At 51.4% G+C, this 140644-nt stretch overlaps 2 protein-coding genes across 2 annotated transcripts in view; both read left to right on the top strand.

The window, feature by feature from the left end:
- The first annotated feature begins 51762 nt into the window (after positions 1-51762).
- LOC144480350 (nuclear factor NF-kappa-B p100 subunit-like) lies at positions 51763-123570 on the top strand. The gene is made up of 23 exons (XM_078199768.1): positions 51763-51901; positions 75211-75244; positions 75333-75399; positions 75670-75707; positions 81234-81332; positions 81809-81960; positions 83671-83804; positions 84823-84981; positions 88701-88805; positions 94488-94573; positions 99165-99303; positions 99851-99970; positions 100581-100778; positions 105170-105311; positions 105793-105907; positions 110036-110246; positions 110708-110877; positions 115096-115198; positions 117107-117219; positions 117947-118019; positions 119324-119496; positions 120728-120839; positions 121675-123570. The coding sequence occupies exons 2-23, from the start codon at positions 75212-75214 to the stop codon at positions 121779-121781; spliced, it is 2649 nt and encodes an 882-aa protein (XP_078055894.1). The 5' UTR covers positions 51763-51901; position 75211; the 3' UTR covers positions 121782-123570.
- Positions 123571-140489: 16919 nt separating this feature from the next.
- Positions 140490-140644, top strand: part of dnajc9 (DnaJ (Hsp40) homolog, subfamily C, member 9) — an 11364-nt gene continuing 11209 nt past the window's right edge. The window contains exon 1 of the mRNA XM_078199323.1: positions 140490-140630. The gene's annotated coding sequence lies outside the window, so the exon portion shown is untranslated. The remainder of the gene's footprint in view (positions 140631-140644) is intronic.

The raw sequence follows: 140644 nt of genomic DNA, 5'->3' as shown, positions 1-140644 counted from the left end.
CCCTAACCACTCGCTGTCTCCGCACTGTCAGAGCGCACATTCCAGACCCTAACCACTCGCTGTCCCCGCACTGTCAGAGCGCTCATTCCAGGCGCTAACTCACTGTCTCCACACTGTCAGAGCGCACATTCCAAACCCTAACTCACTGTCTCCGCACTGTCAGTGCGCACATTCCAGACCCTAACCACTCGCTGTCCCCGCACTGTCAGAGCGCTCATTCCAGGCCCTAACTCACTGTCTCCACACTGTCAGAGCGCACATTCCAAACCCTAACTCACTGTCTCCGCACTGTCAGAGCGCACATTCCAGACCCTAACCACTCGCTGTCTCCGCACTGTCAGAGCGCACATTCCAGACCCTAACTCACTGTCTCCGCACTGTCAGAGCGCACATTCCAGACCCTAACCACTCGCTGTCTCCGCACTGTCAGAGCGCACATTCCAGACCCTAACCACTCACTGTCTCCGCACTGTCAGAGCGCACATTCCAGACCCTAACCACTCGCTGTCCCCGCACTGTCAGAGCGCTCATTCCAGGCCCTAACTCACTGTCTCCACACTGTCAGAGCGCCCATTCCAGACCCTAACGCACTGTCTCCGAACTGTCAGAGCGCACATTCCAGACCCTAACCACTCACTGTCTCCGCTCTGTCAGAGCGCCCATTCCAGACCCTAACGCACTGTCTCCGAACTGTCAGAGCGCACATTCCAGACCCTAACCACTCGCTGTCTCCGCTCTGTCAGAGCGCACATTCCAGACCCTAACCACTCACTGTCTCCGCACAGTCAGAGCGCACATTCCAGACCCGAACTCACTGTCTCCGCACTGTCAGAGCGCACATTCCAGACCCTAACCACTCACTGTCTCCGCACAGCCAGAGCACACATTCCAGACCCTAACCACTCACTGTCTCCGCACTGTCAGAGCGCACATTCCAGACCCTAACCACACACTGTCTCCGCACAGCCAGAGCGCACATTCCAGACCCTAACCACTCACTGTCTCCGCACTGTCAGAGCGCACATTCCAGACCCTAACCACTCACTGTCTCCGCACTGTCAGAGCGCACATTCCAGACCCTAACCACTCGCTGTCTCCGCACTGTCAGAGCGCACATTCCAGACCCTAACCACACACTGTCTCCGCACTGTCAGAGCGCACATTCCAGACCCGAACCACTCACTGTCTCCGCACAGCCAGAGCGCACATTCCAGACCCTAACCACTCACTGTCTCCGCACAGCCAGAGCGCACATTCCAGACACTAACCACTCACTGTCTCCGCACTGTCAGAGCGCACATTCCAGACCCTAACCACTCACTGTCTCCGCACTGTCAGAGCGCACATTCCAGACCCTAACCACTCGCTGTCTCCGCACTGTCAGAGCGCACATTCCAGACCCTAACCACACACTGTCTCCGCACAGCCAGAGCGCACATTCCAGACACTAACCACTCACTGTCTCCGCACTGTCAGAGCGCACATTCCAGACCCTAACCACTCACTGTCTCCGCACTGTCAGAGCGCACATTCCAGACCCTAACCACTCGCTGTCTCCGCACTGTCAGAGCGCACATTCCAGACCCTAACCACACACTGTCTCCGCACAGCCAGAGCGCACATTCCAGACACTAACCACTCACTGTCTCCGCACTGTCAGAGCGCACATTCCAGACCCTAACCACTCACTGTCTCCGCACTGTCAGAGCGCACATTCCAGACCCTAACCACTCGCTGTCTCCGCACTGTCAGAGCGCACATTCCAGACCCTAACCACTCACTGTCTCCGCACTGTCAGAGCGCACATTCCAGACCCGAAACACTCGCTGTCTCCGCACTGTCAGAGCGCACATTCCAGACCCTAACCACCCACTGTCTCCGCACAGCCAGAGCGCACATTCCAGACACTAACCACTCACTGTCTCCGCACTGTCAGAGCGCACATTCCAGACCCTAACCACTCACTGTCTCCGCACTGTCAGAGCGCACATTCCAGACCCTAACCACTCGCTGTCTCCACACTGTCAGAGCGCACATTCCAGACCCTAACTCACTGTCTCCGAACTGTCAGAGCGCACATTCCAGACCCTAACCACTCACTGTCTCCGCACTGTCAGAGCGCACATTCCAGACCCTAACCACTCGCTGTCTCCGCACTGTCAGAGCGCACATTCCAGTCCCTAACCACTCACTGTCTCCGCACTGTCAGAGCGCACATTCCAGACCCTAACCACTCACTGTCTCCGCACTGTCAGAGCGCACATTCCAGACCCTAACCACTCACTGTCTCCGCACTGTCAGAGCGCACATTCCAGTCCCTAACCACTCACTGTCTCCGCACTGTCAGAGCGCACATTCCAGACCCTAAGCACTCGCTGTCTCTGCACTGTCAGAGCGCACATTCCAGACCCTAACCACTCACTGTCTCCGCACTGTCAGAGCGCACATTCCAGACCCTAACTCACTGTCTCCGCATTGTCAGAGCGCACATTCCAGACCCTAAGCACTCGCTGTCTCTGCACTGTCAGAGCGCACATTCCAGACCCGACCCACTCACTGTCTCCGCACTGTCAGAGCGCACATTCCAGTCCCTAACCACTCGCTGTCTCCACACTGTCAGAGCGCACATTCCAGACCCTAACCACTCACTGTCTCCGCACTGTCAGAGCGCACATTCCAGACCCTAACCACTCACTGTCTCCGCACTGTCAGAGCGCACATTCCAGACCCTAACCACTCACTGTCTCCGCACTGTCAGAGCGCACATTCCAGACCCTAACCACTCGCTGTCTCTGCACTGTCAGAGCGCACATTCCAGACCCTAACTCACTGTCTCCGAACTGTCAGAGCGCACATTCCAGACCCTAACTCACTGTCTCCGCACTGTCAGAGCGCACATTCCAGACCCTAACCACTCACTGTCTCCGCTCTGTCAGAGCGCACATTCCAGACCCTAGCCACTCACTGTCTCCGCTCTGTCAGAGCGCACATTCCAGACCCTAACCACTCACTGTCTCCGCTCTGTCAGAGCGCACATTCCAGACCCTAACCACCCGCTGTCTCCGCACTGTCAGAGCGCACATTCCAGACCCTAACCACTCACTGTCTCCGCTCTGTCAGAGCGCACATTCCAGACCCTAACCACCCGCTGTCTCCGCACTGTCAGAGCGCACATTCCAGACCCTAACCACTCACTGTCTCCGCTCTGTCAGAGCGCTCATTCCAGACCCTAACCACTCACTGTCCCCGCACTGTCAGAGCGCACATTCCAGACCCGAACTCACTGTCTCCGCACTGTCAGAGCGCACATTCCAGACCCTAACCACTCACTGTCTCCGCACAGCCAGAGCACACATTCCAGACCCTAACCACTCACTGTCTCCGCACTGTCAGAGCGCACATTCCAGACCCTAACCACTCACTGTCTCCGCACTGTCAGAGCGCACATTCCAGACCCTAACCACTCACTGTCTCCGCACTGTCAGAGCGCACATTCCAGACCCTAACCACACACTGTCTCCGCACAGCCAGAGCGCACATTCCAGACACTAACCACTCACTGTCTCCGCACTGTCAGAGCGCACATTCCAGACCCTAACCACTCACTGTCTCCGCACTGTCAGAGCGCACATTCCAGACCCTAACCACACACTGTCTCCGCACAGCCAGAGCGCACATTCCAGACACTAACCACTCACTGTCTCCGCACAGCCAGAGCGCACATTCCAGACACTAACCACTCGCTGTCTCCGCACTGTCAGAGCGCACATTCCAGACCCGACCCACTCGCTGTCTCCACACTGTCAGAGCGCACATTCCAGACCCTAACCACTCACTGTCTCCGCACTGCCAGAGCGCACATTCCAGACCCTAACCACTCACTGTCTCCTCACTGTCAGAGCGCACATTCCAGACCCTAACCACTCACTGTCTCCGCACTGTCAGAGCGCACATTCCAGAGCCGAACCACTCACTGTCTCCGCACTGTCAGAGCGCACATTCCAGACCCTAACCACTCACTGTCTCCGCACTGTCAGAGCGCAGATTCCAGACCCTAACCACTCACTGTCTCCGCACTGTCAGAGCGCAGATTCCAGACCCTAACCACTCACTGTCTCCGCACTGTCAGAGCGCACATTCCAGACCCGAAACCCTCGCTGTCTCCGCACTGTCAGAGAGCACATTCCAGACCCTAACCACTCACTGTCTCCGCACTGTCAGAGCACACATTCCAGACCCTAACCACTCACTGTCTCCGCACTGTCAGAGCGCACATTCCAAACCCTAACTCACTGTCTCCGCACTGTCAGAGCGCACATTCCAAACCCTAACTCACTGTCTCCGCACTGTCAGAGCGCACATTCCAAACCCTAACTCACTGTCTCCGCACTGTCAGAGCGCACATTCCAAACCCTAACTCACTGTCTCCGCCCTGTCAGAGCGCACATTCCAAACCCTAACTCACTGTCTCCGCACTGTCAGAGCACACATTCCAAACCCTAACTCACTGTCTCCGCACTGTCAGAGCGCACATTCCAAACCCTAACTCACTGTCACCGCACTGTCAGAGCGCACATTCCAAACCCTAACTCACTGTCACCGCACTGTCAGAGCGCACATTCCAAACCCTAACTCACTGTCTCCGCCCTGTCAGAGCGCACATTCCAGACCCTAACTCACTGTCTCCGCACTGTCAGAGCGCACATTCCAAACCCTAACTCACTGTCACCGCACTGTCAGAGCGCACATTCCAAACCCTAACTCACTGTCTCCGCACTGTCAGAGCGCACATTCCAGACCCTAACTCACTGTCTCCGCACTGTCAGAGCGCACATTCCAGACCCTAACTCACTGTCTCCGCACTGTCAGAGCGCACATTCCAGACCCTAACCACGCACTGTCTCCGCACTGTCAGAGCGCACATTCCAAACCCTAACTCACTGTCACCGCACTGTCAGAGCGCACATTCCAGACCCTAACCACACACTGTCTCCGCACTGTCAGAGCGCACATTCCAGACCCGAACCACTCACTGTCTCCGCACAGCCAGAGCGCACATTCCAGACCCTAACCACTCACTGTCTCCGCACAGCCAGAGCGCACATTCCAGACACTAACCACTCACTGTCTCCGCACTGTCAGAGCGCACATTCCAGACCCTAACCACTCACTGTCTCCGCACTGTCAGAGCGCACATTCCAGACCCTAACCACTCGCTGTCTCCGCACTGTCAGAGCGCACATTCCAGACCCTAACCACACACTGTCTCCGCACAGCCAGAGCGCACATTCCAGACACTAACCACTCACTGTCTCCGCACTGTCAGAGCGCACATTCCAGACCCTAACCACTCACTGTCTCCGCACTGTCAGAGCGCACATTCCAGACCCTAACCACTCGCTGTCTCCGCACTGTCAGAGCGCACATTCCAGACCCTAACCACACACTGTCTCCGCACAGCCAGAGCGCACATTCCAGACACTAACCACTCACTGTCTCCGCACTGTCAGAGCGCACATTCCAGACCCTAACCACTCACTGTCTCCGCACTGTCAGAGCGCACATTCCAGACCCTAACCACTCGCTGTCTCCGCACTGTCAGAGCGCACATTCCAGACCCTAACCACTCACTGTCTCCGCACTGTCAGAGCGCACATTCCAGACCCGAAACACTCGCTGTCTCCGCACTGTCAGAGCGCACATTCCAGACCCTAACCACCCACTGTCTCCGCACAGCCAGAGCGCACATTCCAGACACTAACCACTCACTGTCTCCGCACTGTCAGAGCGCACATTCCAGACCCTAACCACTCACTGTCTCCGCACTGTCAGAGCGCACATTCCAGACACTAACCACTCACTGTCTCCGCACTGCCAGAGCGCACATTCCAGACCCGACCCACTCGCTGTCTCCACACTGTCAGAGCGCACATTCCAGACCCTAACTCACTGTCTCCGAACTGTCAGAGCGCACATTCCAGACCCTAACCACTCACTGTCTCCGCACTGTCAGAGCGCACATTCCAGACCCTAACCACTCGCTGTCTCTGCACTGTCAGAGCGCACATTCCAGACCCTAGCCACTCACTGTCTCCGCACTGTCAGAGCGCACATTCCAGTCCCTAACCACTCACTGTCTCCGCACTGTCAGAGCGCACATTCCAGACCCTAACCACTCACTGTCTCCGCACTGTCAGAGCGCACATTCCAGTCCCTAACCACTCACTGTCTCCGCACTGTCAGAGCGCACATTCCAGACCCTAACCACTCACTGTCTCCGCACTGTCAGAGCGCACATTCCAGTCCCTAACCACTCACTGTCTCCGCACTGTCAGAGCGCACATTCCAGACCCTAACCACTCACTGTCTCCGCACTGTCAGAGCGCACATTCCAGTCCCTAACCACTCACTGTCTCCGCACTGTCAGAGCGCACATTCCAGACCCTAAGCACTCGCTGTCTCTGCACTGTCAGAGCGCACATTCCAGACCCTAACCACTCACTGTCTCCGCACTGTCAGAGCGCACATTCCAGACCCGACCCACTCACTGTCTCCGCACTGTCAGAGCGCACATTCCAGTCCCTAACCACTCGCTGTCTCCACACTGTCAGAGCGCACATTCCAGACCCTAACCACTCACTGTCTCCGCACTGTCAGAGCGCACATTCCAGACCCTAACCACTCACTGTCTCCGCACTGTCAGAGCGCACATTCCAGACCCTAACCACTCACTGTCTCCGCACTGTCAGAGCGCACATTCCAGACCCTAACCACTCGCTGTCTCTGCACTGTCAGAGCGCACATTCCAGACCCTAACTCACTGTCTCCGAACTGTCAGAGCGCACATTCCAGACCCTAACTCACTGTCTCCGCACTGTCAGAGCGCACATTCCAGACCCTAACCACTCACTGTCTCCGCTCTGTCAGAGCGCACATTCCAGACCCTAGCCACTCACTGTCTCCGCTCTGTCAGAGCGCACATTCCAGACCCTAACCACTCACTGTCTCCGCTCTGTCAGAGCGCACATTCCAGACCCTAACCACCCGCAGTCTCCGCACTGTCAGAGCGCACATTCCAGACCCTAACCACTCACTGTCTCCGCTCTGTCAGAGCGCACATTCCAGACCCTAACCACCCGCTGTCTCCGCACTGTCAGAGCGCACATTCCAGACCCTAACCACTCACTGTCTCCGCTCTGTCAGAGCGCTCATTCCAGACCCTAACCACTCACTGTCCCCGCACTGTCAGAGCGCACATTCCAGACCCGAACTCACTGTCTCCGCACTGTCAGAGCGCACATTCCAGACCCTAACCACTCACTGTCTCCGCACAGCCAGAGCACACATTCCAGACCCTAACCACTCACTGTCTCCGCACTGTCAGAGCGCACATTCCAGACCCTAACCACTCACTGTCTCCGCACTGTCAGAGCGCACATTCCAGACCCTAACCACTCACTGTCTCCGCACTGTCAGAGCGCACATTCCAGACCCTAACCACTCACTGTCTCCGCACAGCCAGAGCACACATTCCAGACCCTAACCACTCACTGTCTCCGCACTGTCAGAGCGCACATTCCAGACCCTAACCACTCACTGTCTCCGCACTGTCAGAGCGCACATTCCAGACCCTAACCACTCACTGTCTCCGCACTGTCAGAGCGCACATTCCAGACCCTAACCACTCACTGTCTCCGCACTGTCAGAGCGCACATTCCAGACCCTAACCACACACTGTCTCCGCACAGCCAGAGCGCACATTCCAGACACTAACCACTCACTGTCTCCGCACTGTCAGAGCGCACATTCCAGACCCTAACCACTCACTGTCTCCGCACTGTCAGAGCGCACATTCCAGACCCTAACCACACACTGTCTCCGCACAGCCAGAGCGCACATTCCAGACCCTAACCACTCACTGTCTCCGCACAGCCAGAGCGCACATTCCAGACACTAACCACTCGCTGTCTCCGCACTGTCAGAGCGCACATTCCAGACCCTAACCACTCGCTGTCTCCGCACTGTCAGAGCGCACATTCCAGACCCTAACCACTCACTGTCTCCGCACTGTCAGAGCGCACATTCCAGACCCTAACCACTCACTGTCTCCGCACTGTCAGAGCGCACATTCCAGACCCTAACCACTCACTGTCTCCTCACTGTCAGAGCGCACATTCCAGACCCTAATCACTCACTGTCTCCGCACTGCCAGAGCGCACATTCCAGACCCTAACCACTCACTGTCTCCTCACTGTCAGAGCGCACATTCCAGACCCTAACCACTCACTGTCTCCGCACTGTCAGAGCGCACATTCCAGAGCCGAACCACTCACTGTCTCCGCACTGTCAGAGCACACATTCCAGACCCTAACCACTCACTGTCTCCGCACTGTCAGAGCGCAGATTCCAGACCCTAACCACTCACTGTCTCCGCACTGTCAGAGCGCACATTCCAGACCCGAAACCCTCGCTGTCTCCGCACTGTCAGAGAGCACATTCCAGACCCTAACCACTCACTGTCTCCGCACTGTCAGAGCACACATTCCAGACCCTAACCACTCACTGTCTCCGCACTGTCAGAGCGCACATTCCAAACCCTAACTCACTGTCTCCGCACTGTCAGAGCGCACATTCCAAACCCTAACTCACTGTCTCCGCACTGTCAGAGCGCACATTCCAAACCCTAACTCACTGTCTCCGCACTGTCAGAGCGCACATTCCAAACCCTAACTCACTGTCTCCGCCCTGTCAGAGCGCACATTCCAAACCCTAACTCACTGTCTCCGCACTGTCAGAGCACACATTCCAAACCCTAACTCACTGTCTCCGCACTGTCAGAGCGCACATTCCAAACCCTAACTCACTGTCACCGCACTGTCAGAGCGCACATTCCAAACCCTAACTCACTGTCACCGCACTGTCAGAGCGCACATTCCAAACCCTAACTCACTGTCTCCGCCCTGTCAGAGCGCACATTCCAGACCCTAACTCACTGTCTCCACACTGTCAGAGCGCACATTCCAAACCCTAACTCACTGTCACCGCACTGTCAGAGCGCACATTCCAAACCCTAACTCACTGTCTCCGCACTGTCAGAGCGCACATTCCAGACCCTAACTCACTGTCTCCGCACTGTCAGAGCGCACATTCCAGACCCTAACTCACTGTCTCCGCACTGTCAGAGCGCACATTCCAGACCCTAACCACGCACTGTCTCCGCACTGTCAGAGCGCACATTCCAAACCCTAACTCACTGTCACCGCACTGTCAGAGCGCACATTCCAGACCCTAACTCACTGTCTCCGCACTGTCAGGGCGCACATTCCAAACCCTAACTCACTGTCACCGCACTGTCAGGGCGCACATTCCAGACCCTAACTCACTGTCTCCGCACTGTCAGAGCGCACATTCCAGACCCTAACTCACTGTCTCCGCACTGTCAGAGCGCACATTCCAGACCCTAACCACTCACTGTCCCCGCACTGTCAGAGTGCACATTCCAGACCCTAACCACTCGCTGTCTCCGCACTGTCAGAGCGCTCATTCCAGACCCTAACCACTCGCTCTCTCCGCACTGTCAGAGCGCACATTCCAGACCCTAACCACTCACTGTCTCCGCACTGTCAGAGCGCACATTCCAGACCCTAACCACTCACTGTCTCTGCACTGTCAGAGCGCACATTCCCGACCCTAACCACTCACTGTCTCCGCACTGCCAGAGCGCTCATTCCAGACCCTAACCACTCGCTCTCTCCGCACTGTCAGAGCGCACATTCCAGACCCTAACCACTCACTGTCTCCGCACTGCCAGAGCGCACATTCCAGACCCTAACCACTCACTGTCTCCGCACTGCCAGAGCGCTCATTCCAGACCCTAACCACTCGCTCTCTCCGCACTGTCAGAGCGCACATTCCAGACCCTAACCACTCACAGTCTCCGCACTGTCAGAGCACACATTCCAGACCCTAACCACTCACTGTCTCCGCACTGTGAGTGCGCTCATTCCAGACCCTAACTCACTGTCTCCACACTGTCAGAGCGCACATTCCAGACCCTAACCACTCACTGTCTGCGCACTGTCAGAGCGCACATTCCAGACCCTAACCACTCGCTGTCTCCGCACTGTCAGAGCGCACATTCCAGACCCTAACCACTCACTGTCTCCGCACTGTCAGAGCACACATTCCAGACCCTAACCACTCACTGTCTGCGCACTGTCAGAGCGCACATTCCAGACCCTAACCACTCACTGTCTCCGCACTGTCAGAGCGCACATTCCAGACCCTAACCACTCACTGTCTCCGCACTGTCAGAGCACACATTCCAGACCCTAACCACTCACTGTCTGCGCACTGTCAGAGCGCACATTCCAGACCCTAACCACTCACTGTCTCCGCACTGTCAGAGCGCACATTCCAGACCCTAACCACTCACTGTCTCCGCACTGTCAGAGCGCACATTCCAGACCCTAACCACTCACTGTCTCCGCACTGTCAGAGCGCACATTCCAGACCCTAACCACTCACTGTCTGCGCACTGTCAGAGCGCACATTCCAGACCATAACCACTCACTGTCTCCGCACTGTCAGAGCACACATTCCAGACCCTAACCACTCACTGTCTGCGCACTGTCAGAGCGCACATTCCAGACCCTAACTACTCACTGTCTGCGCACTGTCAGAGCGCACATTCCAGACCCTAACCACTCACTGTCGCCGCACTGTCAGAGCGCACATTCCAGACCCTAACCACACACTGTCTCCGCACAGCCAGAGCGCACATTCCAGACCCTAACCACTCACTGTCTCCGCACTGTCAGAGCACACATTCCAGACCCTAACCACTCACTGTCTCCGCACTGTCAGAGCACACATTCCAGACCCTAACCACTCACTGTCTCCGCACTGTCAGAGCGCACATTCCAGAGCCGAACCACTCACTGTCTCCGCACTGTCAGAGCACACATTCCAGACCCTAACCACTCACTGTCTCCGCACTGTCAGGGCGCACATTCCAGACCCGAAACACTCGCTGTCTCCGCACTGTCAGAGCGCACATTCCAGACCCTAACCACTCACTGTCTCCGCACTGTCAGAGTGCACATTCCAGACCCGAAACCCTCGCTGTCTCCGCACTGTCAGAGAGCACATTCCAGACCCTAACCACTCACTGTCTCCGCACTGTCAGAGCGCACATTCCAGACCCTAACCACACACTGTCTCCGCACAGCCAGAGCGCACATTCCAGACCCTAACCACTCACTGTCTCCGCACTGTCAGAGCACACATTCCAGACCCTAACCACTCACTGTCTCCGCGCTGTCAGAGCGCACATTCCAAACCCTAGCTCACTGTCTCCGCACTGTCAGAGCGCACATTCCAAACCCTAACTCACTGTCTCCGCACTGTCAGAGCGCACATTCCAAACCCTAACTCACTGTCTCCGCACTGTCAGAGCGCACATTCCAAACCCTAACTCACTGTCTCCGCCCTGTCAGAGCGCACATTCCAAACCCTAACTCACTGTCTCCGCACTGTCAGAGCGCACATTCCAAACCCTAACTCACTGTCTCCGCACTGTCAGAGCGCACATTCCAGACCCTAACCACGCACTGTCTCCGCACTGTCAGAGCGCACATTCCAAACCCTAACTCACTGTCACCGCACTGTCAGAGCGCACATTCCAGACCCTAACTCACTGTCTCCGCACTGTCAGAGCGCACATTCCAGACCCGAACTCACTGTCTCCGCACTGTCAGAGCGCACATTCCAAACCCTAACTCGCTGTCTCCGCACTGTCAGAGCGCACATTCCAGACCCTAACCACTCACTGTCTCCGCACAGCCAGAGCGCACATTCCAGACCCTAACCACTCACTGTCTCCGCACTGTCAGAGCGCACATTCCAGACCCTAACCACACACTGTCTCCGCACAGCCAGAGCGCACATTCCAGACCCTAACCACTCACTGTCTCCGCACTGTCAGAGCGCACATTCCAGACCCTAACCACTCACTGTCTCCGCACTGTCAGAGCGCACATTCCAGACCCTAACCACACACTGTCTCCGCACAGCCAGAGCGCACATTCCAGACCCTAACCACTCACTGTCTCCGCACTGTTAGAGCGCACATTCCAGACCCGACCCACTCGCTGTCTCCACACTGTCAGAGCGCACATTCCAGTCCCTAACCACTCACTGTCTCCGCACTGTCAGAGCACACATTCCAGACCCTAACCACTCACTGTCTCCGCACTGTCAGAGCGCACATTCGAGAGCCGAACCACTCACTGTCTCCGCACTGTCAGAGCACACATTCCAGACCCTAACCACTCACTGTCTCCGCACTGTCAGAGCGCAGATTCCAGACCCTAACCACTCACTGTCTCCGCACTGTCAGAGCGCACATTCCAGACCCGAAACACTCGCTGTCTCCGCACTGTCAGAGCGCACATTCCAGACCCTAACCACTCACTGTCTCCGCACTGTCAGAGCGCACATTCCAAACCCTAACTCACTGTCTCCGCACTGTCAGAGCGCACATTCCAAACCCTAACTCACTGTCTCCGCACTGTCAGAGCGCACATTCCAAACCCTAACTCACTGTCTCCGCCCTGTCAGAGCGCACATTCCAAACCCTAACTCACTGTCTCCGCACTGTCAGAGCGCACATTCCAGACCCTAACCACTCACTGTCTCCGCACTGTCAGAGCGCACATTCCAAACCCTAACTCACTGTCTCCGCACTGTCAGAGCGCACATTCCAAACCCTAACTCACTGTCTCCGCACTGTCAGAGCGCACATTCCAGACCATAACTCACTGTCTCCGCCCTGTCAGAGCGCACATTCCAGACCCTAACTCACTGTCTCCGCACTGTCAGAGCGCACATTCCAGACCCTAACCACGCACTGTCTCCGCACTGTCAGAGCGCACATTCCAAACCCTAACTCACTGTCACCGCACTGTCAGAGCGCACATTCCAGACCCTAACTCACTGTCTCCGCACTGTCAGAGCGCACATTCCAGACCCTAACTCACTGTCTCCGCACTGTCAGAGCGCACATTCCAGACCCTAACCACTCGCTGCCTCGGCACTGTCAGAGCGCACATTCCAGACCCTAACCACTCACTGTCTCCGCACTGTCAGAGCGCACATTCCAGACCCTAACCACTCGCTGTCGCCGCACTGTCAGAGCGCTCATTCCAGACCCTAACCACTCGCTCTCTCCGCAATGTCAGAGAGCACATTCCAGACCCTAACCACTCACTGTCTCCGCACTGTCAGAGCGCACATTCCAGACCCTAACCACTCACTGTCTCTGCACTGTCAGAGCGCACATTCCCGCCCCTAACCACTCACTGTCTCCGCACTGCCAGAGCGCTCATTCCAGACCCTAACCACTCGCTCTCTCCGCACTGTCAGAGCGCACATTCCAGACCCTAACCACTCACTGTCTCCGCACTGCCAGAGCGCACATTCCAGACCCTAACCACTCACTGTCTCCGCACTGCCAGAGCGCTCATTCCAGACCCTAACCACTCGCTCTCTCCGCACTGTCAGAGCGCACATTCCAGACCCTAACCACTCACTGTCGCCGCACTGTCAGAGCGCACATTCCAGACCCTAACCACACACTGTCTCCGCACAGCCAGAGCGCACATTCCAGACCCTAACCACTCACTGTCTCCGCACTGTCAGAGCACACATTCCAGACCCTAACCACTCACTGTCTCCGCACTGTCAGAGCACACATTCCAGACCCTAACCACTCACTGTCTCCGCACTGTCAGAGCGCACATTCCAGAGCCGAACCACTCACTGTCTCCGCACTGTCAGAGCACACATTCCAGACCCTAACCACTCACTGTCTCCGCACTGTCAGGGCGCACATTCCAGACCCGAAACACTCGCTGTCTCCGCACTGTCAGAGCGCACATTCCAGACCCTAACCACTCACTGTCTCCGCACTGTCAGAGTGCACATTCCAGACCCGAAACCCTCGCTGTCTCCGCACTGTCAGAGAGCACATTCCAGACCCTAACCACTCACTGTCTCCGCACTGTCAGAGCGCACATTCCAGACCCTAACCACACACTGTCTCCGCACAGCCAGAGCGCACATTCCAGACCCTAACCACTCACTGTCTCCGCACTGTCAGAGCACACATTCCAGACCCTAACCACTCACTGTCTCCGCACTGTCAGAGCGCACATTCCAAACCCTAGCTCACTGTCTCCGCACTGTCAGAGCGCACATTCCAAACCCTAACTCACTGTCTCCGCACTGTCAGAGCGCACATTCCAAACCCTAACTCACTGTCTCCGCACTGTCAGAGCGCACATTCCAAACCCTAACTCACTGTCTCCGCCCTGTCAGAGCGCACATTCCAAACCCTAACTCACTGTCTCCGCACTGTCAGAGCGCACATTCCAAACCCTAACTCACTGTCTCCGCACTGTCAGAGCGCACATTCCAGACCCTAACCACGCACTGTCTCCGCACTGTCAGAGCGCACATTCCAAACCCTAACTCACTGTCACCGCACTGTCAGAGCGCACATTCCAGACCCTAACTCACTGTCTCCGCACTGTCAAAGCGCACATTCCAGACCCTAACTCACTGTCTCCGCACTGTCAGAGCGCACATTCCAGACCCTAACCACTCGCTGCCTCGGCACTGTCAGAGCGCACATTCCAGACCCTACCACTCGCTGTCTCCGCACTGTCAGAGCGCTCATTCCAGACCCTAACCACTCGCTCTCTCCGCACTGTCAGAGCGCACATTCCAGACCCTAACCACTCACTGTCTCCGCACTGTCAGAGCGCACATTCCAGACCCTAACCACTCACTGTCTCTGCACTGTCAGAGCGCACATTCCCGACCCTAACCACTCACTGTCTCCGCACTGCCAGAGCGCTCATTCCAGACCCTAACCACTCGCTGTCTCCGCACTGTCAGAGCGCACATTCCAGACCCTAACCACTCACTGTCTCCGCACTGCCAGAGCGCACATTCCAGACCCTAACCACTCACTGTCTCCGCACTGCCAGAGCGCTCAATCCAGACCCTAACCACTCGCTCTCTCCGCACTGTCAGAGCGCACATTCCAGACCCTAACCACTCACTGTCTCCGCAGTGTCAGAGCGCACATTCCAGACCCTAACCACTCACTGTCTCCGCACTGTCAGTGCGCTCATTCCAGACCCTAACTCACTGTCTCCACACTGTCAGAGCGCACATTCCAGACCCTAACCACTCACTGTCTGCGCACTGTCAGAGCGCACATTCCAGACCCTAACCACTCACTGTCTCCGCACTGTCAGAGCACACATTCCAGACCCTAACCACTCACTGTCTCCGCACTGTCAGAGCGCACATTCCAGACCCTAACCACTCACTGTCTCCGCACTGTCAGAGCGCACATTCCAGACCCTAACCACTCACTGTCTGCGCACTGTCAGAGCGCACATTCCAGACCCTAACCACTCACTGTCTGCGCACTGTCAGAGCGCACATTCCAGACCCTAACCACTCACTGTCTCCGCACTGTCAGAGCGCACATTCCAAACCCTAACTCACTGTCTCCGCACTGTCAGAGCGCACATTCCAGACCCGAACCACTCGCTGTCTCCGCACTGTCAGAGCGCACATTCCAGACCCTAACCACTCGCTGTCCCCGCACTGTCAGAGCGCACATTCCAGACCCTAACCACTCGCTGTCTCCGCACTGTCAGAGCGCACATTCCAGACCCGAACCACTCACTGTCCCCGCACTGTCAGAGCGCTCATTCCAGGCCCTAACTCACTGTCTCCACACTGTCAGAGCACACATTCCAGACCCTAACCACTCACTGTCTCCACACTGTCAGAGCGCACATTCCAGACCCTAACCACTCGCTGTCCCCGCACTGTCAGAGCGCTCATTCCAGGCCCTAACTCACTGTCTCCGCACTGTCAGAGCGCACATTCCAAACCCTAACTCACTGTCTCCGCACTGTCAGAGCGCACATTCCAGACCCTAACCACTCGCTGTCCCCGCACTGTCAGAGCGCTCATTCCAGGCCCTAACTCACTGTCTCCACACTGTCAGAGCGCACATTCCAAACCCTAACTCACTGTCTCCGCACTGTCAGTGCGCACATTCCAGACCCTAACCACTCGCTGTCTCCGCACTGTCAGAGCGCACATTCCAGACCCTAACCACTCGCTGTCCCCGCACTGTCAGAGCGCTCATTCCAGGCCCTAACCCACTGTCTCCACACTGTCAGAGCGCACATTCCAGACCCTAACTCACTGTCTCCGCACTGTCAGAGCGCACATTCCAGACCCTAACCACTCACTGTCTCCGCACTGTCAGAGCACACATCCCAGACCCTAACCACTCACTGTCTGCGCACTGCCAGAGCGCACATTCCAGACCCTAACCACTCACTGTCTCCGCACTGTCGGAGCGCACATTCCAGACCCTAACCACTCGCTGTCCCCGCACTGCCAGAGCGCACATTCCAGACCCTAACCACTCACTGTCTCCGCACAGTCAGAGCGCACATTCCAGACCCTAACCACTCACTGTCTGCGCACTGTCAGAGCGCACATTCCAGACCCTAACCACTCACTGTCTCCGCACTGTCAGAGCACACATTCCAGACCCTAACCACTCACTGTCTGCGCACTGTCAGAGCGCACATTCCAGACCCTAACCACTCACTGTCTCCGCACTGTCAGAGCACACATTCCAGACCCTAACCACTCACTGTCTCCGCACTGTCAGAGCACACATTCCAGACCCTAACCACTCACTGTCTGCGCACTGTCAGAGCGCACATTCCAGACCCTAACCACTCACTGTCTGCGCACTGTCAGACCGCACATTCCAGACCCTAACCACTCACTGTCTCCGCACTGTCAGAGCGCACATTCCAGACCCTAACCACTCACTGTCTGCGCACTGTCAGAGCGCACATTCCAGACCCTAACCACTCACTGTCTGCGCACTGTCAGAGCGCACATTCCAGACCCTAACCACTCACTGTCTCCGCACTGTCAGAGCGCACATTCCAAACCCTAACTCACTGTCTCCGCACTGTCAGAGCGCACATTCCAGACCCTAACCACTCGCTGTCTCTGCACTGTCAGAGCGCACATTCCAGACCCTAACCACTCGCTGTCCCCGCACTGTCAGAGCGCACATTCCAGACCCTAACCACTCGCTGTCTCCGCACTGTCAGAGAGCACATTCCAGACCCTAACCACTCGCTGTCTCTGCACTGTCAGAGCGCACATTCCAGACCCTAACCACTCGCTGTCTCCGCACTGTCAGAGCGCACATTCCAGACCCTAACCACTCACTGTCTCCGCACTGTCAGAGCGCACATTCCAGACCCTAACCACTCGCTGTCTCCGCACTGTCAGAGCGCACATTCCAGACCCTAACCACTCGCTGTCCCCGCACTGTCAGAGCGCTCATTCCAGGCGCTAACTCACTGTCTCCACACTGTCAGAGCGCACATTCCAAACCCTAACTCACTGTCTCCGCACTGTCAGTGCGCACATTCCAGACCCTAACCACTCGCTGTCCCCGCACTGTCAGAGCGCTCATTCCAGGCCCTAACTCACTGTCTCCACACTGTCAGAGCGCACATTCCAAACCCTAACTCACTGTCTCCGCACTGTCAGAGCGCACATTCCAGACCCTAACCACTCGCTGTCTCCGCACTGTCAGAGCGCACATTCCAGACCCTAACTCACTGTCTCCGCACTGTCAGAGCGCACATTCCAGACCCTAACCACTCGCTGTCTCCGCACTGTCAGAGCGCACATTCCAGACCCTAACCACTCACTGTCTCCGCACTGTCAGAGCGCACATTCCAGACCCTAACCACTCGCTGTCCCCGCACTGTCAGAGCGCTCATTCCAGGCCCTAACTCACTGTCTCCACACTGTCAGAGCGCCCATTCCAGACCCTAACGCACTGTCTCCGAACTGTCAGAGCGCACATTCCAGACCCTAACCACTCGCTGTCTCCGCTCTGTCAGAGCGCACATTCCAGACCCTAACCACTCACTGTCTCCGCACAGTCAGAGCGCACATTCCAGACCCGAACTCACTGTCTCCGCACTGTCAGAGCGCACATTCCAGACCCTAACCACTCACTGTCTCCGCACAGCCAGAGCACACATTCCAGACCCTAACCACTCACTGTCTCCGCACTGTCAGAGCGCACATTCCAGACCCTAACCACACACTGTCTCCGCACAGCCAGAGCGCACATTCCAGACCCTAACCACTCACTGTCTCCGCACTGTCAGAGCGCACATTCCAGACCCTAACCACTCACTGTCTCCGCACTGTCAGAGCGCACATTCCAGACCCTAACCACTCGCTGTCTCCGCACTGTCAGAGCGCACATTCCAGACCCTAACCACACACTGTCTCCGCACTGTCAGAGCGCACATTCCAGACCCGAACCACTCACTGTCTCCGCACAGCCAGAGCGCACATTCCAGACCCTAACCACTCACTGTCTCCGCACAGCCAGAGCGCACATTCCAGACACTAACCACTCACTGTCTCCGCACTGTCAGAGCGCACATTCCAGACCCTAACCACTCACTGTCTCCGCACTGTCAGAGCGCACATTCCAGACCCTAACCACTCGCTGTCTCCGCACTGTCAGAGCGCACATTCCAGACCCTAACCACACACTGTCTCCGCACAGCCAGAGCGCACATTCCAGACACTAACCACTCACTGTCTCCGCACTGTCAGAGCGCACATTCCAGACCCTAACCACTCACTGTCTCCGCACTGTCAGAGCGCACATTCCAGACCCTAACCACTCGCTGTCTCCGCACTGTCAGAGCGCACATTCCAGACCCTAACCACACACTGTCTCCGCACAGCCAGAGCGCACATTCCAGACACTAACCACTCACTGTCTCCGCACTGTCAGAGCGCACATTCCAGACCCTAACCACTCACTGTCTCCGCACTGTCAGAGCGCACATTCCAGACCCTAACCACTCGCTGTCTCCGCACTGTCAGAGCGCACATTCCAGACCCTAACCACTCACTGTCTCCGCACTGTCAGAGCGCACATTCCAGACCCGAAACACTCGCTGTCTCCGCACTGTCAGAGCGCACATTCCAGACCCTAACCACCCACTGTCTCCGCACAGCCAGAGCGCACATTCCAGACACTAACCACTCACTGTCTCCGCACTGTCAGAGCGCACATTCCAGACCCTAACCACTCACTGTCTCCGCACTGTCAGAGCGCACATTCCAGACCCTAACCACTCGCTGTCTCCACACTGTCAGAGCGCACATTCCAGACCCTAACTCACTGTCTCCGAACTGTCAGAGCGCACATTCCAGACCCTAACCACTCACTGTCTCCGCACTGTCAGAGCGCACATTCCAGACCCTAACCACTCGCTGTCTCCGCACTGTCAGAGCGCACATTCCAGTCCCTAACCACTCACTGTCTCCGCACTGTCAGAGCGCACATTCCAGACCCTAACCACTCACTGTCTCCGCACTGTCAGAGCGCACATTCCAGACCCTAACCACTCACTGTCTCCGCACTGTCAGAGCGCACATTCCAGTCCCTAACCACTCACTGTCTCCGCACTGTCAGAGCGCACATTCCAGACCCTAAGCACTCGCTGTCTCTGCACTGTCAGAGCGCACATTCCAGACCCTAACCACTCACTGTCTCCGCACTGTCAGAGCGCACATTCCAGACCCTAACTCACTGTCTCCGCATTGTCAGAGCGCACATTCCAGACCCTAAGCACTCGCTGTCTCTGCACTGTCAGAGCGCACATTCCAGACCCGACCCACTCACTGTCTCCGCACTGTCAGAGCGCACATTCCAGTCCCTAACCACTCGCTGTCTCCACACTGTCAGAGCGCACATTCCAGACCCTAACCACTCACTGTCTCCGCACTGTCAGAGCGCACATTCCAGACCCTAACCACTCAATGTCTCCGCACTGTCAGAGCGCACATTCCAGACCCTAACCACTCGCTGTCTCTGCACTGTCAGAGCGCACATTCCAGACCCTAACTCACTGTCTCCGAACTGTCAGAGCGCACATTCCAGACCCTAACTCACTGTCTCCGCACTGTCAGAGCGCACATTCCAGACCCTAACCACTCACTGTCTCCGCTCTGTCAGAGCGCACATTCCAGACCCTAGCCACTCACTGTCTCCGCTCTGTCAGAGCGCACATTCCAGACCCTAACCACTCACTGTCTCCGCTCTGTCAGAGCGCACATTCCAGACCCTAACCACCCGCTGTCTCCGCACTGTCAGAGCGCACATTCCAGACCCTAACCACTCACTGTCTCCGCTCTGTCAGAGCGCACATTCCAGACCCTAACCACCCGCTGTCTCCGCACTGTCAGAGCGCACATTCCAGACCCTAACCACTCACTGTCTCCGCTCTGTCAGAGCGCTCATTCCAGACCCTAACCACTCACTGTCCCCGCACTGTCAGAGCGCACATTCCAGACCCGAACTCACTGTCTCCGCACTGTCAGAGCGCACATTCCAGACCCTAACCACTCACTGTCTCCGCACAGCCAGAGCACACATTCCAGACCCTAACCACTCACTGTCTCCGCACTGTCAGAGCGCACATTCCAGACCCTAACCACTCACTGTCTCCGCACTGTCAGAGCGCACATTCCAGACCCTAACCACTCACTGTCTCCGCACTGTCAGAGCGCACATTCCAGACCCTAACCACTCACTGTCTCCGCACTGTCAGAGCGCACATTCCAGACCCTAACCACACACTGTCTCCGCACAGCCAGAGCGCACATTCCAGACACTAACCACTCACTGTCTCCGCACTGTCAGAGCGCACATTCCAGACCCTAACCACTCACTGTCTCCGCACTGTCAGAGCGCACATTCCAGACCCTAACCACACACTGTCTCCGCACAGCCAGAGCGCACATTCCAGACACTAACCACTCACTGTCTCCGCACAGCCAGAGCGCACATTCCAGACACTAACCACTCGCTGTCTCCGCACTGTCAGAGCGCACATTCCAGACCCGACCCACTCGCTGTCTCCACACTGTCAGAGCGCACATTCCAGACCCTAACCACTCACTGTCTCCGCACTGCCAGAGCGCACATTCCAGACCCTAACCACTCACTGTCTCCTCACTGTCAGAGCGCACATTCCAGACCCTAACCACTCACTGTCTCCGCACTGTCAGAGCGCACATTCCAGAGCCGAACCACTCACTGTCTCCGCACTGTCAGAGCGCACATTCCAGACCCTAACCACTCACTGTCTCCGCACTGTCAGAGCGCACATTCCAGACCCTAACCACTCACTGTCTCCGCACTGTCAGAGCGCAGATTCCAGACCCTAACCACTCACTGTCTCCGCACTGTCAGAGCGCAGATTCCAGACCCTAACCACTCACTGTCTCCGCACTGTCAGAGCGCACATTCCAGACCCGAAACCCTCGCTGTCTCCGCACTGTCAGAGAGCACATTCCAGACCCTAACCACTCACTGTCTCCGCACTGTCAGAGCACACATTCCAGACCCTAACCACTCACTGTCTCCGCACTGTCAGAGCGCACATTCCAAACCCTAACTCACTGTCTCCGCACTGTCAGAGCGCACATTCCAAACCCTAACTCACTGTCTCCGCACTGTCAGAGCGCACATTCCAAACCCTAACTCACTGTCTCCGCACTGTCAGAGCGCACATTCCAAACCCTAACTCACTGTCTCCGCACTGTCAGAGCGCACATTCCAAACCCTAACTCACTGTCTCCGCCCTGTCAGAGCGCACATTCCAAACCCTAACTCACTGTCACCGCACTGTCAGAGCGCACATTCCAAACCCTAACTCACTGTCTCCGCCCTGTCAGAGCGCACATTCCAGACCCTAACTCACTGTCTCCGCACTGTCAGAGCGCACATTCCAAACCCTAACTCACTGTCACCGCACTGTCAGAGCGCACATTCCAAACCCTAACTCACTGTCTCCGCACTGTCAGAGCGCACATTCCAGACCCTAACTCACTGTCTCCGCACTGTCAGAGCGCACATTCCAGACCCTAACTCACTGTCTCCGCACTGTCAGAGCGCACATTCCAGACCCTAACCACGCACTGTCTCCGCACTGTCAGAGCGCACATTCCAAACCCTAACTCACTGTCACCGCACTGTCAGAGCGCACATTCCAGACCCTAACCACACACTGTCTCCGCACTGTCAGAGCGCACATTCCAGACCCGAACCACTCACTGTCTCCGCACAGCCAGAGCGCACATTCCAGACCCTAACCACTCACTGTCTCCGCACAGCCAGAGCGCACATTCCAGACACTAACCACTCACTGTCTCCGCACAGCCAGAGCGCACATTCCAGACACTAACCACTCACTGTCTCCGCACTGTCAGAGCGCACATTCCAGACCCTAACCACTCACTGTCTCCGCACTGTCAGAGCGCACATTCCAGACCCTAACCACACACTGTCTCCGCACAGCCAGAGCGCACATTCCAGACACTAACCACTCACTGTCTCCGCACTGTCAGAGCGCACATTCCAGACCCTAACCACTCACTGTCTCCGCACTGTCAGAGCGCACATTCCAGACCCTAACCACTCGCTGTCTCCGCACTGTCAGAGCGCACATTCCAGACACTAACCACTCACTGTCTCCGCACTGTCAGAGCGCACATTCCAGACCCTAACCACTCACTGTCTCCGCACTGTCAGAGCGCACATTCCAGACCCTAACCACTCGCTGTCTCCGCACTGTCAGAGCGCACATTCCAGACCCTAACCACTCACTGTCTCCGCACTGTCAGAGCGCACATTCCAGACCCGAAACACTCGCTGTCTCCGCACTGTCAGAGCGCACATTCCAGACCCTAACCACCCACTGTCTCCGCACAGCCAGAGCGCACATTCCAGACACTAACCACTCACTGTCTCCGCACTGTCAGAGCGCACATTCCAGACCCTAACCACTCACTGTCTCCGCACTGTCAGAGCGCACATTCCAGACACTAACCACTCACTGTCTCCGCACTGCCAGAGCGCACATTCCAGACCCGACCCACTCGCTGTCTCCACACTGTCAGAGCGCACATTCCAGACCCTAACTCACTGTCTCCGAACTGTCAGAGCGCACATTCCAGACCCTAACCACTCACTGTCTCCGCACTGTCAGAGCGCACATTCCAGACCCTAACCACTCGCTGTCTCTGCACTGTCAGAGCGCACATTCCAGACCCTAGCCACTCACTGTCTCCGCACTGTCAGAGCGCACATTCCAGTCCCTAACCACTCACTGTCTCCGCACTGTCAGAGCGCACATTCCAGACCCTAACCACTCACTGTCTCCGCACTGTCAGAGCGCACATTCCAGTCCCTAACCACTCACTGTCTCCGCACTGTCAGAGCGCACATTCCAGACCCTAACCACTCACTGTCTCCGCACTGTCAGAGCGCACATTCCAGTCCCTAACCACTCACTGTCTCCGCACTGTCAGAGCGCACATTCCAGACCCTAACCACTCACTGTCTCCGCACTGTCAGAGCGCACATTCCAGTCCCTAACCACTCACTGTCTCCGCACTGTCAGAGCGCACATTCCAGACCCTAAGCACTCGCTGTCTCTGCACTGTCAGAGCGCACATTCCAGACCCTAACCACTCACTGTCTCCGCACTGTCAGAGCGCACATTCCAGACCCGACCCACTCACTGTCTCCGCACTGTCAGAGCGCACATTCCAGTCCCTAACCACTCGCTGTCTCCACACTGTCAGAGCGCACATTCCAGACCCTAACCACTCACTGTCTCCGCACTGTCAGAGCGCACATTCCAGACCCTAACCACTCACTGTCTCCGCACTGTCAGAGCGCACATTCCAGACCCTAACCACTCACTGTCTCCGCACTGTCAGAGCGCACATTCCAGACCCTAACCACTCACTGTCTCCGCACTGTCAGAGCGCACATTCCAGACCCTAACTCACTGTCTCCGAACTGTCAGAGCGCACATTCCAGACCCTAACTCACTGTCTCCGCACTGTCAGAGCGCACATTCCAGACCCTAACCACTCACTGTCTCCGCTCTGTCAGAGCGCACATTCCAGACCCTAGCCACTCACTGTCTCCGCTCTGTCAGAGCGCACATTCCAGACCCTAACCACTCACTGTCTCCGCTCTGTCAGAGCGCACATTCCAGACCCTAACCACCCGCTGTCTCCGCACTGTCAGAGCGCACATTCCAGACCCTAACCACTCACTGTCTCCGCTCTGTCAGAGCGCACATTCCAGACCCTAACCACCCGCTGTCTCCGCACTGTCAGAGCGCACATTCCAGACCCTAACCACTCACTGTCTCCGCTCTGTCAGAGCGCTCATTCCAGACCCTAACCACTCACTGTCCCCGCACTGTCAGAGCGCACATTCCAGACCCGAACTCACTGTCTCCGCACTGTCAGAGCGCACATTCCAGACCCTAACCACTCACTGTCTCCGCACAGCCAGAGCACACATTCCAGACCCTAACCACTCACTGTCTCCGCACTGTCAGAGCGCACATTCCAGACCCTAACCACTCACTGTCTCCGCACTGTCAGAGCGCACATTCCAGACCCTAACCACTCACTGTCTCCGCACTGTCAGAGCGCACATTCCAGACCCTAACCACTCACTGTCTCCGCACAGCCAGAGCACACATTCCAGACCCTAACCACTCACTGTCTCCGCACTGTCAGAGCGCACATTCCAGACCCTAACCACTCACTGTCTCCGCACTGTCAGAGCGCACATTCCAGACCCTAACCACTCACTGTCTCCGCACTGTCAGAGCGCACATTCCAGACCCTAACCACTCACTGTCTCCGCACTGTCAGAGCGCACATTCCAGACCCTAACCACACACTGTCTCCGCACAGCCAGAGCGCACATTCCAGACACTAACCACTCACTGTCTCCGCACTGTCAGAGCGCACATTCCAGACCCTAACCACTCACTGTCTCCGCACTGTCAGAGCGCACATTCCAGACCCTAACCACACACTGTCTCCGCACAGCCAGAGCGCACATTCCAGACCCTAACCACTCACTGTCTCCGCACAGCCAGAGCGCACATTCCAGACACTAACCACTCGCTGTCTCCGCACTGTCAGAGCGCACATTCCAGACCCTAACCACTCGCTGTCTCCGCACTGTCAGAGCGCACATTCCAGACCCTAACCACTCACTGTCTCCGCACTGTCAGAGCGCACATTCCAGACCCTAACCACTCACTGTCTCCGCACTGTCAGAGCGCACATTCCAGACCCTAACCACTCACTGTCTCCTCACTGTCAGAGCGCACATTCCAGACCCTAACCACTCACTGTCTCCGCACTGCCAGAGCGCACATTCCAGACCCTAACCACTCACTGTCTCCTCACTGTCAGAGCGCACATTCCAGACCCTAACCACTCACTGTCTCCGCACTGTCAGAGCGCACATTCCAGAGCCGAACCACTCACTGTCTCCGCACTGTCAGAGCACACATTCCAGACCCTAACCACTCACTGTCTCCGCACTGTCAGAGCGCAGATTCCAGACCCTAACCACTCACTGTCTCCGCACTGTCAGAGCGCACATTCCAGACCCGAAACCCTCGCTGTCTCCGCACTGTCAGAGAGCACATTCCAGACCCTAACCACTCACTGTCTCCGCACTGTCAGAGCACACATTCCAGACCCTAACCACTCACTGTCTCCGCACTGTCAGAGCGCACATTCCAAACCCTAACTCACTGTCTCCGCACTGTCAGAGCGCACATTCCAAACCCTAACTCACTGTCTCCGCACTGTCAGAGCGCACATTCCAAACCCTAACTCACTGTCTCCGCACTGTCAGAGCGCACATTCCAAACCCTAACTCACTGTCTCCGCCCTGTCAGAGCGCACATTCCAAACCCTAACTCACTGTCTCCGCACTGTCAGAGCACACATTCCAAACCCTAACTCACTGTCTCCGCACTGTCAGAGCGCACATTCCAAACCCTAACTCACTGTCACCGCACTGTCAGACCGCACATTCCAAACCCTAACTCACTGTCACCGCACTGTCAGAGCGCACATTCCAAACCCTAACTCACTGTCTCCGCCCTGTCAGAGCGCACATTCCAGACCCTAACTCACTGTCTCCACACTGTCAGAGCGCACATTCCAAACCCTAACTCACTGTCACCGCACTGTCAGAGCGCACATTCCAAACCCTAACTCACTGTCTCCGCACTGTCAGAGCGCACATTCCAGACCCTAACTCACTGTCTCCGCACTGTCAGAGCGCACATTCCAGACCCTAACTCACTGTCTCCGCACTGTCAGAGCGCACATTCCAGACCCTAACCACGCACTGTCTCCGCACTGTCAGAGCGCACATTCCAAACCCTAACTCACTGTCACCGCACTGTCAGAGCGCACATTCCAGACCCTAACTCACTGTCTCCGCACTGTCAGGGCGCACATTCCAAACCCTAACTCACTGTCACCGCACTGTCAGGGCGCACATTCCAGACCCTAACTCACTGTCTCCGCACTGTCAGAGCGCACATTCCAGACCCTAACTCACTGTCTCCGCACTGTCAGAGCGCACATTCCAGACCCTAACCACTCACTGTCCCCGCACTGTCAGAGTGCACATTCCAGACCCTAACCACTCGCTGTCTCCGCACTGTCAGAGCGCTCATTCCAGACCCTAACCACTCGCTCTCTCCGCACTGTCAGAGCGCACATTCCAGACCCTAACCACTCACTGTCTCCGCACTGTCAGAGCGCACATTCCAGACCCTAACCACTCACTGTCTCTGCACTGTCAGAGCGCACATTCCCGACCCTAACCACTCACTGTCTCCGCATTGCCAGAGCGCTCATTCCAGACCCTAACCACTCGCTCTCTCCGCACTGTCAGAGCGCACATTCCAGACCCTAACCACTCACTGTCTCCGCACTGCCAGAGCGCACATTCCAGACCCTAACCACTCACTGTCTCCGCACTGCCAGAGCGCTCATTCCAGACCCTAACCACTCGCTCTCTCCGCACTGTCAGAGCGCACATTCCAGACCCTAACCACTCACAGTCTCCGCACTGTCAGAGCACACATTCCAGACCCTAACCACTCACTGTCTCCGCACTGTGAGTGCGCTCATTCCAGACCCTAACTCACTGTCTCCACACTGTCAGAGCGCACATTCCAGACCCTAACCACTCACTGTCTGCGCACTGTCAGAGCGCACATTCCAGACCCTAACCACTCGCTGTCTCCGCACTGTCAGAGCGCACATTCCAGACCCTAACCACTCACTGTCTCCGCACTGTCAGAGCACACATTCCAGACCCTAACCACTCACTGTCTGCGCACTGTCAGAGCGCACATTCCAGACCCTAACCACTCACTGTCTCCGCACTGTCAGAGCGCACATTCCAGACCCTAACCACTCACTGTCTCCGCACTGTCAGAGCACACATTCCAGACCCTAACCACTCACTGTCTGCGCACTGTCAGAGCGCACATTCCAGACCCTAACCACTCACTGTCTCCGCACTGTCAGAGCGCACATTCCAGACCCTAACCACTCACTGTCTCCGCACTGTCAGAGCGCACATTCCAGACCCTAACCACTCACTGTCTCCGCACTGTCAGAGCGCACATTCCAGACCCTAACCACTCACTGTCTGCGCACTGTCAGAGCGCACATTCCAGACCCTAACCACTCACTGTCTCCGCACTGTCAGAGCACACATTCCAGACCCTAACCACTCACTGTCTGCGCACTGTCAGAGCGCACATTCCAGGCCCTAACTACTCACTGTCTGCGCACTGTCAGAGCGCACATTCCAGACCCTAACCACTCACTGTCGCCGCACTGTCAGAGCGCACATTCCAGACCCTAACCACACACTGTCTCCGCACAGCCAGAGCGCACATTCCAGACCCTAACCACTCACTGTCTCCGCACTGTCAGAGCACACATTCCAGACCCTAACCACTCACTGTCTCCGCACTGTCAGAGCACACATTCCAGACCCTAACCACTCACTGTCTCCGCACTGTCAGAGCGCACATTCCAGAGCCGAACCACTCACTGTCTCCGCACTGTCAGAGCACACATTCCAGACCCTAACCACTCACTGTCTCCGCACTGTCAGGGCGCACATTCCAGACCCGAAACACTCGCTGTCTCCGCACTGTCAGAGCGCACATTCCAGACCCTAACCACTCACTGTCTCCGCACTGTCAGAGTGCACATTCCAGACCCGAAACCCTCGCTGTCTCCGCACTGTCAGAGAGCACATTCCAGACCCTAACCACTCACTGTCTCCGCACTGTCAGAGCGCACATTCCAGACCCTAACCACACACTGTCTCCGCACAGCCAGAGCGCACATTCCAGACCCTAACCACTCACTGTCTCCGCACTGTCAGAGCACACATTCCAGACCCTAACCACTCACTGTCTCCGCGCTGTCAGAGCGCACATTCCAAACCCTAGCTCACTGTCTCCGCACTGTCAGAGCGCACATTCCAAACCCTAACTCACTGTCTCCGCACTGTCAGAGCGCACATTCCAAACCCTAACTCACTGTCTCCGCACTGTCAGAGCGCACATTCCAAACCCTAACTCACTGTCTCCGCCCTGTCAGAGCGCACATTCCAAACCCTAACTCACTGTCTCCGCACTGTCAGAGCGCACATTCCAAACCCTAACTCACTGTCTCCGCACTGTCAGAGCGCACATTCCAGACCCTAACCACGCACTGTCTCCGCACTGTCAGAGCGCACATTCCAAACCCTAACTCACTGTCACCGCACTGTCAGAGCGCACATTCCAGACCCTAACTCACTGTCTCCGCACTGTCAGAGCGCACATTCCAGACCCTAACTCACTGTCTCCGCACTGTCAGAGCGCACATTCCAGACCCTAACCACTCGCTGCCTCGGCACTGTCAGAGCGCACATTCCAGACCCTAACCACTCGCTGTCTCCGCACTGTCAGAGCGCTCATTCCAGACCCTAACCACTCGCTCTCTCCGCACTGTCAGAGCGCACATTCCAGACCCTAACCACTCACTGTCTCCGCACTGTCAGAGCGCACATTCCAGACCCTAACCACTCACTGTCTCTGCACTGTCAGAGCGCACATTCCCGACCCTAACCACTCACTGTCTCCGCACTGCCAGAGCGCTCATTCCAGACCCTAACCACTCGCTGTCTCCGCACTGTCAGAGCGCACATTCCAGACCCTAACCACTCACTGTCTCCGCACTGCCAGAGCGCACATTCCAGACCCTAACCACTCACTGTCTCCGCACTGCCAGAGCGCTCATTCCAGACCCTAACCACTCGCTCTCTCCGCACTGTCAGAGCGCACATTCCAGACCCTAACCACTCGCTCTCTCCGCACTGTCAGAGCACACATTCCAGACCCTAACCACTCACTGTCTCCGCACTGTGAGTGCGCTCATTCCAGACCCTAACTCACTGTCTCCACACTGTCAGAGCGCACATTCCAGACCCTAACCACTCACTGTCTGCGCACTGTCAGAGCGCACATTCCAGACCCTAACCACTCGCTGTCTCCGCACTGTCAGAGCGCACATTCCAGACCCTAACCACTCACTGTCTCCGCACTGTCAGAGCACACATTCCAGACCCTAACCACTCACTGTCTGCGCACTGTCAGAGCGCACATTCCAGACCCTAACCACTCACTGTCTCCGCACTGTCAGAGCGCACATTCCAGACCCTAACCACTCACTGTCTCCGCACTGTCAGAGCACACATTCCAGACCCTAACCACTCACTGTCTGCGCACTGTCAGAGCGCACATTCCAGACCCTAACCACTCACTGTCTCCGCACTGTCAGAGCGCACATTCCAGACCCTAACCACCCACTGTCTCCGCACTGTCAGAGCGCACATTCCAGACCCTAACCACTCACTGTCTCCGCACTGTCAGAGCGCACATTCCAGACCCTAACCACTCACTGTCTGCGCACTGTCAGAGCGCACATTCCAGACCCTAACCACTCACTGTCTCCGCACTGTCAGAGCACACATTCCAGACCCTAACCACTCACTGTCTGCGCACTGTCAGAGCGCACATTCCAGACCCTAACTACTCACTGTCTGCGCACTGTCAGAGCGCACATTCCAGACCCTAACCACTCACTGTCGCCGCACTGTCAGAGCGCACATTCCAGACCCTAACCACACACTGTCTCCGCACAGCCAGAGCGCACATTCCAGACCCTAACCACTCACTGTCTCCGCACTGTCAGAGCACACATTCCAGACCCTAACCACTCACTGTCTCCGCACTGTCAGAGCACACATTCCAGACCCTAACCACTCACTGTCTCCGCACTGTCAGAGCGCACATTCCAGAGCCGAACCACTCACTGTCTCCGCACTGTCAGAGCACACATTCCAGACCCTAACCACTCACTGTCTCCGCACTGTCAGGGCGCACATTCCAGACCCGAAACACTCGCTGTCTCCGCACTGTCAGAGCGCACATTCCAGACCCTAACCACTCACTGTCTCCGCACTGTCAGAGTGCACATTCCAGACCCGAAACCCTCGCTGTCTCCGCACTGTCAGAGAGCACATTCCAGACCCTAACCACTCACTGTCTCCGCACTGTCAGAGCGCACATTCCAGACCCTAACCACACACTGTCTCCGCACAGCCAGAGCGCACATTCCAGACCCTAACCACTCACTGTCTCCGCACTGTCAGAGCACACATTCCAGACCCTAACCACTCACTGTCTCCGCGCTGTCAGAGCGCACATTCCAAACCCTAGCTCACTGTCTCCGCACTGTCAGAGCGCACATTCCAAACCCTAACTCACTGTCTCCGCACTGTCAGAGCGCACATTCCAAACCCTAACTCACTGTCTCCGCACTGTCAGAGCGCACATTCCAAACCCTAACTCACTGTCTCCGCCCTGTCAGAGCGCACATTCCAAACCCTAACTCACTGTCTCCGCACTGTCAGAGCGCACATTCCAAACCCTAACTCACTGTCTCCGCACTGTCAGAGCGCACATTCCAGACCCTAACCACGCACTGTCTCCGCACTGTCAGAGCGCACATTCCAAACCCTAACTCACTGTCACCGCACTGTCAGAGCGCACATTCCAGACCCTAACTCACTGTCTCCGCACTGTCAGAGCGCACATTCCAGACCCTAACTCACTGTCTCCGCACTGTCAGAGCGCACATTCCAGACCCTAACCACTCGCTGCCTCGGCACTGTCAGAGCGCACATTCCAGACCCTAACCACTCGCTGTCTCCGCACTGTCAGAGCGCTCATTCCAGACCCTAACCACTCGCTCTCTCCGCACTGTCAGAGCGCACATTCCAGACCCTAACCACTCACTGTCTCCGCACTGTCAGAGCGCACATTCCAGACCCTAACCACTCACTGTCTCTGCACTGTCAGAGCGCACATTCCCGACCCTAACCACTCACTGTCTCCGCACTGCCAGAGCGCTCATTCCAGACCCTAACCACTCGCTCTCTCCGCACTGTCAGAGCGCACATTCCAGACCCTAACCACTCACTGTCTCCGCACTGCCAGAGCGCACATTCCAGACCCTAACCACTCACTGTCTCCGCACTGCCAGAGCGCTCAATCCAGACCCTAACCACTCGCTCTCTCCGCACTGTCAGAGCGCACATTCCAGACCCTAACCACTCACTGTCTCCGCAGTGTCAGAGCGCACATTCCAGACCCTAACCACTCACTGTCTCCGCACTGTCAGTGCGCTCATTCCAGACCCTAACTCACTGTCTCCACACTGTCAGAGCGCACATTCCAGACCCTAACCACTCACTGTCTGCGCACTGTCAGAGCGCACATTCCAGACCCTAACCACTCACTGTCTCCGCACTGTCAGAGCACACATTCCAGACCCTAACCACTCACTGTCTCCGCACTGTCAGAGCGCACATTCCAGACCCTAACCACTCACTGTCTCCGCACTGTCAGAGCGCACATTCCAGACCCTAACCACTCACTGTCTGCGCACTGTCAGAGCGCACATTCCAGACCCTAACCACTCACTGTCTGCGCACTGTCAGAGCGCACATTCCAGACCCTAACCACTCACTGTCTCCGCACTGTCAGAGCGCACATTCCAAACCCTAACTCACTGTCTCCGCACTGTCAGAGCGCACATTCCAGACCCGAACCACTCGCTGTCTCCGCACTGTCAGAGCGCACATTCCAGACCCTAACCACTCGCTGTCCCCGCACTGTCAGAGCGCACATTCCAGACCCTAACCACTCGCTGTCTCCGCACTGTCAGAGCGCACATTCCAGACCCGAACCACTCACTGTCCCCGCACTGTCAGAGCGCTCATTCCAGGCCCTAACTCACTGTCTCCACACTGTCAGAGCACACATTCCAGACCCTAACCACTCACTGTCTCCACACTGTCAGAGCGCACATTCCAGACCCTAACCACTCGCTGTCCCCGCACTGTCAGAGCGCTCATTCCAGGCCCTAACTCACTGTCTCCGCACTGTCAGAGCGCACATTCCAAACCCTAACTCACTGTCTCCGCACTGTCAGAGCGCACATTCCAGACCCTAACCACTCGCTGTCCCCGCACTGTCAGAGCGCTCATTCCAGGCCCTAACTCACTGTCTCCACACTGTCAGAGCGCACATTCCAAACCCTAACTCACTGTCTCCGCACTGTCAGTGCGCACATTCCAGACCCTAACCACTCGCTGTCTCCGCACTGTCAGAGCGCACATTCCAGACCCTAACCACTCGCTGTCCCCGCACTGTCAGAGCGCTCATTCCAGGCCCTAACCCACTGTCTCCACACTGTCAGAGCGCACATTCCAGACCCTAACTCACTGTCTCCGCACTGTCAGAGCGCACATTCCAGACCCTAACCACTCACTGTCTCCGCACTGTCAGAGCACACATCCCAGACCCTAACCACTCACTGTCTGCGCACTGCCAGAGCGCACATTCCAGACCCTAACCACTCACTGTCTCCGCACTGTCGGAGCGCACATTCCAGACCCTAACCACTCGCTGTCCCCGCACTGCCAGAGCGCACATTCCAGACCCTAACCACTCACTGTCTCCGCACAGTCAGAGCGCACATTCCAGACCCTAACCACTCACTGTCTGCGCACTGTCAGAGCGCACATTCCAGACCCTAACCACTCACTGTCTCCGCACTGTCAGAGCACACATTCCAGACCCTAACCACTCACTGTCTGCGCACTGTCAGAGCGCACATTCCAGACCCTAACCACTCACTGTCTCCGCACTGTCAGAGCACACATTCCAGACCCTAACCACTCACTGTCTCCGCACTGTCAGAGCACACATTCCAGACCCTAACCACTCACTGTCTGCGCACTGTCAGAGCGCACATTCCAGACCCTAACCACTCACTGTCTGCGCACTGTCAGACCGCACATTCCAGACCCTAACCACTCACTGTCTCCGCACTGTCAGAGCGCACATTCCAGACCCTAACCACTCACTGTCTGCGCACTGTCAGAGCGCACATTCCAGACCCTAACCACTCACTGTCTGCGCACTGTCAGAGCGCACATTCCAGACCCTAACCACTCACTGTCTCCGCACTGTCAGAGCGCACATTCCAAACCCTAACTCACTGTCTCCGCACTGTCAGAGCGCACATTCCAGACCCTAACCACTCGCTGTCTCCGCACTGTCAGAGCGCACATTCCAGACCCTAACCACTCGCTGTCCCCGCACTGTCAGAGCGCACATTCCAGACCCTAACCACTCGCTGTCTCCGCACTGTCAGAGAGCACATTCCAGACCCTAACCACTCGCTGTCTCTGCACTGTCAGAGCGCACATTCCAGACCCTAACCACTCGCTGTCTCCGCACTGTCAGAGCGCACATTCCAGACCCTAACCACTCACTGTCTCCGCACTGTCAGAGCGCACATTCCAGACCCTAACCACTCGCTGTCTCCGCACTGTCAGAGCGCACATTCCAGACCCTAACCACTCGCTGTCCCCGCACTGTCAGAGCGCTCATTCCAGGCGCTAACTCACTGTCTCCACACTGTCAGAGCGCACATTCCAAACCCTAACTCACTGTCTCCGCACTGTCAGTGCGCACATTCCAGACCCTAACCACTCGCTGTCCCCGCACTGTCAGAGCGCTCATTCCAGGCCCTAACTCACTGTCTCCACACTGTCAGAGCGCACATTCCAAACCCTAACTCACTGTCTCCGCACTGTCAGAGCGCACATTCCAGACCCTAACCACTCGCTGTCTCCGCACTGTCAGAGCGCACATTCCAGACCCTAACCACTCGCTGTCTCCGCACTGTCAGAGCGCACATTCCAGACCCTAACCACTCGCTGTCTCCGCACTGTCAGAGCGCACATTCCAGACCCTAACCACTCACTGTCTCCGCACTGTCAGAGCGCACATTCCAGACCCTAACCACTCGCTGTCCCCGCACTGTCAGAGCGCTCATTCCAGGCCCTAACTCACTGTCTCCACACTGTCAGAGCGCCCATTCCAGACCCTAACGCACTGTCTCCGAACTGTCAGAGCGCACATTCCAGACCCTAACCACTCGCTGTCTCCGCTCTGTCAGAGCGCACATTCCAGACCCTAACCACTCACTGTCTCCGCACAGTCAGAGCGCACATTCCAGACCCGAACTCACTGTCTCCGCACTGTCAGAGCGCACATTCCAGACCCTAACCACTCACTGTCTCCGCACAGCCAGAGCACACATTCCAGACCCTAACCACTCACTGTCTCCGCACTGTCAGAGCGCACATTCCAGACCCTAACCACACACTGTCTCCGCACAGCCAGAGCGCACATTCCAGACCCTAACCACTCACTGTCTCCACACTGTCAGAGCGCACATTCCAGACCCTAACCACTCACTGTCTCCGCACTGTCAGAGCGCACATTCCAGACCCTAACCACTCGCTGTCTCCGCACTGTCAGAGCGCACATTCCAGACCCTAACCACACACTGTCTCCGCACTGTCAGAGCGCACATTCCAGACCCGAACCACTCACTGTCTCCGCACAGCCAGAGCGCACATTCCAGACCCTAACCACTCACTGTCTCCGCACAGCCAGAGCGCACATTCCAGACACTAACCACTCACTGTCTCCGCACTGTCAGAGCGCACATTCCAGACCCTAACCACTCACTGTCTCCGCACTGTCAGAGCGCACATTCCAGACCCTAACCACTCGCTGTCTCCGCACTGTCAGAGCGCACATTCCAGACCCTAACCACACACTGTCTCCGCACAGCCAGAGCGCACATTCCAGACACTAACCACTCACTGTCTCCGCACTGTCAGAGCGCACATTCCAGACCCTAACCACTCACTGTCTCCGCACTGTCAGAGCGCACATTCCAGACCCTAACCACTCGCTGTCTCCGCACTGTCAGAGCGCACATTCCAGACCCTAACCACACACTGTCTCCGCACAGCCAGAGCGCACATTCCAGACCCTAACCACTCACTGTCTCCGCACTGTCAGAGCGCACATTCCAGACCCTAACCACTCACTGTCTGCGCACTGTCAGAGCGCACATTCCAGACCCTAACCACTCACTGTCTCCGCACTGTCAGAGCGCACATTCCAGACCCTAACCACACACTGTCTCCGCACAGCCAGAGCGCACATTCCAGACCCTAACCACTCACTGTCTCCGCACTGTCAGAGCGCACATTCCAGACCCTAACCACTCACTGTCTGCGCACTGTCAGAGCGCACATTCCAGACCCTAACCACTCACTGTCTCCGCACTGTCAGAGCGCTCATTCCAGACCCGACCCACTCGCTGTCTCCACACTGTCAGAGCGCACATTCCAGACCCTAACCACTCACTGTCTCCGCACTGTCAGAGCGCACATTCCAGACCCTAACCACTCATTGTCTCCGCACTGTCAGAGCGCACATTCCTGACCCTAACCACTCACTGTCTCCGCACTGTCAGAGCGCACATTCCAGACCCTAACCACTCACTGTCTCCGCACTGTCAGAGCGCACATTCCTGACCCTAACCACTCACTGTCTCCGCACTGTCAGAGCGCACATTCCTGACCCTAACCACTCACTGTCTCCGCACTGTCAGAGCGCACATTCCAGACCCTAACCACTCACTGTCTCCGCACTGCCAGAGCGCACATTCCAGACCCTAACTCACTGTCTCCGAACTGTCAGAGCGCACATTCCAGACCCTAACTCACTGTCTCCGAACTGTCAGAGCGCACATTCCAGACCCTAACTCACTGTCTCCGCACTGTCAGAGCGCACATTCCAGACCCTAACTCACTGTCTCCGCACTGTCAGAGCGCACATTCCAGACCCTAACCACTCACTGTCTCCGCTCTGTCAGAGCGCACATTCCAGACCCTAACCACTCACTGTCTCCGCACTGTCAGAGCGCACATTCCAGACCCTAACCACTCACTGTCTCCGCTCTGTCAGAGCGCACATTCCAGACCCTAACCACTCGCTGTCTCCGCACTGTCAGAGCGCACATTCCAGACCCTAACCACTCACTGTCCCCGCACTGTCAGAGCGCACATTCCAGACCCGAACTCACTGTCTCCGCACTGTCAGAGCGCACATTCCAGACCCTAACCACTCACTGTCTCCGCACAGCCAGAGCACACATTCCAGACCCTAACCACTCACTGTCTCCGCACTGTCAGAGCGCACATTCCAGACCCTAACCACTCACTGTCTCCGCACTGTCAGAGCGCACATTCCAGACCCTAACCACTCACTGTCTCCGCACTGTCAGAGCGCACATTCCAGACCCTAACCACTCACTGTCTCCGCACTGTCAGAGCGCACATTCCAGACCCTAACCACACACTGTCTCCGCACAGCCAGAGCGCACATTCCAGACACTAACCACTCACTGTCTCCGCACTGTCAGAGCGCACATTCCAGACCCTAACCACTCACTGTCTCCGCACTGTCAGAGCGCACATTCCAGACCCTAACCACACACTGTCTCCGCACAGCCAGAGCGCACATTCCAGACACTAACCACTCGCTGTCTCCGCACTGCCAGAGCGCACATTCCAGACACTAACCACTCACTGTCTCCGCACTGTCAGAGCGCACATTCCAGACCCTAACCACTCACTGTCTCCGCACTGTCAGAGCGCACATTCCAGACCCTAACCACTCGCTGTCTCCGCACTGTCAGAGCGCACATTCCAGACCCTAACCACACACTGTCTCCGCACAGCCAGAGCGCACATTCCAGACACTAACCACTCACTGTCTCCGCACTGTCAGAGCGCACATTCCAGACCCTAACCACTCACTGTCTCCGCACTGTCAGAGCGCACATTCCAGACCCTAACCACTCGCTGTCTCCGCACTGTCAGAGCGCACATTCCAGACCCTAACCACACACTGTCTCCGCACAGCCAGAGCGCACATTCCAGACCCTAACCACTCACTGTCTCCGCACTGTCAGAGCGCACATTCCAGACCCTAACCACTCACTGTCTGCGCACTGTCAGAGCGCACATTCCAGACCCTAACCACTCACTGTCTCCGCACTGTCAGAGCGCACATTCCAGACCCTAACCACACACTGTCTCCGCACAGCCAGAGCGCACATTCCAGACCCTAACCACTCACTGTCTCCGCACTGTCAGAGCGCACATTCCAGACCCTAACCACTCACTGTCTGCGCACTGTCAGAGCGCACATTCCAGACCCTAACCACTCACTGTCTCCGCACTGTCAGAGCGCTCATTCCAGACCCGACCCACTCGCTGTCTCCACACTGTCAGAGCGCACATTCCAGACCCTAACCACTCACTGTCTCCGCACTGTCAGAGCGCACATTCCAGACCCTAACCACTCATTGTCTCCGCACTGTCAGAGCGCACATTCCTGACCCTAACCACTCACTGTCTCCGCACTGTCAGAGCGCACATTCCAGACCCTAACCACTCACTGTCTCCGCACTGTCAGAGCGCACATTCCTGACCCTAACCACTCACTGTCTCCGCACTGTCAGAGCGCACATTCCTGACCCTAACCACTCACTGTCTCCGCACTGTCAGAGCGCACATTCCAGACCCTAACCACTCACTGTCTCCGCACTGCCAGAGCGCACATTCCAGACCCTAACTCACTGTCTCCGAACTGTCAGAGCGCACATTCCAGACCCTAACTCACTGTCTCCGAACTGTCAGAGCGCACATTCCAGACCCTAACTCACTGTCTCCGCACTGTCAGAGCGCACATTCCAGACCCTAACTCACTGTCTCCGCACTGTCAGAGCGCACATTCCAGACCCTAACCACTCACTGTCTCCGCTCTGTCAGAGCGCACATTCCAGACCCTAACCACTCACTGTCTCCGCACTGTCAGAGCGCACATTCCAGACCCTAACCACTCACTGTCTCCGCTCTGTCAGAGCGCACATTCCAGACCCTAACCACTCGCTGTCTCCGCACTGTCAGAGCGCACATTCCAGACCCTAACCACTCACTGTCCCCGCACTGTCAGAGCGCACATTCCAGACCCGAACTCACTGTCTCCGCACTGTCAGAGCGCACATTCCAGACCCTAACCACTCACTGTCTCCGCACAGCCAGAGCACACATTCCAGACCCTAACCACTCACTGTCTCCGCACTGTCAGAGCGCACATTCCAGACCCTAACCACTCACTGTCTCCGCACTGTCAGAGCGCACATTCCAGACCCTAACCACTCACTGTCTCCGCACTGTCAGAGCGCACATTCCAGACCCTAACCACTCACTGTCTCCGCACTGTCAGAGCGCACATTCCAGACCCTAACCACACACTGTCTCCGCACAGCCAGAGCGCACATTCCAGACACTAACCACTCACTGTCTCCGCACTGTCAGAGCGCACATTCCAGACCCTAACCACTCACTGTCTCCGCACTGTCAGAGCGCACATTCCAGACCCTAACCACACACTGTCTCCGCACAGCCAGAGCGCACATTCCAGACACTAACCACTCGCTGTCTCCGCACTGCCAGAGCGCACATTCCAGACCCGACCCACTCGCTGTCTCCACACTGTCAGAGCGCACATTCCAGAGCCGAACCACTCACTGTCTCCGCACTGTCAGAGCGCACATTCCAGACCCTAACCACTCACTGTCTCCGCACTGTCAGAGCGCAGATTCCAGACCCTAACCACTCACTGTCTCCGCACTGTCAGAGCGCACATTCCAGACCCGAAACCCTCGCTGTCTCCGCACTGTCAGAGAGCACATTCCAGACCCTAACCACTCACTGTCTCCGCACTGTCAGAGCACACATTCCAGACCCTAACCACTCACTGTCTCCGCACTGTCAGAGCGCACATTCCAAACCCTAACTCACTGTCTCCGCACTGTCAGAGCGCACATTCCAAACCCTAACTCACTGTCTCCGCACTGTCAGAGCGCACATTCCAAACCCTAACTCACTGTCTCCGCCCTGTCAGAGCGCACATTCCAAACCCTAACTCACTGTCTCCGCACTGTCAGAGCACACATTCCAAACCCTAACTCACTGTCTCCGCACTGTCAGAGCGCACATTCCAAACCCTAACTCACTGTCACCGCACTGTCAGAGCGCACATTCCAAACCCTAACTCACTGTCACCGCACTGTCAGAGCGCACATTCCAAACCCTAACTCACTGTCTCCGCCCTGTCAGAGCGCACATTCCAGACCCTAACTCACTGTCTCCGCACTGTCAGAGCGCACATTCCAAACCCTAACTCACTGTCACCGCACTGTCAGAGCGCACATTCCAAACCCTAACTCACTGTCTCCGCACTGTCAGAGCGCACATTCCAGACCCTAACTCACTGTCTCCGCACTGTCAGAGCGCACATTCCAGACCCTAACTCACTGTCTCCGCACTGTCAGAGCGCACATTCCAGACCCTAACCACGCACTGTCCCCGCACTGTCAGAGCGCACATTCCAAACCCTAACTCACTGTCACCGCACTGTCAGAGCGCACATTCCAGACCCTAACTCACTGTCTCCGCACTGTCAGAGCGCACATTCCAGACCCTAACTCACTGTCTCCGCACTGTCAGAGCGCACATTCCAGACCCTAACTCACTGTCTCCGCACTGTCAGAGCGCACATTCCAGACCCTAACCACGCACTGTCTCCGCACTGTCAGAGCGCACATTCCAAACCCTAACTCACTGTCACCGCACTGTCAGGGCGCACATTCCAGACCCTAACTCACTGTCTCCGCACTGTCAGAGCGCACATTCCAGACCCTAACTCACTGTCTCCGCACTGTCAGAGCGCACATTCCAGACCCTAACCACTCACTGTCTCCGCACTGTCAGAGCGCACATTCCAGACCCTAACCACTCACTGTCCCCGCACTGTCAGAGTGCACATTCCAGACCCTAACCACTCACTGTCTCCGCACTGTCAGAGCGCACATTCCAGTCCCTAACCACTCGCTGTCTCCGCACTGTCAGAGCGCTCATTCCAGACCCTAACCACTCGCTCTCTCCGCACTGTCAGAGCGCACATTCCAGACCCTAACCACTCACTGTCTCCGCACTGTCAGAGCGCACATTCCAGACCCTAACCACTCACTGTCTCTGCACTGTCAGAGCGCACATTCCCGACCCTAACCACTCACTGTCTCCGCACTGCCAGAGCGCTCATTCCAGACCCTAACCACTCGCTCTCTCCGCACTGTCAGAGCGCACATTCCAGACCCTAACCACTCACTGTCTCCGCACTGCCAGAGCGCACATTCCAGACCCTAACCACTCACTGTCTCCGCACTGCCAGAGCGCTCATTCCAGACCCTAACCACTCGCTCTCTCCGCACTGTCAGAGCGCACATTCCAGACCCTAACCACTCACAGTCTCCGCACTGTCAGAGCACACATTCCAGACCCTAACCACTCACTGTCTCCGCACTGTCAGTGCGCTCATTCCAGACCCTAACTCACTGTCTCCACACTGTCAGAGCGCACATTCCAGACCCTAACCACTCACTGTCTGCGCACTGTCAGAGCGCACATTCCAGACCCTAACCACTCGCTGTCTCCGCACTGTCAGAGCGCACATTCCAGACCCTAACCACTCACTGTCTCCGCACTGTCAGAGCACACATTCCAGACCCTAACCACTCACTGTCTGCGCACTGTCAGAGCGCACATTCCAGACCCTAACCACTCACTGTCTCCGCACTGTCAGAGCGCACATTCCAGACCCTAACCACTCACTGTCTCCGCACTGTCAGAGCACACATTCCAGACCCTAACCACTCACTGTCTGCGCACTGTCAGAGCGCACATTCCAGACCCTAACCACTCACTGTCTCCGCACTGTCAGAGCGCACATTCCAGACCCTAACCACTCACAGTCTCCGCACTGTCAGAGCGCACATTCCAGACCCTAACCACTCACTGTCTCCGCACTGTCAGAGCGCACATTCCAGACCCTAACCACTCACTGTCTGCGCACTGTCAGAGCGCACATTCCAGACCCTAACCACTCACTGTCTCCGCACTGTCAGAGCACACATTCCAGACCCTAACCACTCACTGTCTGCGCACTGTCAGAGCGCACATTCCAGACCCTAACTACTCACTGTCTGCGCACTGTCAGAGCGCACATTCCAGACCCTAACCACTCACTGTCTGCGCACTGTCAGAGCGCACATTCCAGACCCTAACCACTCACTGTCTGCGCACTGTCAGAGCGCACATTCCAGACCCTAACCACTCACTGTCTCCGCACTGTCAGAGCGCACATTCCAAACCCTAACGCACTGTCTCCGCACTGTCAGAGCGCACATTCCAGACCCTAACCACTCGCTGTCTCCGCACTGTCAGAGCGCACATTCCAGACCCTAACCACTCGCTGTCCCCGCACTGTCAGAGCGCACATTCCAGACCCTAACCACTCGCTGTCTCCGCACTGTCAGAGCGCACATTCCAGACCCTAACCACTCGCTGTCTCTGCACTGTCAGAGCGCACATTCCAGACCCTAACCACTCGCTGTCCCCGCACTGTCAGAGCGCTCATTCCAGGCCCTAACTCACTGTCTCCACACTGTCAGAGCGCACATTCCAAACCCTAACTCACTGTCTCCGCACTGTCAGTGCGCACATTCCAGACCCTAACCACTCGCTGTCTCCGCACTGTCAGAGCGCACATTCCAGACCCGAACCACTCGCTGTCCCCGCACTGTCAGAGCGCTCATTCCAGGCCCTAACTCACTGTCTCCGCACTGTCAGAGCGCACATTCCAGACCCTAACCACTCGCTGTCCCCGCACTGTCAGAGCGCTCATTCCAGGCCCTAACTCACTGTCTCCGCACTGTCAGAGCGCACATTCCAGACCCTAACCACTCGCTGTCTCCGCACTGTCAGAGCGCACATTCCAGACCCTAACCACTCGCTGTCTCCGCACTGTCAGAGCGCACATTCCAGACCCTAACCACTCGCTGTCTCCGCACTGTCAGAGCGCACATTCCAGACCCTAACCACTCACTGTCTCCGCACTGTCAGAGCGCACATTCCAGACCCTAACCACTCGCTGTCCCCGCACTGTCAGAGCGCTCATTCCAGGCCCTAACTCACTGTCTCCACACTGTCAGAGCGCCCATTCCAGACCCTAACGCACTGTCTCCGAACTGTCAGAGCGCACATTCCAGACCCTAACCACTCGCTGTCTCCGCACTGTCAGAGCGCACATTCCAGACCCTAACCACTCGCTGTCTCCGCACTGTCAGAGCGCACATTCCAGACCCTAACCACTCGCTGTCTCCGCACTGTCAGAGCGCACATTCCAGACCCTAACGCACTGTCTCCGAACTGTCAGAGCGCACATTCCAGACCCTAACCACTCGCTGTCTCCGCACTGTCAGAGCGCACATTCCAGACCCTAACCACTCGCTGTCTCCGCACTGTCAGAGCGCACATTCCAGACCCTAACCACTCACTGTCTCCGCACTGTCAGAGCGCACATTCCAGACCCTAACCACTCGCTGTCTCCGCACTGTCAGAGCGCACATTCCAGACCCGAACCACACACTGTCTCCGCACTGTCAGAGCGCACATTCCAGACCCTAACCACTCGCTGTCTCCGCACTGTCAGAGCGCACATTCCAGACCCTAACCACTCACTGTCTCCGCACTGTCAGAGCGCACATTCCAGACCCTAACCACTCACTGTCTCCGCACTGTCAGAGCGCACATTCCAGACCCTAACCACTCACTGTCTCCGCACTGTCAGAGCGCACATTCCAGACCCTCACCACTTGCTGTCTCCGCACTGTCAGAGCGCACATTCCAGACCCTAACCACTCACTGTCTCCGCACTGTCAGAGCGCACATTCCAGACCCGTACCACTGGCTGAGTGGAAACGTTTCTCCTCGTGTCTCCATTGCTACTTTTACTAATTACCTTAAATCTGTGCCCACTCATCCTTGATCCACCAATGGGAGTAGTCGCTCCCCTATCTACTCTGTCCAGGCCCCTTGTGATTTTGACTACCTCTATCAAATCTTCTCTCAGTCTTCTCTTCCCCAGGGAAGTCAGTGTCAACCTCTCCAGTAAATCTACATAACTGAAGCTCCTCATCCCTCGAGCCATTCTTGTGAATCTTTTCTTCACTCTCTCCAACGCCTTCACATCCAAAGTACGGCACCCAGGCTGGAAACTACTCCAGTTGAAGCTGAACCTCTGTCTTGAGGTTCAAACAATCCAAGCCTATCCAGTCTCTCCTTAAAGCTCAAATGCTCCATCCCAGGCAACATCCCGGTGAATCTCCTCTGTACCCCCTCCAGTGCAATTGAAGTAGGCAATTTTCCAAAAGCCATATTGGCACCATTCATAACATGCCTACAATGCAGAGGGGAACACCCGGATGGATATTCGTTCAAACCCCCTCTGCACAGCTGAGAGACCTTTAAATTTCAAAGCCAACGAAAGATCCTTATTCTGCCCAGCAACAGCGCGAAGCTGCATTTTAAACCGGCCTTTGGCCAAGGAAGATCGGGATATCTGCGAGTCAAGACCGAGAATGGGCTATATGGCATAACCAGACTATCAATAAAATATTACAGGAATAAAATGGCCAAGGCAGGCAAAGAAACTTAACAAACTAGGGTAAAAGGAATAAAAGATTAGATTAAATCTCCCTACACACAGCAGGACAAAATGACATTAACACCTAATCTCGCAAGCAGGGAACACAGGCACAAAACAATGAGGTCAATTCAGATAAGGGGACACATAGAGGGGATAATGGGAAACACATTAAAACACCGGGGCAAGAACAGGTAGTCCCATTAACACAAACACACACCATACAGATGCAAATTGACAAGCCTCCCAGAGAACTTCCTGACCCGACAGACCACTTTATACATATTGTAAAAATGCATAATCAAATGTTCCCGCTCGAATTTGGATCCCTATAAAGATCCAGAGCTGATGTGAAAGGATTGAGATCAACGTGGCCAAGCACTGTTTCGGAGCTGGTTACGTTGGTTCTCCCTGGGTTCCCAGTAATTGTACAATAAAGAAAAACACTTTGAACATTGCCTTGCGACTCGACTTCTTTGAATGCACTGGTACAAGGGATTTTTCCCTACAACACAATCGCATCCTTTCTATAGTGAGGTGACCTGAACTGCGCACAGTACTCCAGCTGTGGCCTAACCAACGCTCTGTACAACTCCAACATCACCTCCCTGCTCTTATACTCTCTCCCATGACTGATCAAAGCAAGTGTCATATGAGTCTTAACTATCCTATCCACCTGCTTTGCTGACTTCAGGGATCTGTGAATAAATACCCCCAAAAAAACCCTGTTCTCTGAGCTTCCCAATGCCCTGACATTCATTAAATACTCCTTTAAGGGAGAGGAACCATCTGTGTAATAAATTCCCACCTTCCTCTTGCTGCTCTCTGATAGCACTGACCCACTTCTGAGGTCCCGTAAAAGTTAAAGTTTATTTATTAGTCACAAGTCAGGCTTACATTAACACTGCAATGAAGTTACTGTGAAAATCCCCTAGTCGCCACACTCCGCCACCTGTTCAGGTCAATGCGCCTGACCAGCACGTCTTTCAGATTGTGGGAGGAAACCAGAGCACCCGGAGGAAACCCACGCAGACACGGGGAGAACGTGCAAACTCCACACAGACAGTGACGCAAGCCAGGAAATGAACCCGGGTCCCTGGTGCTGTAAGGCAGCAATGCTAACCACTGTGCCACCGTGCTGCACTGTGATAGCGATGAATCAATGGTCCTTGGTAATGTACGTCCAGATATTGGACTGGGATTCTGTGAAAGCTGCACGTTGCTGCAGGACTCTCAGTCTATCCTGACGTTGCAGCCTCGACATTGGCCCACATAACTCGCTCGATCAAACCTGAGGCTGATGCAGTCGAAACATTTCCACCAACTCCCAGGGCAGCAGAACTCACAACTTTCCACTGGGAACACAGTTACAATATTAGAGGGACAATCGATTGCTGGGCAGGTTATAAATAGGGACATATTCCAGAGAGATTGTTTCAAGAGTAGGAATTGAATTTGGCATTGCAAGTTTTTATTTCGTTGGTGTCCCAAACCAACATATTATCATCATAGAAATCATAGAAACCCTACAGTGCAGAAGGAGGCCATTCGGCCCATCGAGTCTGCACCGACCACAATCCCACCCAGGCCCTACCCCCACATATTTACCCGCTAATCCCTCTAACCTACGCATCTCAGGACTCTAAGGGGCAATTTTTAACCTGGCCAATCAACCTAACCCGCACATCTTTGGACTGTGGGAGGAAACCGGAGCACCCGGAGGAAACCCACGCAGACACGAGGAGAATGTGCAAACTCCACACAGACAGTGAGCCAAGCCGGGAATTATGCGAAAGGTCACTGTGCAACTGTGTCAACTCTGTCAACATTCCACCTGGGAATGCATTGACCTGAGTGTAAGGAGTCTAACAATGGAGTCTAACAGTGTTGTTAGACTCCTTACTGTGTTTACCCCAGTCCAACGCCGGCATCTCCACATCTTGACCTGACTGGCCATTTTATATCTCTCTAATTTCCCTTTGCGGCTGCGTTTGGCTTTAATAACTGTAGGCGGGCTTAATGCGCGCCTAAGGGTGCGACTTGAAAGGGTGTCCGGTGTGAGGGGTGCGTCTGTGGGCATGGAGTGTGAGTGTGGAGTGCTTGTGAGCATGTAGTGTGTGGGAAGGGTGTGTTTCTGCGTGTGTTGGCCGTGTTTCGTTCACGGGCATGAGGTTAGTGATTAGGGTGGGTGATGGAGTTAGGCTCTGGGGTTAGATGTGCAGCAGTCGGCGGGGTTGCACGCGTTCAGAGTTAAGAGCAAAGAGAATCAGCAGATATTTAGGGACAAAGGGAATGTAAATGAGGATACAGAAGGCTGAGAAGGTGCTAAGAGTGTCCATGAAGTGATCAGAATGTGAGAGTGGCAGTACAGATTGTTGAGGGACTACTTCAGGAATGTGGCAATTGCAATGAAGCGGGGTTGGGGGGGGGGTTGGCGGGGGGGGGGGGGGGGGGGGGCGGTGGGGGGGAGAGACGGTGGAGGTGGAGGTGAGAGGTGGGTGGGTGGGCGTATTGGGTTTGTACTCGTTGGAATTTAGAAGGCTGAGGGGTGATCTTATAGAGACCTATAAGATAATGAAGGGGCTGGATAGGGTAGAGGTGGAGAGATTTTTTCCACTTAGAAAGGAAGCTAGAACTAGAGGGCACAGCCTCAAAATAAAGGGGGATCAGTTTAGAACAGAGTTGAGGAGGAACTTCTTCTCTCAGAGGGTGGTGAATCTCTGGAATTCTCTGCCCACTGAAGTGGTGGAGGCTACCTCGTTGAATATGTTTAAATCACGGATAGATGGATTCCTGATCGGTAAGGGAATTAGGGGTTATGGGGATCAGGCGGGTAAGTGGAACTGATCCACTTCAGATCAGCCATGATCTTATTGAATGGCGGGGCAGGCTCGAGGGGCTAGATGGCCTACTCCTGCTCCTATTTCTTATGTTCTTATGTGTGGAAAGAAGGAGACCTGGAATGGAGAAATGGAAAAATAGGAGTGAAAAAGAAGGATGACAAAACGGATGAATGAAATGCAATGAAATAAAATAAATAGCAATGGGGGTGAAGGTGGAGGGGAGAGTTCATCCCTGAAGTTGTTGAGCTCAATGTTCACTCCAAAAAGCTGTAAAGTGCCCAATCGGAAGGTGAGGTGCCGTTCCTCCAGTTTGCATTGGGGTTCACTAGAACATTGCAAAAGGCCAAAGATGGACATGTGGCCAGGAGTCCACGTGTGTGTTGACAGGTGGTGTGTTGATGTGACGAGTGACAGGAAGGTCTGGGTCCTGCTCGCGGACGGACCACAGGTGTTCAGCAAAGAGGTCACCCAGTTTACGTTTGGTCTCTCCAATGTAGAGTAGACCGCATTGGGAGCAGCAAACGCAACAGACCAGATTGAAGGGGGTGCGTGTGAAGCTGAAAGGGGTGTTCAGGACCTGGGATGGTGAACAGGGAGGAGGTAAAGGGGCAGGTGTTGTCCCTTCTACAATTGCATAGGAAGGTGCTGTGGGCAGGGGGTTAGGTGTTGGGTGCGATGGAAGAGTGGACCAGGGTGTCCCGGAGAGAACGGTCCCTGTGGAATGCTGACAGGGGAGGTGAGGGGAAGGTGTGTGGAGTAGTGGCATCATGCTGGGGTTGGCGGAAATGGCGGAGGATGATCCTTTTAATGTGGAGGCTGGGGGGGGTGAAAAGTGAGGACAAGGGGTCCCTATCCTGGTTCTGGGAGGCAGGGGAGGGGGTGAGAGCAGTGGTCCGGGGAATGGGTTGGATGCGGTTGAGAGTGGTTCGCACTGCTGCCTCACAGCACCAGGGACCCAGGTTCAATTCCTGGCTTGGGTCACTGTCTGTATGGAGTCTACACGTTCCCCCCGTGTCTGCGTGGGTTTCCTCCGGGCACTCCGGTTTCCTCTCACAGTCCAAAGATGTGCTGGTTAGGTTGCCATCCAAGGTCCAAAACACTCATTCCAGGTTAAGCAACGTTTCACTTGCATCTCTTTCAATTTGGTCTGTTGCATTCGCTGCTCCCAATGTGGTCTCCTCTATATCGGAGAGACCAAGCGTAGACTGGGTGATCGCTTTGCTGAGCACCTTCGGTCTGTGCGCAATCAGGACCCTGACCTTCCTGTTGCTGCCATTTTAACACACGATCCGGCTCCCATGCCCACATGTCTGTCCTTGGCCTGCTGCAATGTTCCAGTGAAGCTCAACGCAAACTGGAGGAACAGCATCTCATCTTCCAGCTGGGCACTTTACAGCCTTCCGGTCTCAACATCGAATTCAACAACTTCAGATGATTTGCTCGACCCCACCGCGACCCCTTTGTTTTCATTCTATTTTGTTTAATTTTTTTACTGTTCTCGACCTTTTATTTATTGTCTTTGTTCATTTTTCTTCCCCCCCACTTTTGCCCCCTACTTCATCCTACTTCCCTTACCCTTTCTCTCCCCGCTTCCCCTTTTCTACATTCTACCTCTGCCCCATTTGCCCCCCCCAAAATCTTAATCTGTCACAGTTTACAGCTTCTCTGCCGTTTGACCATTCACAGGACCCTGGTCAGACCCCACTTGGAGTACTGTGCTCAGTTCTGGTCGCCTCATTACAGGAGGGATGTGGAAATGATTGAAAGGGTGCAGAGAAGATTTACAAGGATGTTGCCTGGATTGGTTGGCATGCCTTATGAGGATAGGTTGAGGGAGCTCGGTCTTTTCTCCTTGGAGAGACGAAGGATGAGAGGTGACCTGATAGAGGTGTACAAGATGTTGAGAGGTATAGATCGGGTGGATTCTCGGAGGCTTTTTCCCAGGGCTGAAATGGCTGCTACGAGAGGACACAGGTTTAAGGTGCTGAGGAGTAGGTACAGAGGAGATGTCAGGGGTAAGTTTTTCACTCACAGGGTGGTGGGTGAGTGGAATCGGCTGCCGTCAGTGGTGGTGGAGGCAAACTCGATAGTGTCTTTTAAGAGACTTCTGGATGTGTACATGGGACTTAATAGGACTGAGGGTTATAGGTAAGCCTATATATAAGCCTAGGTAGGTAGGGACATGACCGGCGCAACTTGAGGGCCGAAGGGCCTGTTTGTGCTGTATTTCTTTTCTATGTTCTATACCCTTTATTCTCTCTATGGGCTGCCATTAGCAGTCTTTTCCCCTGGCTTCTGTGGCTATGACTCATCTTTCATTCCCTTACTCTGCAGTATAAATATCTCCCACTTCCTGTGCCTTTCAGCTTTGACAAAGAGTCATCTGGACTCAAAACGTCAGCTCTTTTCTCTCCTTACAGATGCTGCCAGACCTGCTGAGATATTCCAGCGTTTTCTCTTTTGGCTGCTGGTTAGGTTGATTGCCCATGCTCAATTGACTCTAATGTCACGGGAATAGCAGGGAAAATGACAGTTATGGGAATAGAGTGGGATTGTGGTCAGTACAGACTCGATGGGCCAAACGGCCTCCTTCTGTAATGTAGAGATTCTATATGTGCGGGTTAGGTGGATTGGCTATGCTAAATTGCCCCTTAGTGTCAGAGGGATTGCTAGGGCAGCTGCAAGGGGCTATGGGGATAGGGCCTGGGTGGGATTGTGGTTGGTGCAGACTCGATGAGCTGAATGGCCTCCTTCTGCTTTGTAGGATTCTACGAGAACCCTGTCACCCACAGTGGATGGAAAACCACGATTGAGGAAGAAGGAAGCCAAGCACTATTTTGGAAAGTGGCATCATCAGAACAGATGTGGCGGAGGCGAAGGAACTGAGAGAATGGGATGGGGTCCTTACAGGGTGTGAAGAGCTGTAGTCAAGGCAGCTGTGGGAGTCGGTGGGCTTGTAATGGTTATTAACGGGCAGTTTATCACCAGAAATGGAGACAGAGGTGAAGGAAGGGAACATTCCCCTACTTTCTGCACCTGGAAATGAACAATTTCTTATCACTTCCGGCGCTTGTGTCTTATTTTATTTGTTATTAGTGTCACAAGTAGGCTTACATTAACACGGCAATGAAGTAACTGTGAATATACTCTAGTCGTCACACTCTGGTACCTGTTCGGGTTGCACTGAGGGAGAATATAGCACGGCTAATGCACCCTAACCAGCACGTCTTTCGGACTGTGGGAGGAAACCGGAACACCCGGAGGAAACCCACGCAAACACGGGGAGAACGGTGCAAACTCCACACAGACAGTGACCCAAGCCGGGAATCGAACCTGGCGCTGTGAGGCAGCAGTGCTAACCACTGTGGTGATGCCACCGTCAAAGCAAGATATTGCATTTCTCTAGCGCCCTTTTGAGCTGCAGCGTCCCTAACTCCTGTGTGAAAGTTAGTGCCTGCAGTGTGAGGGAAGCTGTGAGTCTGCACAGCAGCATGCTGAGTGTTTCAGGCAGACACTCACTCCCCTCTTCAGATCGTCCTCGCTTTGAGATAATTAAAGATAACCCAAATTTAAGCACTTTTCCCTGCAGACTTTCTGCTGTGGGGTGCCTGTCCCTTTAAGGCAGAGGCCGCAGGGATTGGAGGGGAAATTGTACACGTCAGTAAGAGGCACCAATCACAGAGAGACATCAGCCGGACAGCCAATGGGAATCGCGGTGTCCGGGATTGAGCCGTCACGGGAAATCCCCGAAGCCCCGACAGCGACTGGAAATAGACAAGAGGGACTTTCCACTGCGGAGACAGAGATACAGAGAGAGGGATACAGAGAGACAGAGGTACACACACAGAGAGAGAGAGAGACAGAGGTACACACACAGAGAGAGAGGGATACAGAGAGACAGAGGTACACAGAGAGAGAGAGACAGAGGTACACAGAGAGAGAGAGAGACAGAGGTACACAGAGAGAGAGATACAGAGAGAGAGATACAGAGAGACAGAGGTACACACACAGAGAGAGATACAGAGGTACACAGAGAGAGAGAGAGAGATACAGAGAGACAGAGGTACACACAGAGAGAGAGAGAGAGATACAGAGGTACACAGAGAGAGAGAGGTACACACACACAAGTACAGAGAGAGGGATACAGAGAGAGAGGGAGACAGAGGTACACACACACAGAGAGGGAGACAGAGAGAGAGAGAGAGGGATACAGAGAGAGAGAGGGAGACAGACAGAGAGAGAGAGGGAGACAGAGGTACATACACAGAGAGAGAGAGAGAGGTACACACACACACACAGAGGTATACGTAGAGAGAGAGGGAGACTTACCACTGGAGTGAGGGAGAGCTACATACATACAGAGAGGTACAGAGAGGTACAGAGAGAGAGGGGAGACAGACAGAGAGAGGGGGTACATACAGAGACAGACGGTGAGATACAGAGAGAGAGAGGTACACACACAGAGAGATATTCCACTGGGGAGAGATACAGAGAGAGTCACACAGACAGACAGACAGAGACACGCAGAAACAGAGGGGGACACACACAGAGAGAAGCAGGGCCAGAGAAAGGGACAGACAGCGAAACCTTTCACTGGGGACAAACAGAGGGACATAGAGAGAAACACAGAGGGAAAGAGAAAGAGAAACTTTTCACTGGGGTGGAACAGCGAAAGCCAGTGAGGGAGACAGGGACAGCCCGGTGAAGACAGGATCCAGGGAGAGAGCAGGAAGCCGGAGGTGGAATCCGATCTATCCTGCTGGAGACTCCAGTGAGAAACAAGCAGCGGTCTCCGAAAGCGGATGAGTGAGCACTGAAGCAGCCAGGAATTGGAGCCCAAACACGGAGAAGGTACTTGGGGTGAATGTTTCCTCTAGTTGCATGTTGGGGGTTGCCCCTTCCCCCCCCGGGTCTTAGTGTGTGTGTGTGTCTGTCTCTACCTGCCTGTGTGTGTGGCCTCTGCCTGTGTGTGTGTGTGCGGGCCTCTGTCTGTGTGTGTGTGTGGGGGGGGGGGGGTTCTGCGTGTGTGTGTGTGTGCCTGTCTCTGCCTGTGTGTGTGCGGGCCTCTGCCTGTGTGTGCGGGCCTGTGGACTGTTTGTGTGTATTCTGTCCAGACTGAACTGACTGGAGCCTCCAGCTCCCCAGGGATGTTTTAAATGTTCCCCCTCACAGTTAGATTGTTGTAGATAGGCTGCTGCCCAGGAATCAAAGGCTTTGAGCAGCATCCTCACTGGCTCAGCTATTCCACTGGAACTAGCTATGAAGTTTGGCTTCCACCCCTGTACTCAGGTGGATCAAACCTAGGGACAGACAGCCTGGTGTTACCCTCCTGATGTTGGTAACTTGGAAATATTAATAGGGATAGGGTGGGGTAATTTGGGGATGTTGATCGGCACAGTAAGAAGTCTCACAACACCAGGTTAAAGTCCAACAGGTTTATTTGGTTGCACGAGCTTTCGGAGGGTCACTCCTTCAGGTGACCTGATGAAGGAGCAGCGCTCCGAAAGCTCGTGCTACCAAATAAACCTGTTGGACTTTAACCTGGTGTTGTGAGACTTCTTACTGTGTTCACCCCAGTCCAACGGCGGCATCTCCACATGATGTTGATAGGAACAGGACGGGGCTTGGTTATCCCCCCCCCCTCCCTGAGGAATGTTCTGCCCATGCAGCCGTGAGATAGCTTCACACACATTGGGATGACCTCAGTGTCAGTACAGGACCCTCATCCTTTGTTTAAAGAGCATTTCACCCTGATGATGCTGAATGTATTTTCTACACTGATGACCAGAACATGCAGCCATGTGTCGGCAAGTTGTATGCTGGGCTTCCCCCAGCTTCACCGTGCAAGCAACATGGAACTGAGTCATAAAGGCCAGGAAGGTCCCAGCTTTGATTCCCAGCCTCTGACGGATTGGCTGTTCTCAGCCTGGGTGCTGCTGAGGTGGCTTGTATTGTCCCTGCGTTTGGTCAGCAACGGTCAAAACTGTCAATTCCTCACCACTCACTCCCTGCCTGGAAGTGGCTGAATACTTGCCAAGAACACAATCCTCCATTGTCACAAAAAAAACCTGCCAACACCAAGCCTGCCTGGATCAGCTACCAGGAAAGGATTCGATTCCGTAACCGTGGTGGAAAGAAGTTACAGCAAGAACAGTTCCCCCCCTCCAATGGAAAATGACACTTGGCTATTCTGCCCTGGCTGCCTCCTTCCTGCATTACAACAATGTGCACTTAGAAAGTATGTCATTGGCTGTAAAACACATTGAGACAGCCTGCGATTGTGAAATATATAGCTCATATTTATAGTGCTTTATGAATGCAGAGCTCTATTCCCCCTTCTAAAACTGGTGCCATTTTGTCTGTTCTTAATTGTGTTACTGGCATTATAGAAATAATATGTTAAAGGCACAATATCAGTTTGATTTGTGTATGGTTTAAGGTACTTTTATATAAATTGTTGATGAAGCAGATTAAGCATCAGGTTTGTGAGAGATAGCTTGTGTAAAACTCCCACTTTGGTCACTCAGGGGGGGGCAAATAGAAAAGGAGAATGAATGGAGATCCCGTATGTGGACTTCCAGAAGGCAGTTGGTAATGGGCAGCACGGTGGCACAGTGGGTTAGCACTGCTGCCTCACAGCGCCAGGGACCCGGGGTGGCACAGTGGGTTAGCACTGCTGCCTCACAGCGCCAGGGACCCGGGGCGGCACAGTGGGTTAGCACTGCTGCCTCACAGCGCCAGGGACCCGGGGTGGCACAGTGGGTTAGCACTGCTGCCTCACAGCGCCAGGGACCCGGGGCGGCACAGTGGGTTAGCACTGCTGCCTCACAGCGCCAGGGACCTGGGTTCGATTCCCAGCTTGCGTCGCTGTCTGTGTGGAGTCTGCACGTTCTCCCCGTGTCTGCGTGGGTTTCCTCCGGATGCTTCAGTTTCCTCCCACAGTCCGAGAGATGTGCAGGGTAGGTGCATTGGCCGTGTTAAATTGCCCCTAAGTGTACCCGAACAGGTGCCGGAGTGTGGTGACTAGGGGATTTTCACAGTAACTTCATTGCAGTGTTAATGTAAGCCTACTTGTGACTAATAAATAAACTTCGGTTCCACACCAACATAGTGTGGAAAGGATGGTAATCTCCTAACATGGATAGGAATCTGGTTGGGAGATGGAGATAGATGTAAATCTCCTCTAGATATACAAAATACTAGGGGGCATGCACTTAAGATGAGAGGGGGGGAACGTTCAAAGGAGATGTGAGGGGCAAGTTTTTTACACAGAGTGGTAGGTGTCTGGCACACACTGCTAGGGGTGTGGTGGAGGCAAATTGAACTGGAACATTTGGAATAGAGAATGAAATTATTATCACTGCTGTCATTCCGAGCATTTTGGCTTCCCGGTTAGGAAGGATTCATTGATCTTTGACTCAATGGTAAAACTCCACACTTCAAAAATACTTAATTAGATGTGAAGTGCTTTGCGACTTCCTCAGGCCATGAAAGGAATTTTATTATATAAATGCAAGTATTTTTTTCCCCTTTGTTGGAGAAACTGGGTACGGGCAGGGTTTGAGGGGATCTGATGGAGGCATAGAAGAGGTGAATTGGGAAAAACTCTCTCTCCACTCAGATCAGAACAAAAAGCCCAGATAAACAGAATAGGTAGATGTTTCTGTAGAGAGTTATTGGAACATGAATTGCCTGAGCAGGAATGGTACGTCACCCCTCACATCAGTTATCTGTTAAAAGATCTCAGCAAGACAGAAAATCACAGCACAAGAACAGGCCCTTCGGCCCTCCAAGCTTGCACCGACCATGCTGCCCGACTGAACCAAAACCCCCTACCCTTCCGGGGACCATATCCCTCTATTCCCATCCTATTCATGTATTTGTCCAGACGTCCCTTAAAAGTCACTACCGTATCCGCTTCCACTACCTCCCCCGGCAGCGAGTTCCAGGCACCCACCACCCTCTGTGTAAAAAAAAAAAAACTTGCCTCATATATCTCCTTTAAACATTGCCCCCTGCATCTTAAACCTGTGCCCCCCGTAATTGACTCTTCCACCCTGGGAGAAAGCTTCTAACTACCCACTCAATCCATGTCCTTCATAATCTTGTAGACTTCTATCAGGATGCCCTCTCAATCTCCATCATTCCAGTGAGAATAAACCAAGTTTCTCCAACCTCTCCTCATAGCTAATGCCCTCCATACCAGGCAACATCCTGGTAAATCTTTTCTGTACCCTCTCCAAAGCCTCCACATCCTTCTGGTAGTGTGGCGACCAGAATTGAACACTATATTCCAAGTGCGGCCTAACTAAGGTTCTATAAAGCTGCATTAGCTTCTAGAATAAATCCTTCAGTAGCAGGAGAAATAATTGTCAATAAAAATTTCCATCCAGCTGTCTCTATCATTCCACATGGAACCATTGGAGGTGGCTAGTCAGAGCTCAAGAGTGGTCAGAATCATTGAGAATAGGGGTCGGTCGTGGGCTGTACGGGTTCAGCTCCAATCAGATTAGCTTGACGTAGTGAGACACTGTTGGGCCAATGAAGTAGACATTGGCCTTTATCCTGCAGATGCAGCGTTCCAACTCTTCTCACACCAATTGAAAGAAAGTCTCCTCTATTGGCAGTCAGTGTACACTTGGGAGATTCTTATGAGATTTGGCCTGAAGTAGTTACATGTTCAGAGGAGAAGGAACTTTATAACTGCCCCCCTGCTGTACCTCTGCATGTTTGATGGGGACAGTGTAGAGGGAGCTTTACTCCGTATCTAACCCTGTGCTGTACCTGTCCTGGGAGTGTTTGATGTGGACAGTGTAGAGGGAGCTTTACTCTGTATCTAACCCCATGCTGTACCTGTCCTGGGAGTGTTTGATGGGGGGACAGTGTAGAGGGAGCTTTACTCTGTATCGAACCCCATGCTGTACCTGTCCTGGGTGTGTTTGATGGGGACAGTGTAGAGGGAGCTTTACTCTGTATCGAACCCCATGCTGTACCTGTCCTGGGTGTGTTTGATGGGGACAGTGTAGTGGGAGCTTTACTCTGTATCTAGCCCTGTGATGTATATAGTCCCGGGATTATTTGATAGAAATCATAGAAACCCTACAGTGCGGAAGGAGGCCATTCGGCCCATCGAGTCTGCACCGACCACAATCCCACCCAGGCCCTACCCCCACATATTTTACTTGCTAATCCCTCTAACCTACGCATCTCAGGACTCTAAGGGGCAATTTTTAACCTGGCCAATCAACCTAACCCGCACATCTTTGGACTGTGGGAGGAAACCGGAGCACCCGGAGGAAACCCACGCAGACACGAGGAGAATGTGCAAACTCCACACAGACAGTGACCCGAGCCAGGAATCGAACCTGGGACCCTGGAGCTGTGAAGCAGCAGTGCTAACCACTGTGCTACCGTGCCGCCCACTTGCTGGATACCTGAAATGAGGAAAATATTTTGATGTAACATCCCTATGTTGATTTGAGCACTACATTAAAGGAGTTAGCTGTCCCTTTTGATTTATGTTATCTAGCCGAGCTTCCTATTTTATGTTTTCATGATCTGAACTCCTTTTTATGAGTAAGATTTCAGCTTTCAGAAAGGTTCTGAATGAGTGCTGTGTCATTCTGCACGGTTTTAATTGCAAACGTCAGTCTCAGAAGAAGGAAGTTAAAATATTCTCCTTCAGCACAACATGAGGGAAATTCCAGGCTCATCCCCTTCACACGGAACTCTGGCACAATAGGAGCAATAAATCTCATAATCGGACTTTCCGAAAGAACACCCTCCCCCTCCCTCCAACGTACACATCCCCTCCCCCCTTCCTTTAATGTACACACACACTCTCCCCTTTCCTTTAATGTACACACACACTCTCCCCCTTCCTTTAATGTACGCACGCCCTCTCCCCTCCCTTCAATGTACGCACGCCCTCTCCCCTCCCTCCAATGTACGCACGCCCTCTCCCCTCCCTCCAATGTACGCACGCCCTCTTCCCCTCCCTCCAATGTACGCACGCCTTCTTCCCCTCCCTCCAATGTACGCACGCCTTCTTCCCCTCCCTCCAATGTACGCACGCCTTCTTCCCCTCCCTCCAATGTACGCACGCCCTCTCCCCTCCCTCCAATGTATGCAGCCCCCCTCCCCCTCCCTCCAATGTACGCAGCCCCCCTCCCCCTCCCTCCAATGTACGCAGCCCCCCTCCCCCTCCCTCCAATGTACGCAGCCCCTCTCCCCCTCCCTCCAATGTACGCAGCCCCTCTCCCCCTCCCTTGCCAACACCATCTCTTCCTCCAAAGTAGATGCACCTATCTCACCAATGCCAACCTCCCATCCGATATATTCACTCGCCATCCTCTCCAGTGGGCAGATGAAGATTGCACTGTGTTTGGGATATTTCAGCTTGCTGTTGGTTCTATTTCTGGCCGCCTCTGGGCATGACATGAGGGTGTGGAGATTCCCCCTGTGCCTCAGTTCAGTTCCCTTTGCAGAGGGTTAAAATATGAGGACTGGTTACATAAACTAGATTATCCAGTCCATTAGATCACTTACCACTATTCTGTACTCAAGGAGTATAGTAGTGAGTCTAATGGAGTTGTTTAACGTGAATAAAGGGGTTGATGGAAACGATTCCCTCAGCTTGAGAGAGTCCAGAAGAAGGGGGTAAATTTGAGCCAGTTAGTTCAGGGTGATGATGGAAAGCCCTTCGTTACACAAAGGGAATCTGGAACACCCCCATAAAAAGTTGGTGGTATTGCGAATCAATCGAAAATTGTAAAGCAGATTGATAGATTTCTGTTCGGCAAAGATTACGAGATTAGGATAGCTGAGTACTGCGTACAATTCTGATCACCCTGCTATAGGAAGATGTTATTAAACTGGAAAGGGTGCAAAAAAAGATTTACAAGGATGTAACCAGGACTGGAAGGTTTGGATTATAAGGAGAGGCTGGATAGTCCGGGATCTTTTCCCTGGAGTGTAGGAGGATAAGGGGTGACCCGATACAGGTTTATAAAATCATGAGGGGCATAGATAAGGTGAAGAGCCAAGGTCTTTTCCCCAGGGTAGGGGGAGTCCAAAACTACAGGGCAGAGGTTTAAGGTGAGGGGGGAAAGGTTTAAAAGGGACCTGAGGGGCAACTTTTTCACACAGAGGGTGGTGCGTGAATGGAATGAGCTGCCAGAGGGGATGGTAGAGGCGGGTACAATTACAGCATTTAAAAGACATTTGGACAGGTACGTTGATGGGAAAGGTTTAGGGGGATATGGGCCAAACACAGGCAAATGGGACTAGTTCAGTTTAGGAAACCTGGTCGGCATGGACAGGATGGGCCGAAGGGCCTGTTTCCATGCTGTATGTCTCTGTGTATCTTCGTTCCATGATCTAATTGAAAGTTGGAACAGGCTTTTTGATGGGTTGAATGGTCATCTCCTGTTACTTCTGGCATTATTGACATGGGATCTGACGACCTCGTTCCATGTTAAAGAATGATCCTTCCCTCCATCAAGTTGTTGCTTCCCTAACTCTAATCCAGTGAACTCAGCACTGAAAAGCCATCGAATTTGCGATCATTTCGTGGAAATACCCACTGCATCCTTGTCCCCGATTTGCTGTATCACTTCAAACCGGTGGGAAAGGCTCCGATTTACATTTTCAGTTGAATTCGCACTTGGGAAAGTCCCCTGATTCCTCTCAATTGAACCCATCAGATAATAAAACAGTAAATTTAGTCAATAGTCATTTGGTAATAAAGATTTTGAGTGTTGCTAAAGAACGACATGCTGTTGAAGCTTTTCATCTTGCCCTCATCAGAACAGATTCACAAAATTATCACCAGTAAAGCGACCAACAATTTATATTCGATGAGAAGAGAGTGCTGATTGAATCATAGAATCCCTATAGTGCAGAAGAGGCCATTCGGCCCATCGAGTCTGCACCGACTCTCTGACAGAATATTTTACCCAGGCCCTCTTCCCTCATCCTATCCCTATAACCCCATACATTTGCCATGGCTAATCCATTTAATCTACACATCCTGGGACACTAAGGGGTAATTCAGCATGACCAATCAATCTAATCTGAACATCTTTCGACTGTGGGAGGAAACGGTGGGAGGAAAGGGTGGCACGGTGGCACAGTGGTTAGCACTGCTGCTTCACAGCTCCAGGGACCTGGGTTCGATTCCCGGCTCGGGTCACTGTCTGTGTGGAGGTTGCACATTCTCCCTCGTGTCTGCGTGGGTTTCCTCCGGGTGCTCTGGTTTCCTCCCACAGTCCAAAGATGTGCGGGTTAGGTTGATTGGCCAAGCTAAAATTGCCCCTTAGTGTCCTGAGATGCATAGGTTAGAGGGATTAGTGGGTAAATATGTAGGGATATGGGGGTAAGGCCTGGGTGGGATTGTGGTCGGTGCAGACTTGATGGGCCAAATGGCCTCTTTCTGCACTGTAGGGTTTCTATGACTTCTATAAAACCGGGACACCCGAAGGAAACCCACGCAGACACGGGGAGAACGTGCAAACTCCACACAGACAGTGACCCAAGTATGGAATCGAACGTGGGTCCATGGCGCTGTGAGGTTGCAGTGCTAACCACTGTGCCACCGTGCCGGTCCGTGATTGGTTGGCAAGTATACTCTATGATTGTAGGGTTTGAAATTAGAATTCAGTTACTGGTAGTAATTCTATGGATCTGTTCAGATGAGTACAAGATGAAAAGCTTGGAAGTTAACTGTTCCCTGCTGCATTCTCCATGCCAATGCATCTACCAATCAGAGTCCACTTGCCAACAATTCAGCACTCTCTTATGCAGTATAAATTGTTGTTCGCTTCACAGTTGAGATTCTTGAGAACTGTCCTGATGAATACATGCCGAAAAGCTTTAACAGTATATCTCCTTTCCATCAATACTCAACTTCAATTTGACCTTTGATTTGATTTATTATTGTCACATATATAAACATAGTGAAAAGTATTGTTTCTTGCGTGCTATACAGACAAAACGTACTGTTCATAGAGAAGGAAAGGAGAGAGTGCAGAATGTAGTGTTACAGTTATAGCTAGGGCGTAGAGAAAAATCAACTTAATGCAAGGTAAGTCCATTCAAAAGTCTGACAGCAGCAGGGAAGAAGCTGTTCTCGAGTCGGTTGGTATGTGACCTCAGACTTTTGTATCTTCTTCCCAAAGGAAGAAGGTGGAAGAGAGAATGTCTGGAGTGCGTGGGGTCCTTAATTATGCTGGCTGCTTTGCCGAGGCAGCGGGAAGTGTAGACAGAGTCAATGGATGGGAGGCTGGTTTGCGTGATGGATTGGGCTACATTCACGACCTTTGTAGTTTCTTGCGGTCTTGGGCAGAGCAGGAGCCATACCAAGCTGTGATACAACCAGAAAGAATGCTTTCTATAGTACATCTGTAAAAGTTGGTGAGAGTCGTAGCTGGCATGCCAAATTTCCTTCGTCTTCTGAGAAAGTAGAGGCGTTGGTGGGCTTTCTTAACTATAGTGTCGGCATGGGGGACCAGGACAGGTTGTTGGTGATCTGGACACCTGAAACTTAAAGCTCTTGACCCTTTCTACTTCATCCCCAGGGGCATGTTCTCCTTTACGCTTCCTGAAGTCGATGACAATCTCCTTCATTTTGTTGACATTGAGGGAGAGATTATTGTTGCCGCACCAGATTCTCTATCTCATTCCTGTTCTCTGTCTCGTTGTTGTTTGAGATCCGACCCACTACGATGGTGTCGTCAGCAAACTTGAAAATCGAGTTGGAGGGGAATTTGGCTGCACAGTCATAGGTGTATAAGGAGTATAGTAGGGAGCTGAGAACACAGCCTTGTGGGGCACCGGTGTTGAGGATGATCGTGGAGGAGGTGTTGTTGTCTATCCTTACTGATTGTGATCTGAGAGTTAGGAAGTTCAGGATCCAGTCGCAGAGGGAGGAGCCGAGGCCCAGGCCACGGAGACCTTGTAGAGGATTGAACAGGATTGGTTTCATGAACAAATGTCTTGATGTGATTTGGAACAGGGATCCTTTCGCGTTGGTTCCTTCAAATAGCTTACAGCCAAATGGGCAGATTTCGGGTGGGATCAGGTGCTGACTCTGCATAGGGTGGGTGAAGAATCTGGTATTACTGTAACTCGTTTAAAATAACATTCCATTGATCAAAAGGTATCCGTTTACCATTACATACATTTCACACTCGGAGGAAGTTATTTTTCATTTTCCTTTTGCGAATTTGTTGATTCTCAAAGCTGGATGGAAAATCTGAGAATCAAAGACTTTCTTTCCAGGCTAATGGAGCCCTTATTTTTTTAAAAATGTATACCGAGCAAAGATAGATCACGGTGTTAGATACAGAGTAAAGTTCCCTCTACACTGTCCCCATCAAACACTCCCAGGACAGGTACAGCACGGGGTTAGATACAGAGTAAAGTTCCCTCTACACTGTCCCCATCAAACACTCTCAGGACAGGTACAGCACGGGGTTAGATACAGAGTAAAGCTCCCTCTACACTGTCCCCATCAAACACTCCCAGGACAGGTACAGCACGGGGTTAGATACAGAGTAAAGTTCCCTCTACACTATCCCCATCAAACACTCTCAGGACAGGTACAGCACGGGGTTAGATACAGAGTAACACTCCCTCTACACTGTCCCCATCAAACACAGTAAGAAGTCTAACAACACCAGGTTAAAGTCCAACAGGTTTATTTGGTAGCAAAAGCCACTAGCTTTCGGTACAGGCTGTTCCTTCGTCAGGTGGGTGAGAGTTCTGATCACAAACAGGGCACAAAGACACAAACTCCATTTACATGAATAATGATTGGAGTGTGAGTCTTTACAGCTAATCAAGTCTTAAAGATACAGACAATGTGAGTGGAGGGAGCATTAAGCACAGGTTAAAGAGATGTGCATTGTCTCCAGACAGGACAGCTAGTGAGATTTTGCACATCCAGGCAAGTTGTGGGGGGTTACAGATAGTGTGACATGAACCCAATATCCACGACTTTGCACTGTCGTGTGTTGTGAAGGCCGCCTTGGAGAATCATCGTCCAATACTTCCCCGGAGCGGAGAAGCTACGACATCTCCTCTGGAGCCTTCAACGTGTCATTGATGAAGACGAACATCTCGCCAAGGCCATCCCCACACCCCCACTTCTTGCCTTCAAACAACCACACAACCTCAAACAGACCATTGTCCGTAGCAAACTACCCAGCCTTCAGGAGAACAGTGACCACGACACCACACAACCCTGCCACAGCAACCTCTGCAAGACGTGCTGGATCATCGACACGGATGCCATCATCTCACGCGAGAACACCATCCACCAGGTACACGGTACATACTCTTGCAACTCGGCCAACGTTGTCTACCTGATACGCTGCAGGAAAGGATGTCCCGAGGCATGGTACATTGGGGAAACCGTGCAGACGCTACGACAACGGATGAATGAACAGCACTCGACAATCACCAGGCAAGACTGTTCTCTTCCTGTTGGGGAACACTTCAGCGGTCATGAGCATTCAGCGTCTGATCTCCGGGCAAGCGTTCTCCAAGGCGGCCTTCACGAGATACGACAGCGCAGAGTCGCTGAGCAGAGACTGATAGCCAGGTTCCACACACATGAGGACCGCCTCAACCGGGATCTTGGGTTCATGCCACGCTATCTGTAACCCCCATAGCTTGCCTGGATGTGCAAAATCTCACTAGCTGTCCGCCCAAGTCTCCAACTGATCTATATCCTGCTGTATCCACTGATGGTCCTCATCGCTATCCGCAAATCTACCAACCTTTGTGTCGTCCGCAAACTTACTAATCAATCCAGTTACATTTTCCTCCAAATCATTTATATATATATTATAAACAGCAAAGGTCCCAGCACTGATCCCTGAGGAACGCCACTTGTCACAGCCCTCCATTCAGAAACCCACCCTTCCACTGCTACCCTCTGTCTTCTTTGACCGAGCTGTCAGCAGATTATGGGAAGATGTAAGAACTACAGTGTTGTTGTGATGAGTGATTTTAACTTCCCCAAAATAGATTGGGATTCTTTTAGTGCCAGGGGCTTGGATGGGATAGAGCTTGTTCAGTGTGTCCAAGAGTGCTTCTTGAGGCAGTATGTAGATAGCCTCTTCCTGAGTTGGACTATCTTCGACCTGGTTCTGGGAAATGAGCCTGGACAGATGATTGATGTCTCAGTGGGGGACTTTTCTGGCAACAGTGATCACAATTTTATAAGTTTCAAGATGCATAGAAACTAGAAGTAGGAGTAAGCCATTCGGCCCTTCGAGCCTGCTCCACCATTCACCTTGATCATGGCTGATCATTGAATTCAATATCCTGATCCCCTTTTTCCCCCCCCCCCCATATCCCTTGATCCCTCTAGCCCCACGTGCTATGTCCAATTTCTTGAAATCAGATCACATTTTGGCCTCAACTACATTTGGAGAAGAAATTTCTCCTCACCTCAGTTCTAAAAGGTTTACCCCTTATCCTCAAACTATGGGCCCCTAGTTCTGGACTCCCCCCACCATTGGGAACGTCCTTTCTGAATCTACCCTGTCTAATCCTGTTAGAATTTTATAAGTTTCTATGAGATCCCCTCCTGCTCTTCTAAACTCTTGTGAATATAATCCTAACTGACTTAATTTTTCCTCATATGACTGACCTGTCATCCCAGGAACCAGCCTGGTAAATCTTCGCTGTATTCCTGTACAGGTATCTCCCGGAAGATACTTGTAGAAAAGGATAGAAGTAGTCCCAGAGTGAAAGTACTATACTGGGAAAAGCTAACTCCGACAGTAATAAGCAGGAGCCAGGGATGTAGACTGGGGGCGGCTGGTTGAGGATAAATCCACATCCAATATGTGGGAGTCTTTTAAAAGTCAGTTGTTGACAATTCAGGACAAATATGCCCCTGTGAAAATGAAAGATCAAGATGGCAATATTCAGGAACCCTGGATGATGAGAGATGGTGAGCTTAGTGAAAAAGAAGAAGGAGACATACATAAATTTCAGGAAATTGAACACGGATAAGGCTCTTGAGGCACACAAAGATAGTAGGAAAGAACTTAAGCAGGGACTTGGGAGGGCTAAAAGGGGCCATGAAATGTCCTTGGCAGCCAGGATTAAGGAGAATCCCAAGGCTTTTTATGCGTATATAAGGATGAAGAAGTTAGCTAAGGAAAGGGTGAATCCACTCGAGGACAGTAGAGGGAATTTGTGTGTGGAGCCAGATGAGGTGGGTATTCACAAAGGAGAAGGATGTGGTGGATCAAAGCAAATTACTGCAGATGCTGGAATCTGAAACCAAAAGAGAAAATGCTGGAAAATCTCAGCAGGTCTGGCAGTGTCTGTAAGGAGAGAAAAGAGCTGACATTTCGAGTCTAGGTGACCCTTTGTCAAAGCTTGTGGTGAAAGGATGTGGTGGATGGTGAGTGTAGAAAGGAGGATGTTGACTTTCAAGGACACGTTGAGATAAAAAAGGAGGTATTGGAAGTTTTGAAGAACATTAAGGTGGACAAGTCCCCAGGGCCAGATAGGGTCTATCCCAGGATACTGAGAGAGGCGAGGGAAGAAATTGCTGAGGCCTTGGTCAAAATCTTTGTATCCTCTTTAGTCATGGGCAAGGTACCAGAGGATTGGAGAGTAGCTAACATTGTTCCTCTGTTTAAGAAGGGCAGAAGAGACAATCCCGGAAATTACAGCCTGTGAGCCTTACATCAGTGATGGGGAAATTATTGGAGAAGATTCTTAGAGGCAGGATGTACTCACATCTGGAAGAGAATGGGCAACGTGGTGGCACAGTGGTTAGCACACAGCTGCCTCACAGTGCCAGGGACCAGGGTTTGATTCCTGGCTTGGGTCACTGTCTGTGTGGAGCTTGTACACTCTCCCCGTGTCTGCGTGGGTTTCCTCCGGGTGCTCTGGTTTCCTCCCACAGTCCAAAGATGTGCGGGTCAGGTGGATTGGCCATGCTAAATCGCCCCTTAGTCTCTGGAGAACCAGCTAGGGTAAATGCATGGCATTGTGGGGATAGGGCCTGGGTGGGATTGTGGTCGGTGCAGACTCAATGGGCCGAATGGCCTCCTTCTGCACTGTAGGGTTCCATGATTCAATGAAGAATAGGCTTATTAGCGATAGGCAGCATGGTTTTGTAAAAGGGAGGTCGTGTCTCACAAACTTGATTGATTAAGTGACCAAAAAAATTTGACCAGGGCAAGGCAGTGGATGTTATATACATGGGCTTTAGTAAAGCCTACGATAAGATTCCTGATACAGACTGATACAGAAGGTGAAGTCGTATGGAACCCGAGGTGAGCTGGTAAGATGGATACAAAACTGGCTTTGGCGTCGAAAGCAGAGAGTAGCAGTGGAAAGGTACTTTTCTAACTGGAGGTCTGTGACAAAGAACAATACAGCACAGGAACAGGCCCTTCGGCCCTCCAAGCCTGCACCGATCATGTGTTCCTAACTAGACCATCCGTTTGTATCCCTCTATTCCCAATGGACAAGTGGTGTTCCACAAGGATCAGTGCTGGGGCCTCTCTTTTTTCATTCATTCATGGGACATGGGCATCGCTGGCTGGCCAGCATTTATTGCCCATCCCTAGTTCCCCAAGGGAAGTTGAGAGTCAACCACATTGCTGTGGCTCTGGATATACATGTGGGCCAGACCAGGTAAGGACAGCAGATTTGCTTCCCTAAAGGACATCAGCGAACCAGATGGGTTTTTCCAACAATCGACATGGTCATCAGTAGATTCTTAATTCCAGATTTTTGAATTCAAATTCCAACATCTGCAGTGGCAGGGTTTGAACCCGGGTCCCCAGAACACTAGCTGAGTTTCTGGATTAATAGTCTAGCGATAATACCACTAGGCCATCGCCTCTGTTGTTTGTGATATATATAAATGATTTGGAGAAAAATGTAGGTGGTCTGATTAGTAAATCTGCAGATGTTACAAAAATTGGGGGAGTAGCGGATAGTGAGGAGGATTGTCAGAGGATACAGCAGGATATAAATCAGCTGGAGACCTGGACCGAAAGATGGCCGATGGAATTTAACCCAGACAAATGTGAGTTGATGCGATTTGGAAGGTCTACTGCAGAAGGAAAGTATACAGTAAATGGTGAAGCCCTTGGAAATATTTGCACACAGAGGGATCTAGGTGTCCAGGTCCACAGTTCCCTGAAGGTGGCAACTCAGGTGGACAAGGTGGTCAAGAAGCTATATGGCATGCTGGCCTTCATCAGTCGGGGCGTTGAGGGGCGGAATTGAAAAATCATGTTGCAGCTGTAGGAGACTTTGGTTAGGCTGCATTTGGAGTATTGTGTACAATTCTGGTCGCCACACTACCGGAAGGATGTTGATGCATTGGAAAGGGTGCAGGAGAGATTTACCAGGATGCTGCCTGGTTTGGAGGATATGGACTATGAAGAAAGGTTGAACAAACTTGGATTGTTTTCATTGGAGTGTCGGAGGATGAGGGGGGATCTGATAGAGGTTTACAAGATTATGACAGGCTTGGACAGAGTGGATAGTCAAAGTCTTTTTCCCAGGGTCAAAGGGTCAATTACTCGGGGACACAGGTTGAGAGTGAGAGGGGGGAAAGTTTAAAAGGGATGTAAGGGGCAAGTTTTTCACACAGAGGATGGTGAATGTCTGCCAGAGGAGGTGGTGGAAGCAGATTCTATAACAATGTTCACGAGGCATCTGGATAGATACATGAATAGGCAGCGAATAGAGGGATATGGACCACGTAGAGGCAAGAAAGTATTAGAGAGGCATGTGTGTCGGCACAGACGGATTGGGCTGAAGGATCTGATCTTGTGCTGTACTGTTCTTTGTTTGCGATATAGAGTTTGTGCTGGATGAGGTGATTTATGCATTTTGCATCTACTCCATGAAGGTTTATTTATTAGTCACAAGTAAGGGTTGCATTAACACTGCAATGAAGTTACTGTGAAATTCCCCTGTGAAATTCCAATACTATCCAAATTCTAATGTGCGTGCGTGTGCTGGAACAAATAGGAGCTTTTGAAGACCGATTACTGGAGATTCAAACGCTTTGAGAGGTGACTGATGCTCAGATGAGAATTCATCCCCCGTGTATCGCTGATCCATGGGTTACTGCGAGGGAGTGTCTGAGCTCCATCCCTGTCTGTCCGTTCCCTAGTGGGGACAGTCATGATGTGGAACACAGTCATGGTGTTGTCAAACTTCTTACTGTGTGGGGACAGACCAGTGCCCCCCACCCGATGTGGAGTTAATTTCCACAGATTGAGATAGCCATACTGTGTTCTTACTCAGAATAAAGCAGTTTACACTTTATCAAATAATTTCATCTTTGTGATCCCACTTTCACACACGTAGGTGAGGGGGTGTAGGCAAATATTAGAAAAGTGACTGAACGATGCTGTTAGATGGGGTTAATCACTGTCACCACTTTTCCAGGAACGGCCAGGAGTTTCTTAACAACGGAATGAGAAAATAACTCCCCGTATCAGTAATGCTTTCACATGCGTAGGTGTGCCAAACAATCTCATGAGTTACAACAAATGGCTGCCCTCCAGTTCTACAAGTACTGACACTCACTCAGTGAAGCAATGCTACATTGATGCTGGGTGGCTGTCGATGCTTACGGAAATCTCCCGGCTCGCAGTGTGGGGGGAGGGGGTGGCCAGCCTCTCTGCCAGAGCAGGGTGGGGAGGGGTGACAGTGTTTGGATGTTTTGGTTGAGTCAATCTCCTAACGAGAATGCACATCACGGGTTGGAAATAAGATAAAGTTTGCTGACAGAAGGATCTTTTTAAAAAGGTAAACGTGTCTGTGCTGAAACCATTTCCTGTAAAGTTGTTGTGAAAGGTGCAGGTTAAGCAGGTGTGGCAATGGATAGGAAACTCCTGCTTGCTCGGAGTACACATCCTGTGGCAGGTCCGGTAGTCTGGGGGCTTTCCTCCATTAGACCTTCACTCTGGTACTGCTGTCAACAGAGCGAGTGCAGCCTCGGGGCATGCGTTTCTGTAAATTCAGGTTTAAAAATATATATATTCAAGGGATGTGGGCGTCGCTGGCTCGGCCAGCATTTATTGCTCTTCCCTAGTTGCCCTTTGGGAAGGTGGTGGTGAGCTGCTGCCTTGAATCGCTGTAGTCCATGTGATGTAGGCACACCCACAATGCTGTTAGGGAGGGAGTTCCAGAGTTTTGGCCCAGTCACTGCGAAGGAATGGCGATATATTTCCATGATGTGGAGATGCCGGCGTTGGACTGGGTACAGTAAGAAGTCTCACAACACCAGGTTAAAGTCCAACAGGTTTATTTGGTAGCAAAACCCACTGAACAAGGCCTCTTCACCGCACAGGACCTTCAACCGATGCTATACACTAGATACATCGATGACATTTTCTTCCTTTGGACTCATGGTGAACAATCACTGAAACAACTCTATGATGACATCAACAAGTTCCATCCCACCATCAGCCTCACCATGGACTACTCTCCGGAATCGGTTGCATTCTTGGACACGCGCATCTCCATTAAGGACGGTCACCTCAGCACCTCACTGTACCGCAAGCCCACGGATAACCTCACGGTGCTCCACTTCTCCAGCTTCCACCCTAAACACGTTAAAGAAGCCATCCCCTACGGACAAGCCCTCCGTATACACAGGATCTGCTCGGATGAGGAGGATCGCAACAGACACCTCCAGACGCTGAAAGATGCCCTCATAAGAACAGGATATGGCGCTCAACTCATCGATCGACAGTTCCGACGCGCCACAGCGAAAAACCGCACCGACCTCCTCAGAAGACAAACACGGGACACGGTGGACAGAGTACCCTTCGTCGTCCAGTACTTCCCCGGAGCGGAGAAGCTACGACATCTTCTCCGGAGCCTTCAACATTTCATTGATGAAGACGAACATCTCGCCAAGGCCATCCCCACACTTCTTGCCTTCAAACAACCGCACAGCCTCAAACAGACCATTATCCGCAACAAACTACCCAGCCTTCAGGAGAACAGTGACCACGACATCACACAACCCTGCCACAGCAACCTCTGCAAGATGTGCCGGACCATCGACACGGATGCCATCATCTCACGTGAGAACACCATCCACCAGATACATGGTACCTACTCTTGCAACTCGGCCAACGTTGTCTACCTGATACGCTGCAGGAAAGGATGTCCCGAGGCATGGTACATTGGGGAGACCATGCAGACGCTGCGACAACGGATGAATGAACACCGCTCGACAATCACCAGGCAAGACTGTTCTCTTCCTGTTGGGCAACACTTCAGCGGTCACGGGCATTCGGCCTCTGATCTTTGGGTAAGCGTTCTCCAAGGTGGCCTTCACGACACATGACAACACAAAGTCGCTGAGCAGAAACTGATAGCCAAGTTCCGCATGAGGACGGCCTAAACCGGGATCTTGGGTTCATGTCACACTATCTGTAATCCCCACGACTTGCCTGGGCTTGCAAAATCTCACTAACTGTCCTGTCTGGAGACAATACACATCTCTTTAACCCGTGCTTAACGCTCTCTCCACTCACATTGTCTGTACCTTTAAGACTTGATTACCTGTAAAGACTCGCATTCCAACCATTATTTTGTGAATTGAGTTTGTGTCTTTATATGCCCTGTTTGTGAACAGATCTCCCACTCACCTGATGAAGGAGCAGCGCTCCGAAAGGTTGTGTGGCTTTTGCTACCAAATAAACCTGTTGGACTTTAACCTGGTGTTGTGAGACTTCTTAATGTATTTCCAAGTCAGGATAGCGAGTGTCTTAGAGTGGAAACTCCAGGTGGCAGTTACATCTCAGCCTCCTCCGGAGGTTCCCAGGCATCAGATGTCAGTTTTCAGCCAATTCAATTCATTCCACGTGATATCGCAAAACGGCTGAAGGCACTGGATACTGCAAAGGCTGTGGGCCCTGACAACATTCCAGCAATGGTACTGAAGGCCTCTGCTCCAGAACCTGCCGCTTGTTCCAGTGCAGCTACAACACTGGCATCTACCTGGCAATGTGGAAAATTGCCCATGCATCTGCTGCCTTTGTCCTTCTGGATGGTAGTGGTCGTGTGTTTGGGATATGCTGTCTGAGGAACCTTGGTGAGTTCCTACAGTGCATCTTGTAGATGGTGCACTTGGCTGCCACTGTCTGTCCATGGTGGAAGGGATAAATGTTTAAGGATGGGGTAGCACTCCAGCGGGCTGCGTTGTTCTTGGTGGTGTTGAGCTTCTTGAGTGTTGTTTGGAACCAAACATAAGAAAACACTCTCAGCAATGAGATCAAGTCTCAGTCCAGCTTTGAATGGCTTTGCTTGTTTCTCCTGGTGTAAGGGACACCTGGAAACAGCATCCTGCAATTTCTACCTGTCCATCAATTAAAGATAAATTTAATAGGCGCCAGGCACCTGCAGTGTTATCTTGGTGTGATCAATCAGATCAAATCAGTGAATGAGATTTGACCCACTTCCTTCTCTGAGGCAACAAATAAATCCATTCCTGCCTCAGTTCAGCTACTGCTGAAACTTTCACCAATTATCCCCTTGGACCCCCAGCAAGCCTCCCACCTTGGCCCCTCTGTAAATTTCAGCTCATTCACAATGCTGCTACCTGTGTCCTAACACACACACACACACACCACCCTCTGCTTCCTGCCTTACAGTGCGGAAGAGTCCATTCGGCCCACTGGCACCAACTCTGACAGACTATTTTACCCAGGGGCTCTCCCCTGCCCGATTCCTGTAACCCTACACTTTTACCATGGCGAATCCACCTAATCTACACATCTTGGGACACTAAGGGGCAATTTAGCACGGCCAATGCACATCTTTTGGAGGGAACCCACGCAGACACGGGGAGAACGTGCAAACTCCACACAGACAGTGACACGAGGCCGAAATTGAACCCGGGTCCCTGGCGCTGAGAGGCAGCAGCGCTGAGAGGCAGCAGCGCCAACCACTGTGCTGCCCATTGGTCATTTCCATCACTACATTCATTGGCGGCTCAAAGCTCCAGAATTCCCTCCTTAATCCTTGCTATTTTCTTCAAAGATGTCCCTTAAAACCTTGCACTTCCCTGTTCTCCATAATGGCCTCGTGTCAATCTCTGTTTAATAATACTTCTGCAAAGGAACTCCAGTTCTTTCACTGTGCAGTTAATGCAAACAGTCGCTCCGTTACAGCACACTGGCTTTGTTCCAGATCAATGAGTGGAGCTGTTCATAGCTCAAAGGGCGGCACGGTAGCACAGTGGTTAGCACTGCTGCTTCACAGCTCCAGGGTCCCAGGTTCGATTCCCGGCTCGGGTCACTGTCTGTGTGGAGTTTGCACATTCTCCTCGTGTCTGCGTGGGTTTCCTCCGGGTGCTCCGGTTTCCTCCCACAGTGCAAAGATGTGCGGGTTAGGTTGATTGGCCAGGTTTAAAAAAAAAAATTGCCCCTTAGAGTCCTGGGATGCGTAGGTTAGAGGGATTAGTGGGTAAAAATATGTGGGGATAGGGCCTGGGTGGGATTGTGGTCGGTGCAGACTCGATGGGCCGAATGGCCTCCTTCTGCACTGTAGGGTTTCTATGATTCTATGATCACACCCAAACTGCTTTAGCAATGCTGGATGTGTGGCACAGAGTCTCTGTATGTGAGGACAGGAACTTCAACATCCTCAATGATCATTACAGCTGAGGGGCAGTCTCTCTGCACCAATAAAGATGTTAGTAGATTAAATGAACGGGGAAAATTGTGGGAAATGGATTTGAGTGTTGGCACGTGTGTGGACACAAAGCAGAGACAAGAGGATAAATGGTAAAAAGCTGCCAACGGGGGCACTGGTCTCTGGGAATGCAGATAAACAAGTGCAGAAATATTCAACAGGATTTTGGCATGCTGGTCTTTGTATCTCGAGGACCACACTCCATGTTTCAGTTGTACAAACCCCTGGATAGGCCACATCTGGAGTACAGTGTTCAATTCTGGGCATACACCTTAGGAAGGATGTTGGTCTCCAAGTGAGTGCAGTGTAAGTTTACTAGCATGATACCCAGATTGACGAGGGTTAGATTGCAAACGGTTCCGTATGGTGTGCAAGTTAGATGCCCCTACCCCACTTCCACCAGGGAGATTGGGATTTGATTTATTATTGTCACGTGCAATGGGATACAGTGAAAAGTATTGTTTCTTGCGCACTATACAGACAAAGCATACCGTTCGTAGACTACATGAGGGAGAAGGAAAGGAGAGGGTGCAGAAAGTAGTACAGTCATAGCTAGGGGGGGAGAGAAAGATCACTGAATAAAAGGTAGGTCGTTTCAAAAGTCTGAAGGATAGAAGCTGTTCTTGAGTTGGTTGATACGTGACCTCAAACTTTTGTATCGTTTTCCCAACGGAAGAAAATGGAAGAGAGAATGTCCGGGGTATGTGGGGTCCTTAATTATGCTGGCTGAATCAAACTCAAACATGAAGGAGATGCATAGCCCCTCGGCACACTACCATAATCCTGGCAGGCACTGTCGGAAGGTCAGTGCTGAGGGAGTGCCGCACTGTCGGAGGGTCAGTGCTGAGGGAGTGCCGCACTGTCAAAGGGTCATAGAGGTTTATAGCATCGAAACAGGCCTTTCAGCCCAACTTGTCCATGCCGCCCTTTTTTTTTTAAACCCCTAAGCTAGTCCCAATTGCCCATGTTTGGCCCATATCCCTTTATACCCATCTTACTCATGTAACTGTCTAAATGCTTTTTAAAAGACAAAGTTGTACCTGCCTCTATAACTGCCCATGGCAGCTTGTTCCAGACACTCACCACCCTCTGAGTGAAAACGTTGCCCCTCTGGACCCTTTTGTATCTCTCCCCTCTCGCCATAAACTATTTCCTCTAGTTTAAGACTCCCCTACCTTTGGGAAAAGATGTTGACTATCTAACTGATCTATGCACCTCGCTATTTTATAGATCTCTACAAGATCAGCCCTAAGTCTCCTACGCTCCAGGGAAAAAAGTCCCAGTCTATCCTGCCCCTCATTATAACTAAAACCATCAAATCGCTGTAGCAACCTAGTAAATCTTTTCTGCACTTTCTAATTTAATAATATCCTTTCTATAATAGGGTGACCAGAACTGTACACAGTTCTGTACTGAGGGAGCGCTGCACTGTCGGAGGGTCAGTGCTGAGGGCGCGCTGCACTGTCGGAGGGTCAGTACTGAGGGAGCGCTGCACTGTCGGAGGGTCAGTGCTGAGGGAGCGCTGCACTGTCGGAGGGTCAGTGCTGAGGGAGCGCTGCACTGTCGGAGGGTCAGTGCTGAGGGAGCGCTGCACTGTCGGAGGGTCAGTGCTGAGGGAGCGCTGCACTGTCGGAGGGTCAGTGCTGAGGGAGCGCTGCACTGTCGGAGGGTCAGTGCTGAGGGCGCGCTGCACTGTCGGAGGGTCAGTGCTGAGGGAGCGCTGCACTGTCGGAGGGTCAGTGCTGAGGGAGCGCTGCACTGTCGGAGGGTCAGTGCTGAGGGCGCGCTGCACTGTCGGAGGGTCAGTGCTGAGGGAGCGCTGCACTGTCGGAGGGTCAGTGCTGAGGGAGTGCCGCACTGTCAGAGGGTCAGTGCTGAGGGAGTGCTGCACTGTCGGAGGGTCAGTGCTGAGGGAGCGCTGCGCTGTTGGAAGGTCAGTGCTGAGGGAGCGCTGTGCAGTCGGAGGGTCAGTGCTAAGGGAGCACTGCACTGTCGGAGGGTCAGTGCTGAGGGAGCGCTGCACTGTCGGAGGGTCAGTGCTGAGGGAGCGCTGCACTGTCGGAGGGTCAGTGCTGAGGGCGCGCTGCACTGTCGGAGGGTCAGTGCTGAGGGAGCGCTGCACTGTCGGAGGGTCAGTGCTGAGGGAGCGCTGCACTGTCGGAGGGTCAGTGCTGAGGGCGCGCTGCACTGTCGGAGGGTCAGTGCTGAGGCAGCGCTGCGCTGTCGGAGGGTCAGTGCTGAGGGAGCGCTGCGCTGTCGGAGGGTCAGTGCTGAGGGAGCGCTGCGCTGTCGGAGGGTCAGTGCTGAGGGAGCACTGCACTGTCGGGGGGTCAGTGCTGAGGGAGCGCTGTGCAGTCGGAGGGTCAGTGCTAAGGGAGCACTGCACTGTCGGAGGGTCAGTGCTGAGGGAGCGCTGCGCTGTTGGAGGGTCAGTGCTGAGGGAGCGCTGCACTGTCAGAGGGTCAGTGCTGAGGCAGCGCTGCGCTGTCGGAGGGTCAGTGCTGAGGGAGCGCTGCGCTGTTGGAGGGTCAGTGCTGAGGCAGCGCTGCGCTGTCGGAGGGTCAGTGCTGAGGGAGCACTGCGCTGTCGGAGGGTCAGTGCTGAGGGAGCGCTGCGCTGTCAGAGGGTCAGTGCTGAGGGAGCGCTGCGCTGTTGGAGGGTCAGTGCTGAGGGAGTGCCGCACTGTCAGAGGGTCAGTGCTGAGGGAGCACTGCGCTGTCGGAGGGTCAGTGCTGAGGGAGCGCTGCGCTGTTGGAGGGTCAGTGCTGAGGCAGCGCTGCGCTGTCGGAGGGTCAGTGCTGAGGCAGCGCTGCGCTGTCGGAGGGTCAGTGCTGAGGGAGCGCTGCGCTGTTGGAGGGTCAGTGCTGAGGGAGCGCTGCGCTGTCGGAGGGTCAGTGCTGAGGGAGCACTGCACTGTCGGGGGGTCAGTGCTGAGGGAGCGCTGTGCAGTCGGAGGGTCAGTGCTAAGGGAGCACTGCACTGTCGGAGGGTCAGTGCTGAGGGAGCACTGCGCTGTCGGAGGGTCAGTGCTGAGGGAGCGCTGCACTGTCGGAGGGTCAGTGCTGAGGGAGCGCTGTGCAGTCGGAGGGTCAGTGCTGAGGGAGCGCTGTGCAGTCGGAGGGTCAGTGCTAAGGGAGCACTGCACTGTCGGAGGGTCAGTGCTGAGGGAGCACTGCGCTGTCGGAGGGTCAGTGCTGAGGGAGCACTGCACTGTCGGGGGGTCTGTGCTGAGGGAGCGCTGTGCAGTCGGAGGGTCAGTGCTAAGGGAGCACTGCACTGTCGGAGGGTCAGTGCTGAGGGAGTGCTGCACTGTCGGAAGGTCAGTGCTGAGGGAGTGGGTAGGGATTTCTAGTTTTTAGTTGCTGCCTGGAATTTCCAGTGTGGGAGTGTTGGGATCTGGGAGTGTGAGGTGATTAATGTGGCAGTAATTTCTCCTTCTTTTTCAGAATGGATGATGCGTACAGTCTGGGGACACAAGATGTAAGTTTGGTCCAGTGTTTGAAATAGTTTCACGCTGCTCTGTGCCACCTATCGCAATGCTGACTGTTTACTGTTCTCTCTCTCTCAGGGTGGCACCGATTTCGGGCAACTGGACTTGGCCATTTTGAACAACACGGAGACCAGCCTTGCGTCGAGTAAGTGAATTGATGGGGAGCTGTGTGCTTGGATTATATACTCCGACCAAACCAGAATGACCATCATTGCAGCACAGATGTCAGTACGCGTGGGTGCGAGCACAGGGACTGGGGAGGGAGGAGCTGGAGCCGGGTGGTGTGTTTTGGTGGGCAGTGGGGGGGGGGGTAGGCGGTTGGGCCGGGAGATGGGCGGGGGGGGGGGGGGGGGGGGTTGGGGGAATTTATCAGGATGAGGAGTAACTGTGACTAATTCTCTTCTTGTTCCAGCAGTTGGCCCATTTCTGCACATCACTGAGCAACCAAAACAGGTAAATCTACCCCCTCCCGCATCTCTGACCCACTGCGCCTCACCCCTCTCAACCCACCTTCCCCCCTCCCCCGTCTTTCCTCACCCTCCCCCGTCTTTCCTCACCCTTCCCGTCTTTCCTCACCCTCCCCCCCCCCCCGTCTTTCCTCACCCTCCCCCCCCGTCTTTCCTCACCCACCCCCCCGTTTCTTTCCTTACCCCCCAAGTCTTTCCTCACCCCCCCGTCTTTCCTCACCCCCCCCCATCTTTTCTCCCCCCCCCCCGTCTTTCCTCCCCCTCCCCCCATCTTTTCTCACCCCCCCCCGTCTTTCCTCGCCCCCCCTCCCCCGTCTTTCCTCACCCTCCTCCCGTCTTTCCTCACCCCACCCCCCGTCTTTCCTCACCCCCCCTGTCTTTCCTCACCCCCCTGTCTTTCCTCACCCCCCCGTCTTTCCTCACCCCCCCCCATCTTTTCTCCCCCCCCCCCGTCTTTCCTCCCCCTCCCCCCATCTTTTCTCACCCCCCCCCGTCTTTCCTCGCCCCCCCTCCCCCGTCTTTCCTCACCCTCCTCCCGTCTTTCCTCACCCCACCCCCCGTCTTTCCTCACCCCCCCTGTCTTTCCTCACCCCCCTGTCTTTCCTCACCCCCCTGTCTTTCCTCACCCACCCCGTCTTTCCTCACCCCCCCCCCCCGTCTTTCCTCACCCCCCCCCGTCTTTCCTCACCCCCCCCCCCCGTCTTTCCTCACCCCCCCCCGTCTTTCCTCACCCCCCCCCGTCTTTCCTCACCCCCCCCCGTCTTTCCTCACCCCCCCCCGTCTTTCCTCACCCCCCCCCCCGTCTTTCCTCACCCCCCCCCCGTCTTTCCTCACCCCCCCCCCGTCTTTCCTCACCCCCCCCCCCGTCTTTCCTCACCCCCCCCCGTCTTTCCTCACCCCCCCCCCGTCTTTCCTCACCCCCCCCCCGTCTTTCCTCACCCCCCCCGTCTTTCCTCACCCCCCCCCGTCTTTCCTCACCCCCCCCCAGTCTTTCCTCACCCCCCCCCGTCTTTCCTCACCCCCCCCCGTCTTTCCTCACCCCCTCCGTCTTTCCTCACCCCCCCCCGTCTTTCCTCACCCCCCCCCCGTCTTTCCTCACCCCCCCCCGTCTTTCCTCACCCCCCCCGTCTTTCCTCACCCCCCCCCCCCCGTCTTTCCTCACCCCCCCCCCCGTCTTTCCTCACCCCCCCCCCGTCTTTCCTCACCCCCCCCCCCGTCTTTTCTCACCCCCCCCGTCTTTTCTCACCCCCCCCGTCTTTTCTCACCCCCCCCGTCTTTTCTCACCCCCCCGTCTTTTCTCACCCCCCCGTCTTTTCTCACCCCCCCGTCTTTTCTCACCCCCCCGTCTTTTCTCACCCCCCCCCGTCTTTTCTCACCCCCCCCGTCTTTTCTCACCCCCCCCGTCTTTTCTCACCCCCCCCGTCTTTTCTCACCCCCCCCGTCTTTTCTCACCCCCCCCGTCTTTTCTCACCCCCCCCGTCTTTTCTCACCCCCCCGTCTTTTCTCACCCTCCCCCCGTCTTTGCTCGCCCCTCCCCCCGTCTTTGCTCGCCCCCCCCCCCGTCTTGGCTCACCCCCCCCCGTCTTTGCTCACCCCCCCCCCGTCTTTCCTCACCCACCCCCCCGTCTTTCCTCACCCCCCCCCCGTCTTTCCTCACCCCCCCCCGTCTTTCCTCACCCCCCCCCGTCTTTCCTCACCCCCCCCGTCTTTCCTCACCCCCCCCCGTCTTTCCTCACCCCCCCCCCCGTCTTTCCTCACCCCCCCCGTCTTTCCTCACCCCCCCCCGTCTTTCCTCACCCCACCCCCCGTCTTTCCTCACCCCACCCCCCGTCTTTCCTCACCCCCCCCCTCCCCGTCTTTCCTCACCCCCCCCCCCGTCTTTCCTCACCCCCCCCCCGTCTTTCCTCACCCCCCCCCCGTCTTTCCTCACCCCCCCCCCGTCTTTCCTCACCCCCCCCCGTCTTTCCTCACCCCCCCCCGTCTTTCCTCACCCCCCCCACGTCTTTCCTCACCCCCCCCCGTCTTTCCTCACCCCCCCCGTCTTTCCTCACCCCCCCCGTCTTTCCTCACCCCCCCCGTCTTTCCTCACCCCCCCCGTCTTTTCTCACCCCCCCGTCTTTTCTCACCCTCCCCCCGTCTTTTCTCACCCTCCCCCCGTCTTTGCTCACCCCCCCCCGTCTTTGCTCACCCCCCCCCGTCTTTCCTCACCCCCCCCGTCTTTCCTCACCCCCCCCGTCTTTCCTCACCCCCCCCGTCTTTCCTCACCCCCCCCCGTCTTTCCTCACCCCCCCCCGTCTTTCCTCACCCCCCCTCGTCTTTCCTCACCCCCCCCGTCTTTTCTCACCCTCCCCCCGTCTTTGCTCACCCTCCCCCCGTCTTTCCTCACCCCCCCCCCGTCTTTCCTCACCCCCCCCCCGTCTTTCCTCACCCCCCCCCCGTCTTTCCTCACCCCCCCCCCGTCTTTCCTCACCCCCCCCGTCTTTCCTCACCCCCCCGTCTTTCCTCACCCCCCCCGTCTTTCCTCACCCCCCCCCCTGTCTTTCCTCACCCCCCCCCGTCTTTCCTCACCCCCCCCCGTCTTTCCTCACCCCCCCCCGTCTTTCCTCACCCCCCCCCCGTCTTTCCTCACCCCCCCCCCCGTCTTTCCTCACCCCCCCCCGTCTTTCCTCACCCCCCCCCCGTCTTTCCTCACCCCCCCCGTCTTTCCTCACCCCCCCGTCTTTCCTCACCCCCCCCCCGTCTTTCCTCACCCACCCCCCCGTCTCTTTCCTCACCCCCCCCGTCTTTCCTCACCCCCCCCCGTCTTTCCTCACCCCCCCCCGTCTTTCCTCACCCCCCCCCCCGTCTTTCCTCACCCCCCCCCGTCTTTCCTCACCCCCCCCGTCTTTCCTCACCCCCCCCCGTCTTTCCTCACCCCCCCCGTCTTTCCTCACCCCCCCCCCGTCTTTCCTCACCCCCCCCCGTCTTTCCTCACCCCCCCCCCGTCTTTCCTCACCCCCCCCCGTCTTTCCTCACCCCCCCCCCCGTCTTTCCTCACCCCCCCCCGTCTTTCCTCACCCCCCCCCGTCTTTCCTCACCCCCCCCCGTCTTTCCTCACCCCCCCCGTCTTTCCTCACCCCCCCCCCGTCTTTCCTCACCCCCCCCGTCTTTCCTCACCCCCCCCCGTCTTTCCTCACCCCCCCCCCCGTCTTTCCTCACCCCCCCCCGTCTTTCCTCACCCCCCCCCGTCTTTCCTCACCCCCCCCCCGTCTTTCCTCACCCCCCCCGTCTTTCCTCACCCCCCCCCCCGTCTTTCCTCACCCCCCGCCCGTCTTTCCTCACCCCCCCGCCCGTCTTTCCTCACCCCCCCCCGTCTTTCCTCACCCCCCCCCCCGTCTTTCCTCACCCCCCCCCCGTCTTTCCTCACCCCCCCCCGTCTTTCCTCACCCCCCCCCGTCTTTCCTCACCCCCCCCGTCTTTCCTCACCCCCCCCCCGTCTTTCCTCACCCCCCCCCCCCGTCTTTTCTCACCCCCCCCCCGTCTTTCCTCACCCCCCCCCGTCTTTCCTCACCCCCCCCCGTCTTTCCTCACCCCCCCCCCGTCTTTCTTCTCTCCCCCCCCCGTCTTTCCTCACCCCCCCTCTTTCCTCACCCCCCCCCCGTCTTTCCTCACCCCCCCTCTTTCCTCACCCCCCCCCCCGTCTTTCCTCACCCCCCCCCCCCCCGTCTTTCCTCGCCCCCCCCCCCCCCCCCGTCTTTCCTTATACACCCCCCCCCCCCCGGTCTTTCCTTACACCCCCCCTCCCAGCTTATAAGAACATAAGAAATAGGAGCAGGAGTCGGCCATCTAGCCCCTCGAGCCTGCCCCGCCGTTCAATAAGATCATGGCTGATCTGAAGTGGATCAGTTCCACTTACCCGCCTGCTCCCCATAACCCCTAATTCCCTTACCGCTCAGGAATCCATCTATCCGTGACTTAAACATATTCAACGAGGTAGCCTCCACCACTTCAGTGGGCAGAGAATTCCAGAGATTCACCACCCTCTGAGAGAAAAAGTTCCTCCTAAACTCTGTCCTAAACTGACCCCACTTTATTTTGAGGCTGTGCCCTCTAGTTCTGGTTTCCTTTATAAGTGGAAAGAATCTCTCCACTTCTACCCTATCCAGCCCCTTCATTATCTTATATGCCTCTATAAGATCACCCCTCAGCCTTCTAAACTCCAACGAGTACAAACCTAATCTGCTCAATCTCTCCTCATAATCTACACCCCTCATCTTCGGTATCAACCTGGTGAACCTTCTCTGCACTCCCTCCAAGGCCAATATATCCTTTCGCAAGTAAGGGGACCAAAACTGCACACAGTATTCCAGCTGCGGCCTCACCAATGCCTTGTACAGATGCAGCAAGACTTCTCTGCTTTTATATTCTATCCCCCTCTCGGATAAATGCCAACATCCCATTTGCCTTCTTGATCACCTGTTGTACTTGCAGACTGAGTTTTTGTGACTCATGCACAAGGACCCCCAGGTCCCTTTGCACAGTAGCATGTTGTAATTTTTTTCCATTTAAATAATAATCCAATTTGCTATTATTTCCTCCAAAGTGAATAACCTCGCATTTGCCAACGTTATACTCCATCTGCCAGATCCTCGCCCACTCACTCAGCCTATTCAAATCTATGTGCAGACCTTCCGCTTCCTCCACGCAATTCACTTTCCCACTTATCTTCGTGTCGTCAGCAAACTTTGTTACCCTACACTCAGTCCCCTCCTCCAGATCATCTATGTAAATAGTAAACAGTTGAGGCCCCAGCACCGATCCCTGCGGCACGCCACTCGTCACCATCTGCCAACCAGAAAAGCACCTATTTATTCCAACTCTCTGCTTCCTGTTGGATAGCCAATCCCCAATCCACGCTAACACCCTATCCCCAACTCCGTGTGCCCCAATCTTCTGCAGCAACCTTTTGTGAGGCACCTTATCGAACCCTCCTCACACCAGAACTTTAAGCATGGCAAACAGTCCTTTACTTTTTTTACAATCAGTCACCCTGCTGCCCCCTCTCTGGGGTCTGTCACCATCACCACCAGAATTGCCAGAATATTCTAATGGAGGCTGAGCAGTGATTTATCACAGTTTAAGTCTGTCTGTACTTATAAAGGGCCTGGGCCTGTTAACAGGTTTACCAACCTGTCCTGTTCACTTGTCTACCCAGCTGGCCAGCCTATCAGTGACCTTATTGAATCTGCTGCTGTTGTGAGGGTGGGTTGGTTGCAGACAGCAAGCTGGGTTTATCGAGAAGCTGTTCACTGGACAAAGGCTTGGGCTGGACTGACTAAAAGCCCACAGAGCAGCCGATGACATCACAAATTAAGCACATGACTAGATCTTAAAGTGGCAGTACAACATCTACCCAAATATATAACATCTTCCGCTGCATCCCCGTTACTATATTTTCCACTTTTGTGTCATTCACAAACTTTGATGGTCGGCGCTGACTGTCCTGTGTGATAATCTGATGTGTTTGTTGCAGAGAGGATTCCGTTTCCGCTACGGCTGTGAAGGGCCCTCACACGGAGGCCTGCCAGGAGCGTCCAGTGAAAAGAACCGCAAGACATACCCAACTGTAAAGGTCAGGGAGTGTGTGGGGAGAGGGCAGAGGTCCGGGAGCGGGTGGGGAGAGGGCAGAGGTCAGGGAGCGGGTGGGGAGAGGGCAGAGGTCAGGGAGCGGGTGGGGAGAGGGCAGAGGTCATGGAGCGGGTGGGGAGAGGGCAGAGGTCATGGAGCGGGTGGGGAGAGGGCAGAGGTCATGGAGCGGGTGGGGAGAGGGCAGAGGTCATGGAGCGGGTGGGGAGAGGGCAGAGGTCATGGAGCGGGTGGGGAGAGGGCAGAGGTCAGGGAGCGGGTGGGGAGAGGGCAGAGGTCCGGGAGCGGGTGGGGAGAGGGCAGAGGTCAGGGAGCAGGTGGGGAGAGGGCAGAGGTCAGGGAGCGGGTGGGGAGAGGGCAGAGGTCAGGGAGCGGGTGGCGAGAGGGCAGGGAGATGTTTGGGAGAGGGCAAAGGTCCAAAAATGATGTTTTAACTGAATTGAATATTGTATTTTTCCTCAGATTTTTAATTACACTGGTAATGCGAAGATTGTTGTCCAGCTGGTGACAGCCAAAGATCCTCCCAAATTGCACGCTCACAGCCTGGTTGGGAAGCAATGCACAGATGATGGTGTCTGTATCGTACAAGTCGGACCAAAGGACATGACTGCACAGTAAGTTCACACTCGCTCAATCTCATTCAGTCTCGATCTGGATTTCACTGGATTGGACTGAGATTCATCCTAATAGGACCTGTTGGCTGTCTAAAGAGCAGCACAAAAGATGAAGAAATCAAGAACGAACTTGCATTTATATAGCGCCTTTCATCAAGACATCCCAAAGTCCATTACAAGCAGCAAAGTCCTTGTTGAAGATTCATCACTATGGTAACATAGGAAATTGGCAACCAATTTGCATACAACAAACTCCCAAAAAGCACAATATGGTAATGACCACTAGCAGTGGCAAACTCACTGGACTAGTAACCCAGACATCCAGGCTAATGCTCTTGTGAACCCAGGTTCAAATCCCCCAATGGCAGATGGTGGCGTTTAAATTCAATAAAAATCTGGAATTAAGAATCTGCTGATGACCATGAAACCATTGTTGATTGTCACTAATGTCCTTTAGGGAAGGGAATCTGCCATCCTTACCTGGAATGGCCTACACGCGACTCCAGACCCACAGCAATGTGGTTGACTCTTAAAATGCCCTCAGGGATGGACAGTAGATGCTGGCCCAGCCAGCAATGCTCATGAATGAATTTTTAAAAATCCGTTTAGGGATGCTGGCTGAAGTATGAGAAGTACTGTGCAGTCATGTCCAACGCCGGCATCTCCACATCATGAAGTATGAGAAACAGGAGGAGACTATTCAGCCCCTTGAGCATGTTCGACCAGGGAGAGTGGCCTTAACTCAAATTTCCTGCCTTCCCCCAAAACTTTTGACTCCCTTGTCAATCAAAAATCTAACTTGACCTCGAATATATTCAATGACCTAGACTCTACTGCTCTCTGTGGAAGAGAATTCCAAACTCCTCCTCCATCAAGATAATCCTTTCAGGAATCATCCGAGTGAACTGTTGCTAAACTGCCTTCAATACTAATCAGTTCCCCCTTGAATAACAAGACCAAAACTGTACTCCAGGTGTAGTCTCACCCGTGCCCTGTCCAGGCGTACTTTTATGCTCTATTCCTCTTGCAATAAAGGCAATATTCCATTTGCCTTTCTTGTCACTTGCTGTACCAATGTTTTGTGATCCATGTACAAAGACACCCAGGTCCCTCTGTACAAGCAGCATTCTACAGCTCCTCTCCATTTCAATCATGTTCTGCTCTTCTATTTCCATCAAGTTGGCCAATTCACATTTTTCCACATTGCATCTGCCAAACTTTTGCCCCCTCGCTGTGAGCCAATCTGTATCCCCTTGTATCCTCTTCACAACTTGCTTTCCTATCTTATTGGGTATGATAAATCTATTTATTTAGGGTGGCACGGTGGTTAGCACTGCTGCCTCACAGCGCCAGGGAGCCAGGTTCAATTCCAACCTTGGGTGACTGTCTGTGTGGCGTCTGCATGTTCTCCCCATGTCTGTGTGGGTTTCCTCCAGGTGCCCTGGTTTCCTCCCACAGTCTGAAAGACATGCTGGTTAGGTGCATTGGCCGTGCTAAAATATCCCTCGTACACCTGCACCCGAACAGGCGTCGGAGTGTGGTGACTGGGGAATTTTCACAGTAACTTCATTGCAGTGTTAATGTAAGCCTACTTGTGACACTAATAAATAAACTTTAAAAATAAACTTATTCAATGCAATGAACAGGATGGATAAAGGGGAACCAGGAGATGTGGTACATAGACTAATCCTCTGTAACCTTATTCACTAGGTTTACTAATCTGGGTATTCTACATGTCACAAAGAAGAATGTTCCAGATGTCCTGTTCGACAGGTTGTTTAATGAGATGTACCAGAGGAATCCTTTGGATAGAAAAAGTTTTCTAAGCAAGGCCATACTGTCAGGTGAGTTGATGAGGTGTCCACTGCAGGATCAGTGGAGAGTCTGGTTTGTGAAGAAGTGCTGCTTTCAGTCCTGCAGATGTTTGCAGCTCTGCTTTCTATCGCTGCAGTTTAATTTATAGATTTTTTTTGCGGCTGAGATCTAAGCAGGAATATAATAAATAGAGCAGGAAGGAATGCAGGGGGAGAATGTGATCAGGATGGTGGGATCTGAACATCAGTTCCCACAGAGCTGAGTTTATCGAGATGCTACTCGGGAAAGTGAGCGAATCCTAGCAGTGGTGGCCATCCCATCGAGGAATGTCCAATCTAATCGTGCTCTCATTCACCTGGCTCCTGTAATGTGTCACTCATTAAGCTCCAGAAATGTGAGTGGCCGAATCTGAGCAGCCACCAGATGTCTTTGGCCCTTGGTCTGTACAAAGGGCAGGTCCCCATCAGGTGAGATGTGGGCCAGGGAGACGAACTTGACCAGACTGTCAGAGGAAGGGACCTGGGCACAAACTGGCAAAAGGCAAGCCCAAGACTGGGTCAACCGATGGATGAGTAGCTCAGAAACCTGGAAGGGGCTGCCAGGTGGAACGAATGGCCTCCCCGTTGGATATTTAGTATCTCGATCCTGAAATCTCCTCTCATCCGTTTATTAAACCTTCAGTTATGGTCTCACAAAACAAGCATTTGGACAACATGATTACCAGTTACTCTAGATGCTGCCAGTTAGACACAGAGAGCCAGGTCCTGCCTTATTTTAATAAAATCTGCCTTCCCCAATCCATTCTCCACCGGTAACCCAATTGTTTTGAAATGTTTAGGATGGGGGTTGATGGAAATGTTTGTTTCTGGGTTGGGAGGATGAAGAATGATTCAGTGAAGCCTTTTGCAGTGAGGTCAGTGATCTAGACTTTTTATTTGAGATGCACTGTGTACTGTGTCAGAGTTGGTGCAGGGCCCCACAGCACCTAATACAGAAAGCTTCATATCGACTTATTTTAATCAGTAAGAATTTTTATTTTTAAACCAGCCCAGGAAATTCAGCAGTTTCGACAGGAGTCCGAGCAGTCAGCAAAGGAGATGGATCTAAGTGTTGTGAGGCTGCAGTTCACAGCTTACCTCCCTGATGGTGAAGGCATGTACACACTCCCGCTCGAACCCGTCATCTCAGACCCCATCTTTGACAGCAGTAAGTAACTGTGTGTGGGAGAGTCAGAGTAAATATGACAACACGAGGTCAGCACAGCCCCAACCAAGGGCAAAACAACCCTCAGAATAACAGTAACATCACATGACCTGAAGGAATGGACCAAAACTATTTGAATTTGCTTCATGTCTTCAATGTTCACTTCATCTCAGGGCCTTGGGGCCAACAGTGTACCAACAGAGGAAAATCCAGAAAGCTCTTGGGACACTAACATAGTGTTTACTATGACTCAAAGTCATTTATGTGTTTAAATCGCCCACAGAATCAATCCAGGGGCATCACACCTGGCTGTGGGGCAGGGGGTAGAGGGGGCAGGAGGCACAGTGGGTTGTGGGGTAGAGGGGGGCAAGAGGCACAGCAGATTGTGGGGTAGGGGGTAGAGGGCATTTCAGAGGGCGGTTGAGAGTCAACCACTTTGCTGTGGCTCTGGAGTCGCAAGTAGGTCAGACCAGGTAAGGACAGCAGATTTCCTTCCCTGAAGAACATGAGTGGACATTAATGGAATGTTGCTGGTTATTGCAAGAAGAATAGAATAAAAATGCAGGAATATTTTGCTACAGTTGTATGTGGTTTGGTGAGATAACATTGTAGACAATTCTGGTCTACTTTTCTGTAAAAGGATACAATTGCATTTGAGGCATTCGCCTGATTGCCGGGATGAGGGGGTTGTCTAACGAAGAAACATTGGTCAGGCTGGGCCTGTATCCATTTGGAATTAATTTAGAAGATTGAGAGGTGATCTTATTGAAATGTATAAAATCCCATGGGGAGTTGACGGGGTGGATGCTGAGAGGATCTTTCCTCTTGTGGAGAGACTGGAACCGGGGACACTGTTTAAAATAAGCAATCTCCCCATTTCTGTTGGAGATGAGAAGATTTATTCTCCCTGTGAGGATTGTGAATCTTTGAAACTCTCTTCCCCAGAGCGCTTTGGGGGCAGGGTCACTGAATATTTTTAAGGCAAAGGTAGATAGATTTTTGACTAAGAAGGGAGTTAAAGATTATCGGGGGGTGGGGGGGGGGGGGGGTGCGGGGAGGGTAGGTGGAATGTGGGGTTGAGGCAACCATCAGATCAGGCATGATCTAATTAAGTAGCAGAGCAGGCTCGAGGAGCCGAGTGGTCTACTCCTAATTTTTTATGTTTGTATTTTGGTCAAGTCCTAACTCTTTCGACTGGGAGTGGTGGGTGTAGTCACAAGTAGAGGTCTTGAGAATCAGCACGTGGAGCTGGGATGTAGCTGGAAAGATGGGAGAAGAGTAATGATAACTCAGTGGTGTAAAAAAAAAAAGCAGCTGTGTTAAACGGGCAGATGTGATGGAAAACTGAATTTGGGTCGGGCAGTTTAGCCATTGGGCTGACATTGGGCGAAGGTGGCAGCCAAGGCGCTTGTGGAAAGGATGGGCAAAAACTCTGAAAGCTTCAATTAGTAATAACTACCTGTGCAAGAGTACGATATTGAGTCACTGAGAAATCCCAATAACATTCAATGGTCTGCAAATGAAGTCAGCACCCAGAAAATATCAGACTGTATTACTCAGTGGAAAAAACCCAGACTTTATAAAATTCAACCCAAGCTCCATTTTAAATGTGCCCATTGTGTGATTGGTAAGTACAGGTCTTGTTCCATAATTTACAAAGCTGGAAGTGTAAAGATTAATGGATTATAAATATAGGGTCTTGGGTTGACTGATGTTTTCCCCATGTCCAGTGGTGCTGTGTGTGTCAATCTGTATGTGTGTGAGAACAGGACTTCAGTTAATGAGAGGCAGATGTACTGTAAGTAGATAGAAGGATCTAATTAAAATCATTAAATGGTGTGATTCAGCTCCTCAGGGACCTGTCTCTTTGTCCCATTGCCCACATCACCGCATGGGAACCTGTCTGTCGGTCAATGAGGATGTTACACGGTGAAATGAAGTGAGAAAGAGAGTGAGTTGAGCTCCATGAACAGGGCGTTTGATATAAATACTGAGTTCAAAGTGGGGTTGGTGAGGAGGATGGTGACAAATGATGAAATGGTGCTGGGAATTTATCCGGTGGGATCAGTGGGCGAGGAGCTTTGGGAGTGCAGCTGGTGAGTGGATGTTGTGTTGAGGCTGAATATTTTGAGTTTTACAGGCTGCCTTTGGAGCGGGGGAGAGTTTGAGGGGATCAGTTCCGTTGGCCTTGCATGGAAGGTGAATCTTTTGAAGGCAGAGGTGGATGAATTGTTGGTGAGCAAGGGGCTGCAGGGTTATCGGGGATGGGTGGGCTGCAGATTTGAGGCTACAATTGGATCAGCCATGATCTTATTAGATCAGGCTCGAGGGGGCAAATGACCACCTCCTGTTCCTTGTTTGTACGGACTCAATGTTAACTCACTCACACTCTCTCTCTCTCCACCGATGCTGCCAGGCCTGCTGAGTTTTTTCCCAGCATTTGTGCTTGTATCTGAGGTGTGTTGTCGTGCAGGCTGACTGGCTGTGGGCTGCTTCCTTGGATGGCCTCTGAGCCAGTGAAGGGTCCATAAGCTGTTACGTTTCTGGACATTTTGTGACTAATAGCAAGCAGAGTAAGGGATGGTTCTCAGTGGACTTCCCCTGGTGTTAACCACCCATTCAATTTAAAAACAGCAAAGCCTTTAGATTGGGAAATTCCCTGCAATTCTTTCAACACCATTTGATTTTTGAGTTTTCACAAAGTAATAAAAGAAATTTAGCCTCATATTCTGAGTCTGACTCACTGACAGGAATTCTAAAGAAGATGACCAAGCCAATGATAACTTGGGGCGTTTTCTTGCTCTGCTTTACTCTGGACCCCTTTCCAGGAAACTGAATGATCCCACATACGGGGCAGATTTTCATTGATTTTGTTTCTCGGGTTTAATTCTGAATCTTCTCGAAGCGGGTGTTGGAAATCATCAAATCCCTACAGTGCAGAAAGAGGCCATTCAGCCCATCGAATCTGCACTGACCCTCTGAAAGAACATCTTATCCAGGCCCTATCTTCGTAACCCCAAGCATTTAGCATGGTCAGTCCGCCTAACCTACACATCTTTGGAGTGTGGGAGGAAACCGGAGCACCCGGAGAAAACCCACGCAGACACGGGGGGAGCGTGCAGGCTTCACACAGTCACCCGAGGCAGGAATCAAACCTGAGTCCCTGGCGCTGTGAGGCAGCAGCGCTAACCACTGTGCCACCCAAATCTGAAATGAAAAACAGAAAATGCTGGAAATACTCAAGGCCAGGCCAGTGGAGAGAGAAGTAGTTACCACTTTAGACCAATGATCTTTCATCAGGTTTTTATTTCAGAATGTCTTCCAGGTCAGTGTAAAGCTTGAGTTTCAATTTTAAGTGCTGGCACCGGCATATAGCATAGTGGTTAGCACTGCTGCCTGACAGCTCCACGGACCTGCGTTCGATTCTGGCCTCTGTGGAGTCTGCACATTCTCCCTGTGTCTGCGTGGGTCTCCTCCGGGTGCTCCAGTTTCCTCCCACAGTCCAAAGATGTGCAGGTTAGGTGGATTGGCCATGCTAAATTGCCCCTTAGTGTCAGGGGGTTAGTAAAGTAAATAGGTAGGGTTATGGGGTTAGGGCCTGGGTCGGATTGTAGCTGGTGCAGACTCGATGGGCCGAATGGCCTCCTTCTGCACTGTAGGGATTCTATGAGATTTTAAGTGTGCTGTTAACTTAAGGTTTTCTGATCTTGTCTGTTTGGCAGAGGCTCCAAATGCTTCTAATCTGAAGATTGTCAGAATGGACAAGACATCTGGCTGTGTGATGGGCGGAGATGAGATTTACCTCTTGTGTGACAAGGTTCAGAAAGGTAAGTTGGTGCAGGTCCAACAGCACAACATGGGAGCCAGTTTTCAGTATTTTGGTCAAAAATGCTCCTTGTTTGATTTGATTTATTATTGTCACATGTATTAGTACAGTGAAAAGTATTGTTTCTTGCGCGCTATACAGACAAAGCACATCATTCATAGAGAAGGAAAGGAGAGGGTGCAGAATGTAGTGTTACAGTCATAGCTAGGGTGTAGAGAAAGATCAACTTAATGCAAGTACGTCCATTCAAAAGTCTGATGGCAGACTTTAGGACGGCACGGTAGCACAGTGGCTAGCACTGCTGCTTCACAGCTCCAGGGTCCCGGGTTCGATTCCTGACTCGGGTCACTGTCTGTGTGGAGTTTGCACATTCTCCTCGTGTCTGCGTGGGTTTCCTCCGGGTGCTCCGGTTTCCTCCCACAGTCCAAAGATGTGCGGGTTAGGTTGATTGGCCAGGTTAAAAATTGCCCCTTAGAGTCCTGAGATGCGTAGGTTAGAGAGATTAGTGGGTAAAAATATGTGGGGGTAGGGCCTGGGTGGGATTGTGGTTGGTGCAGACTCGATGGGCCGAATGGCCTCCTTCTGCACTGTAGGGTTTCTATGATTTCTATGATGATGAGTAGGGAAGAAGCTGTTCTTGAGTTGATTGGTACGTGACCTCAGACTTTTGTATCTTTTTCCTGACGGAAGAAGGTGGAAGAGAGAATGTCCGGGGTGCATGGGGGCCTTGATTATGCTGGCTGCTTTTCCGAGGTAGCAGGAAGTGTAGACAGAGTCAATGGATGGGAGGCTGGTTTGCGTGATGGATTGGGCTACATTCACAACCCTTTGTAGTTCCTTGCAGTCTTGGGCAGAGCAGGAGCCATACCAAGCTGTGATATAACCAGAAAGAATGCTTTCTATGGTGCATCTGTAAAAGTTGGAGAGAGTCGTAGCTGACATGTCAAATTTCCTGAGTCTTCTGAGAAAGTAGAGGCATTGGTGGGCTTTCTTAACTATAGTGTCGGCATGGTGGGGGGGGGGAACCAGGACAAGTTAAAATTGCCCTTAGTGTCCTGAGATGCATAGGTTAGAGGGATTAGTGGGTAAATATGTAGGGATATGGGGGTAGGGCCTGGGTGGGATTGTGGTCGGTGCAGACTCGATGGGCCGAATGGCCTCTTTCTGTACTATAGGGTTTCTATGATTTCGAAGTTGTTGGTGATCTTGTCACCTCAGAACTTGACAACCTGTTTGGTTTGAGGGGGTAAAGTTTTACTCCTGTTCAGTTAGCCATCCTACCCCTCTCCTACAAGTGACTTCTTCACTGTGAGCATGCCCAGTGATGTGTGAAAGCTGGGAAACTGTTGAGCATGGTGGAGAAAGTGTTAGAATCAAGGAAGCAATATCAGGACATTTGGAAAGTCAAAACGCTATCCATCAGAGTCAGCATGGGTTTATGAAAGCCCAATCACGTTTGACTAATTTTCTAGAGTTCTTTGGGATGTAACAGGCAAAGTGAGGATCCTGTGGATGTAGTATATCCGAACTTCCAGAAGGCATCTGATAAGGCGCCGCACAAAAGGTTAGATCACATGGGATTAGGGATAATTTATTAGCTTGGATAGGTGACAGGCTGATGGACAGAAGACAGAGTGGGGATAAATGGATTTTTTTCTGGATGGCAGGAAGTAACTAGTGGGATCACAGGGTTCGGTCCTTGGGGCCCCAGCTATTTACAGCTTTTATTAACATTGGATACAGGGATAGAAGGCTCTGTAGCCAAATTTGCAGATGACACAAAAATAGGTGGGACAGTAAGTTGCAATGAGGAAATAAGAACCTTATAAATGGATATAGATAGGGTTAGGAGAGTGGGCCAAAATGTGGCAGATGGAGTTTAATGCGGATAAAGGTGAGGTCATGCATTTTGGTTGCAAAAATGGGAATGCGACTTATTATATCAATGGGGAGAGACTTTGGGGTGCTCCAGTGCAGAGGGATCTGGGTGTCCTCGTTCATGAGTCACAGAAAACTAGCATGGAGATACAGCAGATAATAAAGAAAGCGTGTGGAATGTTGGCATTTATAGCTAAAGGAATAGAATATAAAAGTAAGGAAATACTGTTGCAACTATACAAGGCATTGGTGAGGCTGCACCTGGAGTATTGTGCACAGTTTTGGTCCCCTTATTTGAGGAAAGATGTGGTGGCATTGGAGGCAGTTCAGAGGAGGTTCACAAAGTTGATTTCAGAGATGTGGGGTTTGTCATATGAAGAGAGATTGAACAGTTTGGCCCATACTGTCTGGAATTTAGAAGAATGAGGGGAGATCAAATTGAGGTATACACGATGATAAAAGGTATGGATAAAGTAGACGTGGAGCGGATGCTTCCTCTTGTGGGGCATTCTAGGATGAGAGGTCATAATCTTTGGATAAGGAGTAGCAAATTTAAAACAGAGTTGAGGAGAAACTACTTCTCCCAAAGGGTTATGAATCTGCGGAATTCGCTGCCCCAAAGTGCGGTGGATCCTGGGACAGTGAGTAAATTTAAGGAGGAGTTAGACAGATTTTTAATTGGGAATGGGTTGCAGGGTTATGGGGATGAGGAGCATATCAGCCATGATCGAATGATGGAGCAGACTTGATGGGCCGAATGGCCTAATTCTGCTCCTATATCTTATGAAATTATGAACTATGGTCCCATCTTGACTCAGCCACAGGAGTCATTGCAGAGGGATCAGGGTCTGGGTGAAGGGACTCCTGTCTGGTTTCCAAGTCATTGGTGTCCATGGTGTAGTTGGAAATGTAAAATTCTGTCACCTTGTCCTGGAAAAGTACCAAGGTTTCTTGGACAGAGGAGCTGTCCCAAACAGTGTCCCATCTTTTCCAATACTGCTCCTGAGCACTAACTCAAGCTGCATTTTATCATAGAAACTGCTGCCATAAAGAACTTTCAAACACATTTGAACACAGTATAACGGCTGAATGTGTTCCCCTTTACTCTGAAACATCAACTGCCTCTGCGTGCCTTAATGACTACCGTCTGGTGGCTCTGACATTCATCATTATGAAGTGCTTCAAAAGGCTAGTCATGGCACGAATCAATTCCAGCCTCCCGGACTGCCTGGATCCACTACAGTTCACCTATCACTGCAACAGGTCCACAGCAGACACCACCCCCCTGGCCCTGCATTCAACCCTGGAACACCTAGATAACAAAGACACCCATGTCAGACTCCTATTTATTGACTACAGTTCAACCTTCAACACCGTTATTCCTACAAACCTCATCTCCAAACTCTGTGGCCTGGGCCTCGGCTCCTCCCTCTGCGACTGGATCCTGAACTTTTATGCCTCTCATAATATTATAGACTTCTATCAGGTCTCCCCTCAGCCTCTGCCGCTCCAGAGAAAACAACCCGAATTTGTCCAGCCTCTCCTTATAGTTCATGTCCTCTAATCCAGGCAGCATCCTGGTAAACCTCTTCTGCACCCTCTCCAAAGCTTCCACATCCTTCCTGTAATGTGGCGATCAGAATTGAATGCAATACTCATGAGTACAACCTAACCAAAGTTTTATAAAGCTGCAACATGACATCCTTGGAGGGGACTTTGCAGGTGGTGGTGTTCCAATGTATCTGCTGCCCTTGTTCCCCAAGATGATAGTGATGGTGGGTTTGGAAGGTGCTGCCAAAGAAGCCTGGTGATTCATGTGGTGCATCTTGTAGGTGGTACACATAGCTGCCACTATATGTTGGCGGTGAAGGGAGTGAATGTTTGTGAATACGGTAGCAATCAAGCGGGCTGCTTTGTCCTGGATGGTTTCGACATTCTTGAGTGTTGTTGGAGCTGCACCCATCCAGGCAAGTAGAGAGGATTCCATTACCCTCCTGTCTTGGGCCTTGTAGATGGTGTAAGAAGTTTAACAACACCAGGCTAAAGTCCAACAGGTTTATTTGGTAGAAAAAGCCACACAAGCTTTCGGAGCCCCCAGCCCCTGTGAAGGGGCTTGGGGCTCCGAAAGCTTGTGTGGCTTTTGCTACCAAATAAACCTGTTGGACTTTAGCCTGGTGTTGTTAAACTTCTTACTGTGTTTACCCCAGTCCAATGCCTGCATCTCCACATCTTATAGATGGTGGACAGGCTTTGGGAAGTCGAGAGGTGAGTTACTCGATGTGGGATTTCTAGCCTTTGACCTGTTCTTCATAGAATCCCTACAGTGCGGATGGAGGCCATTCAGCCCATCAAGTCTGCACCAACTCTCTGATAGACTATCTTACCCAGGCCCTCTTTCCCCTGTCCTATCCCCATAACTTCACATGTTTACCATGGCTAATCCCTTGAACCTGTAGATCTTTGGACTGAGGGGGGAAACCGGAGCATCCGGAGGAAACCCACGCAGACATGGGGAAAATGTGCAAACTCCACGCAGACAGTCATTCAAACCCGATATTGAGCCCGGGTCCCTGATGCTGAGAGGCAACAGTGCTAACCACTGTGCCACCCAAGTAGCCACAGTATTTATATGGTTGGTCCAGTTCAGTTTCTGGTCAGTGGTAACCCCCAGGATGTTGATAGTGGGGGATTGAGAGATGGTAATGCCATTGAATGTCAAGGGCAATGTTGGAGATGATTATTGTCTGGCACTTGTGTGGCACGAATGTTACTCGCCACTTGTCAGCCCAAGCCTGGATATTGTCCAGGTCTTGCTGCATTTGGACATGGACTGCTTCAGTTGAACAGACTCTGCCTATCCTCACTGGAGTTTAGAAGAATGAGGGGTGATCTTTTTGAAACATATATGATTCCGAGGGAGCTTGACGGGATAGATATTGGGAGGTTGTTTCTCATCATGGGGTAATCTACAATGAGGGAGCACAGTTTCAGAACAATGGGTCTCCCATTGAAGACCGGTGGGGGGACATTTCTTCTCTGACAGTTGTTAGTGTTTGGAATTCTGTCCTCCAGAGAGCAGAGCAGCCCCCGAACACCCCCCAGCCCCCGAACACCACCCAGCCCCCGAACACCCCCCAGCCCCCGAACACCCCCCAGCCCCCGAACACCCCCCAGCCCCCGAACACCCCCCACCCCCCGAACACCCCCCAGCCCCCGAACACCCCCCAGCCCCCGAACACCCCCCAGCCCCCGAACACCCCCCAGCCCCCGAACGCCCCCCAGCCCCCGAACGCCCCCCAGCCCCCGAACGCCCCCCAGCCCCCGAACGCCCCCCAGCCCCCGAACGCCCTCCAGCCCCCGAACGCCCCCCAGCCCCCGAACGCCCCCCAGCCTAACTCCTGATCTCACCGCCCCCCGCCCACCCAGCCCCCGAACACCCCCCAGCCCCCGAACACCCCCCAGCCCCCGAACACCCCCCAGCCCCCGAACACCCCCCAGCCCCCGAACACCCCCCAGCCCCCGAACACCACCCAGCCTAACTCCTGATCTCACCGCCCCCCCCCCGCCTCCCAGCCCCCGAACACCACCCAGCCTAACTCCTGATCTCACCGCCCCCCCCCCCGCCCCCCAGCCCCCGAACACCACCCAGCCTAACTCCTGATCTCACCGCCCCCCCCCCGCCTCCCAGCCCCCGAACACCACCCAGCCTAACTCCTGATCTCACTGCCCCCCCCTCCCCCCACCTCCCCCTCAGTGCCCCTGCCTTAAAAAGCTCACAATACTGAAATGGATCTTTGTTTTTCAGATGACATTCAAGTCCGATTTTATGAAGATGATGACCATGGTTGGGAGGCATATGGAGATTTTGGACCAACAGACGTTCACAGACAGGTCAATAACTATCCGCAGTTTATTGAAACCTCCTGCTGGTGAAATCTATAGGGTGTGAAGTCAGTTACAGCACAAAATGAGGCCATTTGCCCCATTGAGTCCATGCTAGCTCGCTCTCTGTAGAGAAATCCAGTCAGTCCGATTCCCCTACTGTCTCCATAGAAACCCTACAGTGCAGAAGGAGGCCATTCGGCCCATCGAGTCTGCACCGACCACCATCCCACCCAGGCCCTACCCCCACATATTTACCCGCTAATCCCTCTAACCTACGCATCCCAGGACTCTAAGGGGCAATTTTTAACCTGGCCAATCAACCTAACCCGCACATCTTTAGACTGTGGGAGGAAACCGGAGCACCCGGAGGAAACCCACGCAGACATGAGGAGAATGTGTGCAAACTCCACACAGACAGTGACCCGAGCCGGGAATCGAACCCAGGTCCCGGGAGCTGTGAAGCAGCAGTGCTAACCACTGTGCTACTGTGCCGCCTTGTAGCTCTGCAATCATTCATCATTTCTGCTTCCCCATCCTCACAGGCTGTCAGTTCCAGATCATCATCACTTGTTGTGTCAACAATCTTCCTCTTCCTCCTCATATTCCCTCTGCATCCCATACTCCGATCCTTAAATCTGTGACCCTGCCCTCCTTCCCACCTAGTCGTTAACTAATGGGAACTGTTTTCTTTGTCTACCTTATCCAAAACTGTTCTAATCTTGTACACCTCTATCACATCTCCTCTCCCCTTGGTCTCCCCTGCTCCGAGGAGGATAGCCCCGACTTCTCCAGCCTGACCTTCTCCATTCGTTCTCGTTCTCTGCCTGGCGCTGACCCCTGCCTCTCCCTCCGATCTGTTTTAATGATGTTGTTTAAGGCTAAGGGCACCAGGGAGCATTTCCCTGGGCTTAGACAGAGGAGTCGAGCAGTCAGTCTCTCATTCCTGCTCTGCTGTCTAATTAGACAAGGAAGTATACTATGAAAGGTCTGACACTGGGAAAGTTCCGAAGAACAAAGGGACCTTGGCGTGTTTGTCCATAGATCTCTGAAGGCGGAAAGGCAGGTTAATAGGGTGGTGAAAAAGGCAGATGGCGCACTCGCCTTTATCAATCGGGGTATAGATTACAAAAGCAGAGAGGTCACGATGGAGTTGTATGGAACTTTGGTGAGGCCACAACTGGAGCACTGTGTGCAGTTCTGGTCGCCATGTTATAGGAAGGATGTGATTGCACTGGAGGGGGTGCAGAGGAGATTCACCAGGATGCTGCCTGGGATGGAGCGTTTACGTTATAAAGAGAGGTTGGATAGGTTTGGATTGTTTTCTCTGGAGCAGAGAAGACTGAGGGGCGACCTGATTGAAGTGCTCAAGGTTATGAGGGGCACGGACAGGATGGATAAGGAGCAGCTGTTCCCCTTAGTTGAAGGGTCAGTTACGAGAGGGCATAAGTTAAAAGTGAGAGGTGGGAGGTTTAGGGGGGATTTGAGAAAAAACGTTTTTTACTCAGGGTGGTGACACTCTGGAATGTGCTGCCTGGGGGGGGGGTGGTGGAGGCGGGATGCCTTACATCCTTTAAAAACATCTGGGTGAGTACTTGGCACGCCATAACATTCATGGACGTGGGGAAGTTGTTTCCATTAGCAGGGGAGACTAGGACGCGGGGGCACAGCCTTAGAATAAAAGGGAGTCACTTTAGAACAGAGATGAGGAGAAATTTCTTCAGCCAGAGAGTGGTAGGTCTGTGGAATTCATTGCCACAGAGGGCTGTGGAGGCCGAGACGTTGAGCGTCTTCAAGACAGAAATTGATAAATTCTTGATTTCTCGAGGAATTAAGGGCTATGGGGAGAGAGCGGGTAAATGGAGTTGAAATCAACCATGATTGAATGGTGGAGTGGACTCGATGGGCCGAATGGCCTTACTTCCGCTCCTATGTCTTATGTCTATGAGCCAAGTGTGGGCAAGTGGGATTAGGTGGACAGATCAGGGCATTTCATGTGTCAGTGCTGACTCGATGGGCCGAACGGCCTCTTCTGCACTCTAGTAATCTGTGATTCTGCCATTCAGTGAGATTCTGACTGATCTGTGAGCTAACTCCATATACCCAGCTCTCTGCTCCTTGCTGTTCGCTGCTTTTAGATACCAAAATTCAATCAATCCAAGGTTTAAAATTAACTATTGATTTAGGACCAACTGATACTTGTGGAAGAGAGTTCAAAACTTCTACCACTCTTAGTGTGTAGAAATGTTTCCTCATTTCTCTCCTAAAGGCCTAGCTCTACTATTTGAACTATGGCCCCTCGTCCTAAACTCCCCAACCACCGGTGGTTAGCACCCGGGTTCAATTCCTGGCTTGGGAGACTGTGTGGAGTTTGCACATTCTCCCCATGTCTGCGTAGGTTTCCTCCGGGTGCTCCGGTTTCCTCCCACACTCTCAAGATGTGCAAGTTTGGTGGATTAGCCATGGTAAATGTGTGGGGTGACGGTGATAGGGCAGGGTGTGGACCTGAGTAAGATGTTCTTTCGGAGAATCGGTACCGACTCGATGGGCTGAATGGCCTCCTTATGCACTGTGGAGATTCTATGGATTCTATAGTTTCTATTGACTCCATCTGTCCTCCTTTAGTATCTTGAAAATTTCAATCAAATCAACCTTTAATCCACCAAGTTCTAGGAAATATCACCCTAGTTTGTGTGATCTGTTCTAGTAATTTATGTCTCCGGGTCTGTTACCATTCGTGTAAATCCATGCTGCTCTCCTTCTAAGGCCCATGTATCTCGTTTTAGATGGTGCACAGCGCTGCTCAGAATTCTCCAGGTGTGATTTTCCCCCCTTAGTGTTCTGGTCTTCTCGATATAAAGGCTGGCATTTCACTAGTATTTGTATTTCCTCTGCCAGTTCATGATATTTTAATGATTTGCCTACCTGGGCCCCCATGTTTCGACGAACTTCCACTGTTTCTAGATTTTCATCCTTTACAAAGTATCCTGTTCTTTCCTTTCATTATATCCAAAGTGGATGATCTCACATCTGCCTACATTAAAATCCATTTGCCACAGTTTGCTATGAATCTGGTAATATCTCTTGAGAATTTCATCTACATTGCACCTACACTGCTCCCAACGTCACGTTTCAGTGTGTGATCAGCAAATTTGTAAATGTGGTTTTCTGGCCGGTCGTCTAGGTTAGCAAAAAATATCGTGAAAGCCCGTCACATCCTTAAAGTAGTCACTTCCTGCCAATTAGTGTGTTGTCCATTATCCCCACCTCCTGCCTCTCAGACAATTTCCTAACCAGGGGAGGCAATGACCCAGTGGAATTATTGCTAGACTATTAATCCAGATACAGACTAATCATAGAAACCCTACAGTACAGAAAGAGGCCATTCGGCCCATCGAGTCTGCACCGACCACAATCCCACCCAGGCCCTACCCCCATATCCCTACATGTTTTACCCACTAATCCCTCTAACCTACGTATCTCAGGACTCTAACGGGCAATTTTTAGCATTGGCCAATCAACCTAACCCGCACATCTTTGGACTGTGGGAGGAAACCGGAGCACCCGGAGGAAACCCGCGCAGACACGAGGAGAATGTGCAAACTCCACACAGACAGTGACCCAAGCCGGGAATCGAACCCAAGGCCCTGGAGCTGTGAAGCAGCAGTGTTAACCATTGTGCTACCGTGCCGCCCGTGCGTTCTGGGGACCTGGGTTCGAATCCCACCCATGGCAGATGGTGGAATTTGAATTCAATAAAATAAATCTGGAATTAAGAATCTACTGATGACCATAAAACCATTGCCGATTGTCGTAAAAATCCATCTGGTTCACTAATGTCCTTTAGGGAAGGAAATCTGCCGTCCTTACCCGGTCTGGCCTACATGTGACTCCAGAGCCACAGCAATGTGGTTGACTCTCAACTGCCCTTGGGTGACTAGGATTGGGTAATAAATGCTGGCCAGCCAGCTACACCCAGGTCCCACGTAATAATATAAAAAACTCAGCTCCAGCATTTGCACCTTTAGCTAAGGGACTGTTAGGGACTTTATCGCTTATAAATAATATCGAGAGGTTTTCCACTATCCACCACTTGTCTCTTCAAAAAATTCAATCTGATTCACCAGGCTTGATCTACCCTTTACAAATCCATCTTTAATGTAGATTCTAGCTTTCCTACTTTACCTCAAAAGAACATCATTTTTTTAAAACGCCCTGAGGTTGTTATAGGTGTTATAGAAATGCAGGTCTTTTTCTTTCTTGATGGGATCTTTCTCTGTTTTGCCTCAATTTAATATCTCATCTGAAAGATGACCCCTCTGACCGGTGCGGGCGCTCTCCCTCTGACCGGTGCGGGCGCTCTCCCTCTGACCGGTGCGGGCGCTCTCCCTCTGACCGGTGCGGCATCAGTTTGGGTCTTCAAGGGAGCCTTGAACCTTCTGATAGGGATGAGAATATTTCCCACAGAGCCACAGTAATTTAATGAGCACAGAGCTTGTCCTCCTACAGTGCACGCTTCACCAGATGTTGCTTATTACAAAGTTAGTGCTGGGCGGCTGTTCAAACATCTAGAAATGTAATTTATTTGTTTATTTCTCAGTTTGCGATTGTTTTCCGGACGCCACGATACTGGAACATCGATATTGAAAAACCGATCACAGTCTTTGTCCAACTGAAGAGGAGGAAAGATGGGGAAACTAGTGAGGCCAAGGCATTCACGTACTGCCCTCGAGTGGAAGGTAAGGGGGAGAATCTATCAATGTGCTGCATCCCTGAATGAGGAGACCACACCATGGCTGGGATCACACTGAGACCAGGAGGTTTGATGCAACACCTCGTGTTGTATTTATACCTCTTGTGGAGATCATAAATTCACTCAACGTTGATGGGGCCTGTCAGTTGCCCATTCCCTGCTGATGCCTTGTATTAGAGATCATGAGTGCCGATGTTAATTTTTAAAAAATTGTTCCCTAATTGTTCTTGAACTGAGTGGCTCACTAAACCGCTTCAGAGGGCAGTTAAGAATCAACCACATTGCTGTGGATTTTTCAAAAATTAATTTATGGGATGTGGGTGTCACTGGCTAGGCCAGCATTTGTTGCCCATGTAGCCTTAGCCAGGCAAGGATGGCAGATTTCCTTCCCTGAAGGACACTAGTGACCCGGATGGGTTTTTAAGACAACCAACGGATTTGGGTTATTAACCAGGTTACTTTATGCACACACTGGTTTTATTTACAACCAGCACAGGTCATTTTCTGCATCAGTCTTGTTCTCCTTCCGACAGATAAAGAGGAAGTCCATCGGAAGAGGTTAAAGAGACTCCCTCACTTCTCTGATCATTTTGGGGGAGGGAGTTCGTCAGGGGGAGGCACCGGATTTGGAGGAAGAGGTGGAGGCGGCGGAGGTGAGACCTCGATTTTCATCCATTTTAATTCCTGCATCTGGTGATGTTCTTTCGAATTTGTGACTCCGTTCATCTGAGAAACCGGAGGGGGGGGGGGGGGGGGGGGGGGCGGGGGGGGAGGAGGCGCTGGGGAGGGGGAGGGGAGGAGGCGCTGGGGAGGGGGAGGGGAGGAGGCGCTGGGGAGGGGGAGGGGAGGAGGCACTGGGGAGGGGGAGGGGAGGCGGCACTGGGGAGGGGGAGGGGAGGGGGCGAGGGGGAGGGGAGGGGAAGGGGAGGGGGCGAGGGGGAGGGGAGGGGGCGAGGGGGAGGGGAGGAGGCACTGGGGAGGGGAGGAGGCACTGGGGAGGGGGGGGAGGCGACACTGGGGAGGAGGAGGGGAGGAGACACTGGGGAGGGGGGGGAGGGGAGGAGACACTGGGGAGGGGGGGGAGGGGAGGAGGCACTGGGGAGGGGGGGAGGGGAGGAGGCACTGGGGAGGGGAGGGGGCACTGGGGAAGGGGGTGGGGATCAGGGGATGTGCAGGGAGAGCCTGGGGGGGGGCCGATGGGCTGGGGGTGACTCATGATGAGCTCTACGAGGACCCTGATGATAACTGTTGCTGTCTTTTCAGGTTATAACTTCAATTCGATTGGATTTGTGAACAGTTTTGGAAACCCGCACTGTACGTACCAACAGGGAATGCAGCACACTGGGGGCGGATCACAGGGCTGTATGGAACTCGGCGCCCAACAAAGTGCTACATCTCCACCCAGAGCCCAGGCTACAGACAGCTCCTCCGGAGAGAGCCCAGAGATCGGCAACCAACGAGGTACGATACAGTGCCCATTCGCTGGCCTATCTGTGTTCATCTGAACTATTCCCACTCTTCGTCACTCTTCCCACTCTTCGTCACTCTTCCATGCTTGGCATCATCGATAAATGTTGAAATGTCAGTGTTCCAATATCCACGTCATTTATTTGGAGCAAGGAAAATCTGTAGTCCTGGTATTGACCCTTGAGGACCCGCCCCCGGACTGAGGAATAACCACTTTGACAACTCGCTGCTTTCTGTTCTCAAGCCAGCTCTTCATCCAAGCTGACACCGACCGTCCCCGTTGCATTAGTTCAACACCTCCTCATCAGCCTTCTCTACTCATTTGGGAGGGGTGGTATTTTGCCCTCCTGGTGCCAGGGTCAACAATGTCACAGAGCGTCTGCAGGTCATTTTCCTTGGGGGAGGGTGAATAGCCAGAGGTTGAGCCCATGTTGGGACTGTGACGCCAGCAGCAAAATGGACGAGGTCCTGAAAGCAGATTTTCGGGTGTTGGGAGGTGAATTAAAAAGCAGCTCCTCAATCTCGGGATTACTCCCAGTGCCACTTGCTTGAGAATAAGAAGATTGAGCAGTTCATTGTCTGGCTGGAGGAGGGGGGGCTTTAGATTTCTGAGGCATTGGAACTGGTTCTGGAGCAGTTGAGACTTGTAGAAGGACGGGTTACAAAGAAAAAGAACAAAGAAAAGTATAGCACCTTTTGGCCCTCCAAGACTGCGCCGATCATGATGCCTGCCTAAACTAAAACCGCATACACTTACAGAGTCCGTACCCTTCCATTCCCATCCTATTCATGTATTCGTCTAGTTGCCCCTTAAATGGGTAGGTTTGCTCGTGCTATTGGGGGAATTTAAACTAGATTGACGGGGATGGGAACCTGAGGGGAAATTCAGAGGAGAGGAGAAGTACCAACTGATCCGGAGGATAAATCCGAGAGTAGTATCAAAGTGGAATAAATACGTGGGGTTACGGGGGTAGGGCCTGGGTGGGATTTGTCTCGGTGCAGGCTCAATGGACTGAATGGCCGCCTTCTGCACTGTAGGGATTCTAAGATCCTGTAAAGTAACTAGAACACTTGGAGAGTTTGGAATTAGAGTCACTAAATGGGGTCAGAGTAAGGGGAAAGTAAAATGAACTTAATCAGGGTTAATGCACGTGAATGTGCTGTGTGTGGTTAATGAGATTGGGGAACTACACGCACACGTTGACAAATTGTTAAAACAGAAACCTGGTTCAAAGAAGGGCAGGACTGTGCATTAAATATTCCCGGGTACAGGGTGTTTGGAAGAGACAGGAAAGGAAGAGAGGGCGGAGGGGAGTGGCAGTATTGATTGACGATGGTATTAGAGTACTGGAGAGAGAGATTGTTCCAGAGGGATAAAGGACAGAATCTCCCTGGCTAGAGATGAGGAATGAAAAAGGTGCAGTAACTGTTGATCAGTGTCGTACATAAACCACAAAATAGTGAAAGGGATGTAGAGAAATGCAGAAGGTCTTTAACAAGGTCAATCACATCAATGGTTACTACGCAAAATAAGAGCTCATGGTGCAGGGGGTAATAAAGGGGGGTTACATATTTGCAAGGATAGATAGAACATAGAAAAACTACAGCACAAACAGGCCCTTCGGCCCCACAAGTTGTGCCGAACATATCACTACTTTATAGGCCTACCTATAATCCTCCATCCTATTATGTCTCATGTACTCATCCAGGAGTCTCTTAAAAGTCCCTATTGAGTTTGCCGATAGATGATTGGTTAGCTAACAGGAAACAGTGAGTAGGCATAAATAGGCCACTTCCAGGTTGGAGAGATGTGACAAGTGGAGCGCCACAGGGATCAGTGCTGGGGCCCCAACTATTTACAATTTATATCAATGGCTTGAATAAAGGGACTGAATGTATGGGAGATAACTTTACTGATGATACAAGACCGCAAGAAACTACAAAGGGTCGTGAGTGAAGCCCAAAGTAAAGTAAAGTTTATTTATTAGTCACAAATAGGCTTATATTAACACTGCAATGAAGTTATTGTGAAAATCCCCTAGTCGCCACACTCCGACGTCCGTTCGGGTACAGAGGGAGAATTTAGCATGGCCAACCTAACCTGCACATCTTTGAACTGTGGGAGGAAACCAGAGCACCCGGAGGAAACGCACACAGATACGGGGAGAACGTGCAGACTCCACACAGACAGTGACCCAAGCCAGGAATCGAACCCAGGTTCCTGGCACTGAGAGGCAGCAGTGCTAACCACCGTCCCGCCCCACTCCATCATGCAAACCAGCCTCCCATCCATTGACTCTGTCTACACTTCCCGCTGCCTCGGAAAAGCAGCCAGCATAATTAAGGACCCCACGCACCCCGGACATTCTCTCTTCCACCACCTTCCGTCGGGAAAGAGATACAAAAGTCTGAGGTCACGTACCAACCGACTCAAGAACAGCTTCTTCCCTGTTGCTGTCAGACTTTTGAATGGACCTACCATATATTAAGCTGATCTTTCTCTACATCCTAGCTATGATTGTAACACTACATTCTGCACTCTCTACTTTCCTTCTCTACGAACAGTATGCTTTGTCTGTATAGCGCGCAAGAAACAATACTTTTCACTGTATGTTAATACATGTGACAATAATAAATCAAATCAAAGGTAGGAAAGTCAGTTGTAAAAAGAACATTATGAATTTGAAAAGGGATATATGGGCTAAAATTGGCAGATGGAGGATGATGTGGGAAAATGTGAAGCTTTCCACTTTGAAAAGCAGCAAATTTATTTAAATGAAGAGAGGTTGCAGAACTCTGAGGAACAGAGGGATCTGGGTGTCTCAGTACATGAATCCGGAAATGTTATCAATGCAGCTACAGAAAGTGTTTAGGAAGACAAATGGAATATTGGTGTTTATTGCAAGGGGAATGGAATACAAAAGTTGGGATGTTTTGCTAGTTATACAGGGCATTGGTGAGACCACATCTGGAGTTAGTGTACAGTTTTGATCTCCTTTTTAAAGTAAAAAGGTTTATTTATTAGTCACAAGTAAGGCCGACGTTAACACTGCAATGAAGTTACTGTGAAATTCCCCTAGTCGCCACACTCCGGCGCCTGTTCGGGTCAATGCACTCTAACCAGCACGTCTTTCAGAATGTGGGAGGGAAACTGGAGCACCCGGAGGAAACCCACGCAATCAAGGGGAGAATGTGCAAACTCCGCACAGACAGTGATCCAAGCTGGGAATCGAACCTGGGTCCCTGGCGCTGTGAGGCAGCAGTGTTATTTAAAAGGGAATAAAATTGCATTCGAGGCATATCGGTGAAGATTCACCTGCTTGTTTCCTGGGATGAAGAGCTTATCTTATGAGGAAAGGTTAAACAGGCTTGGCTTGTATCCATTTGAAGTTTAGAAGATTGAGAGGTAATCTTATTGAAACATGTAAGATCTAAAAGTTGATGGTGAAAGGACAGACTAGAGTTAGGGAACTCGGTTTAAAAATGGAGTCTCCCGATTAGTAATTTATTCTCTGAGAATTGAGTCTGTGGAATTTGCTTCCCCAGAGTGGTTGAGGCAGGGTTATTGAATATTTTTCTGGCAGAAATAGATAGATTTTTGACTAACAAGCGGGTGAAAGGTTATCGAGGCTAGGCTGGAATGTCAAATCAGATCAGCCCAATCTTACGGAATGGCAGAACAGGCTCAAGGGGCCGAATGGTGGTCTCTGCTTCTAATTTGTATGTTCGTTTGTAAAACTGAGATTTTAACATTTTGTTTTACAAAAGGACGGGTAGAGAAATTTCAGCTGCAAGTCAACAGTGATCTAATTCAATGACCAAACAGGGTCAAGGGGGTCAAATGGCCTTGTCCTGTTTGAATGTGGATCACGAATGATCTTGTTTAATGTGAGATGTTGGAGGGCATTAGCTATGAGGAGAGGTTGGAGAAACTTGGTTTGTTCTCACTGGAACGATGGAGGTTGAGGGGCGACCTGATAGAAGTCTACAAGATTATGAGGGGCATGGACAGAGTGGATAGTCAGAAGCTTTTTCCCAGGGTGGAAGAGTCAATTACTAGGGAGCACCGGTTTAAGGTGCGAGGGGCAAGGTTTAAAGGAGATGTACGAGGCAAGTTTTTTTTTACACAGAGGGTGGTGGATGTCTGAAACTCGCTGCCGGGGAAGGTAGTGGAAGCAGATATGATAGTGACTTTTAAGGGGCATGTGGACAAATACATTAATAGGATGGGAATAGAGGGATATGGTCCCCGGAAGGATAGGGGGTTTTAGTTCAGTCGGACAGCATGGTTGGTGCAGGCTTAGAGGGCCAAAGGGCCTGTTCCTGTGCTGTAATGTCTTTTCTTCTATGTTGATCTGTGGATCACTTATTTGTTTCTTCTACAGAGCAATTTCTTCACATGAGAGCTCTGCAGATTACAGAGCGTACAGCCCGGGCTTTACTGGACTATGCCATCACTGGAGACGTCCGCATGCTATTAGCTGTCCAGAGACACCTGACAGCTATTCAGGATGAGCATGGAGACACGTATGTATTCTTTCATGCAGTAGCATGTTTATGATGACATATCTGCGGTGACATGTTTTGGGCAATGTCAAAGTCGCCATTGTCCCAGATGACCCTAGGCTGCTCTCCCCTTTTGAGGGGGAGAGTCGACTGGTGGTGATTTAACCTGAGGGTCACCACACCTCAGGCAAGGTTGAGAAGGCATGGATAACCTCAGCCGGTATGGGAATTGAACCCGCGCTGTTGGCGTCGCTCTGCATCGCTCACCAACCGTCCAGCTAACTGACCCCAAAGTAGCCATTTGTTGGGTGATCTACGCCATTACGATCCCTGTAGATTCGAATTTCTCAGTGACCAACACACAGTCACTAAACAAGATTTCAAATTTGGGCTGATAGTGACAAGAAACATTCATGCCACATAAATGGCGGGCAATGACCATCTCCAGCAGGACAGAATCCAACAAGAGTAGCTGATATTCTAACTACGTTTTTTCCCTCAGATCGTTACATTTGGCCATCATTCATCAGCAGCCCCTTGTGGTTCAGCAGCTGCTGCAGGTTATTGTTAGTATTCCACGGCAGAACATCATCAACATCCCCAATGATCTACGTCAGGTCAGTCTCTAATTGATCAGGCCTTTTCCCATCTGACTTCCAGCACCTCTTCTCAACATCTCATCAAACCTACAGCGTTCGATCTGTGTTCATGGCCCATCTGGGTCTCCTCTCTGCTTCCTATCCTTCCGTTCCTCCTCTCTTTCGCCCCTCTGTTCGCCAACCTGCAGTGGACCCCAGCAACAGTTCCATTTTAAAATGTTCACTCTTGTTTTCAAAGCTCTCATCATCCCTAACTCGGCCGCTCCCTCCGGGGGGGCCACACTTTCTGGCCTCTTCCGGATCCCCAATTTTCAACACTCCTCCATCACCCCTCGATATTCAATGGCGTTACCATCACTGAATCCGACACAATCAACATCCTGGGGGTAACCATTGACCAGAAACTCAACTGGACCAGTCATATTAATCCTCTGGCCGCAAGAGCAGACAGATGCCACAGGGATCAGTGCTGGCGCCACAATTATTTACAATATATATTCATGACTTGGATGAGGGAAGTGAATGTGCTATTGCCAAGATTTTGGTTGACACAAAAATATATGGGAAGACAAGTGGTGAAGGTAACGCAAAAGAGTCTACAGAGGGATATAGACAGGTTAGGTGAATGGGCATAAACTTGGCAGATGGATTATAATGTCAGAAAATCTGAACTTATGCACTTTCATCGGAAGAGTAAAGGAGCTGAATATTATTTAAATGGAGAAAGACTGCAGAAAACTGCAGCCCAGAGGGATTTGGGGCTCTTCATGCCTAAATCAAAAAAAGCTAGTATGCAAATTCAGCAAGAAATAGGGAAGGCAGATGGAATGTCGGCTTTATTCCAAAAGGAATTGGAATATAAAAATAGGGATGTCTTGCTAAAACTCCACCAATAGTGGATGAGGTGGAGGGCTGTCGTAAGCTGCAAAGAGACCTTGATAGGATGTAGAGCTGGGCCGAAAAATGGCAGATGGAGTTTAACCTTAATAGGTGCGAGGTGATTCATTTTGGTAGGACAAATTTGAATGCGGATTACAGGGTCAACGGCAGGGTTCTGAGGAATGTGGAGGAACAGCGAGATCTTGGGGTTCATATCCACAGATCTCAGAAGGTTGCCACTCAAGTGGATAGAGCCGTGAAGAAGGCCTATAGCGTGTTAGCGTTCATTAACGGAGGGGGGGGGGTTTGAGTTTAAGAGCCATGGGGTTATGCTGCAACTGTACAGGACCTTGGTGAGACCACATTTGGAATATTGTGTGCAGTTCTGGTCACCTCACTATAAGAAGGATGTGGAAGCATTGGAGAGAGTGCAGAGGAGATTTACCAGGGTGCTGCCTGGTTTGGAGGGTAGGTCTTATGAGGAAAGGTTGAGGGAGCTAGGGCTTTTCTCTTTAGAGCGGAGGAGGATGAGAGGCGACTTAATAGAGGTTTATAAGATGATGAAGGGGATAGATAGAGTGGACGTTCAGAGACTATTTCCTCGGGTGGATGTAGCTGTTACTAGGGGGCATAACTATAAGGTTCATGGTGGGAGATAGAGGAGGGATGTCCGAGGTAGGTTCTTTACTCAGAGAGTGGTTGGGATGTGGAATGGACTGCCTGCTGTGATAGTGGAGTCGGACACTTTAGGAACTTTCAAGCAGTTATTGGATAGGCACGTGGAGCACACCAGAATGATAGGGAGTGGGATAGCTTGATCTTGGTTTCGGACAAAGCTCGGCACAACATCGAGGGCCGAAGGGCCTGTACTGTGCTGTACTGTTCTATGTTCTATACAAGGGACTAGTTAGACTACACCTAAAGTACTGTGAACAGATATAGTCTCCTTATCTAAGGAAAGATATACTGGCATTGGGGGGCAGTCCAGAGAAGGTTCACTGGGTTGATCCTGGGTATGGAGGGATTTTCTTATGAGGAGAGGTTGAGTCGGTTGGGCCTGTACTCATTGGAGTTTAGAACAATGGGAGGTGACCTGATTGAGACATAGAAGATTTTCAGGGGGTTCGACAGAGTAGAAGCTGAGAGGCTGTTTCTCCTTGTGGGAGAGTTTAGGACCAGAGGGCACAATCTCAAGAGTAAGGGTGTCACCCATTTAAGACAGAGATGAGGAGGAATTTCTTCTCGGAGGGTAGTGAATCTGTGGAATTCTTTACACAGTCCAAAGATGTGCAGGTTAGATGGATTAGCTATGCTAAATTGCCCTTTGGAGTCCAAAGATGTTGAGGTTAAATGGATTGGCCACAGTAAATGCGTGGGGCTACAGGAAAGGGCAAAAGGGAGGGCCTGGGTGGGATGTTCTTTCGGAGAGTCGGTGCAGACTCAATGGGACAAATGGCCTCTTTCTGCACTGTAGGGATTCTATGGTTCTATTATATCAGATAAGTCATGATCTAATTCAATGGTGGAGCAGACCTGATGAGCCGAATGGCCTACATCTGCTCCTATGTTTTATGGTCAGAAGTGAGTAACTCACCGCCTGACTCCCGAGAGCCTGTCCAGCATCTACAAAGCACAAGTCAGGAGGGTGGTGGAATACTCTTCACTTGCCTGGATGGGTGCAGCTCCAACAACACTCGAGAAGCACAACACCATCCAGGACAAAGCAGCCCCCTTGATTGGCACCCTATCCACAAACATTCATTCTTTTCACTACTGACGAACAGTGGCAACCATGTGTACCACCTACAAGTTGCAGTGCAGGAACTCTCTGAGGTTCCTCAGGCAGCACTTTCCAAACCCACAACCACTACCATCTAGAAGGACAAGAGCAGCAGATATGTGAGTGCACCACCACCTGGAGGTTCCCCTTCACCTCACTCACCATCCTGACTTGGAAATATCGCCACGGTATTGGGTCAAAATCCTGGAACTCCTCCCTCGCTGCACTGTGGGTATCTACACCACGTGAACTGCAGAGGTTCAAGAAGGCAGCTCCCCCACCACTTCTCCAGGGGCAATTAGGGATGGGCAATAAATGCTGGTCCAGCCAGAGACACCCACATCCTATAAACAAATTTTTTTTAAAGTTCTGGAATTCTTTTTCTAAACCTCTCTGCTTCTCGGGCTCACTCTTTCTTTAAGACTCTCTGACCAAACTTTTGGTTACCTGAACTAATATCTCTAAAATCTCTTTATTTGGTTCAGTGTTATGATTTTCCGATGAAGTACCTTGGGACGTGTCGTTATTTTAAAGGTGCTACATAGATATCAGCTGTTTAACTCTCCTCCCCTCAATCAATCCTTACTGAATTCCACATTTGTCCCACTCTTTGGGTAAAGGAGTTTCTCCTGAATACCCGATTGGATTTATTTGTGACTGCCTCATACTGAGAGGGATAGATTATTTCTAAATGGAAACGTTCTCTCTACGTCTACTCTATCATTCGTTACCTTAAAGACCCCGACCAGTTCATCCTTCAGCCTTTTTCCTAAAATACAATGCTGCCTACTTCCATTTTTCCTGAGTTTTGGTGTCACTGTGTGAATCCTCCAGTATGTCTATGTACGTTTTGATATTATACTTCCAAATCCTGAGTCCAAATTGTTGACAATGTCACTGTCAAATTGTAGCAAATAAAAAACCCACTTTTTTTAAATGCATAGGGGTTACATACAGAGTAAAGCTCCATCTACACTGTCCCTATCAAACACGCCCAGGACAGGTACAGCACGGGGTTAGATACAGAGTAAAACTCCATCTACACTGTCCCCATCAAACACTCCCAGGACAGGTACAGCACGGGGTTAGATACAGAGTAAAGCTCCCTCTACACTGTCCCTATCAAACACGCCCAGGACAGGTACAGCACGGGGTTAGATACAGAGTAAAGCTCCATCTACACTGTCCCTATCAAACACTCCCAGGACAGGTACAGCACGGGGTTAGATACAGAGTAAAGCTCCCTCTACACTGTCCCTATCAAACACTCCCAGGACAGGTACAGCACGGGGTTAGATACAGAGTAAAGCTCCCTCTACATTGTCCCCATGAAGCACTCCTAGGACAAGTACAGCATGGGATTAGATAGAGTAAAGCACTCGCTACACTGTCCCCATCAAACACTCCCAGCACAGGTACAGCACAGGATTAATGGTTTGGTAACTGTGATTTAAGCCTAAAAGGTGTTTTTTTTTTCTGGCTCCTAGACTCCTCTCCACCTTGGAGTAATCACCCAGCAACACAGCATTGTTGAGCTATTGCTTACTGCTGGGGCAAATGCCACCATTTTGGATCGTCATGGAAACTCCGTTCTCCATCTTGCCCTCCATAGAAATGATAGGAAGATGGTGGAGCTGTTGCTGGAACACCTCAAACCTCCAGTCGTCAGCAAGCTGATGAAGTTGCCAGACTGTAATGGTAGGTAATGCCTGTGGGAGGTGCAAAAATGTGTTGGTTAAGTGCACCACCTGGAGTGGTGTCAAAGATCAGAGGTCACAGGTTCGACGCCTTGGTGTGGCTGAGTTGCCCCTTGGCTCGATGGTGGGACCACTGCAATTTCTCTGGTTGCCTTGTGTTCCAAAAGGGCTCAGACAGCTGTTCCTGATCCTCATGTAGGATCCTGTGTGTGGCCATTGACTGCCTGAGGGTGCAGTGACTGCTGGCGTGAAGAGTCAAGGTGCTCACAAGCCTGAGGGTCAGGAGCCCTCTGACCTCTCAATCGCTACACCCAGCATCCCGGGTCACAAAGGGAATAAAATTTAACAAAATCCAAAACTTCAATCTTCTTTGTGAAAAGGAATCTCAGTCGCTCTGTGAAATGTTTTACCCAGTTCCTGCCTGTTAACTAACTACCTGAATCTCTCTCTTTCTTGCTCCAGGCTTGTACCCAGTGCACCTTGCAGTGAAAGTAAAGGATAAAGATTTACTGGAACTTCTGCTGAGCAAAGGAGCAGATAAAAACATCGCGGAGCAGAAAAGTGGCCGCACGCCTCTTCATCTGGCTGTGGAACTCCAAAGCCTAAATCTGACTGGCCACCTCCTGTTGGAGGTAAGTCCACTTTGTCCAGGCGCCATGGTAACCGCATGTCTGCTGTTGGACACAGGGCATCTGGGCACTCCTTTCTGCCCCAGCAGCTGCCCCACAGCTGGGTAAAGCTGCCCCAGCAGCTGCCCCACAGCTGGGTAAAGCTGCCCGCTCCCTCGTGTTCAACATCAACGAGGACCAAGCTTGCTCTCCCCATGTTTCCAGTTGAATGGATGGTTCCAGGTCTGTACTCTTGGTCCCCACGTCCCATCCTCCTCTGGAGACCCATTGCAGCGATACTGCCCACTCCCTGGCAGAGATTGATGGTTAAAGGGTACATACACAGTCGAATCTGTGCGCTGCAGTGTTTAAGGGCAGCAATGTTGCCAACAAAGAGTGAAGTTTTCTTTTCAAAATCCATATTTTGCACATCAGAAACTAAATCTTTAATTTCCCTGTTGCTAAAGCCTCCTATGAGACACTCTCCCTCCCTCCCTCTGTGTTTGTTGCTGCTGTACCAGGCTGGGTTAGTATGAGTGACCCTGGGAAAGGAATGGATTAAAGGAATACATCATTGTTAATGAGCTGTGGTGTGCTCATTCGGGTACGGTGATATTGTGACATCAAAGCAACATTCAGCAACAAGTTGTGAGATCTCCAAAGTTCTGCTGCAAAAGCTGAAGCCACTAGTTTTTCTCAATGTCTCCACCTAGTCCTTTAATTGAAAAACTCAGACTGTAGTTCAGTAAGCAACTATCTGACCGATGTCAACTCGGACTGTAGTTCAGTGAACAGCTATCTGTGGGGGTAGGGCCTGGGTGGGATTGTGGTCGGTGCGGACTCGATGGGCCGAATGGCCTCCTTCTGCACTGTAGGGTTTCTATGTTTCTATCTGACCTATGTTATCAGAGAGACTTTCACATTTGTCTGCAGGTCATTCAAAATTCCACAAAAACACTCGAATAATCCACACAAGAAATTAGAGGGAGGATTATTCCGGATTATTGTCATTTAACCCCTGTGTTTATATCCATAATTCATGGAATAAGGACACAGGAAAATCCATTTTGTTCTTAGTCAGTCTCTTACTAAGGACAGGCCTAAGCAAAGTTCTCACAGATTCTTGTGCACTTTGAACTTGGGTTTCCAGTAAATCTCACACTCTGTGTCACTCCCTAATAAAAGTACATTTCTGCGGATGTTGGAATCTGAAACTTTAAGAGAAAATGCTGGAAAATCTCAGCAGGTCTGGCAGCATCTGTAAGGAGAGAAAAGAGCTGACGTTTCGAGTCCAGATGACTCTTTGTCAAAGCTAAAAGGCACAGGAAGTGGGAGACATTTATACTGCAGGGTGAGGGAATGAAAGATGAGTCATTGCCACAGAAACCAGGGGGAAAGACTGCTCATGGCTGTCCACAGAAAGAATAAAGGGTGTGAATGGTCAAACGGCAGAGAAGCTGTAAGCTGTGACAGATGAAGATGTTGGGGGAGATAGAATGTAGAAAACGGGAAGTGGGGGGAGAAAAAGTAAAGGAAGGGGGATGAAGTCGGGGGAAAGAGTGGGGGGGAAGAAAAATGAAGAAAGACTATAAAGAAATAAAAGGTCGAGAACAGTAAAAAATTAAATAAAATAGAACGAAAACAAAAGGGGTCGAGGTGGGGTCGAGGTGGGGTGGAGCAAATCATCTGAAGTTGTTGAATTCGATGTTGAGACCGGAAGGCTGTAAAGTGCCTTGTCTGAAGAGGAGATGCTGTTCCTCCAGTTTGCGTTGAGCTTCACTGGAACATTGCAGCAGGCCAAGGACAGGCATAGGAGCAGGATCGTGTGTTAAAATGGCAAGCAACAGGAAGGTCAGGGTCATAGAAATCATAGAAACCCTACAGTACAGAAAGAGGCCATTCGGCCCATTGAGTCTGCACCGACCACAATCCCACCCAGGCCCTACCCCCATATCCCTACATATTTTACCCACTAATCCCTCTAATCTACGCATCCCAGGACACTAAGGGGCAATTTTAGCATGGCCAATCAACCTAACCCGCACATCTTTGGACAGTCTCTAGTCCTGATTGTGCACAGACCGAAGGTGCTCAGCAAAGCGATCACCCAGTCTACGCTTGATCTCTCCGATATAGAGGAGACCACACTGAAGAGACTGTCACTCCCTCTCTGTTCCCTACCTATTTCTCACTCACTGCCACACATGCATTGTCCTATTGTTCTTTCATTCCCCCCACCCCCATACACACACACTCTGTCACACGTGCACCCTCTCTTGCTCACTCAGTTGTTTGCTCTATCACTCTGTCTGTGCACTCATTCACTCGCTCCTGTGCTTTGTCCTTCTCCCCATCCCACCCTGCCCTGGTGCTGATGCTGATGCAAGTTGTTTTATGTTCGAAGCTCCTCGATTTGGCAGCATAATTGGGTTCAGTTTTAAGGAGCAGAAGGGCAGGGAGGACTGGTTCCCTGGGGAACAATTGGCCCAGAACCTCCAGTCTCTAGACCATCGAAAACTGACCGTACTCCTTAAGATCCCCTCAGAAGTCCCGATGCAAGGAGACTGTGGGAATTGCGTGGGAAATTTGAACTGCTGGTGGGCACTTTCTCAGCTCCCTGGGATCCTCTGAAAAAGTTTCCAACTCTGAGTCGGGTCCCAAGGCTTCAGACAATTCCAACTTGCATATGGAATAGTGATGCATTTTTGTAGATCGAACCAAGGCAGGACTTGCTCAGTTAATGGTAGGGCGTTGGGGAGTGTTATAGAACAAAGAGATCTAGGGTCACAGGTTCATAACTCCTTGAAAGTGGAGTCACAGATGGACAGAGTGGTGAAGAAGGCATTCGGCATGCTTGGTTTCATTGGTCAGAACATTAACTTTAACCTGGTGTTGTGAGGCTTCTTACTGTGCTTACCCCAGTCCAACGCCGGCATCTCCACATCAGAACATTAAATACAGGAGTTGGGATGTTTTGTTTCAGTTGTACAAGACAATAAGGCCACACTCAGAATATTGTGTGCAGTTCTGGTCACCCTATTGTAGAAAGAGTGCAGAAAAGATTTACTAGGATGCTACTGGGACTTGCGTTATAAGGAGAGGCTGGATAGACTGGGACATTTTAACCCTGGAGCGTAGGAGACTTAGGGGTGATCCTATAGAGGTCTATAAAATAATGAGGGGCACAGATCAGTTAGATAGTCAACATCTTTTCCCAAAGGTAGGGGAGTCTAAAACTAGAAGGGCATAGGATTAAGGTGAGAGGGGAGAGATACAAAAGGGTCCAGAGGGGCACTTTTTTCACACAGAGGGTGGTGAGTGTCTGGAACAAGCTGCCAGAGGTGATAGTAGAGGCGGGTACAATTTTATCTTTTAAAAAGCATTTAGACAGTTACATGGGCAAGGTGGGCATAGAGGGATATGGGCCAAACGCGGGCAATTGGGACTAGCTTAGTGGTTTTAACAAAAAAAGGCGGCATGGACAAGTTGGGCCGAAGGGCCTGTTTCCACGCTGTAAACCCCCATGACTCTATGCAGGAAATGTTAGACCCCCTCCCTACCTGTCATCCCACACTCCCTGCCGCCTTACCCACCAACACATTCACCCACACACTAACACATGGTAAAGCTATTTCAATGTCCCAGCATTTCAATCTGTTGGTGGACACACCCGAATATGGCAGCCAGTGCTGTAAAGAGGGTGTTGCTTGACAGTCCGCTGCTGGGAGGAAGTAGGTCTGTTTTGGGTGTGCTCCATAACTCTGCAGAAGTTGGGACTGGAGGACCTCAGCAGAAATGCGGAGCTCCAGCATGGCGCAGAATCGGAGTGGGGAGACAATCTGGTGATTGCCGCTCCTCTGAAGTTTCAGGCCAAGAACCAGAAAGCACCCTTCAAAGTGACAGACAATTTCAGTCCATCTGCCCTGAGTTGAAGAACTGATTAGACCAGTTATGGGGGATGGTTTAGCTCAGTTAGCTAGACAGCTGCTTTGTGATGCAGAGCAATGCCCAACTGCGTGGGTTCAATTGTGTACCAGCTGAGGTTATTCATGGAGGCTCACCTTCTCATCCTCGCCTTGAGTGTGGTGATCCTCAAGTCAAATTGCCACCAGTCACTTCTTCCCCTCCAAGGGAGAACAGCCTATGGTCACCTGGGACTTGGCAATTTTTCAGACTGACCAACCTGCAACCCCAGTCCCAAGGCAGATGCTTCTTCTAAAGTTTGGTGATTGTTCATCCTAGGCTGGTGTGGAAGTTGACCATCCTACATTTGAGGGGAACACTGCACTTCACTTGGCTGCAGGCTATGGATTTCCAGCACTTACAGCAATGCTGCTCACTGCAGGTTTGTTCCAGTCACATTCATTCTCTCCTGTTCTTGATATTGTTCCTTTTGACAGTTGATGTGGCCAAATCTCCTCAGAGTGGACCTATCCCCATTTGAGATTCTCTCTGTGTCTCAAAATTCCATTCCCTTTGGACTCGGCAACTGAGGATTTCATCTACATTCCTACCATCCTGGAAGGCTGCCATTTGAGTCTCACAGTAAGAGTTTTAACAACACCAGGTTAAAGTCCAACAGGTTTATTTGGTAGCAAATACCATTAGCTTTCGGAGCGCTGCTCCTTCGTCAGATGGAGTGGAAATGTGCTCTCAAACAGGGCACAGAGACATAAAATCAAGTTACAGAATACTGATTAGAATGCGAATCTCTACAGCCAACCAGGTCTTAAAGATACAGGCAATGTGAGTGGTGGGAGCATTAAGCACAGGTTAAAGAGATGTGTATCGTCTCCAGACAGGACAGCCAGTGAGATTTTGCAAGTCCAGGAGGCAAGCTGTGGGGGTTACAGATCATGCGACATAAATCCAACATCCCAGTTTAGGCCATCCTCATGTGTGTGGAACTTGGCTATCAGTTTCTGCTCAGCGACTCTGCGCTGTCGTGTGTCGTGAAGGCCGCCTTGGAGAACGCTTACCCGAATATCAGAGGCTGAATGCCCGTGACTGCTGAAGTGCTCCCCGACAGGAAGAGAACAGTCTTACCTGGACAATCACCAGGCAAGACTGTTTTCTTCCTGTGGGGGAGCGCTTCAGCCGTCACGGGCATTCAGCCTCTGATCTTCGGGTAAGCGTTCTCCAAAGCGACCTTCACGACACACGACAGCGCAGAGTCGCTGAGCAGAAACTGATAGCCAAGTTCCGCACACATGAGGACGGCCTAAACTGGGATGTTGGGTTTATGTCACACTATCAGTAATCCCCACAGCTTGCCTCCGGGACTTGCAGGATCTCACTGGCTGTCCTGTCTGGAGACAATACACATCTCTTTAACCTGTGCTTAATGCTCCCTCTACTCACATTGTCTGTATCTTTAAGACCTGGTTGGTTGTAGAGATTCACATTCTAATCAGTATTCTGTAACTTGATTTTGTGTCTCTGTGCCCTGTTTGAGAGCAGATTTCCACTCCATCTGACGAAGGAGCAGCGCTCCGAAAGCTAATAGCATTTGCTACCAAATAAACCTGTTGGACTTTAACCTGGTGTTGTTAAAACTCTTAGTGTGTTTACCCCAGTCCAACGCCGGCATCTCCACATCATTTGTGTCTCAGCCATAGACTGATCCACTAAGGTTTACAGCACAGGAGTAGGCCCTTTGGCCCCAGTCATCTCTGCTGGCTCTTTGCTAGCACCATGGCCCTTTTGTCCATCCGAATGTTTAATTTTCCCTTAAAATGTGCAACTGTCCCTGCATGTGGGAAAGTGAATTCTGCTCCAGTAACTGACTACATAAAGAGATTCCTCCTCTATAAGGATTTTAAATTGGCGCAGCCATGTCACTGACTCTCCATGTAACGGAAAACAATTGACAATCAAAACACTTCATAATTTTAAAAACTATTAAATCTCCTCCTTTAGTAGAAATAAACCTCGCCGCCTCTCTACAGAATCTTGTTTTGATAAATGGCTCCAAAATCCTTTGTAATGCAGTCTGTGACAGTTCACTCACGATGACCCAATGCTCCATGTGTATCTTCATCCCCGCCAACTCCCGTCTCTTCCCCCATTCCCCAAACATCCGTCTCCTCCTGCCCAGCCCACCCAGGTTAAATAGCTGGCTTCACATAGTAGTTGCCCCTCTGCCCATCTCCCTCCTTGGGGCAGAGGCTGCCAATCGTGAGTGAGCAGAGGATGTCACTGACTGGGAAATATATCTGACTGTGATCTTCATCCCTCCCACCACCGACTCCAGGAGCTGATCGAACTGCAGAGAACTATGAGCCCTTACTGGATTCTGAGGAAGAGGATGAATCGAATCAGATCTGCCATGGGCACACACCATTCGACATCAGTGCCAGTGAGAAGGTGCGTGGACAACCCGAGGAGGAAGTAGCCTATCCTATCCCCATCCTCCATTGGATCACCCTTTCATCTACTCTGTTCCACCACCTTCTTCTGTCGGGAAAAGGATACAAAAGTCTGAGGACATGTACCAACCGACTCGAGAACAGCTTCTTCCCTGCTGCCGTCAGACTTTTGAATGGAGCTACCTTGCATTAAGTTGATCTTTCTCTACTGCCCTAGCTATGACTGTAACACTACATTCTGCACTCTCTCCTTTCCTTCTCTATGAACGGTATGCTTTGTCTGTATAGTGTGCAAGAAACAATACTTTTCACTCTATACTCATGACAATAATAAATCAAATCTAACTGGAGCTCTGTAAAACTGCACCTCTTTGCATTCCAGCCCTCTTCATGTAAAGGCCAAGATCCCATTAGCATTTTCAATGATTCTTTTTTGTACCTAGCCACTAACTTTTACTAACATGGACCCCAAGAACTCTGCCCCCCTCCCCATCCCCGTTCCTGGCCCCTCGCCATCTTTCTTTCTTCGGTCCGGAACGAATGGCCTCTCACTTTCCTCCAATACACTCCATTCACCAGTTTTCTCCACTTGTCGATGTCCCTTTGTCTCTTTCTGCTCCCAGTTGCGAGTTTCACTGCCGGGTAACTTGGTTGATTGAATTGAATGGGCCTTGTATGAACCCTGTTTTGAAACTGATCAATTGGGTCACTCTCGTTCTTTTCAGGTTCGTCATATTCTACTGGGAGAATCTTGGAAATGGAAGGAAGCGAATCAGCTGGGGACTGAAGGCCAACAAGGTAACTGTCCACCCTCCCTCTCAATCCCGTGTTGGGGCGTGGAGGGGGGGGGGGGGTGGCGGTGGGGGGGGGGGGGGGGGGGGGGCGCGGCGGGGAGGCTCAGTGGGTACCTGCACCACCCAGCATGCTGCTAAGCCAGGCTTCACACATTCATTGTACACACTTCCCCATAGTTTGTTTTATGAAGTGCCTCCTCTTCTCTTCTGATTTTGGACAAAAGTTTTCAGTTTGATGAGGCTACTCTGAGCCAATGGGATCATAGATCATAGAATCCTACAGCACAGAAAGAGGCCATTCGGCCCATCGAGTCTGCACCGACCACAATCCCACCCAGGCCCTACCCCCATATCCCTACATATTTTATCCACTAATCCCTCTAACCTACACATCTCAGGAAACTAAGGGGCAATTTTCTCATGGCCAATCAACCTAACCTGCACATCTTTGGACTGTGGGAGGAAACCGGAGCACCCGGAGAAAACCCACGCAGACACGAGGAGAATGTGCAAACTCCACACAGACAGTGACCCAAGCCGGGAATCAAACCCAGGTCCCTGGAAGCAGCAGTGCTAACCACTGTGCCACCGTGCCGCCTAAGCAGGGATGCTCAGCTGCTTAGTATTACCCTTGCTATTAGTCCTGCTTTCTGTCAGTCTGCTCATTCATGGCGGCACGGTAGCACAGTGGTTAGCACTGCTGCTTCACAGCTCCAGGGACCTGGGTTCGATTCCCGGCTTGGGTCACTGTCTGTGTGGAGTTTGCACATTCTCCTCGTGTCTGCGTGGGTTTCCTCCGGGTGCTCCGGTTTCCTCCCACAGTCCAAAGATGTGCGGGTGAGGTTAATTGGCCAGGCTAAAACTGCCCCTTAGTGTCCTGAGATGTGTAGGTTAGAGGGATTAACGGGTAAATATGTAGGGATATGGGGGTAGGGCCTGGGTGGGATTGTGGTCGGTGCAGACTCGATGGGCCGAATGGCCTCCTTCTGCACTGTAGGGTTTCTATGATTCTATGATTCTAGTTTAGTCTTCATTCCAAGGCGCACAATTGACTGATTTAGCTGCTTAAATGCTTAATAAAATTGGTCCATGTTCTCATGTGGGTGCCCAACTTGCTTTAACCTATGGACAGCTTTGCGTCTGAGTGATTGGTCCAGTTTTTGATTTGGTAAGTGCCAGTAAAACAGTCTCCCTCAGTATTACCCCCCGTCAACCTCTCTGATAATGTTTGGGTAACTCGTCTCCCTGTGCGTGTATTGAGACCCTGGTTATAGACTAAGCTAATCAGTGGCTCTGTTTTGCTTGCAGGCAGTATTGTATCTCTCGGTCCTGAAGTCCTGGGAGAGCTGAACGAAGTGTTAAACCAGGATGTGGTGGGATCGAACTGGGTGAAGCTGGCCGAGAAGTTGAATCTTGGTTCTCTATCGGAGCTACTCAAAACAGCCAAGTCTCCGAGCAAGTCCCTGTTGGATAATTTTGACGTAAGTTTGCCTGGTATTTGTTCAGTTGTCCACTGCCTCGCAGCGCCAGGGACCCGGGTTCAGTTCCAGCCTCGGGTCCACTGTCTATGTGTACGTTCTCCCCATGTCAGCGTGGGTTTCCTCCGGGTGCTCCGGTTTCCTCCCACAGTCTGAAAGATGTGCTGGTTAGGTGGATTGGCCCTGCTAAATTGCCCCCTAGTGTCAGGGGGATTAACGGTAAACATGTGAGGTTAGGGTTATAGAACCAGAGTGGGATTATTGTCTGTGCAGGCTCGATGGGCCAAATGGCCTCCTTCTGCAGTGTGGGGATTCTATGATTGTATTGGCACTGATTGATTCCATTGAGTACACACCTTGGGAAGGCTGAATTTTGGTGGATGGGGATGGAGGGAATGCCTGACTTTGTTTATACAAATGATCCAAAGTCAGCTGATAAAATATCCCATGAGATCAGCAGCCAAAAAACTGAGAGCAGATTAGGAAGTTACAGTGTGATGTGGATTTGGAGGAAAGCGATCATCGAAATCATAGAAGCCCTGCAGTACAGAAAGAGGCCATTCGGCCCATCGAGTCTGCACCGACCACAATCCCACCCAGGCCCTACCCCCATATCCCTACATATTTTACCCACTAATCCCTCTAGCCTACACTTCTCAGGACACTAAGGGGCAATTTTAGCACGGCCAATCAACCCTAACCCGCACATCTTTGGAATGTGGGAGGAAACCGGAGCACCCGGAGGAAACCCACGCAGACACGAGGAGAATGTGCAGGTACGATAGCAAGTACAGAAGAAGGGAAAGTACTCTCTGATTGGGATTCGATGCTGAGCTGTAAAAAAGGAATCAAACAGCTGAGTAGAAGGTTGGCCTTTGTCGAATTGGAATTCCGATATAGGGAATGGCGGTGAAATTTCATTTTAATTACTGTGTTCAGTCTCGGCATCAACCCCTGGGAAAGATATACTGGCTTTAGAGAGAGTGCATCAGGGATACATCAGAATTATACCAGTGTGGGAAACCATCAAGCCCAACCTGTCTGGGGAAGTGAATTCCAGGTTGTTTACCACCAGACAGCTGGTACACTGGCCCTGCCTCAGTCTGTGGGCTGATAGGATTATCCAGTGGCCTATTGTGTTTCCTCACTGACGGAGCCTGCGGTGCCTTTAATTGTGTTAATGTGATGTCCGAATAGTATTGAAGAGTGAAATTGTAAAATTATCGCTCTTCAGATTTCAGGTGGGACGATTGAGCAGTTAGTCAACGCACTACAGTGCCTCGGTTTGGAGAAAGCGGTGAACATTATCCAGAAAACAGAAACCTATAAAGCACTTCAATCCTCAGGTACTTGTCGAGTGCTATTATTGGGGACAATGTGGCTCTTCAATCAGAGCACTCGGGACTGGGATTTCCCAAACATGTCTCTCAAAAACAGAGCCTAAGGTGGGCAAGGGGTTTTGGGGGGGGATGTATTAATAGGGCAAGGGGGTTTGGGGGGGTGTATTAATGGGGCAAGGGGGTTGTATTAATGGGGGGAGGGGGGTTTGGGAGTTGTATTAATGGGGGGAGCGGGGTTTGGGGGTGTATTAATGGGGGGAGGGGGGTTTGGGGGTGTATTAATGGGGGAGGAGGGTTTAGGGGTGTATTAATGGGGGGAGGGGGGTTTGGGGGTGTATTAATGGGGGAGGAGGGTTTAGGGGTGTATTAATGGGGGGAGGGGGGTTTGGGGGTGTATTAATGGGGGGAGGGGGGTTTGGGGGTGTATTAATGGGGGAGGGGGGGTTGGGGGTGTATTTGTAGGGGAGGGGGTTTTGGGGGACATATTAATGGGGGCAAGGGGGTTTGGGGGTGTATTAATGGGGTTGAGGAGGTTTGGGGGGTGCATTAATGGGGAGGGGGCTTGGGGGGGGGTGTATTAATAGGGGAGGGGGGTTGAGTGTGTATTAATGGGGGTGAGGGGGTTTGGGGCTGTATAAATGGGGGCAAGGGAGTTTGGGGGGTGTATTAATGGGGGTTTGGGGGTATTAATGGGGGAGGGGGTTGGAGGGGTTTATTAATGGGGTGGCGAGGGGCAGTGGATTTTAAAGGGATTTGAAACTCGGGGCTTTGTGGATGAGCCTTTTGTATTTCTCCTGGTCTCCGGTTGGTGGAGAGACTGAATAAAGTTTGTTTCTTGCAGATGGGAAGCAGTCGGTGGACAGTGCCTACGAGAGTGGATCACAAAAGGAAATCAACCCAAAGGATCATTCGACCCCCACGACCGAGGCCAGTGAGCAGCAGATTTAACCCGGATAAAGATCTCGTGTTTCTACACACCGGAGAGAATAGAAACGAGATTGCCATTTCTACAAACTGCAGCTGATTTAAAAAGAAAATGTTTGTGATTTGCCCATTTGGATTCTATCCTCTTTGTACTGAAGACTGCTGGTTGGTTGGCAGCCCTTGTCTTTGAGGCAAGTGGTGTTGGGTGTCAGGATTTACTGATTGATTCAGGTTCACGCACCAAGTACCTGATCTAGTGCTGGCAAAAGCAGTGTTCTGATGGGTGAACAGTTGCCTCTTGCTGTGTTGGGCCTGTGCTGTGCACATTGGGTTGAATTGGCAGAGGTTGGAGCTGAGGATAGCAGTCACAGGGTGCAATGAAGAGCTAGGGGGAGGATAATGGAGTTCAAGCCACCATCCTGAATGGGTCCAACTCTCTCCTCTCTTTCCCCCCCCCCCATTCCCATTAGTGGTCAGGTTATAAGTCCCACATAAAGTAAACCATCGTATTCCTGATTGTCAATGCCACGTCCGCATTGTTAATAGGATAAGGTTGGTGCTCCCACAGAAACGGGCCAGGGTGATGCTCTGTCCTTACCCTCTCTCAGCTGTGATAGAGGTACAAACAAGAGGAAATATACTTTTTAAACAATGTGTAGGGGTACGGGGAAAAGCAGGGGAATGGCCCTAAGTCATGACGCTTGTTTGGATAGCCCGTGCAGACACGATGGGCCAAATGGCGGCCTCCTGTGACATGCTGTCGCTATGGGAAAGAAACCCCTGCAGTTTGTGGAGAGGCACCCCCTTCTCGGAGTCAGTTTCCACATGATTTCAAACAAACATTTCTCTCTTTCACATAGACGGACTGGTTAAGCAGCAAGAGATGGAGTCACCACTGCTTGGCTCCCCGCCCCCCCCCCCCCCTCAGTCCAGTACAGATCTGTTATATTTATCGGTTTATTGTTAATTTATGATTTTATAGTGTAAGATGTGATTATTAGTGAGAGCTGAGTCTGATCAGCTACAATGTAGTCGTCAGTGAAGCTAATTCTGCTGGAGCTACACTCAGTGGTCTGGTTGCTGAGTTCGGGCTGGTTGCATCTGAAAAGCATACACTCGCATCAGCAGAGGCTTTACAAAGCAGTGATGGGCAACCTGCGGCCCGGGGGCACATGTGGCCCACCTTAGCCCTGAGTGTGGCTCCACGAGACATTCTGACAATTGCCCACACGCAGGCTTGCCACATTCCACTGATTTCCACCTGTGTAGTATTTTCCTTGACTGGTGTGAATAAAGTGATAAGCCCATGTCTAATCAAAGCGTAAATATTTCTAGTGTTTTTTTGTATCATTCGAAGTTGATAGTTCTATGAAGATGTGAATGATTAAGTATTTTCTATAATTCATTATGAAATGTTCAGTTAGTATTAAGTGTACTCCATCTTATTTGTGGGGTCATGGTTCGGGAATATGTCTGACTTCAACCTTGCGGCCCACTGACCAGCCTGGGTTGCCCATCACTGAAGGGAATTTAGTGGAAGATGTTTTCATCACAACAGTCCCTCTACGTGAACGTTTCACAGCAGATGGGTGATTGCTGGCGATGGGTGATTGCTGGCGATGGGTGATTGCTGGCGATGGCCTGTGCGAGTTCTGTACTCTTTCTGTGGTTTAAATTCCTTCGGAACCAACAATTAAAATAAAAGCATAAAAAGCCAGTGTATTTTCTCTCGAGCTTTCACTAATTTTGCACTGTTGTATTTATGCAGAAGTTTAACACGATGAATCACACCATCAGAATAAAAATTCATTGCAATAACAAACTGTAGCATGCAAATGAAGATAATTCATTACAACAGCAATTTTAAGATTCATTAAGTGTCAGCCTGCGCTGAGGGATTTTGGACCAAAACAGAGACGTGCTAAAATGAGGGGCACAAACACAGATGCTGGTCCATCAAACCTGTTCCTATACTCCATGAGATGTAGAACATCATAACCAGACACTTCCTACAGTGCACGACCACTTCCATCTAGAAGGACAAGGGCAGCAGATACTTGGGAACACCACCACCTGGAAGTTCCCCTCAACACCACTCACCATCCTGATCTGGAAATATATCGTCATTCCTGTGGAGTCGCTGGGTCAAAATCCTGGAATTCCCTCCCAAATGGCATTGTGGGTCAATCCAACGCAGGTGGATTGCAGCTTTTCAAGAAGGGATGGCACAGTGGTTAGCACTGCTGCCTCACAGTGCCAGGGGCCTGGGTTCAATTCTGGCGTCGGGTCACTGTCTGTGTGGAGTCTGCACATTCTCCCTGTGGCTGCGTGGGTTTCCTCCCACAGTCCAAAGATGTGCTGGTTAGGTTGATTGGCCATGCTAAATTGCCCCTAGTCGGGGAGATTAGCAGGATAAATATCTGGGGTTACGGGGATAGAGCCTGGGTGGGATTGTGGTCGGTGCAGACTCCATGGGCCAAATGGCCTCCTCCTGTACTGTAATGATTCTATTCTAAGGTAGCTCACCATCACCTTCAAGGGCAACTCGGGATGGGCAAAAAATACTGGCCAGCCAGCGACGCCCAGGTCCCAAGAATGAATAAAAGAAACACATGCGTACACATGCAGACACGTGTATCTCTCCCCAGTCATCTGATCTCCTGGGGGAGAGGCAATAAATACAGATGCAAAGAGACAATAGGAGGAGGATAATTTGACTGTTTAAATGAAATCTCTTGAAGGGATGTCATGAATCTTGTTATCATACAAAATGTTGATCCATTTACCTTGCGAGTGTTGTGATCACCGTCTCAGCCAAGAATGTGTCTCGCTTCCTCTTGTAGGTAGACAGTTAGCCGCACACCAACTGGATGTCCACCACTCTCTGGGAAAAGAACTCCCAAACATCCAGTCTATTCCTAGTCTTCTGACCTTTAAGCTCAATCCTAAATCTGACCAATTGAAATAATCTCAATCAATACGCAATCCAGTCCTTTCATTATTTCATTCAACTCTATCAGATCACTTTGAATGTTGTTCTACAGTAAATTGAACCAACATTTCAACAATTTAATGGCTAGGCCAGCATTTATTGCCCAAACAAAATATGTCCCTAATTGCCCTAGAGAAGATGGTGGTGAGCTGCCCCTTAAACCTACTGCAGTCCATGAGGTGTAGGTACACCCACAGTGCTGTTAGGGAGGGATTTGCCCAGTGACAGTGAAGGAACGGCGATATATTTCCCCGTCAGGATAGTGAGTGACTTGAAAGGCAACCTCCAGGTGGTGGTGGTGTCCCCAGGTATCTGCTGCCCTTGTCCTTCTAGATGGTAGTGTTCATGGGTTTGGAAGCTGCTGCCTCAGGAACATGAGTGAGTTCCTGCAGTGCATCTTGTAGATGGTACACACTGCTGCGACTGTGTTAGTGGTGGAGGGATTGAATGTTTGTAGATGGGGTGCCAATCAAGCGGGCTGCTTTGTCCTGGATGGTGTCAAGCTTCTCGAGTGTTGTTGGAGTTGCACTCCTCAGGCAAGTGGGGAGAATTCCATCACACTCCTGACTTGTGCCTTGTAGACGGTGGACAGGCTTTGGGGAGTCAGGTGGTGAACTGGGGTTGCCACATGATTCCTAGCCTCTTGTAGCCACAATATTTTAATGGCTGGTCCAGTTCAGTTTCTGGTAACCCCCAAGGTGTTGATTGTGGGGGAATTCAGTGATGGTAATGCCATAGCGTCAAGAGGAGACGATTAGATTCTCTCTTGTTGGAGATGGTCATTACTTGGCACTTAATGTGGCACAAATGTTACTTGTCACTTGTCAGCCTAGGCCTGGATATTGTCTAGGTCCTGCTGCATTTGAACATGGACTGCTTCATTACCTATGGAGTTGCGAATGGTGCGGAACATTGTGCAATCAGTGAACGTCCCCACTTCTGACCTTATGAGGAACGGAAGGTCATTGATGAAGCAGCTGAAGATGGTTGGGTCATAGAACATAGAACAGTACAGCACAGAAAAGGCCCTTCGGCCCACGATGTTGTGCCGAGCTTTATCTGAAACCAAGATCAAGCTATCCCACTCCCTATCATCCTGGTGTGCTCCATGTGCCTATCCAATAACCGCTTAAATGTTCCTAAAGTGTCTGACTCCATTATCACTGCAGGCAGTCCATTCCACACCCCAACCACTCTGCGCAAAGAACCTACCTCTGATATCCTTCCTGTATCTCCCACCACGAACCCTATAGTTATGCCCCCTTGTAATAGCTCCATCCACCCGAGGAAATAGTCTTTGAACGTTCACTCTATCTATCCCCTTCATCATTTTATAAACCTCCATTAAGTCTCCCCTCAGCCTCCTCCGCTCCAGAGAGAACAGCCCTAGCTCCCTCAACCTTTCCTCATAAGACCTACCCTCCAAACCAGGCAGCATCCTGGTAAATCTCCTCTGCACTCTTTCCAGCGCTTCCACATCCTTCTTATAGTGAGGTGACCAGAACTGCAGACAATATTCCAAATGTGGTCTCACCAAGGTCCTGTACAGTTGCAGCATAACCCCACGGCTCTTAAACTCCAACCCCCCCCCCCCTGTTAATAAAAGCTAACACACTATAGAGCTTCTTCACAGCTCTATCCACTTGAGTGGCAACCTTTAGAGATCTGTGGATATGAACCCCAAGATCTCTCTGTTCCTCCACAGTCTTCAGAACCCTACCTTTGACCCTGTAATCCACATTTAAATTAGTCCTACCAAAATGAATCACCTCACATTTATCAGGGTTAAACTCCATTTGCCATTTTTCAGCCCAGCTTTGCATCCTATCTATGTCTCTTTGCAGCCTACAACAGCCCTCCACCTCATCCACTACTCCACCAATCTTGGTGTCATCAGCAAATTTACTGATCCACCCTTCAGCCCCCTCCTCTAAGTCATTAATAAAAATCACAAAGAGCAGAGGACCAAGCACTGATCCCTGCGGCACTCCGCTAGCAACCTGCCTCCAATCCGAAAATTTTCCATCCACCACCATCCTCTGTCTTCGATCAGACAGCCAGTTACCTATCCAATCGGCCAACTTTCCCTCTATCCCACACCTCCTCACTTTCATCATAATCCGACCATTGGGGACCTTATCAAACGCCTTACTAAAATCCATGTATATGACATCAACTGCCCTACCTTCATCAACACACTTAGTTACCTCCTCAAAAAATTCTATCAAATTTGTGAGGCACGACTTGCCCTTCACGAATCCGTGCTGACTATCCCGGATTAATCCGCATCTTTCTAAATGGTCGTAAATCCCATCTCTAAGGACCTTTTCCATCAATTTACCAACTACCGAAGTAAGACTAACCGGTCTATAATTACCAGGGTCATTTCTATTCCCTTTCTTAAACAGAGGAACAACATTCGCCATTCTCCAGTCCTCTGGCACCATCCCCGTGGACAGCGAGGACCCAAAGATCAAAGCCAAAGGCTTTGCAATCTCATCCCTTGCCTCCCAAAGAATCCTAGGATACATTTCATCAGGCCCAGGGACTTATCGACCTTCAGTTTATTCAAAACTGCCAGGACACCCTCCCTCCGAACATCTAATTTCCTCCAGCCTATTAGCCTGTAACACCTTCTCTTCCTCAAAAACATGGCCCCTCTCCTTGGTGAACACTGAAGTAAAGTATTCATTCATCACCTCGCCTATCTCTACTGACTCCATACACAAGTTCCCACTACTGTCCTTGACCAGCCCTAACCTCACCCTGGTCATTCTTTTATTCCTCACATAAGAGTAAAAAGCCTTGGGGTTTTCCTTGATCCGACCCGCCAAGGACTTCTCGTGTCCCCTCCTAGCTCTCCTAAGCCCCTTTTTCAGCTCATTCCTTGCTAACTTGTAACCCTCAATCGAGCCATCTGAACCTTGTTTCCTCATCCCTACATAAGCTTCCCTCTTCCTTTTCACAAGACATTCCACCTCTTTCGTGAACCATGGTTCCCTCACTTGGCCATTTCCTCCCTGCCTGACAGGGACATACCTATCAAGGACATCCAGTATTTGTTCCTTGAAAAAGTTCCACTTTTCATTAGTTCCTTTCCCTGACAGTTTCTGTTCCCAACTTAAGACCCCTAATTCTTGCCTAATCGCATCATAATTACCTCTCCCCCAATTGTAAACCTTGCCCTGCCGTACGGCCCTATCCCTCTCCATTGCAATAACAAAAGACACCGAATTGTGGTCACTGTCTCCAAAGTGCTCTCCCACAACCAAATCTAACACTTGGCCCGGTTCATTTCCCAGTACCAAATCCAATGTGGCCTCACCTCTTGTCGGCCTATCCACATATTGTGTCAGGAAACCCTCCTGCACACACTGCACAAAAACTGCCCCATCCGAACTATTTGACCTACAAAGGCTCCAATCAATATTTGGAAAGTTAAAGTCCCCCATGACAACTACCCTGTGACCCCCACACATATCCATAATCTGCTTAGCAATTTCTTCCTCCACATCTCCATTACTATTTGGGGGCCTATAGAACATAGAACATAGAACATTACAGCGCAGAACAGGCCCTTCGGCCCACGATGTTGCACCGACCAGTTAAAAAAAAAAAAACTGTGACCCTCCAACCTAAACCAATTTCTTTTCGTCCATGAACCTATCTAGGGATCTCTTAAACGCCCCCAAACTAGGCGCATTTACTACTGATGCTGGCAGGGCATTCCAATCCCTCACCACCCTCTGGGTAAAGAACCTACCCCTGACATCGGTTCTATAACTACCCCCCCTCAATTTAAAGCCATGCCCCCTCGTGCTGGATTTCTCCATCAGAGGAAAAAGGCTATCACTATCCACCCTATCTAAACCTCTAATCATCTTATATGTTTCAATAAGATCCCCTCTTAGCCGCCGCCTTTCCAGCGAAAACAATCCCAAATCCCTCAGCCTCTCCTCATAGGATCTCCCCTCCATACCAGGCAACATCCTGGTAAACCTCCTCTGCACCCTCTCCAAAGCCTCCACATCCTTCCTGTAATGTGGGGACCAGAACTGCACACAGTACTCCAAGTGCGGCCGCACCAGAGTTGTGTACAGTTGCAACATAACGCTACGACTCCTAAATTCAATCCCCCTACCAATAAACGCCAAGACACCATATGCCTTCTTAACAACCTTATCTACTTGATTCCCAACTTTCAGGGATCTATGCACACATACACCTAGATCCCTCTGCTCCTCCACACTATTCAAAGTCCTCCCGTTAGCCCTATACTCAACACATCTGTTATTCCTACCAAAGTGAATTACCTCACACTTCTCCGCATTAAACTCCATCCGCCACCTCTCGGCCCAACTTTGCAACCTGTCTAAGTCTTCCTGCAAACTACGACACCCTTCCTCACTGTCTACCACACCACCGACTTTGGTGTCATCAGCAAATTTGCTAATCCACCCAACTATACCCTCATCCAGATCATTAATAAATATTACAAACAGCAGTGGCCCCAAAACAGATCCCTGAGGTACACCACTTGTAACCGCACTCCATGATGAATATTTACTATCAACCACCACCCTCTGTTTCCTATCCGCTAGCCAATTCCTGATCCAATTTCCTAGATCACCCCCAATCCCATACATCTGCATTTTCTGCAGAAGCCTACCATGGTGAACCTTATCAAACGCCTTACTAAAATCCATATATACCACGTCCACTGCCTTGCCCCCATCCACCTCCTTGGTCACTTTCTCAAAAAACTCAATAAGGTTAGTAAGGCACGACCTACCTGCCACAAAACCATGCTGACTATCACCTATCAATTCATTACTCTCCAAATAACTATAAATCCTATCCCTTATAATTTTTTCCAACATCTTGCCGACAACAGAAGTGAGACTCACCGGTCTATAATTCCCGGGGAAGTCTCTGTTCCCCTTCTTAAACAATGGGACAACATTCGCTAACCTCCAATCTTCTGGTACTATACCAGAGGCCAACGATGACCTGAAGATCAGAGCCAGAGGCTCTGCAATCACTTCTCTTGCCTCCCAGAGAATCCTTGGATAAATCCCATCCGGACCAGGGGATTTATCTATTTTCAGACCCTCCAGAATATCCTGCACATCCTCCTTATCAACTGTAATACTGTCTATTCTACTCCCTTGCAACCCAGTGTCCTCCTCAGCTATATTCATGTCCCCTTGCGTGAACACCGAAGAGAAATATTGGTTCAATGCTTCACCAATCTCCTCCGGTTCCACACATAACTTCCCTCTGCCATCTATAACTGGCCCTAAACTTGCCCTAACCAACCTTCTGTTCTTGACATACCTATAGAACGCCTTAGGATTCTCTTTAACCCTATCCGCCAAAGTCTTCTCATGTCCCCTTTTAGCCCTTCTAAGCTCGCTCTTCAACTCCCTCTTAGCCAATCTAAAGCTTTCTAGTGCACTACCCGAGTGCTCACGTCTCATCCGAACATAAGCCTCCTTTTTCTTTTTAACCAACAAAGAAACTTTTTTGGTGCACCACGGTTCCCTAGCCCTACCAATTCCTCCCTCCCTCCTACACCATCCTTGCAACCTATAGTAAACTCCTAACAACGTGACCGCTCCTTTCCTATTTCTAACCTCAGCCCATATTATCTCAGTGTGCAGATCCCCCTCGAAGTGCCTTTCCGCAGCCGTTCGACTATCCTTGATTAACAATGCCACTCCTCCACCTCTTTTACCAGCTTCCCTACACTTAGTGAAACATCTATACCCCGGAACGTCCAACAACCATTCCTGTCCTTGTTCTACCCACATCTCCGTAATGGCCACAACATCGTAGTCCCAAGTACCAATCCATGCCCCAAGTTCATCTACCTTGTTCCGGATGCTCCTTGCATTGAAGTAGACACACTTCAACCCACCTTCCTGTCTACCGGTACCCACCCTTGACCCTGATACCTTCCCCAATACCTCACCACCCTCACTGACTTCTGGACTACAACTCCTTTTCCCACTCCCCTGACAAATTAGTTTAAACCCCCCTGAAGAGCCGTAACAAATTTCCCTCCTAGGATATTGGTGCCCCTCTGGTTCAGGTGCACCCCGTCCTGTTTGTACAGGTCCCACCTTCCCCAGAATGTGTTCCAATTATCCACGTATCTGAAACCCTCCCTCCTACACCATCCTTGCAACCACATGTTTAACTGCACTCTCTCCCTGTTCCTCAACTCGCTATCACGTGGCACCGGCAACGTACCAGAGATGACCACATGTTTTGTCTTGGCTCTCAGCTTCCAGCCCAGCTCCAGAAATTCCTGCTTTAAATCCCCGTCCCTTTGCTTACCTATGTCATTGGTACCAATGTGTACCACGACTTGTGACTGTTTCCCCTCCCACTTCAGAATCCGGAAAACACGGTCTGAGACGTCACGGACCTTGGCATCCGGTAGGCAACATACCATCCGTGAGTCTCTTTTGCTGCCACAGAACCTCCTATCTATCCCTCTAACTAACGAGTCCCCAATAACTATTGCCCTCCCGCTCTGCCCCTTACCCTCCCGAGCCACAGAGACGGACACAGTGCTGGAGATCCTCTCACTGCGGCTCACCACTGGTATGTCATCCCCCTCAACCGTATCCAAAGCGGAATACTTGTTGCTAAGGGGAACGACCACCGGGGATCCCTGCACGGACTGCTTCCTCCCAGCCCCTCTCACCGTCACCCATCTGTTTTCATTCCCTGAGGGACTCCTGCAGAGATGTCCTGGAGCTGAGATAATTGATCTCCAACCATCGTAACCATCTTCCTTTTTGCCAGGTATGACTCCAACCTGTGGAGATTCTCCCCAATTCCCATTGACTCCAGCTTTGTTTGGGCTCCTTGATGCTCTGTCAAATGCGGCTTTGACGTCAAGGGCAGTCACTCTCGCCTCACCTTTGCAATTCAACTCTTTTGTCCATGTTTGACTCAAGGCTGTAATGAGCTCAGGAGCTGGGTGACCCTGGCAGAACCCAAACTGAGAGTCACTGAGCAGGTTATTGCGGAGTAGATGCTGCTTGATAGCGCTGTCGATGACCCCTTCCATCACTTTACTGATAATCGAGAGTAGCTTGGCTGGGGGTTTTAAGTTCATTTATTAGTCACAAGTAGGCTTACATTAACACCGCAATGAAGTTACTGTGAACATCACCGAGCCGCCACACTCCAGCCGACGCCTGTTCAGGTATATTGAGGGACAATTTAGCACGGCCAATGCATCTAACCAGGACATCTTTCAGACTGTGGGAGGAAACTGGAGCATCTGGAGGGGAGACACGGGGAAAACGTGCAAACCCCAAACGAACACTGACCCAAGCTGGGAATCGAACCCGGATCCCTAGCGCTGTGAGGCAGCAGTGCTAATCACTGTACCACTGCTGCCCGCAGGTTCTGGAGCACAAGACTTTGAGACTATTGCTGGAATGTTGTCAGGACCCACTGCCTTTGCAGTGTCCAGTGTCTTCAGCCATTTCTTGATATGACATGGAGTAAATCGAATTGGCTGAAGACTGGCATCAGTGATGCTGGAGGAGGCAGAGATGGATCTTTCACTCAGCAACTCTGACTGAAGACTGTTGCAAATGCTTCAACCTTTTGCACAGAGCATAGAATCCCGTAGAGAATCCTATATTCCCATAGGGGAATTTCACAGTAACTTGGCAGTGTTAATGTAAGCCTTACCTGTGACTAATAAATAAACTTTAAAAAAAAGAATCCCAGTGCAGAAGGAGGCCATTTGGCCCATCGAGTCTGCACCAACTATCTGACAGCATTCCACCCAGGCCCTATCCCCATAACCCCACATGTTTATCCCTCTAATCCCCCTAACTTACACGTCTTGGGACACTAAGGTGCAATTTAGCACGGCCAGTACACCTAACCTACACGTCTTTGGGAGGAAACCCACACAGACACGGGGAGAACATGCAAACTCCACAGTCACCCAAGGCTAGAATCAAACCCACGTCTCTGGTGCTGTGAAGCAGCAGTGCTAACCACTGTGACACCATGCCACTCCTCCATCACTGAAGGTGGGGAGCCTCCTTCTCGAGTGAGTCAATTGTCCACCACCATTCAAGGCTGGGGGTTGAGGGGTTGGAACACCGCACCTTTGCTGGTAGAATGGCCTTGATACTTAGAGTCCCTTCTTTGGGCCATGGATGGTGCTTTGGTCAGCTTGCTCATATTTCTAAGTCTCAGCTACACAAGCTGCAGGAACCTCATACTAATAAAAGCAAAATCCCGCGGATGCTGGAAATCTGAAATAAAAACAGAGAATGCTGGAAAAACTCAGCAGGTCTGGCAACATGAAGAGAGAGTCCGTATGAGTCTTCTACAGAACTGGGAACCCAGTGCCAAAGAAAAGCCAAGCAGCGTGCCTTAATGACTATCGTCAGGTGGCTCTGACATCCATCATTATAAAGTGCTTCGAAAGGTTAGTCATGGCACGAATCAATTCCAGCCTCCCAGATTGCCTGAATCCATTACAGTTCGCCTACCCCCCCAACAGGTCCACAGCAGACGCCATCTCCCTGGCCTTGCACTCAATCCTGGAACACCTAGATAACAGACATCTATGTCAGACTACAACTCAGCCTTCAACATCATTATTCCTACCAAACTCATCTCCAAACTCCATGGCCTGGGCCTTGGCTCCTCCCTCTGTGAGTGGATCCTGAACTTCCTAAACCACAGACCACAATCAGTAAGGACAGGCAACAACACCTCCTCATCCTCAACACCGGTGCCCCACAAGGCTGTGTTCTCAACCACCTACTATACTCCTTATACACCCATGACTGTGTTTCCAAATTCTCCTCCAACTTGATTTTCAGGTTTGCTGACGACACCACTATATGAATGCACCCCAGACATTCTCTCTTCCACCTTCTTCCGTCAGGAAAAAGATACAAAAGTCTGAGGTCACGTACCAACCGACTTAAGAACAGCTTCTTCCCTGCTGCCATCAGACTTTTGAATGGACCTACCTCACATTAAGTTAATCTTTCTCTACACCCTAGCTATGACTGTAACACTACATTCTGCACTCTCTCCTTTCCTTCTCTATGAATGGTATGCTTTGTCTAAATAGCGCGCAAGAAACAATACTTTTCACTGTATGCTAATACGTGACAATAATAAATCAAATCAAATGCAATTCTTCTTCGAAAGGTGCAAGGCTGAAGCTCCTCCAATGCTACCATTTGTTCATGTGTCCAAAATACCTCCTTGTGGCTCAGTTTGAAGTTTTATTTCATAGAATCGTACAGTCCCTACAGAGCAGAAGGCCATTCGGCCCATTGAACCTGCACTAACAACAATCACACCCAGGCCCTATCCCTGTAACCCCATGTATTTACCCTGCTAATCCCCCTGACACTAAGGATCAATTTAGCATCGACAATGCACCAAACCAGCACGTCTTTGGACTGTGGGAGGAAACCAGAGCACCCGGGGGAAACCCACACAGACACGGGGAGAACGTGCAAACTCCATACAGTGACCTGAGGCTGGAATTGAACCTGGGTTCCTGGCTCTGTGAGGCAGCAGCGCTAACCACTTTGAAGCACAGTGGGATCTTTTACCACATTAAAGGCGCTATATAAATACAAGTTGTTGTTTAATGTTGACAATGGATCAATGAAGTGACTTTTACATAATGGTTTTTGCTCTGATTTGAGTAATGGAAAAGGAAACACTGCCCAACGCACCCTCCCCAACCTGTACCATGTATAAATGGACCTATGGCAGACCTTAATGTCAGCCTCTGCTAAACCAATCAGAAGTAAACATGATTGATGAACTTCTCTTGGGAAGGTTTTTCCCAAATTTAAAGTTAATTTGCCAAAATTATGGGTATGAACTGACCTTTCTGTTTACAATCTGCTCAGTTACAATTAATTAGGCCATAACTTCCAGGCTGCCCAGTGTTGGATTGGAGTGGGGAGGGGACTGGGGAGTGGGGGGGGCGGGGCTACTCCAAAGATGCACTGGGGAATCCCTCTTGGAACTTCCCACATAAGTATTTGCATAACAATTGTCCAGAAGCACTGACTAAAGCCCCCGGAATGTGGTAAGGTAACTTACAAGGGACCCTATGGCTACTTACAAGGGACTTTATTGCTACTTACAAGGGACCCTATTGTTACTTACAAGGGACTTTATTGCTACTTACAAGGGACCCTATTGTTACTTACAAGGGACTTTATTGCTACTTACAAGGGACCCTATTGTTACTTACAAAGGACTTTATTGCTACTTACAAGGGACCCTATTGTTACTTACAAGGGACTTTATTGCTACTTACAAGGGACCCTATTGTTACTTACAAGGAACTTTACTGTTACCTACAAGGGACCCTATTGTTACTTACAAGGGACTTTACTGTTACTTACAAGGGACCCTATTGTTACTTACAAGGGACTTTATTGTTACTAACAAGGGACCCAATTGTTACTTACAAGGGACTTTATTGTTACTTAGAAGGGACTTTATTGTTACTTACAAGGAACCCTATTGTTACTTACAAGGGACTTTATTGTTACTAACAAGGGACCCAATTGTTACTTACAAGGGACTTTATTGTTACTTACAAGGGACTCTATTGTTAGTTACAAGGGACTTTATTGCTACTTACAAGGGACTTTATTGTTACTTACAAGGGACCCTATTGTTACTTACAAGGGACTTTATTGTTACTTACAAGGGACTTTATTGCTACTTACAAAGGACCCTATTGTTACTTACAAGGAACCCTATTGTTACTTACAAGGGACTTTATTGCAACTTACAAGGGACTTTATTGTTACTTACAAGGGACCCTATTGTTACTTACAAGGGACTTTATTGCTACTTACAAGGGACTTTATTATTACCTACAAGGGACCCTACTGTTACTTACAAGGGACTTTATTGCTACTTACAAGGGACTTTATTGCTACTTACAAGGGACCCTATTGTTACTTACAAGGGACTTTATTGTTACTTACAAGGGACCCTATTGTTACTTACAAGGGACTTTATTGTTACAAGGGACCCAATTGTTACTTACAAGGGACTTTATTGTTACTTAGTACTGTTTTTGTTTATTGTTACTTTATTGTTACTTACAAGGCACTTTATTGTTACTTACAAGGGACTTTATTGTTACTTACAAGGGACTTTATTGCTACTTACAAGGGACTTTATTGTTACTTACAAGGGACCCTATTGTTACTTACAAGGGATTTTATTGTTACTTAGAAGGGACTTTATTGTTACTTACAAGGAACCCTATTGTTACTTACAAGGGACTTTACTGTTACTTACAAGGGACTTTATTGCTACTTACAAGCGACTTTATTGCTACTTACAAGGGACTTTATTGTTACTTACAAGGGACTTTATTGCTACTTACAAGGGACCCTATTGCTACTTACAAGGGACTTTATTGCTACTTACAAGGGACCCTATTGCTACTTACAAGGGGCTTTATTGTTACTTACAAGGGACCCTATTGTTACTTACAAGGTACTTTACTGTTACTTACAAGGGACTTTATTGTTACTTACAAGGGACTTTATTGCTACTTACAAGGGACTTTACTGTTACTTACAAGGGACTTTATTGTTACTTACAAGGGACTTTATTGTTACTTACAAGGGACTTTACTGTTACTTACAAGGGACCCTATTGTTACTTACAAGGGACTTTATTGTTACTTACAAGGGACTTTATTGTTACTTACAAGGGACCCTATTGTAACTTACAAGGGACTTTATGGCTACTTACAAGGGACTTTATTGTTACTTACAAGGGACTTTATTGCTACTTACAAGGGACCCTATTGTTACTTACAAGGGACTTTATTGTTACTTACAAGGGACTTTATTGTTACTTACAAGGGACTTTATTGTTACTTACAAGGAACCCTATTGTTACTTACAAGGGACTTTATTGTTACTTACAAGGGACTTTACTGTTACTTACAAGGGACTTTATTGTTACTTACAAGGGACCCTATTGTTACTTACAAGGGACCCTATTGTTACTTACAAGGGACTTTATTGTTACTTACAAGGGACTTTATTGTTACTTACAAGGGACTTTATTGTTACTTACAAGGAACCCTTTGTGCCCTGTTTGTGATCAGAACTCCCACCCACCTGACGAAGGAACAGCCCGTTCCAAAAGCTAGTGGTTTTCGCTACCAAATAAACCTGTTGGACTTTAACCTGGTGTTGTTCGACTTCTTACTGTGTTTACCCCAGTCCAATGCCGGCATCTCCACATCATGATTAGTCATAGAAGACAGAGGGTAGCAGTGGAAGGGTGCGTTTCTGAATGGAGGGCTGTGACAAGTGGCATTCCTCAGGGATCAGTGCTGGGACCTTTGCTGTTTGTAATATATATAAATGATTTGGAGGAAAATGTAACTGGTTTGATTCCTAAGTTTGCAGATGACACAAAGGGTGGTGGATTTGCGGATAGCAATGAGGACCATCGGAGGATGCAGCAGGATATAGATCAGTTGGAGACTTGGGTGGAGAGATGGCAGATGGAGTTTAATCCGGACAAATGTGAGGTAATGCATTTTGGAAGGTCTAATACAGATAGGAAATATACAGTAAATGGCAGAACCCTTAAGAGTATTGATAGGCAGAGGGATCTGGGTGTACGGGTACACAGGTCACTGAAAGTGGCAACGCAGGTGGAGAATGCATACGGCATGCTTGCCTTCATCAGCCAGGGCCTGAGTTTAAAAATTGGCAAGTCATGTTGCAGCTTTATAGAATCTTAGTTAGGTCGCACTTGGAATATAGTGTTCAATTCTGGTCGCCACACTACCAGAAGGATGTGGAGGCTTTGGAGAGGGTACAGAAAAGATTTAGCAGGATGTTGCCTGGTATGGAGGACATTAGCTATGAGTAGAGGTTGGAGAAACTTGGTTTATTCTCACTGGAGTGACGGAGGTTGAGGGGCGACCTGATAGAAGTCTACAAGATTATGAGGGGCATGGACAGAGTCAATTACTAGGGGGCATAGGTTTAAAGGAGATGTACAAGGCAAGTTTTTTACACAGAGGGTAGTGGGTGCCTGGAACTCGCTGCCGGGGGAGATAGTGGAAGCGGATACAATAGTGACTTTTAAGGGGCGTGTGGACAAATACATGAATAGGATGGGAATAGATGGTACCTGGAAGGGTAGGAGGTTTTAGTTCAGTCAGGCAGCATGTTCAGTGCAGGCTTGGAGAGCCGGAGAGCCTGTTCCTGTGCTGTAATTTTCTTTGTGTTTTGATTCAATGGGATATTCAGACCCCTCTGTACCTCAGAGCTCTGCAATCTTTCACCATTTGGATAATGTACTTTTTGTCCTGTCTTACATTTTCCCATGTTATACTCCATTTCATAGAATCCCTAGTGCAAAAGGAGGCCATTCGGCACATCATGTCTTCACCAACAGAGCATCTTACCCAGACCTGCACTATCCCCATAACTCCCTGCTTTTACCCCGCTCAATCTCCTAACCTATACATCTAACCTATACATGTTGGGACACAAAGGGGCAATTTAGCACGGCCAATCTACCTAACCTGCATATCTTTCGAGGAAACCGGAGCACCCGGAGGAAACCAATGCAGACACAGGGAGAACTTGCAGACTCCACACAGACAAGTGACCCGAGGCCAGAATGGAACCCGGGTCCCTGGCGCTGTGAGGCAGCAGTGAACCCGGGTCCCTGGCGCTGTGAGGCAGCAGTGAACCCGGGTCCCTGGCGCTGTGAGGCAGCAGTGAACCCGGGTCCCTGGCGCTGTGAGGCAGCAGTGAACCCGGGTCCCTGGCGCTGTGAGGCACAGTAAGAAGTCTCACAGCACCAGGTTAAAGTCCAACCGGTTTATTTGGTAGCACAAGCTTTCGGAGTCTCGCCTGAAGAAGGAGCGAGACTCTGCAAGCTTGTACTACCAAATAAACCTGTTAGACTTTAACTTGGTGTTATGAGACATATTACTGTGCTTACCCCAGTCCAATGCCGGCATCTCCACATCATGGCTGTGAGGCAGCAGTGCTAACCACTGTGCCACCATGCCGCCCAGATCTTTGCCCATTCGCCCAACCTGTCTCTTTTCTCTTGTAGCCTTATTTCTTCACAATTTACTTTCCGACCTCTCTTTGTGTCATCGGCAAATGTAACAACCATACCATCAGCCCCATTATCCTAACCATTGATATAAATTGTAAAGCATTGATGCCTCAGCACTGATCCCTGTGGCAAACCTGTCGGTACATCTTGACAACCAGAAAAGGACCCATTTATGCTTACCCTCTGTTTCCTATTAGCTAGCCAATCTTCTATCTGTGCCAATATGTTATCTCTGATACCATGAGCTTTTATTTTTCACAATAACCTTTGATAGGCACTTTATCAAATGCCTTCTGAAAATCTTGGTACAGTACATTCATTTTATCCACAGCACCTGTTACTTCTTCAAAGAACTCCAACTCCACTGATTAAACATGATTTCCCTTTCACAAAACCATGTCCCTCACAAAGGCTGCACTGTCTCTTTAAGGGACTGCACTGTCTCTTTAAGGGGCTGCACTGTCTCTTTAAGGGACGATGTGGAGATGCCGGCGTTGGACTGGGGGAACACAGTAAGAGTTTTAACAACACCAGGTTAAAGTCCAACAGGTTTATTTGGTAGCAAATACCATTAGCTTTCGAAAGCTAATGGTATTTGCTACCAAATAAACCTGTTGGACTTTAACCTGGTGTTGTTAAAGCTCTTACCGTCTTTAAGGAGCTGCACTGTCTCTTTCAGGAGCTGCACTGTCTCTTTAAGGGGCTGCACTGTCTCTTTAAGGAGCTGCACTGTCTCTTTAAGGGGCTGCACTGTCTCTTTAAGGAGCTGCACTGTCTCTTTAAGGGGCTGCACTGTCTCTTTCAGGAGCTGCACTGTCTCTTTAAGGGGCTGCACTGTCTCTTTCAGGAGCTGCACTGTCTCTTTAAGGGGCTGCACTGTCTCTTTCAGGAGCTGCACTGTCTCTTTAAGGAGCTGCACTGTCTCTTTCAGGAGCTGCACTGTCTCTTTAAGGGGCTGCACTGTCTCTTTCAGGAGCTGCACTGTCTCTTTCAGGAGCTGCACTGTCTCTTTAAGGGGCTGCACTGTCTCTTTAAGGAGCTGCACTGTCTCTTTAAGGGGCTGCACTGTCTCTTTCAGGAGCTGCACTGTCTCTTTAAGGGGCTGCACTGTCTCTTTCAGGAGCTGCACTGTCTCTTTAAGGAGCTGCACTGTCTCTTTAAGGAGCTGCACTGTCTCTTTCAGGAGCTGCACTGTCTCTTTAAGGGGCTGCACTGTCTCTTTCAGGAGCTGCACTGTCTCTTTCAGGAGCTGCACTGTCTCTTTAAGGGGCTGCACTGTCTCTTTAAGGAGCTGCACTGTCTCTTTAAGGGGCTGCACTGGCCCATGAGCAGTGTGTACTATTCTCGGAACCGGTGCTTTGACTCCAGCCCGGGGCACCCCCCCCCCTCGCGTTCAGCCACAGGAACTTCCCGCCATCTGGCCTCCCCCATCCGGGTCCTCAGCACCGCCCGCGTCCGGTCGGCAGGGGGCGGGGCAGAGGCAGAGGGGGCGGGGCGGAGGGTGAGGAACAGAGGGGGCGGGGTAGAGGGAGAGGGGCGGGGCGGGGCGGTGAGGGGGCGGGGCTCGATTGGCAAGGGGCGGAGCAGAGGGAGGGGCGGGGATGAAACAGGATCAGGCTGAAGCAGCGGGTGAGGTTGTAAACGCGTTTCCGGTTGACCTGACTTCAGTTCCGGTGATGTGAACTGGAGCTTTGGCGGGAGAAAAAAATCGACAACAAACCCGAGTGAGAAAAATCCC

This window comes from Mustelus asterias, chromosome 28 (assembly GCF_964213995.1).
Source record: "Mustelus asterias chromosome 28, sMusAst1.hap1.1, whole genome shotgun sequence".
NCBI lineage: Eukaryota > Metazoa > Chordata > Chondrichthyes > Carcharhiniformes > Triakidae > Mustelus > Mustelus asterias.
This window is presented reverse-complemented; position numbering and strand designations above follow the sequence as displayed.

Excerpts from the sequence above, each read along its gene's own strand:
- LOC144480350 (XM_078199768.1), top strand. The coding sequence starts at position 75,212 with ATGGATGATGCGTACAGTCTGGGGACACAAGAT. Across the intron at positions 83,805-84,822 it reads AAGCAAGGCCATACTGTCAG|CCCAGGAAATTCAGCAGTTT; the intron begins GTGAGTTGATGA and ends TTTTTAAACCAG. Across the intron at positions 118,020-119,323 it reads GGGGACTGAAGGCCAACAAG|GCAGTATTGTATCTCTCGGT; the intron begins GTAACTGTCCAC and ends TTTTGCTTGCAG.